At 43.1% G+C, this 112,933-nt stretch overlaps 3 protein-coding genes and 1 non-coding gene across 6 annotated transcripts; 3 read left to right on the top strand and 1 right to left on the bottom strand.

Annotated features, from left to right (window-relative positions):
* Window positions 1–18,328: 18,328 nt before the first annotated feature.
* Window positions 18,329–18,401, top strand: trnav-cac (transfer RNA valine (anticodon CAC)). The gene has a single exon. It is a non-coding gene; the product is annotated as a tRNA-Val (tRNA).
* A 21,970-nt stretch (window positions 18,402–40,371) lies between these two features.
* Window positions 40,372–110,044, bottom strand: LOC132832652 (zinc finger protein 91-like). The gene is made up of 4 exons (XM_060850730.1): window positions 109,999–110,044; window positions 104,117–105,917; window positions 64,068–64,140; window positions 40,372–45,500 (listed from the first exon to the last, which is right to left on the bottom strand). Exons 2-4 carry the CDS (start codon window positions 105,499–105,501, stop codon window positions 44,460–44,462), a joined length of 2,499 nt encoding a protein of 832 aa, XP_060706713.1. The 5' UTR covers window positions 105,502–105,917; window positions 109,999–110,044; the 3' UTR covers window positions 40,372–44,459.
* LOC132832780 (zinc finger protein 271-like) lies at window positions 69,593–80,559 on the top strand. 2 transcript variants are annotated; one of them, XM_060850924.1, is made up of 2 exons: window positions 69,593–69,628; window positions 78,494–80,559. In XM_060850924.1, the coding sequence occupies exon 2, from the start codon at window positions 78,956–78,958 to the stop codon at window positions 80,141–80,143; it is 1,188 nt and encodes a 395-aa protein (XP_060706907.1). In that variant the 5' UTR covers window positions 69,593–69,628; window positions 78,494–78,955; the 3' UTR covers window positions 80,144–80,559. The 2 variants fall into 2 exon arrangements, with proteins under 2 accessions (XP_060706907.1, XP_060706908.1); XM_060850925.1 differs by lacking the exon at window positions 69,593–69,628 and adding an exon at window positions 70,190–70,209.
* On the top strand, window positions 85,936–104,069 carry LOC132832770 (gastrula zinc finger protein XlCGF26.1-like). 2 transcript variants are annotated; one of them, XR_009646981.1, is made up of 4 exons: window positions 85,936–85,962; window positions 92,264–92,367; window positions 101,119–101,194; window positions 101,284–104,069. XR_009646981.1 is itself a non-coding variant. In XM_060850903.1 (3 exons), exon 3 carries the CDS (start codon window positions 93,210–93,212, stop codon window positions 95,055–95,057), a length of 1,848 nt encoding a protein of 615 aa, XP_060706886.1. In that variant the 5' UTR covers window positions 85,936–85,962; window positions 92,264–92,367; window positions 92,452–93,209; the 3' UTR covers window positions 95,058–97,496. The 2 variants fall into 2 exon arrangements, 1 of the variants encoding a protein (XP_060706886.1); XM_060850903.1 differs by lacking the exons at window positions 101,119–101,194; window positions 101,284–104,069 and adding an exon at window positions 92,452–97,496.
* Window positions 110,045–112,933: the final 2,889 nt, after the last annotated feature.

The raw sequence follows: 112,933 nt of genomic DNA, 5'->3' as shown, positions 1-112,933 counted from the left end.
TACAGAGAGTCAGGCAGAAATTTAAAAAGGAGGCCCTTGAAAGTAGTAATATCTGGATTACTCCCAGTGCTACGAGCTAGTGAGGGCAGGAAGAGGAGGATAGAGCAGATGAATACATGGCTGAAGAGCTGGTGTATGAAGGATTCACATTTTTGGACAATTGGAATCTCTCTTTTGGGGTAGAAGTGGCCTGTACAAGAAGGACGGTTTGCACCTAAATTGGAAGGGGACTGATATGCTGGCATGGAAATTTGCTAGAGCTGCTCAGGAGGATTTAAACTAGTAGGGGTGGTGGGGGGGGGGGGGGGATATTGACCCAGGGAGATAGTGAGGAAAGAAATCAATCTGAGACTGGTACAGTTGAGAATAGAAATGAGTCAAACAGTCAGGACAGGTAGGGACAAGGTAGGACTAATAAATTAAACTGCATTTATTTCAGTGCAAGGGGCCTAACAGGGAAGGCAGATGAACTCAGGGAATGGTTAGGAACATGGGACTGGGATATAATAGCAATTGCAGAAACATGGCTTAATGTTCCAGGATACAAATGCTATAGGAAGGATAGAAAGGGAGGCACGAGAGGAGAGGGGGTGGCATTTTTGATAAGGGATAGCATTACAGCTGTGCTGAAGGAGGATATTCCTGGAAGTTATTTGGGTGGAACTGAGAAATAAGAAAGGGATGATCACCTTATTGGGATTGTATTATAGACCCCTTAATAGTCAGAGAGAAATTGAGAATCAAACTTGTAAGGCTATCTGTAAGAAAAATAGGGTGGTTATGTAGGGGGATTTTAACTTTCCGAACATAGACTGGGACTGCCATAGTGTTAGGGGTTTAGATGGAGAGGAATTTGTTAAGTGTGTATAAGAAAATTTTCTGATTCAGTATGTGGATGGACCTAAGAGGGAAGGTGAAAAACTTGACCTACTCTTGAGAAATAAGGCAGGGCAGGTGACTGAGGTGTCAGTGAGGGAGCACTTTGGGGCCAGCGACCATAATTCTGTTAGATTTAAAATAGTGGTGGGAAAGGATAGACCAGATCTAAAAGTTGAAGTTCTAAATTGGAGAAAGGCCAATTTTGACGGTATTAGACAAGAACTTTCAAAAGCTGATTGGGGGCAGATGTTCGCAGGTAAAGGGATGGCTGGAAAATGGGAAGCTTCAGAAATTAAAATCCAGAGAAAGTATAGTCCTGTCTGGGTGAAAGGAAAGGCTGGTAGGTATAGGGAATGCTGGAGTTCTAAAGAAATTGAGGGTTTGGTTAAGAAAAAGAAGGAAGCATATGTAAGGTATAGACAGATCGAGTGAATCCTTAGAAGAGTATAAAGGCAGTAGGAGTATACTTGAGAGGGAAATCAGGAGCGCAAAAAGGGGACATGAAATAGCTTTGGCAAATAGAGTTAAGGAAAATCCAAAGGTTTTTACAAATACATGAAGGACAAAAGGATAACTATGGAGAGAATAGGGCCCCTCAAAGATCAGCAAGGCAGCCTTTGTGTGGAGCCGCAGGAGATGGGGCAGATACTAAACGAGTACTTTGCATCAGTATTTACTGTGAAAAAGGATATGGAAGATATAGAAAGTAGTGAAATAGATAGTGACACCTTGCAAAATGTCCATATTACAGAGGAGGAAGTGCTGGATATGTTGAAATGCATAAAGATGGATAAATCCCCAGGACCTGATCAGGTGTACCCTAGAACTCTGTGGGAAGCTATAGAGGTGATTGCTGGGCCTCTTGCTGAGATATTTGTACCATCGATAGTCACAGGTGAGGTGCCGGAAGATTGGAGGTTGGCTAACGCAGTGCCACTGTTTAAGAAGGGTGGTAAAGACAAGCCAGGGAACTATAGACCAGTGAGCCTGATGTCGATGGTGGGCAAGTTGTTGGAGGGAATCCTGAGGGACAGGATGTACATGTATTTGGAAAGGCAAGGACTGATTCAGGATAGTCAACACAGCTTTGTGCGTGGGAAATCATGTCTCACAAACTTGATTGAGTTTTTTGAAGAAGTAACAAAGAGGATTGATGAGGGCAGATGTGATCTATATGGACGCCAATAAGGCATTCGTCAAGGCTCCCCATGGAAGACTGTTTAGCAAGGATAGATCTCACGGAATAAGCCATTTCGATATAGAACTGCCTCAAAGATAGAAGGCAGAGGGGGTGGTGGAGGGTTGTTTTTCAAACTGGAGGCCTGTGACCAGTGGAGTGTCACAAGGATCGGTGCTGGGTCCTCTACTTTTTTTCATTTACATAAATGATTTGGATGCGAGCATAAGAGGTATAGTTACTAAGTTTTCAGATGACACCAAAATTGGAGGTGTAGTGGACAGCGAAGAAGGTTACCTCAGATTACAGCAGAATCTTGATCAAATGGGCCAATGGGCTGAAAAGTGGCAGATGGAATTTAATTCAGATAAGTGCGAGGTGCTGCATTTTGGGAAAGCAAATCTTAGCAGGTCATATACATTTAATGGTCAGGTCCTAGAGAGTGTTGCTAACAAAGAGACCTTGGAGTGCAGGTCCTTGAAAGAGGAGTTGCAGGTAGATAGGGTAGTGAAGAAGGTATTTGGTATGCTTTCCTTTATCAGTCAGAGTTTTGAGTACAGGAGTTGGGAGGTCATGTTGCGGCTGTACAGAACATTGGTTAGGCCACTATTGGAATATTGCGTGCAATTCTGGTCTCCTTCCAATCGGAAAGATGTTGTGAAACTTTTAAAGGTTCAGAAAAGATTTACAAGGATGTTGCCAGGGTTGGAAGATTTGAGCTATAGGGAAAGGCTGAACAGGCTGGGGCTGTTTTCCCTGGAGCGTCAGAGGCTGAGGGGTGACCTTTTCGAGGTTAACAAAATTATGAGGGGCATGGATAGGATAAATAGACAGAATCTTTTCCCTGGGGTTGAGGAGTCCAGAACTAGCGGGCATAGGTTTAGGGTGAGAGGGGAAAGATATAAAAGAGACCTAAGGGGCAACTCTTTCATGCAGAGGGTGGTACGTGTATGGAATGAGCTGCCAGAGGAAGTGGTGGAACCTGGTACAATTGCTACTTTCAAAAGGCACCTGGATATGTATTTGAATTGGAAGGGTTTGGAGGGATATGGGCCAGGTGCTAGCGGGTGGGACTAGATTGAGTTAGGATACTGGTCGGTACAGATGGGTTGGACTGACGGGTCTGTTTCCATGCTGTATATCTCTATGACTCTATGACTCAAGCACAATCCATTTCCCCTCTGAAAATCTGTGGGATTCTTCAATTAGTCTGAACTGCAGTGACTGTCCCACCACTGGAAGTGCTGAGCCTGAAGTGCTGCTTCCAAACCTATCATCCCAAGACATTAAGGTCAGGAATACAGCTGTGTGTGAGTAACTTAGACAGCACAGTCTTGATCCTGATTTTTAAAAATTAATTTGTGGGATGAGGGTGTCACCAGCTCAGGCAGCATTTATTACCCATTCATAGCTGCCCTTGAGAAGGTGGTGCTGAAGTGCCTTCCTTCGTGATCTGCCACAGCCTGTGTGCTATAGGTTGATCCACAATGTCCTTGGGGAGGGAATTCCAGGATATTGACTCAATGACATTGAAGGAACGGCAATGTGTTTCTAAGACAGGATGGTGAATGGCTTGGAAGGAAACTTTCAGTGGTGATGTTCCTATGTATCTGTGGATGAGATTCTGCATTTTCAAAAGGCAAATCAGTGCAGGACTTATACGCTTCATGGTAAGGTCCTGGGGAGTGTTGCTGAACAGAGACCTTGGAGTGCAGGTTCATAGTTCCTTGAAAGTGGAGTCACAGGTAGATAGGATAGTGAAGAAGGCATTTAGTTTGCTTTCCTTTATTGGTCACAGCATTGAGTAGGAATTGGGAAGTCATATTGCTGCTATTTAGGACATTGTTTAGGCTACTTTTGGAAAATTGCATGCAATTCTGGTCTCCCTCCTATCGAAAGGATGTTGTGAAACTTGAAAGGATTCAGAAAAGATATACAAGGATGTTGCCAGGGTTGGAGGATTTGCGTTACAGGGAGAGGCTGAATAGCCTGGAGCTGCTTTCCCTGGACTGTTGGAGGCTGAGGGGTGACCTTATTTGAGTTTATAAAATCATGAGGGACATGGATAGGGTAAATAGACAAGGTCTTTTCCCTGGGGTCGGGGAGTCCAGAACTAAAGGCATAGATTTAGGGTGAGAGGGGAAAAATTTAAAAGGAACCTAAGGGGCAGCTTTTTCATGCAGAGGGTGGTGTTGTTGCCAGTGGAAGTGGTGGAAGCTGTACAATGGGGCACGTGAATAGGAAGGGTTATTCCATAGAATCCCCACAATGTGGAAACAGGCCATTCAGCCCATCAAGTCCACACCAACCCACTGAAGAGTGTCCCACCCACTCTCCTATATTTACCCCTGACTAATGCACCTAACCTGCACATCCCTGGATTGTGGGAGGAAACTGGAGCACCCAGAAAAAAACCCACGCAGACATGGGGAGAATGTGCAAACACCACACAGATAGTCGGCCAAGGCTGGAATCGAACCTGAGTTCCTGGCGCTGTGAGGCAGTAGTGTTAACCACTGAGCCACTGTGCCACCCATGTGGTATTTATTTGGAGGGATATGGGCCAAATGGTTGCAAACGGGACTGGATTAGGTTAGGATATCTGGATGGCATGGACAAGTTGGACCAAAGGGTCTGTTTCCATGCTGTACATCTCCATGACTCTATGACTCTATGACTCCAAGTTGGGATTGGTGTGTTAAGGGATATTTGTTCATACTGTGAGGGTTTGCAGTGAGAGAGAAAATATTAAGCTATTACATTAACAGAAGCTTGGCTGAGCAAGACTTTTAAAAGATTAGTTGATAAACTTTTGGGCCATTAAACAGAGACCTGACTGGAGTCCGAAGCAAGTAAAGTTTGACTGAGAAAAATAGATTGATTAGAGTAGTTGAGCAAATGTTACCTCAGCGAAAGAGTTTAGTTTGTGAAACATCCAGAACATTACCTGGTCTCTGGATTCAGCTATAGTACCACCAGGTTATCATCTCCCAAAGGAACCAAACGTATACACAACACTCCAAGTGCAGTCTCACTAATGAGCTGAAAATGTGTTGCTGGAAAAGCGCAGCAGGTTAGGCAGCGTCCAAGGAATCCTGAAGAAGGGCTCATGCCCGAAACGTCGATTCTCCTGCTCTCTGGATGCTGCCTGACCTGCTGCGCTTTTCCAGCAACACATTTTCAGCTCTGATCTCCAGCATCTTTTTCCAGTCTCACTAATGACTTGTACAGTTGCACTTACTTGCCTGTTTTAATATTGTATTATTTTAGCAATAAATGAATGCTATTTGCCTTCCTTATTACCTGCCGTAGCTACATACTAGTTTTCTGCAACTCAAGCACAAGGACACCCAAATCTGGCCGATATTTGACTCTAGACCCTCAGCAATGTTGTTGATACTTAACTGCCCACTAGCAAGCAATGGTCATCTGCTGGGAATTACTTAAAACTAAACTGTGAATTTGAGGCAGTTGAGAGGGGATTTACCAGATTAATTCCAGAGTTTTAAGGTGAGAGGGGAAAGATTTAAAAAGGGAGTAACTTTTTCCTGCAAAGGGTGGTGCATGTATGGAACAAGCTGCCAGAGGAAAAGGTGGAGGCAGGTACAATTATAATATTTAGACCATAAGACATAGGAGCAGAAATTAGGCCTTTCAGCCTATCGAGTCTGCTCCACCAGTCAATCATGGCTGATAAGTTTCTTAACACCATTCTCCTGTTTTCTCCTCATAATCCTTAATCGCCTTGATATTCAAGAACCGATTTATTTGTCTTAAATATACTCAATGACCTGGCCTCCACAGCCTTCTATGGCAATGAATTCCAGAGATTCACCCTCTCTGGCTGGAGAAGTTTCTCCTTAACTCCGTTCTAAAAGGTGTTTCCTTTACTCTAAGACTGCGTCCTCAGGTCCTATTCTCTCCTATCAATGGAAACATCTTCCCAGCATATACTTTGTCCAGACCATTCAGTATTCTTTAAGTTTCAACTGGATCTCCCCCTCATCCTTTGAGTATAGACCCAGGGTCCTCAAATGTTCCTTGTCTGTTAAGCTTTTGATTCCTCTCGTGAACCTCCTCTGAACACACTCCAATGCCAGAACATCCTTCCTGAGATATGGGGCCCAAAACTGAACACAATACTCCAAATGTGGTCTCACCAGGGCCTTACAGAGCCTCAGAAGTACATTCCTGCTTTTCTATTCAAGTCCTCTCAAAACAAATGACATCATTGCATTTGCCTTCCTAACTAATGACTCAACCTGCAAGTTTACTTGAGAGAATCCTGAACTAGAACTCCCAAGTCTCTTTGCACCTCAGACTTCTGAATTTTCTCCCAATTTAGAAAATACTGTAGTCCATGCCTGTATTCTTCTGCTACTTCTTTGCCCACTCTCCTAATCTGTCCAAATCCTCCTGCAGCCTCCCTGCCTCCTCAATGCTACCTGTCCCTCTACCTATCTTTAAGTTGGCTGCAAACTTAGCCAGAATGCCCTCTGTTCATTCATCTCAGTCGTTTATGTATAAAGTGAAAAATTGTGGTCCCATCACTGTGCCTTGCAGAACACCACTTGTCACTGGCTGCCATCCTGAGATGGACCTTTTTTTCCCCACACTCTGCTTTCTGCCCGACAGCCAAGCTTCTATCCATGCTGGCACCTTGCCTCCAACACCATCTTACTCATAAAGTCATAGGGATGTACAGCACGGAAATAGACCCTTCGGTCCAACTCATCCATGCCAACCAGATATCCTTACCTAATCTAGTCCCATTTGCCAGCATTTGACCCATATCCTATTCATATACCCATCCAAATGCCTTTTAAATGTTGTAATTGTATCGGCCTCTACCACTTCCTCTGGCAACTCATTCCATACACGCACCACCCTCTGTGTGAAAAAAGTAGCCCCTTGGGTCCCTTTTAAATTTTTCCCCTCTCACCCTAAATTATTTACCCTATCCATGCCCCTCATGATCTTACCCATGACTGAGGTTAGGCTTAATCAATCAGTAATTTTCTGTCTTTTGCCTTACTCTCTTTTTTTTTTAAACAGGGGTGTCATGTTAACAATTTCCCAGTCCTCTGGGACTCTCCCTGATTCTACCAATTCCTGAAAGATCACCACTAACACCTCCACTATCTCTTCAGCTATCTCCCTTAGAACTCTGAGGTATAGACCATCTGGACCAGGTGATTTATCCATCTTCAGGCCAGTCAGATGTTCTAGCACCTTCTCCTTGGTGATGGCCACCATACTCAGCTCTGCCCTCTAACTCTTCAGAATTTATGGGACATTACTCGTGTCTTCCATCGTGAAGACTGATGCAAAGAAATAATTCAGTTCCTCAGCCACTTCCTTGTTCCCCATTACTATCTCTCCAGTGTCATTTTCCTGTGGCCCAATGTCTACTTTTGCCTCTGTTTTGCTCTTTATATATCTAAAGAAACTCTAACAGTCTTCCTTTATATTACTGGCTAGCTTAACCTCATATTTAATCTTCTCCCTCTTTATTTATTTTTTGTTGCCCCTCTGTTGGTCTTTGTAAGCTTCCTAATCCTCTGGTTTCTTACTGCTCTTTGCCACATTACATGCTTTCTCTTTTGCTTTATGGTATCGCTGAGTTCCCTTGTCAGCCATAGTTCCCTCATCCTCTCTGTATCATGATTCCTTTTCCTTAGGATGAATTTCTGCTGTGTCTCCTGAATTACTCCTAGAAACTCCTGCCATTGCTGTTCCACTGTCTCTCCTGCTGGGCTACTCTCCCAATCAATCCTACTCAGCTCCTCCCTCAGCCTCTGAAATTGCCTTTATTCAGCTGTAATACTGCTGATTCTATCTTCTCCCTCTCAAATTGCAGAATAAATTCAGTCATGTTATGATCACTGCTTCTTAAGAGTTCCTTCACCTTAAGCTCCCTTGTCAAGTCTGCCTCACTGCACAACATTAAATCCAGTATTGCCTGTTTGCTAGTGGGATCCACCACAAGCTGCTCCAAAAAGCCATCTTGTAGACATTCCACAAATTCCTTTACTTGCAATTCACTACCAACCTGATTTTCCCAGTCCTCCTGCATAATGAAATCCCCCGTGATCACTGTAACTTTGCCTTTCCTGCACATCTTTCTATCTCCTGGTCTATCTTGTGTCCCAGCTCCTGAATGTTGTTTGGAGGCTTGTATATAACTCCAACTATGGTCTTCTTTAACATTGCAGTTCCTCAATTCTACCCACAGAGATTCTACACCATCTGATGCTGCTTCATTTCTTACTATTAATTTAATTTCATTTCTTACTATTAAGACAACCCTAACCCCTCTGTCCACCTGCCTATGTTTTCAGTAGGATGTAAATCCTTGAATATTCAGCTCCCAATCCTGATCCCCTTACATTCACATCTCCATGATGCCTACCATGATCATACCTGCCAATTTCGATCTGCGCTACAAGCTCATTTATCTTTTTCCTTATACTGTGTGTATTCAGATATAACACCTTCAGTCCTGCATTAACCATCCCTCTTCTCATTGTCATTTGTTTGTCCAGTGTGGTTGAAGTTTAAATGCTAACCCTTTCCATACACTCTGTTGTATTAGTGTTTGTGCTGGAGATTTTAATAGCCTCTCGAGTTTTGCACTCTTACGTCCTCCTTTATTTTGAGTTTTCTAATTTCCCCTATAACTGAACCTTCCCATCCCCTATTTAGTTTAAAGCTCTGTCTATGGCCCTAGTTATGCAGTTTGCTCAGACTCTGGTCCCAGCACAGTTCAGATGAAGACGGTCCCATCAGAACAGGTTCCTTCTTCCCCAGCACTTGTGCCAATGTCCCATGAATTCAAATCCAATTCTTCCACACCAATCTCTGAGTCATGCATTTACCTGCTTAATCTTATTGACCTGTTGGACTACAACCTGGTGTTTTGTGATTGTTAACTTTGTCCACCCCGGGAGGATCCAAGATGGCGGCGACCCAGCAAGACTGAGTCCACAGTGCTCTACCCAAAACTTGGGAAAAGTGGGCTATCCACCCCCACCACACTCACTAAACCATTTATAATAGTTGTTAACCTTAAATAGTTACCTATTAGTACATTTAAATAGTCTAATACTAGCTGGAAAATGAGTAAAGGGAAGGGAACAGATGGCTCTAAGAAAGCAGGGACCCCTCCCCCAACCTCTCCCTCTTCAGCTGCAACAAAGGTGTCTTCAGCTACTTCAGGAGATTTACCAATGAAGATGAGCTTTGAGGAGATGTTTGCCAGGTGGGAGGCGAAGATTGATGCTTTTATCGATGAGTCTCGGCAGAGCAGAGAAGCACTATCAGCCGAGCTGCAGAAGCAGGGCAGAGACATTCAGGAATTGGGGTGCCGAGTCAGACAGGTGGAGTCGAAGGCCGCAGCCTCAGAGACTGGGATAAAATCAGCAGCCGACCACATCCGTTTTCTCGAGAATCGAGTCCAGAACCTAGAAAACCACATTGATGACCTCGAAAATCGATGTCGTAGAAAAAATATTCGGTTGTTGGGCCTGCCCGAGCAGGAAGAGGGAGGTCAGCTGACAGCATTCTTAGAGCATTGGCTGCCACAACTTTTAAATCTGCATAATAGATCAGGCCAGGTAAGGGTAGAATGGGCCTACCGAGTCACAGTACGTGGGCCCGGCTCAACCCAGCGCCCACGCCCGGTCCTGTTCCAGCTGCAGAGCTATAGGGAGAGGCAGATGCTCCTGGAAGCCTCAAGAAATCTGGGAAAAGATCCCCAAGCTATGACCCACAAAGGATCCAGGATCATGCTGTTCCAGGACTTCTCCCCAGCTTTGGTCCGAAAGAGGAAGGCATTCGATGAGGCGAAGAAGCGTTTAAGGGACTTAAATATCTAGTACTCCTTACGATATCCAGCGACGCTACGCCTTAGCCACGAAGGATCCATATATAACTTCAGATCACCGGAGAAGGCTAAGGAATTCTTGGACTCTCTTAAATAAACTGTAAGAGATTGTGGACGCTGGTCTGCCTTTCCCATTATTTTGGTTTACATCCCTTCATCTTTTCTTATCTTTTCCCCTATGTGTGTATGTATATATATATATATGTTGGGGCGTTTGGTTAATGTTGATGGGGAGAGGTGGTTACCTTATTCTATTTTACTTCTGTTTTTAGGAGCGGGGTTGTTTTTCTTTCCCCTGTTATTTTGTGGTATTATATTTAAGTATTACATGTTGAGATTGTAATCTTATAGTTATATATGGTATTAATATTCCCAAATATATTTAGATGTGGGTGTGGGTGGGGGTGGGGTGTTCACTGTTAACTCTAGCTTTATATTATATTTGAATTCTCCTCATTTTATTGAGGAACACCTGGGTCAAGGGTGGGGCACTGGTTGGAAGAGGATAAGATGGACTGTGGGAGAGGAAGTGACGCTCCCTGGGAACAAGGGAGAAAGTCTCCAATTCGGAATGTTTTATATTTTTTGTACTTAGAAACAGTTTTTTGTTATATTGTTTTGAGTGTATCAGAGAATCTTTACTTTTGTAAATCTTGTATGCTCCATGCTCGGGATGTTCTAGATAGGGTTTCCCCTCCCGAGGGGTCTCGGATCTGTCCAGATGATTATGGCTGAACAGTCGGTTAAGTGGTGCACCTGGAATGTCAGGGGGAGTAATTCGCCAGTTAAAAGGAAGAAAATATTATCAAATCTTAAGAAGGAGAGAGTTGATATAGCTCTCCTACAGGAGACACACCTGTCGGATAAAGAACACTTAAAATTACGACAGGGCGGATTTGATCAGGCCTTTTTTTCCTCTTTTAATTCAAAAAGCAGGGGAGTCGTTATCCTTGTCCGGAAGAACTTCCCTTTGAAAATTCTAAATCAGATAAAAGACGAATCTGGACGATATATTTTGATTAAAGCCCTCATAAATGGAGAGGAATATGGGATCTTAAATGTATACTGCCCCCCGGCACACCCCTTTAAATTCATAACGGAAGCTTTTTCAAAACTGATGGCCTTTGGTGCCCGTCATACAATTATAGGGGGAGACTTTAATTGTATTATGGATCCGGAAATAGACAGGATTCCCAAGAGTGCCGCTGGAGTATCTCCCAGATCTAGACAACTGGCGGACCTGAATAAAGAATTAGGATTGGTAGATGTATGGAGATGTCTCCATCCACAGGGTAGAGATTTTTCTTTCTACTCTAATCCACATAAATGTCACACAAGAATTGATATGTTTTTTGCCCCATCGATTTTTCTAAACTCTATAGCAACCTGTAAAATGGGTACTATAGCAATCTCTGACCATGCCGCTGTATACATGGAAACTAAGGTAAAAAACAATGGGACATCTGCTCGGCATTGGCGTATGGACCCCTTCCTGATAAAAGATAGCAAATTTTTAAAGTACTTCTCCCAAGAACTTAAAACTTTTTTAGAAATTAATACTGGTACGGCTAGCAATCCGTCAATGATGTGGGAGACCATCAAAGTTTATGCACGAGGTTTGATCATCTCCTATTCAGCGACCCAGAGGAAAATGAAGGGAGAGCAACAGCGTCTGCTCGAAGCTCGCCTGAAAGCAGCCGAAACAGCATACGCTGATAGACCTTCTATCACAAAATTGCAGAGGATTACAGCTCTTAGGACAGCTTTAAACACCGCGCTTACTCAAACGGCTAAAAGGGAAATATTATTTGCGAAACAAAGATTATATGAATATGGCGACAAACCGGGTAGATACTTAGCATTTCTTGCAAAGAAAAAGAAAGCCCCTCAAACTATTCCGACCATCAAGGAAAGTACAGGTACCCTGACTCATGATCATAAAAAGATCAATGCGACCTTTAAAGAATTTTATTCTGAACTATATAGATCGCAGGATTGTGAAGATAGGATTAGGAGGATGCAGTCATTTTTAAAAAATTTGACCTTCCCGGGCCTGACTCCGGAACAGGTGTCGGCCCTAAATACCCCTTTAACAGTCCAAGAAATACTTGAGGCAATTAGGCAACTTCAGAGCGGAAAAGCACCGGGCCCGGATGGTTTTCAAGCTGAATTCTATAAAGAATTTACAGGAATATTGGTTGACCCACTTATGGATATGTATAATTTTGCGCATAGTCAGGTCTGTCTCCCGCCCACGCTGAAAGAAGCAAATATTTCTCTTATCCTCAAAAAAGGAAAAGACCCAGAAGATTGTGCATCTTACAGACCAATATCCTTACTAAATGTAGATTTTAAAATTCTCTCAAAAATGTTAGCACTAAGACTAGAAAGGGTACTGCCATATATTATAAAGGAGGACCAGACGGGATTTATTAAGGGCCGCAGATCATCCAATAATATCAGAAGGGTCTTGAATATGATCCAAGCCTGTCATCAGGGAAAGATACCAGGAGTAGTAATTTCATTGGATGCGGAAAAGGCATTTGATAGGGTTGAATGGTCATATTTATTTTACACATTGGAAAGGTTTGGCGTTGGACAGGTGTTTACCAAATGGGTTTCAACATTGTATAATGACCCCAAAGCAGCTGTTATTACTAATGGGTTAAGATCAGATGGCTTCAGTGTGGGTAGGGGCTGCCGTCAAGGATGTCCTCTCTCACCATTGTTGTTTACGCTGATAATCGAACCATTAGCAGAAGCCATCCGGACTGATCCTAATATAACGGCCCCGAGGATTGGTACAGGTAAACACAAAATTACCCTCTATGCAGATGACGTTCTCTTATTCCTCAGTAATCCTTTAATGTCAGTGCCTCGTCTAATTCAAGTTATTAATACATTTAGTGCATTCTCAGGCTATAAAATTAGTTTTTCAAAATCGGAAGCCATGCCAATGGGTGGTCTGGCTATGATACCCCACTTAATGGACGGATCCCCTTTTCCCTTCCGTTGGTCCCTGGAGGGCTTCTTCTATTTAGGTATTTTTATCATGCCAGTATTTGATCAGCTGTATAGGGCTAATTTTGTACAATTAATGGAAAGGATAAGGCAGGACCTCCAGCGATGGAGAGACCTTCCGATTTCCTGGCTAGGGAGAATAGCATTAATTAAAATGAATGTTCTGCCCCGTCTCTTATATCCTATGAGAATGCTCCCGCTGATGCTGCCAAGGCTAGCCCTACGTAAATTATATGGCTGGTTGGGCTCCTTTATTTGGAACCATAGACGGCCCCTTATTAAGCTGAAGAAGCTACAGCTTCCACAGGCAAGGGGAGGACTGGACTTCCCAGACTTTAGGAAATATCAGTTAAGCTCCCTACTAAGTTACATAGCTGATTGGGTTTCATCTGATCCACAATCAATTTGGCTGGATATCGAAGCCTCCCAAGTAAAATACCCACTTATTAACCTTTTATTTTCAGATAAGAGGAAAATCATTACAGACCACTGTAAAAATCCCATAATATTAAACACAATTAAGGCCTGGAATATAATGCGGCAAAATGAGGGTAACTCACATAAAACATCCCCCCATGCACCAATAGTAGGCGCATGGGGATTCCAACCGGGGATTACAGATGCCACCTTTAAACTCTGGAGATCCAGGGGCATCTCATGCTTAGGGGACCTATTTAAAGATGGGATCCTGATGTCCTTTGAGCAGCTGCGTCTGAAATTCGGAATACCTAATGGGGATCTCTTTCGATACTTCCAAGTTCGAGATTATATACAGAGGAAGACTACATTAATAGATAGTCTTTATAAATCAGACAGAGAACGTAATGTCTTACGACCAGCGGGGGCATCCTCCGTTAGTACTATATACCATTTGCTACATGATGGAGTCTCAGGAGACATGGATGACCTGCTTAAAACATGGGAGCAGGACTTGGGGCTAGAAATCTCTGAGGATATGTGGAATGACATTTGGGAAAATGCTAGAAGAATTGCTATCTGTAACAGAACTCAGGCTATCCAACTAAAGATACTTCATAGGGCCCATATAGCTCCGGCTCGACTGGCAAAATTTAAGGCAGGAGCATCTCCAATGTGTCCTAAATGCAAAATAGAGGTGGGTACTCTTGCACATTGTCTGTGGACTTGTCAGAAAATCCGCAGATACTGGACTAAAGTGGCAAATACCCTGACAGAAATTTTAGGAACGGAAATTAGGGTGGACCCTGTATCTCTCCTTTTGGGCTTTTCGAACCTCTCATCTCTGGATATGCATGGGAAGAGACTATTTTCTATTCTCTCTTTCTGTGCAAGGAAAAATATTTTGGTGAACTGGGTGGCTGAGGGCCCCCCTGGACTTTCAAATTGGCACAGATTAATTATGGAATATATCCCCCTTGACTTCCTCACAAATATGGTGCACCGAAAGACTGAATTATTTTATAAAATATGGCAGCCCTTTTTGAATTATATAAATGCAGATATTTCGGCTATCCTAACAAGGGCTTTTATTTAGTGAAGATTTCAGACCGGGCTGCTCCGGGGCCCCTTGGGAGAGGAATCCTGCGCGAATACGGGTTTTATTATATTTGATGTTTATACATTCCAAGCATATAAGAGACTTAGGTATACACTCTGGTTAGTTATAGGTTAGATTAGTAGAAAGTTGAGGTTTTTTTTCTTTCTTTTTTCGTTTCTTTTTTTTTCTTTTTTGTTTTCTTTCTTTCTCTTTTCTTTGTTAAGTTATGACTATTGTATATATGATTTAATTGTACATCAATGTTTGTATTTGAGAGTTTTGTTTATTTTTGTAAATTTGCAAAAATGTTAAATTTCAATAAAAATATCTACAAAAAAAAACTTTGTCCACCCCAGCCAAAACACTGGCACCTCCACATCATGGATCCCAATTACAACCACATTTCTCGCTCTCCCCTCACTTGAATGGCTCCCCGCACCACAGTGCTGCAGTCAGTTGGCTCATCCTCCCTGTAATCCCCATTCCCACCCAGACAGGGAGCAAAACTTTTGAACCTGTTGGATAATGACATGAGCTGAGGCTCCTGCAACTCTACCTGCCTCACTCACAGCCACACCGAGGTAAAAACAATGACTGCAGATGCTGGAAACCAAATTCTGGATTAGTGGTGCTGGAAAAGCATAGCAGTTCAGGCAGCATCCGAGGAGCAGTAAAATCGACGTTTTGGGCAAAAGCCTGTCATCAGGAATACAGGCAGAGTGCCTGAAGGTTGGAGAGATAAATGAGAAGAGGGTGGGGGTGAGGGTAAAGTGGTATAAAGTACAATAGGTAAATGGGGTGGGGATGGAGGTGATAGGTCAGGGAGAAGGGTGGGGGAAGGTAGCATAGAGTACAATGGGTGGATGGGGGTGGGATGAAGGTGATCGGTCAGAGAGAAGGGTAGAGTGGATAGGTGGAAAAGAAGATAGGCAGGTAGGACAAGTCTTGGGGACAGTGCTGAGCTGGAAGTGGACCTCTCCATCTCCATTAATGACGACCGACTTGACACCAACATTTTTTCCAAACCCACCGACTCCCACAGCTACCTGGATTACACCTCTTCCCACCCTACCTCCTGCAAAAGTGCCATCCTGTATTCCTAATTCCTCCGCTTCCACCATATCTGCTCCCAGGAGGACCAGTTCCACCACAGAACACACCAGATGACCTCCTTCTTTAGAGACCGCAACTTCCCTTCCCACATGGTTAAAGATGCCCTCCAATGCATCTCGTTCACATACTGCACCTCTGCCCTCAAACCCCACCCCTCCAACCGTAACAAGGACAGAATCCCCCTAGTGCTCACCTTCCACCCTAACAACCTTCGCATAAACCAAATCATCCGTCAACATTTCCGCCACTTCCAAACGGATCCCATCACCAGGGATATATTTCCCTCCCCACCCCTTTCCACCTTCCGCAAAGACCGTTCCCTCCATGACTACCTGGTCAGGTCCACGCCCCCCCCCCCCACAACCCACCCTCCCATCCTGGCACTTTCTCCTGCCACCGCAGGAACTGTAAAACCTGTAAAACCTCCTCCCTTACCTCCATCCTAGGCCCTAAAGGAGCCTTCCTCATCCATCAAAGTTTTACCTACACATCCACCAATATCATTTATTGTATCCGTTGCTCCCGATGTGGGCTCCTCTACATTGGGGAGACTGGACATCTCTTAGCAAAGCACTTTATGGAACATCTCTGGGACACCCGCACCAATCAACCACACTGCCCTGTGGCCCAACATTTCAACTCCCCCTCCCACTCTGCCAAGAACATGGAGGTCCTGGGCCTCCTGCACTGCCACTCCCTCACCACCCAACGCCTGGAGGAAGAACGCCTCATCTTCCACCTCGGAACACTTCAACCCCAGGGCATCAATGTGGACTTCAATGATTTCCTCATTTCCCCTTCCCCCACCTCACCCCATTTTCCAAACTTCCAGCTCAGCACTGTCCCCATGACTTGTCCAACCTGCCAATCTTCTTTTCCACCTATCCTCTCCACCCTCCTCTCTGACCTATCACCTTCATCTCACCCCCATCCATCCATTGTACTCTTTGCTACCTTCCCCCACCCTTCTCCCTGACCTATCACCTTCATCCCCACCCCCACTCACCTACTGTACTCAATGCTACTTTCTCCCCACCCCCACCCTCCTCTCATTTATCTCTTCACCCTTCAGACACTCCGCCTGTATTCCTGATGAAGGGCTTTTGCCCGAAACATCGATTTTACTGCTCCTCAGATGCTGCCTGAACTGCTGTGCTTTTCCAGCACCACTAATCCAGAATCACAGCCACACCCTCCAGTCCCTGATCACTGGCCAAATTTGGGTTCGTTCGTCTAAGGTGTGTGACTGTTTCCTGAAACACAGCATCCAGGTAACTCTCCCCCTCCCTGATATGTTGCAATGTTTGAAGCTCAGCTCAGCTCATCGACTATGGGCCAGAGTTCTACCAGTAACCAACATTTACTGCAGATATGGTCACTGGGAACCACAATACAAAAAGCATCTGGATGCATACATGAATAGGAAGGATTTAGAGGCATATAGGCCAAATGCTGGCAAATGGGACTAGGTCAGATCGGGATGTTTAGTCGGCATGGACCAGTTAGACAGAAAAATTTGTTTCCTTGGTGTATGACTCTACCTAAACCAAATATGTTAGTTCGAACCCTGCAGATTATTAAAGACTGAGAAAGTCTAAGATCTCTGTTGTGGTTGGTCAAGGGAAAAGATCTCTCAAACAACAGGACTTCAACTGGGAGCAAGCAGTTAAGTCAAAACTACAGTTTTGGTAGGGAAGGAATTTCTCTGCATTTTGAAACAGAGAAACTCCACGCATTTTAAATTGATAAAAAGATGATTCATCAATCAGATTTCATTCAGGGATCTGACTTGTAGTAACATCAGCTGGGAGCATAACAATTTCGCAGATGTTTTATCTATTGAACACATATTCTCAGGTAAAATTGGTCTTTGTCAGTGCAATTCAAGCTAATGATGAATTAAGAGTCAGTTGTTTACTCTGCCTGACTGTCCTTTCCATTGATCTGTTATCTAGGGAGATGAGGTGCTGCTACGCAGACCAAAGAAAGAAGCCACATTGTCTGCTCCCGATCACTATCCAGTGTCTCTGCTGGAAACAGAAGATGTGTGACAGTCAAGTGAGGAAATCTGCATCTGATCCCCCACACAGGGGAATAGAACACTGGCACTCACTATGGAACATTGTCTATTTGAGATGTTAGTCTCTTCAGTAAAGGAGATGGCAACGTTGCAAGAAATCATGTTTCCTTTTCAGTTTTACAGAAGGATTGCACCACACTTCACTAGAGAATACAGAGAGGATAGACTACACAGATATATCCTAATCATCACCCAAAGAACATCCAGTCCCCTCACAGCATAGAGAAGGTTGTGCAGTGAAAGCATCATCAGAAAATCAGTTGGGTCTGGGGAGCTTTGGCATATCAGATCTGAAACTGGCCAGTGGTATGAAGGCTTCCACCAAACCAACTTTTCCAAAGCTTCAGCTGTGAGTGATCAGTCACGATGAGGCTGGGAAGAACTGTGATTGGGTTCAAAGTGTGGTGAGCTTCAATCATTCATCAAGTCTCATGAGCCACTCAATCATTCGTATTGGTGAGAGACAGTTCAATTGTAAGGCTTGTGAGGGGGACTCCATTGATTTATAAAATCTCCTAACACACAACCCGCATCTTTTGAACAATTGTTAACATAAAAGTAGCCACATGAAAGTGAAGCCATTTGAGTGTGAGGTGTGTCACTGAGCCTTCACACATTCATCAACATAAGATAGCAACCAGCATATTCTGTTGGCTGGCCTTCTTAGCGCAGTAGGTAGCGCGTCAGTCTCACAATCTGAAGGTCCTGAGTTGAAACCTCAGAGAAGGCAAGTCCATGTCCTTTGCCACCTTACGCATTATCTTTGTGGGCGGCACGGTGGCACAGTGGTTAGCACTGCTGCCTCACAGCGCCTGAGACCCGGGTTCAATTCCCGCCTCAGGCGACTGTGTGGAGTTTGCACGTTCTCCCCATGTCTGCGTGGGTTTCCTCCAGGTGCTCCGGTTTCCTCCCACAGTCCAAAGATGTGCGGGTCAGGTGAATTGGCCATGCTGAATTGCCCATAGTGTTAGGTAAGGGGTAAATGTAAGGCTATGGGTGGGTTGCGCTTCGGCGGGTCAGTGTGGACTTGTGGGGCCGAAGGGCCTGTTTCCACACTGTAAGTAATCTAATCTAATCAAACTGGAGAGAAGCCCCTGAAATGAGAGGTGTATAACAAGGTTTTGCACATTTAACAAGCCTCATACAACACTGCTGTACTCACACAGCCATTCACATGCAATGTGTGCAAACAATCGTTCTCCCAGTTGTCAACTCTTCAAGTGCACCAACACATTCACATGGCAAGAAATTATTTACCTGCAAAGCGTGTGACGGAATATTTGTATCACCATCGCGTGTACACAAATTAATTCACACAGGAGAGATGTGCAAGAAATCATTCTCTTCACCATCAAACTTCCATAAACACAAGCGCATTCACATGGGGGAAAAACCTTCACGTGTCAAGTTTGTGACAGATCATTCGCAGAATTACACACACGGGGAGAAACCATTAACAAGTGATGTGAGCAATGAGTTGTTCTCACAGTCACAACAATTCCACTCCATTAGAGAATTCACACTAGGGAGAAAGCATTCACATGCAAAGTGTATGACAAATCATTCCTCAATCAATGGGCCTCCATTGCTGCCAACATATTCACATGGGAAGAGAAACCATTCATGTGAAATATGTGACAAATCATTCTCAAGGTCATCATACTTCCTGCTCCATCAGCAGATTCATACACAGGTCTGAAGTTTGTGCTGAAGCATTTCTGATGTTCTTGACCCTCCTGGGCACCAAGGATTCAAACGGGAAAAAATTTCTTCAAATGCAATGCATTGATAAGTTTTCACCCATTCCTTAAAATTCTTGAAGCAACAGCAGATCCACATTGGTGAGAAGCCATATTAAAGTGTGACAAGGCTTTCGAACAGTGTATATGCTGAACAATAAAGCAATTAAACTGGGGAGAAATCCAATCAATCTAAATTCTATAGTAAAGCCTGAACATTGTTGCTTTATTTTCCAAAACATTACCGATCCTATACAAAGACTACCTGACTGTGTTCTTGTCCAATTTGTAGTCAGGATGTATTTCCCTGTACCCAGTCTCACTGTGCAGGGTGTTCAGTGGGACTGGGACACAGAACAAGAAGCAGCTTTCACTCCCATCAAACAACTAGTGATGACATCACCAGTGCTGAGGGATGATGATGTAACAATGGAGTCACCCTGCAGTGTGATGTCAGTGAAACAGGACTTGGAGTAACCCCCAGGCAGTGAGGACAGCCCGCTGTGTTTGTATCCAGAGTGTGAACACAAACAGAACACTGTCCACACATTAAGGAGCCTGGCTATTGTCTTTCATTGTATACTTTTCATCCATGTAGCCGTACAAAAGAGAGAAAATGATAGTAGGGTCTGACCACAAGCCAATGCAAATGATCTTTCTTGAACCTGCCTCTTTCTGCCTCACATCATTTGCAAGATGTTTAAAGGATGATTCATTTGCAGAGATATCATTGGAAATGAAGTATTAGAAAAGAAGCAGATGTACATCATTGCCATGCTGTAGGGAACTGCACTGTCTTTGAAGGAAATTGATGCTGGTACAGAGCGTGAAATATTTCAGATTCAACAAGAAGCAAGAAGACAAAAGTGGTCTGAAACCTTTCAGGGACACCTATTGTTATCAGAGAGTATTGGACAAGTGTATAGTATATTTTAGAAAGGATATGGTTCTTTTGTGAGTTCTTCTGACAATACTTTCTCTCCACTCATGATATTTGTGTTTTGTCTTTTTTAATCTATTTATATGTGGGTATGTGTGAGTGAGACAGAGAGAGAGAGAGAGTGTGTGCACGCACGCGCGAGAAACAGGGAGAAAAGCACTATTTTCAAAAACAAAGGATTGTTGAAAGCAAACACCTGGCACCCATTAGCACCATTTACTACAGCTGCTGATTCAAGAAGTAGCAGAGGATGGAGATGAACCAAGGGTGTGTAGCAGTGGAGATTCAACCAGCAACAACTAGCTGGTTTGTGGACTATAGACAAGTTTTCAATGGAAAAGCATTCGCCTGTCGACAACTATGTGATTAGTTCTCATGTATCTGAACAGTACGGGGGAAAGCAATTAGACCTCTCTCTGTTCTCTGCTCTAAAACCACTTTAAGTCTGAAGAACATTAGTTTATTTTTCCTTCAGCAAATACTGTAGATTGTGACTTTTAATAAATAAATCAGAGACCTTTTTATGTTTGAAACAGCTATCCTGTGCCTCCTGCAAACTAATGAAAGACTCCAGAGAACAAAGACCAACAATCAACATACTGATCAGCACAAGAACCATCTCAGCAGATCATCTGAACAGAGACCTCTTTCCCAATTTTCCCTTCATCAGTAATACCCATGTTTTTCAATGTACTTGTTTGTTTATGAGGGGTGGTTTATAACGGTATTAGAGTTTTAATTTCTGTAGATATGTGGAGACAAATAATAATTGTTGATTTGTAGCCAAAATCTATTTATTTGTAATAACTTTAGAAACTTTTACTGTACTTTCTGCCAACTTGGATTTGAAAGACAGGTAAATTAGGGAGTTCTGCATACTTCAATAGAATGCTTAATGATTGTGATGACTCTGGGAATAATAGCACTTCATTTCCAGTTCTCTCTCCCTGTGAAGTGTAACAGTATGTGTAAGTCTCTGTATTTGTGTGTGGGGGAAGGGATTTGAAAAGGGTAAAGTTTAATGTACATAAATCAAAAATTCCGTTCTTGTTAAAAGTTAACAATATGTTATAATAAATAGTTTTTTATTGTTACTGAGGTGAACTGGTATGGTGTACTTTTATCGTGGGGAGCAGTTCAGCAAAGATAAATGGACAACTTTAAGTATTTATGGTGACTTCAGGAATACTGGGTTTTGATATTCGACAGTGCTTTTAATCCCAGTTGTGGTGGGATTTGAATCTGAGTCCCCAGAGAATTAGGAGAAAGTGAGGACTGCAGATGCTGGAGATCAGAGTCGAGAGTGTGGTGCTGGAAAAGCACAGTGGGTCAGGCAGGATCCGAGGAGCAGGAGAATCGACGTTTTCGGCATAAGCCCTTCATCAGGAATCTCTAATGAAGGACTTATGCCCAAAACATAAATTCCCCTGCTCCTCAGATGCTGCCTGATCTGATGTGCCTCCCCAGAGAATTAGTCCAGTTGAACCGCTACACCATCACCTTCCTCATACTTCCACCTTGCACTGCTTATTGCCATATGTTTGATACCATCATGACCTTCGAGGAGAAAGTGAGGTCTGCAGATGCTGGAGATCAGAGCTGATAATGTGTTGCTGGAAAAGTGCAGCAGGTCAGGCAGCATCCAAGGAACAGGAAATTCGACGTTTCGGGCATAAGCCCTTCATCAGGATTCCTGATGAAGGGCTTATGCCCGAAACATCGAATTTCCTGTTCCTTGGATGCTGCCTGACCTGCTGCGCTTTTCCAGCAACACATTTTCAGCAACCATCATGACCTGACAAAGTTGAAGACTGTCTTTAATGGGCACTTGTAGAGTGGACTTAGATGCAATGCTGATTTTTTTATTCTTTATTTGTTGACAAAAAGATTAACCCTAGTGGTTTATAAAATCAGGTGGATTGGAAAGGTTTAGAGGGCCACAGGCCAAACATATACAGATAGGTAGTTCACTTTTGGTAACCTTCTTGGCATGGACAAGTTGGGCTGAAGGGCCTGTTTCTGTAATGTATACCTTTATGACTTCCGGAGTACCACCTCAGTGAATCATAACACAAATAACACTTGGCATGGCAACAATAGTCGCAAGAACCATCAGACACCAGATGAACAGATAACAGTATTGCACACATATCCCATAAGACCTGAGCACTTAAAAAAACAAGACAGGTTAAGGCGGCTTTTAGTACGCTTGCCTTTTTTGGTCAAAAAACTTTTAAAAATTCACATAACACCAGGTTATAGTCCAACAGGTTCTTTGGAAGTACAAGCTTTCGGAGGGCTGCTCCTTCACCAGGTAGCTAGTGGCGCAGGAACACAGGACACAGAATTTATAATAAAGGATCAAAATGTCATACAACTGATGCAATGTATTAAACAAACCTAGATTGCTGTTAAGTCTTTAATTCCTTAGAATGGGGTTGCAGGTTTTGATTGATTAGTATATAAACACCAGAATTTCTTTCAAGTCACAGTCCCGAGACAACTTAAGATTTTATCAGTGTAAACAAAGGGTGACATCTCAGCTCAGACAATGCATTAAAGATGTGAGGTGAGAGTCTGTCTCTATCTCAACTTTGAGTCAGACTGGTCCAAAGTAGGAATTTATTAAATGTCACATTTAATGACTGTCTACAGATTGTGTGCTTTTTGAACAACATAGAATGTATCTGCAAATGCAAATTCACCCCATAGACTTTTATGAGTATGTGCATTCGTGAGTGCATGAGAGGAAAAGAAAGAGTGTGTGAGTGCTTGACAGAGAATGTGCGTGAGTGTGACGGAATATCTGCCTGTGAGTGGATGTGTAAATATGTGCATGTGTGCTTGTGTGTGTGTGTGACAGAGAGAATGTATTGAGCAACGGGGTCACCTGTAGTGTGACATGAACTCAAGATCCTGGTTGAGGCCATCCTCATGGGTACCAAACTCGATCAGTGCATTGAGTATAGGAGTTGAGATGTCATGTTGTGGTTGTACAGGAGATTGGGTTAGGCTACTTTTGGAATATTGTATGCAATTCTGGCCCCCCCCTCCTAAAGGAAGAATGTTGCAAAACTTGAAAGGGTTCAGAAAAGATTTCCAAGCATGTTGCCAGGGCTGGAGGGTTTGAGTTATAGGGAGAGGATAAATAGGCTGGGGGTTGTTTTCCCTGGAATGTTGGAGGCATAGGTTTATAAAATCATGAGGGTCATGGATAGGGTCAATAGAGAAGGGCTTTCCCACACTCCTAATGAAGAGCTTATATCCGGAACATCAACTTTCCTGCTCCTCAAATGATGCCTGACCTGCTGTGCTTTTCCAGTGCCACATTTTTCAACTCCCATCTCCAACATCTACACTCCTCACTTTCTCCTGAATAAAGATCTTTTCCCTGAGGTGGGGGGAGTACAAAACTACAGGGTAAACATTTAAGGTGAGAGGGGAAAGATTTAAAAGGGACCTAAGGGGCAATGTTGTCACACAGAGGGTGGGAGCCTGTATGGAATGAGCTGCCAGACGAGGAGGTTGGTACAATTACAACATTTAAAAATGGTATATGAATAGGAAGGGTTGAGAGGGATATGGGCCAAATGCTGGCAAATGGGACTAGATTTATTTAGGATATCTGGTCAGCACGGATGAGTCGGACTGAAGGGTTTGTTTCCATGCTGTACAGCTGTATGCGTCTATGTGCAGGGACAGAGGAAATTGGAACAGAGTTGTTATTCCATGTGACAATTTTTTTAAAGAACTTATGTGGAGAAAGTTGGAAATAATGTGTGTATTCTTTTCTTTTTTATGAGAAGGAACATGTTTGTACATATACTTTTTAAAACTGTGACTTCTGACATTATATGTATGTGAAGATATAAGGACAGCAACATTTTACACAGTGCATAGAATACTGTTTAAAATTCAAATTGCTCCAACTATTTCTGGAGCAACACAAGTTTCCCAAAGCTAGGAAACTGACTAGTGAATGGGAGATGACTTTCAGCAGCAGATCAGGTGGGGATTTAAGCTTGTCATAATCTTACTTATTGAGTTCTGTTTCCCTGGTAATTGTTTGACAGAGATTTCTAGTGTGGGAATAGTATGCTTCATCCTTAGAGCCTTTCAAACTGACAACATCAGTGTCGGTTGTGTATTTTTGGATGTGTTTGACAGCAGATCAGAAAAGAAAGACTCACAGTATCCAAGGCAGAGATGGGCTCTGGACAGTGTGAGTTCTCTGACGAAAAGGAAAATATGCTGTTGTGGTTCTGCTCGCCGAGCTGGAAGTTTTTGCTGCAAACGTTTCGTTCCCTGGCTAGGGAACATCATCAGTGCTGTTGGAGCCTCGTGTGAAGCGCTGCTTTGATGTTTCTTCCGGTATTTATAGTGGTTTGTTCTTGCCGCTTCCGGGTGTCAGTTTCAGCTGCAGTGATTTGTATGTGGGGTCCAGGTCGATGTGTCTGTTGATGGATGTTCTTGCCGTTTCCGGGTGTCAGTTTCAGCTGTAGTGGTTTGTATATGGTGTCCAGGTCAATGTGTCTGTTGATGGAGTTTGGGGATGAATGCCATGCTTCTAGGAATTCTCTGGCTGTTCTCTGTCTGGCTTGTCCTATGATAGTGGTGTTTTCCCAGTCAAATTCATGTTGCTGGTTGTCTGAGTGTATGGCTACTAGAGATAGCTGGTCGTGTCGTTTTGTGGCTAGCTGATGTTCATGGATGCGGATTGTTAGCTGTCTTCCTGTATGTCCTATATAGTGTTTTGTGCAGTCCTTGCATGGTATTTTGTAAACTACGTTAGTTTGGCTCATGCTGGGTATTGGGTCCTTTGTTCTAGTGAGTTGTTGTCTGAGCGTGGATGTTGGCTTGTGTGCTGTTATGAGTCCTAAGGGTCGCAGTAGTCTGGCTGTCAGTTCTGAGACGCTCCTGACGTATGGTAGAGTGGCTAGTCCTTTTGGCAAGAACATCCATCAACAGACACATCGACCTGGACCCCACATACAAATCACTGCAGCTGAAACTGACACCCGGAAGTGGCAAGAACAAACCAATATAAATACCGGAAGAAACATCAAAGCAGCGCTTCACACGAGGCTCCAACAGCACTGATGATGTTCCCTAGCCAGGGAACGAAACATTTGCAGCAAAAACTTCCAGCTCGGCGAGCAGAACCACAACAACGGATACCCGAGCTACAAATCTTCAATCAGATTTTAAGGAAAATATGCCTCCACCACCCAACCTGGTCTCTAATGAAAGTTGATCTTGATCTGAATTGCAATCTATCTTTTTGTCCACTATTGGTAATTTCAAATTTCTTGACTAAATTATCCAGAGCTTATACTTTCTTTAAAGTGCACTTACTCAGCTTTTAAAACAATGGAAAATTATGTGAATGTTGAAAAAGTCAGAAGTATTGAGAGGCTGGAAATACGTAGGCGACATCTATGAAGAGAGAAGCCACCACTCTGCAGCCATTGAAATACCTAATCATGTTGTCCTCCTCTTCTCAGTTGTCCAATGACAGCAACTGTTATTGGTTGGCCACTTTGGCCTCTTCTGTTGAAGCCAAAGAAACTCCTTCAGTGACTCTGTAGTGTAATCAAGGGTTTATTCTAAGCTCTCACCTATGTCTCACTCACATGCTGACTCCCAGTGCAAATCCATCTGACGACACGGACACAAATTTTCATTCCTGCTTGGGGTAGAGTTAGAGGAATTCCCATCTCTGCAAAATCAACTTTTAGGAAATGGGTAGTTGGTCTTCCTATGTTCAATGTATGGGTGATGGGGCTGGTTAGGGTGAGTGACACAGGAGGAGCTGAGGATGGATGCCCAGTGTGACAGCAGGATGAGCAGAAAGTTTCTTGGGCACCGCGTCAAAAGTTTAAAATCAAGAATTAACAGACAAAACGTACCCCTACTCCTCATAACTTCCTCACACCCCACCAAAGACTCTCCATGCCTCATCCAAGCCATCCAATAACCTATCTTCACCACATGATCCCACACCCAATCAATGTCCCTGCACTTGCCATCCATGGTCTTTTATTGCCTCTACGACAACTCTTGCTAAAATTATGCCAACTCATTTAGAATCCACAATGAGCAGATCTCGGGGACTATGTCCATATTTGAAGAAATAATGTTTGCAGACTCAGTACATTGATAAAAATACTCATTCATAAAAGCACATTTACTACGTTTATATCCTTCCGCATGATAAAGCCTCATAACCAAAAAATATTTAATTCAACTGTAACAAACCTTGGAATTCACATTCCCATATTGAAGAGTCAAAAAGCATTTGTGTTTGTCAAATTATGGAAGTGAAGGCACCTTCTCTGATAACAGATCTTATGAAATCAGAAATGCAACACTAATCCTTTATGGGAAACTCTCAGACTTGTATCCATGGAATATAATGGAAAACAAGAGCTTGTTTTTCACAATTTCCAAACTTCTTTTCAAATATTAAAAAGTTTGGAGTTTTAAATGCCTCCACAGTTTTGCAAGGTTTCTTTGAAAGATTTGGCTGATCCATTTGATAGCTTTGAGAGCTCTTTAGTACCTTAACAGTCCTTTGACAATCCTTCAATAGCTTTGACTGGCCTTGGCCAGCTTTGACCACAATGATTTAATGTACTTCCTAATGCACAACCTTCTTCACTTTTAATCATTTGAAAAGTCACTTGACCTCTCCTAACAGCCTTCATTGCCCAGATCCAAATATCTCCAATGGGACCACTGGCTTTCCCAAGAAAATGCACTGAGAACAGAACTGATCATTTAAAAGGCCAGATGACCTGTGAAGTGCACAACTGTGAAATCAAGGCCATCACTGTGAGAAACAGAGCTCACTCAATTCAATAATTTCAGTCCGAAACATGATCTGAAGCAGTAGTATTGTTTATTATGCTCTTGCAAGAGGGGTGTGGTGTCTATTTATCAGGTAGTCTCGCGCGCACACGCGCGCACGCACACACACACACACACACACACACATACCGAGTTTAACAAGTACACAATATTCATGTAATTCGCTTCTCTTTCCTCCTCCCATTGCTCCTCCCCTGTTTACATTTCCCACTACTCTAAACCTGGCTGTTTATCTCTAAACTCATCCGGCCTTGTCCTTGACAAAATGGTTACCTCTGGCCTCACAAGGCCGTTTGACCACATCCTTCTGTGGTCTTATTGTTATATATGCTTCTGCACTGCCATCTGTTTCCATGCTTGCCAAAGCAATAATTCCTTTTAATTCTTTGCCCAAACTGAGCCTTCCGACCTCTTGATTGTGGTTTGTTCTTGTTTTCGCAGAAGCGGGAAACAGATGCTTATAGGCATATTCTAACTTAACCCCCTCCCCTCACAGCACTTATCTATTTGTCTGTAACATCTACCATTGTTTGCAGGCACATTTCATTCTTGTATGCACATTTTAGCTAATACAAAAACAATTATATATTTCCTTCACATAGTTTTCATTCTTGTTAACTCAGCTCTTGGCTGAAACAATTATACACTGTTGTGAGTTCATTTACCTTGCATAAGTAGTTATTGTTGCAGAAGTAACACTGCTTTACCTATATCCCACAATCACCAAAACTGCTGCCATGAAAATGGGAAATTACATGTTACAGGGACGGGGAAAGAAAAACCAATGAATGTATTTGAGTTGGGTCTGAAGTGCACAAGAGGTCTGAACCAAAGAGACAGAAAATTCTACTCCAGAGATATAATTTCATAAAATTATATTCAACAAATAAATTCACAAGCAAAATTTTGGTAGCAAACACTCTGAAGCACTAAGATCTATGTGCAGAGGGAAAAAAACATCTTCCAATGACTTTATAATATCGTAAAGACTGTATATTTTTATTTTCTTGTATTTCTGATTGTGGACTAAAAGGGAAAAGAACTGTTTTGAAACCAAAGTTTGTTGAAGCACTTTAAAAGCAGCAGATAAGTGGATTTTACGTGTGGCCTGAAAATAAGTCTGCAGTAGTGAGTAGAGTGGGTTCTTTTTTGATTATATGTTTTATTGAGCCAAGTCTCTGGATTAAACTTAAAATATAAGCCATAACTATTAATTTAACCTGGAGAAGTGTTTTGTAGAGGAATAAGACAGTGCTATTTTCTGGGTCTGTAGATCAAAAGAAGCAAAAATGGCCCTTAGTAGAGAGATATGCTCTTCTTGTCGGATGTGGGAGTTTAGGAAGAGTTTACGGGTTACTGAGGATTATATCTGCAATAAATGGATTGGTTGGAAAGGCAATTAGAGGCAATAAGGAATTTACAAGAGCAAGGGGGTGTGATGGATGGCAGTTATAGGAACGGGGGAAAGTCTCATATACAGTCACACAGATAGGTTAACTCCAGGAAAGGTAAGAGAGGTAGGCAGGTAGAGCAGGAGTCTTCTGTGACTATCCCCATTTCAAACAAGTATGCTGTTTTGGAAAATGTAGGGCGTGATGGATTCTTAGGGGAAATGTAGCACGAACAGCCAAGTTTCTGGTATTGAGACTGGCTCTTATGTAATAAGAGGTATGTCGAGTTCCAAGCGATCGATTGTGTTAGGGAACTCTCAAGTTCGAGGTACAGACAGACATCTCTGTGGCCAGCAGCGAAACATCAGAATGGTATATTGCTTCCCTAGTGCCAGGATCAATGGTGTCTCAGAGAGGGTGCAGAATGTTCTCAAGGGGGAGAAAGGCCAGCAGGAAGTCATTCTACACATTGGAACCAATGACTTAGGAACGGAAATGGTTGAGATTCTGAAGGGAGGTTACAGAGAGTTATGCATGAATTTTAAAAGGAGGTCCTTGAGAGTAGTAATATCTGGATTACTCCCGGTGCTACGAGCTAGTGAGGGCAGCAAGAGGAGGATAAAGCAGATGAATGCATAACTGAGGAGCTGGTATATGGGGGGAGGATTCACATTTTTGGATCATTGGCAGCTGTTTTGGGGTAGAACTGACAAAAAGGATGGATTGCATTTAAATTTAAAGGGGACTACTATACCTACAGGGAGATTTGCGAGAGCTGCTCTGGAGGATTTAAACTACTTAGGTGGGGGGAGGGGATGTGGGGATGGGAAACATGGAGATAGTGAGGAAAGATTTCAATCTGAGACTGGTACAGTTGACAACAAAAGTGAGTCAAACAGTCAGGGCAGACAGAGACAAAGCAGAGAACAAGGTAGGACTGATAAATTAAACTGCATTTATTTCAATGCAAGAGTTCTAACAGGGAAGGCAGATGAATTCAGGGCATGGTTAGGAACATAGGACTGGAATATCATAGCAATTACAGAAACGAGGCTTAGGGATGGACAAAACTGGCCGCTTAATGTTCCAGGATACAGGAAGGATAGAAAGGGAGGCAAGAGAGGAGGGGGAGTGGCATTTTTGATAAGGGATAGCATTACAGCTGTGCTGAGGGAGGATATTCCCGGAAATACATCCAGGGAAGTTATTTGGGTGGAACTGAGAAATAAGAAAGGGATGATCACCTTATTGGGATTGTATTATAGACCCCTTAATAGTCAGAGGGAAATTGAGAAACAAACTTGTAAGGAGATCTCAGCTATCTGTAAGAATAATAGAGTGGTTATAGTAGGGGATTTTAACTTGCCAAATTTCGACTGGGACTGCCAAAGTGTTAAAGGTTTAGATGGAGAGGAATTTCTGAAGTGTGCACAAGAAAATGTCCTGATTCAGTATGTGGATGTACCTACTAGAGAAGGTGCAAAACTTGACCTACTCTTGGGAAATAAGGCAGGGCAGGTGACTGAGATGTCAGTAGGGGAGCGCTTTGGGGCCAGCGACCATAATTCTATTAGTTTTAAAAGACTGACGGAAAAGGATAGACCATATTTAAACGTTGAAGTTCTAAATTGGAGAAAGGCCAATTTTGACAGTATTAGGCAAGAACTTTCGAAAGCTGATTGGGCGCAGGTGTTTGCAGGTAAAGGGACGGCTGGAAAATGGGAAGACTTCAAAAATGAGATAACAAGAGTGCAGAGAAAGTATATTCCTGTCAGGGTGAAAGAAAAGGCTGGTAGGTATAGGGAATGCTGGATGACTAAAGAAATTGAGAGTTTGGTTAAGGAAAAGAAGGAAGTACATGTCAGGTATAGACAGGATAGTTCGAGTGAATCGAGTACAAAGGCAATAGGCGTATACTTAAAGGGGACATGACATACCTTTGGCAAATAGAGTTAAGGAGAATCCAAAGGGTTTTTATGAATACATTAAGGACAAAAGAGTAACTCGGGAGAGAATAGGGCCCCTCAAAGATCAGCAAGGGGGCTATTGTGTGGAGCCACAGGAGATGGGGCAGATACTAGACAAATATTTTGTATCAGTATTTACTGTGGAAAAGGACATGGAAGATATAGAATGTAGGGAAATAGATGGTGACATCTTGAAAAATGTCCGTATTACAGAGGAGGAAGTGCGGGATTTCTACGAATGCATAAAAATGGTAAATCCCCAGGACCTGGTCAGGTGTACCCTAGAGTTCTGTGGGAAGCTAGGGAAATGATTGCTGGGCCCCATGCTGAGACAGGTTAGATCTCACGGAGTACAGGGAGAACTCACAATTTGGATACAGAACTGGCTCAAAGGTAGAAGACAGAGGGTGGTGGTGGAAGGATTTTTCCGGCTGGAGGCCTGGGACCAATGGAGTGCCACAAAGATCGCTGCTGAGTCCTCTACTTTTTGTCATTTACATAAATGATTTGGATGTGAGCATAAGAGGTGCAGTTAGTAAGTTTGCTGATGACACCAAAATTGGAGGTGTAGTGGACAGCGAAGAGGGTTACCTCAGATTACAACAGGATCTTGACCAGATGGGCCAGTGGGCTGAGAAGTGGCAGATGGAGTTTAATTCAGATAAATGCATAGTTCTGCATTTTGGGAAAGCCAATCTTCACAGGACTTATACACTTAATAGTAAGGTCCTAGGGATTGTTGCTGAACAAAGGGACCTTGGAGTGCAGGTTCATAGCTCCTTGAAACTGGAGTCGCAAGTAGATAGGATAGTGAAGAAGGCATTTGGTATGCTTTCCTTTATGGGTCAGAGTATTGAGTACAGGAGTTGGGAGGTCATGTTGCAGCGGCACAGGACATTGGTTAGGCCACTGTTGGAATATTACGTGCAATTCTGGTCTCCTTCCTATCGGAAAGATGTTATGAAACTTGAAAGGGTTTAGAAAAGATTTACAAGGATGTTGCCAGGGTTGGAGAATTTGAGCTTTAGGGAGAGGCTGAACAGGCTGGGGCTGTTTTCCCCGAAGCGTCGGAGGTTGAGGGATGACCTAATAGAGGTTTAAAAAATTATGAGAGGCATGGATAGGGTAAATAGGCAAAGTCTTTTTCCTGGGCTCAGGAGCCCAGAACTAGAGGGCATTGGTTTTGGGTAAAAGGGAAAGATATAAAAAAGACCTAAGGGACAACTTTTTCACACAGAGGGTGGTATGTGTATGGAATGAGCTGCCAGAGGAAATGGTGGAGGCTGGTACAATTGCAACATTTAAGAGGCATTTGGATGGGTATATGAATAGAAAGGGTTTGGAGGGATATGGACCGGATGCTGGCAGGTGGGACTAGATTGGGTTGGGATATCTGGTCGGCTTGCACAGGTTGGACCGAAGGGTCTGTTTCCATGTTGTACATCTCTATGACTCCATGACTCCTATCATCCATAGTCAAAGGTGCGGTGCCAGAAGACTGGAGGTTGGCTAATGCGGTGCCACTGTTTAAGAAGGATGGTAAGGACAAGCCAGGGAACTATAGACGAGTGAGTCTGACATTGGTGGTGGGCAAGTTGTTGGAGGGAATCCTGAGGGACAGGATGGATATGTATTTGGAAAGGCAAGGACTGATTATGGATAGTCAACATGGCATTATGTGTGGGAAATCATGTCTCACAAACTTGATTGAGTTTTTTGAAGAAGTAACAAAGAGAATTGATGAAGGCAGAGTGGTTGATGTGATTTATATGGATTTCAGTAAGGTATTCAACAAAGTTCCCCATGGGAGACTGGTGAACAAGGTTAGATCTCATGGAGTATAAGAACTCACCATTTGGATACAGAACTGGCTCAAAGGTAGAAGACAGAGGGTGGTGGTGGAGGGTTGTTTTTCAGACTGGAGGCCTGTGACCAGTGGAGTGCCACAAGGATCAGTGCTGGGTCCACTACATTTCATCATTTATATAAATGTTTTTAATATGAGCATAAGATGTATAGTTAGTAAGTTTGCAGGTGACACCTAAATTGGAGGTGTAGTGAACAGCGAAGAGGGTTACCACAGATTACAACAGGATCTTGACCAGATGGGCCTATGGGCTGAGAAGTGGCAGATAGGGTTTAATTCAGATAAATGTGAGGTGCTGCACTTTGGGAAAGAAAATCTTAGCAGGACTTATACACTTAATGGTAAGGTCCTGGGGAGTGTTGCTGAACAAAGAGACCTTGGAGTGCAGGTTCATAGCTCCTTGAAAGTGGAGTCGCAGGTAGATAGGATAGTGAAGAAGGTGTTTGGTATGCTTTCCTTTATTGGTCAGAGTATTGAGTACAGGAGTTGGGAAGTCATGTTGTGGCTCTACAGGATATTGGTTAGGCCTCTGCTTGCAATTCTGGTCTCCTTCCTATCGGAATGATATTGTGAAACTTGAAAGGGTTCAGAAAAGATTTACAAGAATGTTGCCAGGGTTGGAGGTTTTGAGTATAGGGAGAGGTTGAATAGGCTAGGGCTGTTTCCCCTGGAGCATCAGAGGCTGAGGGGTGACCTTATAGAGGTTTACAAAACCATGAGGGGCATGGATAGGATAACTAGACAAAGTCTTTTCCCTGGGGTGGGGGAGTCCAGAACTAGAGGGCATAGGTTTAAGGTGAGGGGGAAAGATACAAAAGAGTCCAAAGGAGCAAAGTTTTCACTCAGAGGGTGGTATGTGTATGAAGGCTATTGCGATAAGTTTGCACTAGTGAACTGGATTAGATGATATACAACACAGACTCAGGAAGGAGAATCAAGCAGCAGTGAGAGTTGGGTACAGTTCTTCTGATGGAGGTACATGTACCTTCATGACCTCTTGTTAGTATGGGTTAATATGCCACAATATTAATGTAAATTCTTATAGTTACTGATATGAACTAAAGTATATCTTTGTGCTAAAGAAAAGTGGCTCTTCTTAATCATCGTCTATACTCCGCTATAAACTACCAAATAACTCCTTAAAGTAACAGAAGTGTGGTTGTTGGCAACCAATGAACCAAGATATAAACAGCATATATGTGGTGACAATGATTGGCATCATCATACAATCTGTGTCAGTGATTGGTTTTGTAATAAATATTAAGCCCGTTTCATTCTCAGACTCACTGGACATCTTTTCATTGACCTCACTGGTTCAACTTTCAGTGTCTTGCCTGATTGATTAGATTAGATTACTTACAGTGTGGAAACAGCCCCTTCGGCCCAACAAGTCCACACCAACTCTCCGAAGAGCAACCCACCCAGACCCATTCCCCTAGATTTACCTCTTCACCTAACACTACGGGCAATTTAGCATGGCCAATTCACCTAACCTGCACATCTTTTGGACTGTGGGGAGAAACCAGAGCACCTGGAGGAAACCCACACAGACACGAGGAGAATGTGCAAACTCCACACAGACAGTTGCCTGAGGTGGGAATTAAACCCGGGTCTCTGGTGCTGTGAGGCAGCAGTGCTAACCACTGTTCCACCGTGCCGCCCAAATTACTTAGTCAGAATACTCTAATTGGACAATCAAGGAGATGTGCTTGTGTGCCATCAGTTTGAATGCATTCTTGTGTACACGGCAGAGTAATAGAAGGTCGAAGGAAATCGCTGACTTGCACAAAGTGCGTCAATTCAAGAAATCAGCTCAGAGGAAATAATCAGTCTGTAAGGGAAGGGGAAATGTTTGAGAGAGAATCAGAGGAAAGGGAGATAGTGGAAACTTGTGAAGATCACATGGTTAATTTTTGGCACTTGTGGGTCTGTGACTTAGTGGAGGTGATCTATTGGAGTGAAATAAAATCTGCCAAGGTCTCCAATGGATAAGCCCATAGATTAAAGTGCAGATCAGTTCAAAAAAAGAGCAAATATTACCCTCATGGAACTAAATGGCTTAGAATTAATAAATAACAGACTCACCATTTGAGAAACTATATTTCTATATCCTGAGAAATTAGCCTAACAACAAAGGACAAGAATAATTACCTACTTTGAAAATAACAGGATCTGAATAATAGTCAATAGTTTTCCATGAGCTGTGCAAGAGTGTGTGCACCTTCCACATGTCCGAGATGTAAAATCCAGGATTATGGTGCACTCCTTCCTGTCATGTTCTGTACTTGGAGACCAAACCAACCAGCTCGAACACCTTGATTTGCTGCTGAAATTACCGAGAAAGTCAAAAGGACATATTGACCATAAAACCTCATCAACAGATTGTTGGTTTTTAACGTGCCACTAACAGGGGGATGTAATTTATCTGGTGGGACAATAGGCATTGAGTAATGTCTCTACAAAAGCTTTGCCCACAACTTCCACAGTGACCATTAGAGCAGGTTTCACACAAAACAATCCAAAATTTCAAATCCTTCCTCATAAACATGTTTTAAATCGGGTTTAAAGACTCCAAATATGCTTTATCTCGCTTAGTGGTATTATCACTAGACTTATTATCCAGAGAACTAGGTAATGTTTCAGGGACCAGGGTTCAAATCTCGCCATAACAGATGGTGGAATTTGAATTCAATAAAGAGTCTAATAATGATCAAGGAACCATTGTCAATTGTCAGGAATAAAACCCATCTAGTTCGCTAATGCTCCTCAGGGAATCAAATTTGCCATCCTTACCTGGTCTGGCCAACACGTGACTCCAGACTCACAGCAATATGGTTGATTCTTAACTGTCCTCTGGGCAATGAAGGATTAGCAATAAATGCTGGCATGTATGAATGAAAAGCAAGTTCCTGTAATCAGTGTTAAAATGTTGTTTACAAACGTAAAATATCAGCAAGAACAGACCATTCAGCCTAAGCCTACTGATTTGTTTGTTAGAAATGGAGTAGTGTTGTTTTTGCAGATATAGAGAAAGCATACAGAAAAGGGGTACAGCAAGAGAACTATTAACCCTGCAGGTATTTAGGGACTTTTCAGTGTATAATTGTGGTTAATTAAATACTAACTTTGGTGTGTAATTACTATAACAAAAAGTTATTTTTGTAAAATTATGCTTTCAGCAAAAAGCTGAGATAACCGAAATGCTTGAGCTATACAAAATGATACAAGTTAATGAAATGTCCGAGGATGGAATGTACCAGCAGAATTGATACAAAATGTTAAACCAGATCTAGATGTACTGTCGACAAAATAAATGTATGTGTCAGCACTAACAGAAAGGAAGGTTGTCAACCTTGGGAAGGGGGAAGTAATAAGGGTGGAGCACAGCTGGGCAGTGGTCTGGCACAGTAAGAGAGATTGGGTAATTAGGAGTCTGGACAAATAACCTCACTCAGCTCAAAGGATATAACTGTACACTAACCTAAGTTCTAATTTGCTCAATTGTCTTGTGCAATTGCAGCCCGTACTTGCAAGTCTGTAATAAATTGTCTTGTTTCCAGTTTTGGTGGTCTCGTCTAAATTTATTGAATTTTGTTTCTAACATCATCAATCCCAATAGCCCTTGACTGTTTGCGTTAAAGATTTAATTGGTGTTAAAATAACCTAAGAACACTCACACCCCTCATGGAAGTAGAAATGTTAACATTTATGTTCGTCCCAAGATCTTGTCAAAACCCAACATCTCCAGATATATCTCAGACTTTACAGCAAAAACTCACATTTAGTGAGAAAATGTTGAAGACATTTTGCCTTCTTGTGTTCGATGGAGGGAGAGACAGACCATCGCCTCAAACGTGACTGAATTACAGCCCCAAGTCCAGAAAGCTCCCCCTTCACTGAGGATATTTAAAATATCGGCAGGGACTCAGCTCAACTCATCCAACTCCCTCAAATCCCGCTTTGAACTACATTACCCATGCTTCTATGGGGTCCACGCTTGTGCGGTGATCGACGTTTGTATAGAAACATGGAAGAGCCGGTCCGCAGTGCCTGGCGGGAGTTGTAGTTCTGACTCCTTTCAATGTCGGTTGGCAGCTAACGTTCGGGAATTCGAATCTTAGAACGCGCGAGCTCGAGCAGCTGTCTGTCACACGGTGAGTGTTACAATTGGAGGTGTGTCCCTGGCGGCGTGAACAGGATTCACAGCCTCTTCCACCTCCAGCCATTGTCCCCATCCAAACAAAGAGAGTAACAGTTGGCCAGGAAAAGTATTGGGCAATGGTCAACCTTGGAGAATCAATAGCTGCTAACAGAGTCCCACTACTGAAGCTCAAAGGCTTGCATCATTCCCAAGTGAAAAATGAGCTTCCCCTAGCACTTCCCCCATTGTTTCCCTGGAGGGGCTGCCTCACGACTGCCCTCAGGATTTGGAGATTCCATTTCTGCTCCCACGAATGTGATGTTATTTGAAAAGCTTGTAGCCATGAGTAAGATGATGGACAGTCTTTGGCAAGTCATGAAGTGAGTTACTCGCTGCAGTAATCATCGCCTCTTGACCTACTCCTGTAACACTACATATATACAGCTAAAAGTCACACAACACCAGATAAAGTCCAACAGGTTTATTTGGAAGTACTAGCTTTTGGAGCACTGGTCCTTCATCAGGTAACTCCAAAAGCTAGTACTTCCAAATAAACCTGTTGGACTATAACCTGGTGTTGTGTAATTTCAATTTTTTTGCACCCATCTCCAACATTGGCACCTCAACATCATATATATGACTGGTCTAGTTCAGTTTCTGGTCATAGGTAACCCAAGATAATGATGGATTTGGTGTTGGTAATGACTTTGAATATCGGGGGGTACTGGGTAAATTGTTTCTTGCTACTTTTCATTGGATGTTGTCCAGATATTGCTGTGTTTGAATTTGGATTGCTTCAGTATCTGAGGAGTTGTGAATGGTGCTGAACATTGTGCAATCGTCAACGACCATCCCGACCTTTGAACTTATAATGGAGCTCATTGATGAAGAACCTGAAAATGCTTGGGTCTACGATATCCCCTAAGGAACTGTTCCGCAGAGCTGTTCTGAAGCTAAGATGATTGACCTCCAACAATCACAATCATCTTCCAATATTCCAGGTCAGACACAAACCAGCAGACCGTCTTTCCCGATTACCATTGATTGCACTGATTTTAAGGAAGGGTCACTCGACCTGAAATGTTAACTCTGATTTCTCTCTACAAATGCTGCCAGACCTGTTCAGCTTTTCCAGCAATCTCTATTTTTGTTTCCCATTTTTGTTAGGCCTCCTCAATGTCACACTTGGTCAAATGTGGCTGTGATGTTGAGGGCAATCACTCTCACCTCACCTCTGGATCTCAGCTCTTTTGTCCATGTTTGTAATGAGGTGAGAAGCTGACTGGCACTGAAGGAACCCAAACTGGATTGCTGTTGAGCAAGTGTTGCTTGGTTGTACTGTTGATGATACTTTCCATCACTTTGCTGATGATCGAGTATAGACGGACGGGTTGGTAATTGGCTGGGTTGGATTTGTCATGCTTTTTGTTGATATACCTGGACAATTTTCTACATTGTTGGCTAGTTCTAGAGCACAAGTCTTGAGTACGTTTGCCACAATGTTGGCAGGGCCCAAATACCTTGCAGTATTCGGTGTCTTTATCCCTACCTTGCTAGGCACCTCTGGCTGAAGGTTGTCGTGAATGTTTCAGCCTTACCTTTTACACTGATATGCAATTCTCCCCTGTCATTAAGGTTGGGGATATTTGTGGAGTTTCCTGCTCCAGTGAATTGTTTAGTTGTTCACCATCATTCACGACTGGATGTAGCAGGGCTGCAAAGATTAAAGCTGATCCATTTGTTGTGAGATCACTTAGCTCCATATGTGATTGGCTGTTTGGTGCATAATTAGTTCTGTTTTATAGCTTCACTAGGGGGACACCTCATTTTGATGTATGCCTGCTGCTCCTACTATGTCTTCCTGCATTCTTCATTGAACTAGGGTTGATTTCCTAGCTAGATGGTAACAGGAGAATGGAGAATATGCTGGGCCATGATGTTACGGATTATGCTGGAGAATGACTGTGATGCTGCCGTAGCCCTCAATGTTTCATAGAGTCATAGAGATGTACAGCATGGAAACTGATCTTCGTTCCACCCAACCATGCCACCCAGATATCCCATCCCAATCTGGTCCCATCTGCCAGCACCCAGCCCATATGCCCAGGCCTGAGTTGCTAGACCTGTTCAAAGTCTGTCTCATTTAGCACTGTGATAATGTCACACAACACAGTGTAAGGTATTCTCACTGTGAAGTACGACTTCATTTCCGCAAAGAGAGTGCAGGAGGTAGTCTGAACTATACTGTTATGGACAGATGCGTCTGTAGATTGGCGAGGATGAGGTCAAGTACACTTTATCCTCTTGTTGGTTCCCTGATTACCTACGACAGACAGTCTAACAGAAATAACATGCAGGCTACTATTAGCAGTGAACCATTGAAAAACAGGGAAGTTACGCTGAATTTGTACAGAACCTTAGTTCAGCCACCCAAAGTGCTGTGCAGTTGAAAAGGACACCAAAGAACTGGAGAAGATGCAAAAAAAAATTGGTAAGGATGAGATTGAGAATTGAGAGATTTTAACTACAGGAAAGACTAAATAGTCCAGCACATTTCTCCCAGAAAATAGAAGGCTGAGGTAATAAATGTCTTTCAACTGATGATGAGGATATAGAACATGTAGCCAGAAGGAATGGTTGAGGAAATAGTTTAGATGAATTTGTTAGGAAGCAGAGTACATTCCATGAGAACAGAATAGAGGGATCCACTGAACAGGGTGAGATAAAATAGGCAGGGAGAAAGCTCATGAGAAGCCTTCCATCAAAAGAAAGCAGTTGGACCAAATGGTCTGTTTCTGTGCTTTAAAATTTAAAATGAAATGAAAACAATGCCGGAAATTTTCTGCAAGTCAGGCAACATCTGTGGAGAAAAACAAGTTCACTTTCAGCTTGAGATGATTCTTCATCAGAAACTAGACTGGAGTTGGTTTTCCCTTTTGTTGGTTAACTCTCCCCATTTTGGCTAACACTAACTGGCACCACCTGCACTTCAGAGTTGAGCTGCTTTTCATTTTCATTCCTCAGCGCTGGTCAGCCTGAAGTCAACAAGTCACAATCACTTCTAAGCACAGAGATACTCTTCAAGTCACAGACACTTTGCAAGCACAAGACACACCTCGAGACTGGAGTACTTCCCAAAGTCACTGCCATATCTGGTTTTCGCACACTCACAGCATAGAATCTTTCCCTGAGACCCAGAGTCACTCCCAAACAATGGCTCAATTTCTACTCCTGCTCTGTTTTCAGTTCTCCCTCTGCCTTTCAGTCTTCTGTGCTTATCCCACTTGTGCACATCATGATTGACTTGGATGATATTGGTTTTCCTCTTCTGATCTATTGACAAACAATCCAAAGCTACACTGATGTTGTCAGTTTTAATGCTTCCGAGGATGAAGAATTCCCATACTAGAAATCTCTGAGTAACATTCACCCAGGAACAGAAACAGCAGCTGCAATAAATAATTTTATTCAGGTGGGACAATGTCAAGTTGATTTGCCACCTGATCGCAAAGTTGCCATCATTTCACTGGTAATTTTAGACAATGCCCCACACTGTGTGTAAAATCATTCTTGCCAACAAACCTTTATTTACCTATGATTAAATCAAAGTCAACATGAATATGGAAAGCCATAATGTTAAAACTTATGTTTCCTAATGTTCCTGTTTCATTAAAAAAAGTTTGCATGCACTATCATTTGCAAGTTACTTCATACACATAGTCCATGAAGAAAATTATCATATATGAACAAAACAACTCTTCGCTGTTTCAAATCTTTCTTGGGTTCAATCTTGTCAGCTACCATGCAGCGCGACACACATTTTTAGTGCATTCAGGTCTTCTGATGTTATATATGTGAGTTGTTATACATTCATCCTAGTTTCTGCTGGTTCCTTGGGTAATATTATCTTTCAGGGATATGTTGTTGTCCATGGTAATTATTGCTGTTGATTACATTTCTTGAGGACCGACTGACTTCTGAGATCAATGGTCGTTCAGTTCCTTACTTTTTAAAAAATGTATTTTTTAAGTGGGCGTTGCTGACTGGCAAGCAGTTATTGCCTGTTCTAATTGCCTTTGAGGAGGTGATAGTGAGCTGTCTTGTTGAATTGCTGCAGGTTAACGCACAATGCAATTAGGGAGGGAATTCCAGGATTATGACAACAGCAATAGTGAAGGAACGACAATATATTTCCAAGTCAGCATGCTGAGTGGCTTGGAGGGGAACTTGAAGGTGGTAGTGTTCCCGTATATCTACTGCCCTTGTTCTTTGAGATGGAAATGGTCATTGATTTAGAAGGTGCTGTCTGAGGATCTTTGGTGAAGTTCTGCAGTGTATTTTGTAGATAGAACATACTGCATCGCTGGGGAAGGGAGTGGACGCTTATGGATGTGGTGCTAAATCAGTCTGCTTTGTCCTGGATGGTATCAAGCTTCTTGAGTGAGGCTGCACTCATCCAGGTAGGTGTAGAGTACTCCATCATATTCTTGACTTGTAACTTGTAGATGGGGGACAGGCTCTAGGGAGTCAGAAGGTGAGTTACTCACCTCAGTATTCCTAGCCTCTGACTTGCTATTGTGGCCATTGTGTTTATGTGGTGAGTCCAGTTGAATTTCTGGTCAATGATAACCCCCAGGATATTGATAGTGTAGGATTCAGGAATGGTAACACCATTGAATGTCAAGGGGCGGTCGTTAGATTGTCTCTTATTGATGGTGGTCATAGCCTGGCCTTTGTGTGGTGCAAATGTTACTTGCCACTAATCAGCCCAAGTCTGGATATTGTCCAGATCTTGCTACGTTTGAACATGGACTGCTTCACTATCTGAGGTGCGACAAACTGTGCTGAACATTGTGCAATCATCAGTGAACATACCTACTTTTGACCATGTTAGGGAAAGAAAGTCATTGATGAATCAGCCGAAGGTGGTTGGGCCGAGGGATTACCCTGAGGAACTCCTGAAGAGATATACTGGAGCTGAGATGACTGACCTCCAACAACCACAACCATTCTCCTTTGTGTCAAGTATGACTCCATACACCAGAGAGATTTTCCTCTACTACCCATTGATTCCAATTTTGCTATGGCTCCTTGATGTCACTCTCAGTCGAATGCAGCCTTGATGCCAAGGGCTGTTATTCTCACCTCACCTCTGGAATTGAGCTCTTCTGTCCAATTTTGAACCAAGGCTGTATTGAGGTCAGGAAATGAGCAGCTCTGGCAGAATCCAAACTGAGCTTCACTGAGCAGGTATTGTTGAGCAGGTGCTGCTTGATAGCACTGTTGATGACACCTTTCACCACTTTACTGATGAGCAAGAGTAGACTGATGGGATGGCAATTGGCTGGGTTGATTTTGTTTGCTTTTACGTACTTGACATACCTGGGCAATTTTCTACGTTGTTGGGTAGGTATCAGTGTTGTAACTGGACTAGACTTGGTTAGTGAAATCGAGTTGACCTCATCAGCTGTGAGCTGTTAAGGAGCAGCTTCCTCAGTTCACTTTCATAATGCATGATTGAGGTGACAACTTTTCGACACAGACTCAAGTTTCCAAGTGAACTAATTTCAGATGACTATGTTGAATGTTTGCACTTTGAATAGTTTCCTAATTCTGAGCCCTGGCAACGATTTTTAGATTTATGGAAGTGAGATATAGCTTTTTATTATTCATTCAATTTTGTCACATTTTTAATGGTACTTCAAGTCTGAATAATATTTTAACAATTGGAACAGTTGCCTGGGTGCCATATAACATCAGTCTCTGGACTGTACAACTTCCCCTGTTTTCAGTAGCTATGTTTTTCCCTCTAAGTTTGCCTCCTACATATGAGTACCAGGTCTGTTGATTAATTTTTCAATGACAGCTTTGGCCAATTTTACCATCACATTTCCATTTAACTGGGGTTGTGAGGAGATGGTATGTGGTGCTGAATTTTCCCATCATTCAGGAAGTGTCTGAATTGAGATCTTTGTCACTGATCACAATGTCAAGAATGTCATGTCGACTGAAGTGTGCTTTCAGAAATTCTACAATCTCATTGGGAGTCCTTGATGTCAGCTGCTGTCACTCCCTGCTGTCTCGTTGGTAGTCAACTGTGATGAAATAATCAGTTCCAGTGAGGGTGAACAGCTCGACTCCAAGCTTCATCCATGGGTTGTCTGGATGTCACAAGTCATGAGCAGCTCTTTATCTTGTTTACCTTGATGTTCAAGCACTGCACTGGCTGATGTGGTCCTTCACCTCATTGCTCATGTTTGACCAGTAGAGCACTTCTCTGACCTTCCTCAGACTAGACTCAATTCCTTGATAGTTTGTGTCAGGTGTGTTTCAACAATCCTTTTCTTCATCTTTTTAGAGATAATGAGCCTGTTCCCTTTGTAAAAGATGCTAAGTTGGATGATCACTTCATCTCTGTTTGCTCAGAACTCTCTTACAGTCACGGGGGTGTTCTTGATCTTTTCATCACAACTTACCGTAACATTGTTAAAAATCACGCAACACCAGGTTATAGTCCAACAGGTTTATTTGGAAGCACTAGCTTTTGGAGCGCTGCTCCTTCATTAGGTAGTTGTGGAGTAAAAGATCGTAGGACACAGAATTTATAGCAAAAGTTTACAATGTGATGTACCTGAAATTATACATTGAAAAAGATCTGGATTTTTTGTTAAGTCTCTCATCTTTTAGAATGGGCATGTTGGTTTCAGTTTTTTCATATGTAAATCCCAGAATTTTCTTAAAGTTACATTCTCAAGGGAACTTTAACAATAGGTGCCATGTTTGCCCTGATTATGCATTAAAGGTGTGAGGCTGTCTGTGTGCCCCAGTGTTCAGACTGATTCTAATCTAAAAAAGGGATTTACGGAATCTTACATGGATTCGTGCAGTTTTTGAGCAAAATAAAATATAATTCTGCAAGTACATATTCACCCCACAAACTAGTGTGTGTGTGTGTGATATGAACCCAAGGTCCTGGTTGAGGCTATCAGCCTCTGCTCAGCTACTTTGTATTGTTGCCTGCTGCCTGTAACATTTGAAGAGTTGCATTTCATTGAGTAGTTTGCTTGATCTTAGTAAGACACTTCGTTTGTTAGATTCTTCTCTCTGCTCTGTTGCTGATTTGCAGAGCATGTCGTGCTTTTGCTTCTGGTTGAATCTAGAAGATTTCTGTACCAGTATCAAGTTTTATCAAAGACAATATGGTTCTCAACAGCACATTTGTGATGTACATCTGCTTCCCTTGCTTGTACTTAATTTCCAGAGATATCACTTGGAAGTGAAGTTATGTTTCTTGCAAAAACTTTGGAACAAAGAGAAGTAATTTGAGAAAAATCTGTTGAATTGGTTGTAGTCAGACTCCACCATCACTTTCTCTCTCCCAAACAGGTGGTGGTTGAAATCCTCACATGCAAAGATGATAGCCAGGTTCTCTTTCTCAATCTGTACAGTTTTGCTCAGTGTCTAATAGTGCTCTGGATACAAACACAACAGATTTATCCTCACTGCCTGGGGGTTACTCCAAGTCCTGTTTCACTGACATCACACTGCAGGGTGACTCCATTGTTACATCATCATCCCTCAGCACTGGTGATGTCATCACTAGTTGTTTGATGGGAGTGAAAGCTGCTTCTTGTTCTGTGTCCCAGTCCCACTGAACATCCTGCACAGTGAGACTGGGTACAGGTTAAATACTCTGAGCACAAGTTGGGCAAAAATATGGGCAGGTTCATATTCCAGGAGGTCCAACAGTTGTGTCAAGACTTTATTACATATATCTTGATTACAAAGTTCACACTTGAAGATTGAATCCACCATGTGGGTCCTCTGAAGCAGCAGGAGCTTTGATAAACCAGAGAACAATTTCTCACACAGCTCACACATGAGCAGTTTCTCCCCTGTGAATGCGCTGGTGTCTGCGGAGGGTCGATGACTGCGAGAATGATTTGCTGCAGACCTCACACTTAAACGCTTTCTCCCCTGTGTGGATAATTTGGTGTCTGCGGAGGGCTGATGATCCCAAAAAGGATTTGTCACACACCTCGCACGTGAATGGTTTCTCACCTGTGTGGATACGTTGATGCGTGTAGAGATTTCCTAACTGTGAGAAGGATTTGTTACACATCTGACATGTGAATGGTTTCTCTCCTGTGTGAATGCGTTTATGTCTGCGTAAGGTCGAGGATTCCAGGAACGATTTGTCACAAACATCACATGCAAATGGTTTTTCTCCTGTGTGAAGGTACAGATGTGTGCGGAGATGTGATGATGACAAGAATGACTTGTCACACACCTCGCATACAAATGGCTTTTCCCCTGTGTGAATCTTCTGGTGTGACAGGAGATTGGATGATCTGTAGAAAGCTGCCTCACACAAATCACACCTGAAGGGCTTCTCCCCTGTGTGAATCCTCTGATGTCTCAGCAGTGTTGTAGATGTCAGAAAGGTTTTCTCACACACCTCACACTTGAATGGCTTCTCACCTGTATGACTGTATTGGTGTCTGTGGAGATTCGATGACTGTAAGAATGATTTATCACACACTTTGCACACAAATGGTCTCTCCCCCGTATGAATCCGTTGGTGTCTACGAAGGGTTGATGACTGTGCGAATGATACATCACAGACCTCACATGTGAATGGTCTCTCCCCTGTGTGAATGCGTTGGTGTGCTTGAAGGTTTGATGAATCAAAGAACGATTGGTTGCACACTTCACAGCCGAACAGTTTCTCACCTCTGTGAATCCGCTGGTGTCTCAGCAGGTTTCCTAACTGTGAGAATGCTTTGTCACAGACCTCACATGTGAATGGTTTCTCCCCAGTGTGAGTACTCTGGTGTCTCAGAAGAATTGTAGAAGTTGTAAAAGCTTTACCGCAAACCTCACACTTGAATGGTTTCTCTTCCATCTTCCTGTTCTTGAGTTAACAACTGTGCAACAGATAGACCCTTGTGTCAAGGGATTGTATGAACCTGAGGAGCGCCCTTCACAAACCTAACACTTGATCAATCTCTCACCTGGAGAAAGCAGCTAGTAATTCATGAGGCTCAATGAGTGAATGAAGCTCTCACCACACTTGGAGCCACTCACACTTCTTCCCAGTCTCACCCTGACTCATCACCCACAACCGAACCCTGAGAAAGGTTGGTTCTGGTGGAAGGCTCCAGACCACTGATCAGTTTCAGATCTGATGATATGTTAAAGCTCCCCTGACCTGACTGATTTCCAGATGATGGTTTCACTGCCCAACCTTCTCTGTGTTGAGCAATGCTGTGAAGGGACTGGATGTCTTCCCACAGTTGTGCAGTTGTTCCTTGGGTGGTGGTCAGGATGTATCTGCATTGTCTATTCTCTCTGGTGCAGTATGGTACAATTTTTCTGTAAAACAGGAAAAGGAGACATGATTTCCTCCAGCATCCACTCTCTTTTGCTCAGAGGCTGACTCTTCAGTTTTTTTTTTATTCATATCTTCATAGGATGTGAGTGTCACTGACGAGATGAGCATTTGTTCCCATCCCTAATTGCTGGGAATAGGAGGTGCTAGGCTGCTTTCATGAACCACCTGTGTCCATGGTGGTGTAGGGATCTCCACAGCACTGTTTGTAATGGAGTTTCAGGATTTTGAACTGGCCACAATGAAGCAGTGGTGATACAGTTCCGAGATAGGTTGCTGTATGGTTCAGAGGGGAATTGGCAAGTGGTGGTGTTGAACACAAAATAATAACAACAGGAGGCAATTCAGTCCCTCAACTTACTCGGCCATTCAATAAAATTATGGCTGTTGTAATTTTGGCTTCAGCTACACATACCAATCTACCCATTGCTGTTCCTTGTCCTTCTATGTGTTGGAGGTCACAGGTTTGGAAGATACTTTCAAATGTGTCTTGCTGAGTTATTGCAGTGCATCTTTAAGATGGTACACACTGTTGCCAGAAAGTGACAGTGTTGAAAAGACTGAAAGTTCAAGGTGCTGGATGGGATGGCAATCAAATGGACTTCTTAGACCTGGACAGTCTTGAGTTTTCTCAGTATTGTTGGAGCTGTGCTCATCCAGGCACATGCAAAGTATTCCATTGCACAAAGGATGTTGAAAGAGAGTTAAGACATCATTAAAATAACATAGAGTCATAGAGATGTACAGCATGGAAACAGACCCTTTGGTCCAACTCATCCATGCCGACCGATATCCCAACCCAGTCTAGTCCCATCTGCCAGTACCTGGCCCAAATCTCTCCAAACCCTTCCTATTCATATACCTATCCAAATGCCTTTTAAATGTTGCAATTGTACCAGCCTCCACCACTTCTTCTAGTTTTCCAGGTGTGATTAAACCAAAGCTTCGTGCCTCCAAAACATGATTCCCACCCCAAGTACACAAAGGATGCACGAAGCTTTGCTTTCACCATACCTGGAAAACCAGGAATAGTTCCGGGAGGAGATATTACGCTTGGAGGGTGTGCAGTGTAGATTTACTGGTTTGATCCTTGGACTGTAATGGTTACATGATGAGGAGAGATCAAACAAACTTGGGTTATATTCTCTGCACTTCGGAAGATTTGATCAATACTTCCAATTCATTATGGGGACAGTGACAAAGTTTAAATACCCATTTAATCTGCTGCTCAGTCACTTCCACTTCACTGGTCACTTTCAGGAAACTCATTTCATTCCAAACATATTTGGATTGACTGTGACAGACATCAAACAAAGAGTCTACCACTCTATCCATTCTCTCCTCACTACCGTCAACAAATAATTCACTAATTACCATTCCACAGAACAATAACCAGCTACCAACACATAGGACTCAACAATCGAAATCAGTAAAGATCATCAGACACTCTGCATTTCCCAGATAATTACACCTCACCTGCTCATATTCAGGAATGAGCCATCAACAAAACTCAGCCTGGAAATCAGAGGGAAATGCTTCCAATAAACACACTCAATATCCAACACACAGCTCCAGTCAAACAGTTCAGCACAAAGCACCGAGTAAACAGCTCTCTCAGCTGGATCTTCTCACACAGCATAAGGGACATTTCCACCCCTGACTGCCCACAGGATAGTCAGACTGCCTGAAGATCGGTGTGGATATTATGGGATACAATTTGTATAAAAGCTGCTCCTTCACTCACCATCTCCTCACTTGGTTTTCAGTCCCTATAGGAAGTGAACCAGCTCTGGAAGAGGAAGAGGAGACAATGGGCAGAGTGGGTGGGCTCTCTGATTGACGTCTCTCACAGTCAATCCAAATATTTCTGGAGCAACATGAGTTTCCTGAAACTTGGGAAACTGACCGGGAAATGGAGGTGACTTGCAGATCAGGATTCAAACTTGTCACTGTCACATCAGAATAAAACCTCACTTATTGCAGCTGCTGTCACAGTTCCCCTGGTAAATGTTTGACAGAGATTTCTAGTGTAGGAAGAGTATTCTTCATCCTCAGAGATTTTCAAACTGTGAATATCAGTGTGGGATGTGTATTCTTCATATGTTTGACAACTGATCAGAAGAGGAAGACCCACAGCATACAAGGCAGAGATGACATGCACTGGTTGGATTAGCACAAAGAACTGAGGAACACAGGAGGGTGGGTACACAGGAGTGGGGACAAAGGAGCAGTGAAGTAACTGGGAGAGGAGATTGAGCCAATGTTCGACGACCAGTGTTCCTCAAGGATTGACTCTGACTTATAAACATAGAAAATAGGTGTAGAAGTAGGGCACTTGGCCCTTCTAGCCTGCACCACCGTTCAATATTATCATGGCTAATAATGTAATCTCAGTGTCCCATTCTGTCCATACCCCTTGATTCCTTTAGCTGCAGGACATGCCCAGCTCCCTCTTGAATATATCGAATGAACTGGCCCCAACAGCTTTCTGTGGGAGAGAATTCCACAGGTTCACAACTGAGTGAAGAAATTCTTCCTCATCTCAGTCCTAAATGGCTTACCCCGATTCTTAAGACTGTCATCCCTAGTTCATATTTGGAGATGCCGGTGTTGGACTGGGGTGTACAAAGTTAAAAATCACACAACACCAGGTTGTAGTCCAACAGGTTTAATTGAAAGCACACTAGCTTTCAGAGCGACAGTCCTTCATCAGCTGATCACCTGATGAAGGAGCGTCGCTCCGAAAGTTAGTGTGCTTCCAATTAAACCTGTTGGACTACAACCTGGTGTTGTGTGATTTTTAACTTTGTACACCCCTAGTTCTGGACTTGCCCAGCATCGGGAATGTTCTTCCCACATCCAGCCTGTCCAGCCTCATCAGAATTTTATATGTTTCTATGAGATTCCCCCTCATTCTTCTAAATTCCAGCAGTATAAGCCCAGCTGATACAGTCTTTCCTCCGATGTTAGTCTTGCCATCCCAGGAATCAGTCTGGTAAACATTCACTGAACTCCCCCAATAGCAAAAATGTCCTTCCTCAGTCTAGGAGACCTAAACTGAACACAATACTCAAGGTATAAATCCTTTTGCCAGCATGCCATTAGCTTTCCTCACTGTCTGCTGCACCTGCATGCCAACCTTCATCAACTCTTCTACCATGACACCCAGATCTTGTTGCACGTCACGTTTTCCTAAACTGCTGTCAGTCAGATAATAATTTGCCTTCCTGTTTTTGCAACCAAGGTCAATAACCTTATATAACCTTATATCCACATTATATTGCATTTGACAAGTACACTACATTTGCCCACTCAGCCAATGGCCAAGTCACTCTGCAGCCTCTTAGCATCTTCCCCACAGCACACACTGCCACCCAGCTTAGTGTCATCTGCAAATTTGGAGTTATGACATTCACTTCCTTCAACCAAATTGTTCATGTATTGTGTGAACAGCTGGGATCCCATCAGTGGACCCAGTGGTACCCCACTCGTCACTGCCTGTCACTCTGAAAAGGACCCATTTATTCAACTCTCCACTTCCTTTCTGCCAACCAGTTCTCTATCCATAACCTCTGATACCATGAGGAGAAAGTGAGAACTCCAGATTCTGGAGATCAGAGTCGAGAGTGTAGTGCTGGCAGTATCCAAGGACCAGGAGAATTGACATTTCGGGCAAAAGCCCTTCATTACTGAAATGACAATTCTTCTGCTCCTCAGATGCTGCTTAACCTGCAGTGCTTTTCTAGCACCACACTCTCAACTTCGATACCATGAGCTTTAACTTTGCTTCCTAATCTCTTGTGTGGAGCCTTGTCAAAAGCCCTTTGTAAGTCCAGATACACAACATCCATTGATTCACCCTTGTCCACTCTACTGGTCACATCCTCAAAACATTCCAGAAGATTTGTCAAGCATGCTTTCCCTTTGGTGAATCCACATTTACTAGAACTGATTCTGTTATCACTTTCCAAATACTAGTTATTAATAATTTACTCTAGCATTTTCCGCATCACCGATGTCAGGCTAACCAGCCTATAATTCCCCATTTTCTATCTCCTTCCTTTTTTTAAAGAGTGGCGAATGTTTGTCCTCTGGGAACAATGCATTGCTCAGAGAGTCACTCTATGCCTAATAAAGTGACTCTTTAGTTGGTCTGTGACTGTGGTTTGGAGACTGAGTCCAACGTGACCAACATGACAAAATAAAATGATGGACATTTGGACAGACTTTTGACCTATTGATCCAATGTTGGGAGAGGAGCTGTTGAGGGAGAGAGGTTGGTGTGAATACAGAGGGTGGGTATGGATAATTAGTGATAGTCAGACCTTGTTTAATTTCTCCCTACATATTTATAGGAACATACGAACAGTAATGGGTCATTCAGCCTCTCTCGCATATTCCTCCATTCAATAAAATCATGGCTGATCTGTTGCCTAACTCCACTTATCTGCCCTAGCCAATCTCCTTTAAAAAGTTTGCTTAACAAAATATTATCCATCTCAGGTATAAAGTTAGGACCTGTAGTAGGGGTGTGGAATGCACTGCCTGCAAAAGTAGTGGACTCACTAACTCTAAGGGCATTTAAATGGTCATTGGATAGATACGAGGATGAAAATGAAATAGTGTAGGTTAGATGGGCTTCAGATTGGCTCCATGGTTGGCACAAATTAAGGGTCAAAGGGACTGTACTAAGATGTAATGTCCTATATTGTATAAACCCTTCTTGTTCACATACCCATCCAGATGTCTTTTAAATACTGTACTTGTACCAGCCTCCACCAGTTCCTCTGGCAGCTCATTCCATACTCGCACCACCCTCTGTGTGAAAAAGTTGCCCCTTAGTTATCTTTTATCTTTCCCCTCTCACCCTAAACATATGCCCTGTCGTTCTGAATTCCCCCATCTCTATGACTCTAAGAGGGATCTCTGTTTGTTAAAGAATTAGTGTCCAGTCTCCCTCCTCAGCACAGACTACAAAAGCTTTGCCGGTGTAATTTCAACTCGCCTTGGCACCATGCTGGACCACATATTCACCCAGATGGCTGGTGCATTCACAATAACGTCCACATAGAGTCATACAGATGTACAGCATGGAAACAGACCCTTCGATCCAACCCATCCATGCCGACCAGATATCCCAACCCAATCTAGTCCCACCTGCCAGCATCCGGCCCATTTCCCTCCAAACGCTTCCTATTCATATACCCGTCCAAATGCCTCTTAAATGTTGCAATTGTACTAACCTCCACCACTTCCTTTGGCTGCCCATTCTATAAACGTATCAACCGCTGCATAAGAAAGTTGCCCCTTAGGTCTATTTTATATCTTTCCCCTCTCACCCTAAACCTATGCCCTCTAGTTCTGGACTCCCCGACCCCAGGGAAAAGACTTTGTCTATTTACCCTTTCCATGCCCCTCATAATTTTGTAAACCTCTGTAAGGTCACCCCTCAGCCTCCGACACTCCAGGGTAAACAGCCCCAGCCTGTTCAGCCTCTCCCTGTAGTTCAAATCCTCCATCCCTGGCAACATCCTTGTAAATCTTTTCTGAACCCTTTCAAGTTTCACAACATCTTTCCGATAGGATGGAGACCAGAATTGTGCACAATATTCCAACAGTGGCATAACCAATGTCCTGTAGAACTGCAACATGACCTCCCAACACCTGTACCCAATACTCTGATCAATAAAGGAAAGCATACCAAACGCCTTCTTCACTATCCTATCTACCTGCAACTCCACTTTCAAGGACCTATGAACCTGCACTCCAAGGTCTCTTTGTTCAGCAACACTCACTAGGACCTTACCATTAAGTGTATAAGTCCTGCTAAGATTTGCTTTTCCAAAATGCAGCACCTCACATTTATCTGAATTAAACTCCATCTGCCACTTCTCAGCCCATTGGCGCATCTGGTCAAGATCCTGTTGTAATCTGATGTAACTCTCTTCGCTGTCCACTATACCTCCAATTTTGGTGTCATCTGCAAAACTTACTAACTGTACCTCTTATGCTCCATTCAAATCATTTATGTAAATTACAAAAAGTAGAGGACCCAGCACCGATCCTTGTGGCACTCCACTGGTCACAGGCCTCCAGTCTGAGAAACAACCCTCCACCACCACCCTCTGTCTTCTACCTTTGAGCCAGTTCTGTAGCCAAACGGCTAGTTCTCCCTGTATTCCATGAGATCTAACCTTGCTAATCAGTCTCCCATGGGGAACCTTGTCGAACGCCTTAATGAAGTCCACATAGATCACATCTACTGCTCTGCCCTCATCAATCCTCTATGTTACTTCTTCAAAAAACTCAGTCAAGTTTGAGAGACATGATTTCCCACACTCAAAACCATGTTGACTATCCCTAATCAGTCCTTGCCTTTCCAAATACATGTACATCCTGTCCCTCAGGATTCCCTCCAACAAATTGCTCACTACCGAGGTCTGGCTCACCGGTCTACAGTTCCCTGACTTGTCTTTACCGCCCTTCTTAAACAGTGGCACCACATTTGCCAACCTCCAGTCTTCTGGCACCTCACCTGTGACTATCGATGATACAATATACCTCAGCAAGAGGCCCAGCAATCACTTCTCTAGCTTCCCACAGAGTTCGAGGGTGCACCTGATCAGGTCCTGAGGATTTATCCACATTTACCCATTTCAAGACATCCAGCACTTCCTCCTCTGTAATATGGACATTTTGCAAGATGTCACCATCTATTTCCCTACAGTCTATATCTTCCATATCCTTTTCCACAGTAAATACTGATATAAAATATTCATTTGGTATCTCCACCATTTTCTGTGGCTCCGCACAAAGGTCGCCTTGCTGATCTTTGAGGGGCCCTATTCTCTCCCTAGTTACCCATTTGCCCTTAATATATTTGTAAAAACCCTTTGCATTCTCCTTAATTCTATTTGCCAAAGCTATCTCATGTCCCCTTTTTGCCCTCCTGATTTCCCTCTTAAGTATACTCCTACTTCCTTTATACTCTTCTAAGGATTCACTCGGTCTATCCTGTCTATATGTGACATATGCTTTCTTCTTTTTCTTAACCAAACCCTCAGTTTCTTTAGAACTCCAGCATTCCCTATACCTAACAGCCTTTCCTTTCACCCAGATAGGAGTATACTTTCTCTGGATCTTGTTATCTCATTCCTGAAGGCTTCCCATTTTCCAGCCGTCCCTTTACCTGCGAGCATCTGCCTCCAATCAGCTTTCAAAAGTTCTTGCCTAATACCATCAAAATTGGCCTTTCTCCAATTTAGAAATTCAACTTTTAGGTCTGGTCTATCCTTTTCCATCACGAATAGAATTATGGTCGCTGGCCCCAAAGTGCTCCCCCACTGACACCTCAGTCACCTGCCCTGCCTTATTTCCCAAGAGTAGGTCAAGTTTTGCACCTTCTTTCGTAGGTACATCTACATACTGACTCAGAAAATTGTCTTGTACACACTTAAGAAATTCCTCTCCATCTAAACCCTTAACACTATGGCAGTCCCAGTCGATGTTTGGAAAGTTAAAATTCCCTACCATAACTACCCTCTTGTTCTTACAGATAGCCGAGATCTCCTTACAAGTTTGTTTCTCAATTTCCCTCTGACTATTAGGGGGTCTATAAAACGATCAAAATAAGGTGATCATCCCTTTCTTATTTCTCAGTTCCACCGAAATAACTTCCCTGGATGTATTTTCGGGAATATCTTCCCTCAGCACAGCTGTAATGCTATCCCTTATCAAAAATGCCACTCCCCCTCCCCTCTTGCCTCTCTTTCTATCTTCCTGTAGCATTGGTATCCTGGAACATTAAGCTGCCAGTCCTGCTCATCCCTGAGCCATGTTTCTGTAATTGCTATGATATCCCAGTCCCATGTTCCTAACCATGCCCTGAGTTCATCTGCCTTCCCTGTTAGGCCCTTTGCATTGAAATAAATGCAGTTTAATTTATTTGTCCTACCTTGTCCCTGCCTGCCCCGACTGTTTAACTGACTTCTGTTCTCAACTGTACCAGTCTTACATTGATCTCTTACCTCACTATCTCCCTGGGTCCCACCCCCACTTACTAGTTTAAATCCTCCTGAGCAGTTCTAGCAAATTTCCCTGCCAGTATATTAGACCCCTTCCAATTTAGGTGCAATCCGTCCTTCTTGTACAGGTCACTTCTACCCCAAAAGAGATTCCAATGATCCAAAAATGTGAATCCTTCTCCCATACACCAGCTCCTCAGCCATGCATTCATATACTCTATCCTCCTCTTGCTGCCCTCACTAGCTCGTAGCACCGGGAGTAATCCAGATATTACTACTCTCGAGGACCTCCTTTTTAAATTTCTGCCTAACTCTCTATATTCTCCCTTCAGAATCTCAACCTTTTCCCTTACTATATTGTTGGTTCCGATGTGGACAATGACCTCTTGCTGGCCCCTCTCCATCGTGAGAACATTCTGCACCCTCTCTGAGACATCCTTGATCCTGACATTAGGGAAACAACACACCATTCTGCGTTTTCTCTGCTGGCCACAGAAACATCTGTCTGTTCCTCGGACTACAGAATCCCCTAACACAATTCATCTCTTGGAACCCGACATACCCCTCGTTGCATTAGAGCCAGTCTCTATACCAGAAACTTGGTTGTTCGTGCTACCTTCCCCTGAGAATCCATCAGCCTCTACCTTTTCCAAAACAGCATACCTGTTTGAAATGGGTCTATCCACAAAAGACTCCTGCCCTAGGTGCTGACCTCTCTTACCCTTCCTGGAGTTAACCCATCTATGTGACTGTAACTGAGACTTTCCCCCTTTCCTATAACTGCCATCCATCACATACTGTTGCTGGTGCAAATTCCTCATCGCTTCTAACTGTCTCTCCAACCGATCCATTTGATCTGATAAGATTCGCATTCAACAGCATTTATGGCAGATATAATCCGCAGTAACCCTTAAACTCTCTTTAAACTCCCACATCTGACAAGAAGTACATATCACTGCAAAGGCCATTTTTGCTCCGTCACAATCTACAGACCAAAAAATAACACCATCTTATTCCTCTACAAACATTGCCCCCAGTTAAATTAATAGTTATGGCTTATATTTTAAGTTTACTCAAAAGACTTATCTCCAAAAACATATAATCAAGAAAGAACCCACTGTACTCATTACTGCAGCCTTTCTATTGGACAGACTTAAAACAACGACCAACTTATCTGATTCTGTATTGTAAACTTCGCCCAAACAAGTTCCTCCAAGATTAGTTGTGAAATTCACTGTTTGTTAATTTTCCCAGATGCACTCCGATATCCAGTGATACATGAATTCAAAACAGCAAAGGCAGTAACTGTGCAGGTTCTCTCGCTCGCTCTCTCTCTCTTTCTCCTGCATTGTCCTCACCATGTGCTTCCTTTGTCTGTTCTTCTCCTTTTTAAAACTGCTGTTGTTTTGACTTTTTTTCCCCAAAGTTCCAAAACAATGCAACAGCATATAAAACAGCAATTGCTGCTCCTGGAATTTGAGGAAATTCCAGGCATTACAGCCAGAAGTTTTTCCCGTCCTCCATCTTGGATTCCTATGCTCCGGGACATGATCCATTTTTCCCAGAGGGTTTGAGGGGCGGCACGGTGGCACAGTGGTTAGCACTGCTGCTTCACAGCACCAGAGACCTGGGGTTCAATTCCTGCAACTGTCTGTAAATTAGTTAATAGGAGGCTAGGTGAGGAGAGAGGGTGAGCAGTTATTCGCTAACCCACTGCCAAGAGCGAGAGCAATGAACTCGAATCCGCAAGGGCTGGTCAACGCCACCAGCGATACCCTGGCCTAAGCAACACTAAGAGAATGTTTAATGGCATTAGACTGAATGATATCATTTCCAACACTGGCTTTGATTTGCTTGGGCTAGTGGCGTAATGGATAACGCGTCTGACTTCACATCAGAAGATTGTAGGTTCGAGTCCTACCTGGCTCGAGGGGAATTTCTCGCTTTAACCGTGGTCCGCATTGATGCTCCCCTATGAAGTCCTGTCGGGACAACGCCTCTGTGCTTTTGCATTTAAAACTTGCGTTTGTTCTACTGTGCAGGCCAGGTGAATTGGCCATGATAAATTGCCCATGGGTTCAGGGATCTGTAGGTGCATTAGCCAGGGTAAGCTGAGGGGGAATGGGTCTGAGTGGGTTACTGTTTGGAGGGTCAGGGTGGACTTGTTGGGCTGAATGGCCTGTTTCCACACTGTAGGGGTTCTATGCATTTGTGGGCGGCACGGTGGCACAGTGGTTAGCACTGCTGCTTCACAGCACCAGAGACCGAGGTTCAATTCCCGCCTCAGGCGACTGTCTGTGTGGAGTTTGCACATTCTCCCCGTGTCTGCCTGGGTTTCCTCCGGGTGCTCTGGTTTCCTCCCACAATCCAAAAATGTGCAAATTAGGTGAATTGGCCACGCTAAATTGCCCGTGGTGCTAGGTGAAGGGGTATATGTAGGAGTATGGGTCTGGGTGGTATACGCTTCGCGGATCGGTGTGGACTTGTTGGGCTGATGGGCCTGTTTCCACACTGTAAGTAATTTAATCTAATCTTGTCGAGCAACTTCTCTCTTGATCAGGAAAAAGTATTCAATAGAGTGGATCACGAGGATCTGCTCAGGACTCTGAGCTTTCAGATTCAGGATGTACCTTATCTCCTGAATCCGACTACATTACAGTGGAATGCCTTGTGAAGGTTAATGGATATCCCTATGCTTTGGAAGAGGAGTACTTTAGGGCTGTCCCCTTTCAGGCCAGCTTTATTCTTTCTGCAAGGAGCTATTCCTGCGCCTTTTGCATAAGCAACTATTGGATCTGGCTCTATGTGGGTCAGGGCTGGCTGTGATCCTTTCAGCTTATGAATATGACGTACTACTCATATTCACGGACCCAGTGAACTTGCAGAGAATGCATGAATGCAAAGAGGTCTACTCTGTGGTGTCTTCCGTGAGGATCAACTGGAATAAATGTTCCAGATTTCTGGTAGGTCCATGGCAAATGGATTCCCTGCTGGGGGAGCTCCAGTGCCTCTCACCTCCTCTACCTGGAATGCAGTAGCCCACAACCTGAGCTGTCTCGAAGAGGTCTCCCCGTGACTGTTAAAATGGGATGGCGGTGATTCCTGTTACGGGCTGCTCCTGCACACTGTCACTTGGATACACCTTGGCATGACATTTTGCTCTCCGGCAGCAGAGAGCCTCAGTAGAAGGCACTCAACAGAGCCTTCTCCATCAGGAATCTGGGGGTGGAGAGTGCTGCATGCTGTGGTCCCATGCAATCATAGATTAACTTCACAAGTTCCAGGCCATGTCTACTTTCTGGTGGCCTGGAGCAAAGTTTTTCAAGATTGTTTTTCAACACAATCTGTTTGCAGCCTCTTTTTAGTTTTTTGAAGGGGGCTGCTCCTTAAATTTTGGTTGTATTTCACTCTAAACTCCCAATCTACAGACACCCAATATGAGAAAGGGTCGACGATTCTGAGGACCTTGTCCTGGGCCTGGCCAAGGTCCAGTTTGTCTGCACCTGTTTTGCAGTTACATCCGGGCTCTAATGTCCCTGGAGAGAGAGCATACATTGCTCACAGACACTGAGGTGGGTGCACCACAGGGTTGGGGTACATCATCAGCCCAAACAATGTTATATTAATTTAGTAAGTTTCTATTTTGTTCTGTAAGCTTCCATTGGACTGTTAATTTATATTTGGTTTCGATATGATGCCCCAGCAAGGGTTGTTTAATCGGTATTATTATTGTTGACTTTTTGTTTTTATAAAAGACTCAAGAGAAATTAACTTTGTATTTAACCCCTAGCTGCCCCTGTCCTGGGGGTGTTTGATAGGGATGGCGAGGGAACTTTACTTTGTTTTCTTTTATTTCAAAGAGTGGAAGGAGTTTTGCTATGTATTATGTCTCATGCTGTTGCTGTCCTGGGAGTGTTTGATGTTTCCCTTCAGTTTTAAAAGAGTAGAAGACCTCTCCTCTGTATCTAACCCCATGCTGTCCCTCTCCTGGGAGTGTTTTACTGGGACATTGCTTTACTTCCAGTTTAAAAGAGTAGAAAATAATTCCATGGACTAACTAATCCAAAAGTTTAACTCATTGCCAAAAATATTCCTGTAATCAATGTTAAAATATTTTAGTTTGAGTCTGTAATAGTATCCCTAATAGAAGGTCTGTCCCAAATCTCAAGGTCCTCCATCCCCTCCCTTCACACAATCCACATCCAAGACCTGACTTTATTCAATTCCTATCAAGTTCTTTTTGATGTCTTGAGTTTGTTAAAGTGGATACATACTTTTTCTCTTTCAGGAAAGTTCTGCTACATATGAACCTGAAATTATCAACGTACTGATTGAGAGACTATCCCAGCTCACAGTGACATTGATCAATACACTATGTAGAGGAAAGAACTAAAGCAAATTAGCATTAATGGGAAAGTGGTATTGGGAAAATTGATGGGATTGAAAACTGATTAAGGTCTGATAAGTTAGATCCAAGAGTATTTACAGAAGTGTCCCGAGAAAGAATGAATGCATTGGTGAGCATTTTTCTGAAACAGTTTCAATGTCACTCCACTTTTTACAAAAGGAGGTAGAGAGAAAACATAGAAACTAGTTAACCTGACATCAGTTGCTTGGAAAATGCCAGAGTCCGTTCTAAAAGATTTAATTACAGGGCTAGACAGGGCCAGCAGGGATCAAATACCCAGAGGCCTTGATAGAGTGGATGTAGAGAAGATGGTTCCACTCATGACTTTGTGTGTGGAAAATCATGTCTCACTAACGTGATTGAGTTTTTTGAAGAAATAACGAAGAGAATTGATGAGGGAAGAGTGGTGGACATGATCTATATAAACTTCATGAAGGTGTTCAACAAGGTTACTCATGGTAGCCTGGCTAGCATGGTAAGATCACATGGAATACAGGGAGAACTAGCGATTTGGATACAAAACCGGCTCAAAGGTAGAAGACAGAGGGTGGTAGTGGAGGGTTGCTTTTCAGACTGGAGGCCTGTGACCAGTGGAGTGCCACAAGGATCGGCGGTGGGTCCACTGCTTTTATAAATGAATTAGATGTGAACCTAGGAGGTATAGTTATTAAGTTTGTAGATGACACCAAAATTGGAGGTGTATTTGGCAGATGGGCCAGTGGGCTGAGGAGTGGCAGATGGAGTTTAATTTTGCATTTTGGAAAGGCAAATCAGGGCAGGACTTATACATTTATGGGTAAGGTCCTGGGGAGTGTTGCTGAACAAAGAGACCTTGGAGTGCAGGTTCATAGTTCCTTGAAAGTGGAGTCTCAAGTAGATAGGATATTGAAGAAGGCATTTAGTTTGCTTTCCTTTGTTGGTCAGAGTATTGAGTACAGGAGTTGGGAGGTCATGTTGCAGCTGACCAGGACATTGGTTAGGCCACTTTTGCAATTTTGTGTGCAATTCTGATCTCACTCCTATGGAAAGAATGTTGTGAAACATGAATGGGTTCAGAAAAGATTTACTAGGAGAAAGTGAGGACTGCAGATGCTGGAGACCAGAGTTGAAAAATGTGGTGCTGGAAAAACACAGCAGGCCAGGCAGCGTCCGAGGAGCAGGAGAATTAACATTTCGGACATAAGCCCTTCCTGAAGAAAAGAATGATGTGTATATGGAATGAGTTGCCAGGAGAAGTGGTAGGGGCTAGTACAATTACAACACTTAGAAGGCTGGGTACGTGAATAGGAAGGGTTTAGAGGGATATGGGCCAAGTGCTGACAAATGGGACTATTTAATTTAGGATATCTGGTTGGCATGAGCAATTTGGACCAAAGGGTCTGTTTCCATGCTGTACATCTTTATGACTCTCGTAGTAGTCTATGATCTGAGGGCACAGCCTCAGAGTGAAGAGATGACTCTTTAGAACTGAGATGAGAAGGAAGTTCTTTAGCCAGAGGATGGTTAATCTCTGGAACTTTTTGCTGCAGAAGACTGTGGAGGCTAAGTCATTGAATGTCTTGAGGCCAGAGATAGATAGGTTCTTGATTAGTAAGGGGATCAACAGTTTGGGGCAGAAGCAGGAGAATGAGATTGAGAAACATATCAGCTATGATTGAATGAAAAAGCAGACTTAATGGGCCAAACAGCCTAATGTTCATCCTATATCATATGGTCTTATGGACTTACAAAAGCAAAATCATGCTTGACAAATCTACAGAAACTTTTTGAGGATATAACAAGGAGAGTTGATAAGGGGGAGATAGTGAATGTGGTTTACTTGGACTTTCAAAAAGCTTTTGATAAGGTCCCACATAAATTCATGTGCATGGGACTTTTGACTTTGATAGAGAATTATATGGCAGATTGGAACGAGAGTCATAATAAATGGGTCTTTTTCCAAGTGGCAGGCACTGACTATTGGAGGTCAACGAGCTCATTTCTTGGACCCCACCTATTCACAATATACAGTAATGATTTCGATAATGGAACTAAATACAATATTCCCAAGTTTGTAAACAATGCAAAGCTGAATGGGAGGGTGAGCTATCAGAAAGATGCAGATATGCTTTGGTGTGATTTAGACAAGTTAAGTGAGCAAACAAATGCATGGCATGACATATAATGTGGATAAATGTGAGGCTATCCACTTTAGTAGCAAAATAAAGGAAGACACATTACCTGAATGCTGACAGGTTGGGAAAGGCGGGTGGTAACAAAGAGACAGGGGTGTCCTTGCTCGCCAGCCATTGAAAGTAAGCAGATAGGTGCAGCAAGAGGTGAAGAAGGTAAATGTTTTTCATAGTGAAAGGATTTGTGGAGCAGGGGTGACTTGCTGCAGTTGTACAGGGCCTTGATGAGACCACATTAGGAGTACAGGTAGCTCTCTAATAACGTCATAGTTGTGTTTCACCGAAACCTCACTTAATAGAAAATCATTTAATTAGAAATAATGGGGCCTATGGGAAAAGTCGGTTAGGGACAGACCACCAAAAAAGAACATTCGCAATCACCAAAAATTACTCAAAAACCTAACGCAAAGCATAGCACAGCCTGAATGAAGGTTTAAATCACATTTATTAACGAAACAAAAGTAAATTTAACACATTATATTGAAAAAATATTGTTAATGCAGGGATGGAGGATCATCATTGTCACCACCTCTAGGTGCAGTTGTGGTTACAGAAGTGGATGGCCGTGGTTGATTGTCATCTGACTGTTTCTTGGTTTAGCTCATGTGATATGCAGATACAAGAACAAATTAGAAAGGTAAATGGTATGTATAAGTGAAACGCGACCCTGAGGAATTATATAGGGCTTATACAAGAATACGGAAATTATACAAGAATATTCTTGTCTCAAAGGGAGAGCGATGAACATTCATCAGTTTGATTTTCAAGATGAAGCTGCTCAAGGTATAGTACTGTACCTCTCACGTGCTCTGACAGCAGCTGAATCGGCACAAGCGCAGAAAGGCACAGGCATTTCGGCGCTGATGTCAGCACATGCACGGAATGACACAGAGATTCCGGCACTGATATCGGTGCAAGCGCAAAATGGCGCAGAGATTTCAGCGCTGATATCGGCACATGCACAGAATGCAGCATGCAAGACAATTGCCAATGAAATCACGCTATTGCGAACTGAGGTAAGCATTCTCAAAACTACCATTCCCTAACTCTTCAGCAACATTATAGCCAAACTGCACTGCCAAAACAACTTTATACAAGAATGACCTGTAATTTATGCAGTTTTGGTTTCCTTATTTGAGGAAGGATGTTCTGGCTAAGGAGGGAATGCAATTAAAACTTACCAGAATGATAAGTCACCATAGGCCCAGAGGATCATAGAACTGCACTCTTGTTAGAAAGAGACAACTGGTGGCATGTTTAACCTGAGAGTCACCCCTCCTCAGGCAAGGTTGACGGGTGGGACCTTCAGGGTAACCACAGCTGATATGGGAATTGAATCTGTGTGGTTGATAACACTCTGCATTGCTAACCAGCCATCCAGCCAACGAAACTAACTAACCTCCAACTAACAAAAAAAGAGAGACTGGCTTGGTTTTGGTCTACATTCTTTGGTATTACAACAGTGAGGTGGGTATTTCATAGAAACCTGTAAAATTCTAACAGGCTTAGATAGGGCGAATGCAGGGAGGAGTTTCTTGATGACCAGGGTGTCTATTCTAAGGATATGGTTTAGACCATTTAGGACTAAGGTGAAAATAAATGTCTCCACCCAAAGAGTGGTGAACCACAGGAAGCAGTTGAGGCCAAATTTTAAATGTTTTCAACAAAGAATTCAATATCGTTTTTTAGAACTAAAGGGATCAAAGGTAATGGGGAGAAAGCAGGAACAGGGTCCTTAGTTGGAGGACCATATCGAATGGCAGAGGAGGCTTTAATGGCCTAACCCTATTCCTATTTTCTATGTTTCTGTGTGGATAGTACTTTTACTGAGGGTTTCTGAGTATTTCCATAATTAAAGACACACCATGCTCAAGTATAGTCTTGATTACATTTTAAAAATATGCATTATTGAGAGTTAGAAATCTATACAGAAGATTAATCAAATAACAAACAAACAACTCAATATTCAAATAAATATAATTTGCATATTCTGGACCAAACACTGAGAATGCCAGGGAAACTTGGCAGATAGATCTGGCACTACCTGTGGAGAAGGAAACAAAGTTAGTGTTTTGAGTCCGGTATGGCTTTTCTTCAGAATTGAGTATTTTTATACTTTTGACAGAGGCAGACGAGGAGAAAGAGAGCGAAGGTGTGGAGATCTAGAATAAAATACAAAGGTATTGTCAATGGTGGCAGAAGAGAAAAGTATGAGATCTGTGCGGGGGGCTCCACAGGCCCCTAAGATTTCCTAATACACAAGCTGCATGTGTTGTACAAACTGTTAACACAAGGCCAGAAAAGTGGAATAGAAACCCTTCAAGTAAGAAAGAGCATTTGTGCAGTTATTGATAAGACCATAAGACCATAAGACATAGGAGTGGAAGTAAGGCCTTTTGGCCCATCGAGTCCACTCCGCCATTCAATCATGGCTGATGGGCATTTCAACTCCACCTACCCACATTCTCCCTGTTGTCCTTAATTCCTCGAGACAACAAGAATCAATCGATCTCTGCCTTGAAGACAATTAGCGTCCCAGCCTCCACTGCATTCTGCGGCAATGAATTCCACAGGCCCGCCACTCTCTGGTTGAAGAAATGTCTCCGCATTTCTGTTCTGAATTTACCCCCTCTAATTCTAAGGCTGTGTCCACGGGTCCTAGTCTCCTTGCCTAATGGAAACAACTTCCTAGCATCCACCCTTTCCAAGCCATGTATTATCTTGTACGTCTCTATTAAGTCTCCCCTTAATCTTCTAAACTCCAATGAATACAATCCCAGGATCCTCAGCCGTTCCTCATATGTTAGACCAACCATTCCAGGGATCATCCGTGTGAATCTCCGCTGGACACGTTCCAGTGCCAGTATGTCCTTCCTGAGGTGTGGGGACCAAAACTGGACACAGTACTCCAAATGGGGCCTAACCAGAGCTTTATAAAGTCTCAGTAGCACAACGGTGCTTTTATATTTCAACCCTCTTGAGATAAGTGACAACATTGCATTTGCTCTCTTAATCACGGACTCAACCTGCATGTTTACCTTTAGAGAATCCTCGACTAGCACTCCCAGATCCCTTTGTACTTTGGCTTTACAAATTTTCTCACCATTTAGAAAGTAGTCTATGCTTTTTTTTGGCCAAAGTGCAAGACCTCGCATTTGCTCTCGTTGAATTCCAGCAGCCATTTCCTGGACCACTTTCCCAAACTGTCTAGATCTTTCTGTAGCCTCCCCACTTCCTCAGTACTACCTGCCTGTCCACCTAACTTCGTATCATCTGCAAACTTCGCTAGAATGCCCCCAGTCCCTTCATCCAGATCATTAATATATAACGTGAACAGCTGTGGCCCCAACACTGAACCCTGCGGGACACCGCTCGTCGCTGGCTGCCATTCCGAAAAAGAACCTTTTATCCCAACTCTCTGCCTTCTGTCAGACAGCCAATCCTCAATCCATCCCAGTAGCTCACCTCGAACTCCATGGGCCCTCACCTTGCTCAGCAGCCTCACGTGTGGCACCCGTGTGATGTTCATTAAATTCCCATTAGGGATAATCCATTCATATCTGAAATGTGTGACAAATCATTCACAGAATCACAAGATCTCCACAAACTCTGATGCAATCACACAAGAATGTAACCATTTATATTTGAGGTATATGATAAATCATTTGCAGAGTTGTCAAACTTCCGCGCACACAAACACCTTCAAACAGGCGAGAAACCATTGATATACTAGGTGTGTTATATATCATTGTCAAGGTTATCCAATTTCCTGTTATATCAGAAGATTCAACCATGGGGATTTCACTTCAGTTGGGAAGTTTAGCATAATAGTAAATAGACATCTTCAAAACTCCTGTGACATTTGAGGATTCACGAAAAGGAAAAGCTCTTAAGGTGCAATATAAGGGACAAAATTTTCCCTCAAACCTTTGACTTTCTGAAGCATTAGAAGATACTGCTAAGGAGAGCTGTGTTACAAGACTTCCACACTGTCAGCCTAACTCGTGGTCCATCGACCCAGTCACTACAAAAGAAACCCTGCTGGATTGAGTTCTATGATCAAACCTTCCCAGTGAGCCCACATGAGAGACAAATATTTCCAAAGTAAAATGTACTCAGATATTTCTCTCTCATGAGACACGGATATCTCAATATGGGCTTGGCGGGTCACCTATTTCTGTTGCACTGAGAACTGTCTGTATTGTTCCCCGCCAGTGCTCACACAGCAAGAGCTGTCATTCCAAAGCACTGTCTGTCTCAGCAGGATCTGTCTCAAACCTCTCCCACTATGAGTCCAATCATGTTAAGGTGGACAAGTCAATCTTTGATCTAATTGTCAGGAATCACCAAATGAAGACATTGATATGAAGCTCCTGCTTGTGCACATATGCCACTGTGTCTCTAGTAGGAATTCCTCAGCAACAGGAATAAGGTGATTCAGGAGAATGTAAGGCAGGATTTTCCTGCTGTGGATAAGAAATACTAGAGGAGAAATAAGACTAAATTACTCTGCAGAAAAAAAGACTTCATTAAATTTAAGACAACATTTAGAGAGCAGTAATAGAATTTGCTGTGGTTTTATGCAAAAGCTGCTACCCCAAGGGCAGATATTGAAGGTCATCCTGGAAGACCCACAGGTTTCCCTGAGCAGAAAGCAATTCCCCTCCTTCATGTCATGTGTAATGGGCCATCTGAGAATACCCCATGTGAACCTAACCACACTGGATAATCCCACGATGCTTTCATTGTCAGGAACTCTGACATCGCACCCAGATTTGGGGAAGATGAGGGAGCTGATGGTCAACTGATTAGGGACAAGGTCTATCCTTTCCTTCTGGGGCTGATGTCACAATTTCATGCAGGACAGACTGAGGAGGAGGTGTTGTTTATTGATGTCTATGTCTCTCTGAGGCAGCTCATAGAAATAACTGGGATGTTAAAGAACTGTCTCAGGTACAAGATGCAGAAAAGCTTCAGTGTGACTTGGATAAGTTGAGTGAATAATCAAATACATGGCAGTTGAATGTAATGTATTTAAGCGTGTGGTTATCCATTTTGGTAGCAAAGGCAGGAAGGCAGGTTATTATCTGAATGGTGACAGATTGGGAAAGGGGGAGGTGTAATGAGATCTATCGCTGAAAGTAAGCATGTAGGTGCAGCAAGCAGTGAAGAAGGAAAATGGTATGTTGGCCTTCATATTTAGAGGATTCAAGTACAGGAGCAAGAACGCCTCACTGCAATTGTATAGGGCCTTGATGAGACCTCATCTCGAGTGTTGTGTGCTGGAAGAATGTTCTAGCTATGGAGGGAGTGCAATGATGGTTGACCAGACTGAGAGTTAGAATGGTAAGACTAATGTATGAAGAGAGATTGGATCTACTGGGACTATACTCACTGGAGTTTAAAAGAATGATTTGATTTATTGTTGTCAGGTCCAATACAATGAAAAGTGTTTTAACCACTTTTGCAGCTTGTATCATACAAAGTGTACCAGGGTAGTAGAACAGAATGCAGAATACAATGTTACAGCCATAGAGAAGGTGCAGAGAGAGGGAGAGATCAACATTAACATCTGAGAGGGCCATTCAAAAGTCTGGTGACAATGGCTAAGGAGCTGTTCTTCCATTTATTCTTATGTGAATTTAAAATTTTATATCTTCTGCCCAACAGAAGAGAGTAGAAGAGAGCATAATTGGTGTGAGAGGGGTCTTCAATTATGTTGGCTATTTTCCTGAAGCAGCATAGGGGGAAGGTCAAGGAAAACTGCACGATTCTAAAAGGACTAGATAAAGTAAACTCAGGAAGAATGTTTCCACTGACTGTGGAGTCCAGAACCAGAGGTCATAGTCTAAGTTACAGAGTAGGCCATTTCAGACAGGGATAAGGAGAAATGTCTTCACCGGAGAATTATGAGCCTGTGGAATTCTCTGCTCCAGAAAGTTGTTGAGGTGAAAATATTGAATGTTTTCAAGAAGGAGGCAGATTGGGCGAAAGGGATCAAAGGATACAGAGAGAAAGCGGTACAAGGTACTGAGTAGGATGATAAACCATGATCAGATTGAATTGTGCAGCAGGTACGAAGGGCTCAATTGTCAACTACAGCTGCTATTTTCAACATTTCTACGATAGTGAATCAGGATATTCCGAGAGAGGTGAAGGGAGGTGGAGGGGCACTAGAAGATGTGAATGTTGAGAGTTGGAAATTGGAGCTGAAGAGAGCTAGACCTCTAAAGGAGGTGACTGCTAGACAGGATGGCCTGTCAGGTATCAACTCATACGGTAGATACACGATGAGTCACAACTTACTTTCTGAGTCATTGAGACAACGCACAAGTCTCATAGAACACTAAAGATAATCGGTCTCCTCTCTTGTTCCCTTCTGTGCCACTAATCCTTGTGTGCCTTGCAAAATGTCCATATTACAGAGGAGGAAGTGCTGGATGTCTTCGAATGCATGTAGGTGGATAAATCCCCAGGACCTGATCAGGTGTATCCTAGAACTTTGTGGGAAGATCGAGAAGTGATTGCTCGGCCTCTTGCTGAGATATTTGTATCACCGATATTCACAGGTGAGGTGCTGGAAGACTGGAGGTTGGCTAATGTGGTGCCACTGTTTAAGAAAGGTGATAAGGATAAGCCATGGAAGACCAGTGAGCCTGATGTCGATGGTGGGCAAGTTGTTGGAGGGAATCCTAAAGGACAGGATGTACATGTATTTGGAAAGGCAAGGACTGATTAGGGATAGTCAACATGGCTTTGAGCGTGAGAAATCAAGTCTCACAAACTTGATTGAGTTTTTTGAGGAAGTAACAAAAGAGGATTGATGAGGGCAGAGCAGTAGATGTGATGTATATGGACTTCAGTAAGGCGTTCAACAAGGTTCCCCATGGGAAACTGATTAGCAAGGTTAGATCTCACAGAATACAGGGAGAACTAGCCATTTGGATGCAGAACCAGCTCAGAGGTAGAAGACAGAGGGTGGTGGTGGTGGAGGGTTGTTTTTCAGAGTGGAGGCCTGTGACCATGGAGTGCCACAAGGATCGGTACTGGTCCTCTACATTTTGTCATTTATATAAATGATTTAGATGCGAGCATAAGAGGTACAGTTAGTAAGTTTGTAGATGACACCAAAATTGGAGGTGTAGTGGACAGTGGAGAGGGCTATTTCAGTTTACAACAGGATCTTGACCAGATGGGCCAATGGGCTGAGAAGTGGCAGATGGAGTTTAATTCAAATAAATGTGAGGTGCTGCATTTTAGGGAAGAAAATTTTAGCAGGACTTATACACTTCATGGTGAGGTCCTGGGGAGTTTTGCTGAACAAAGAGACCTTGGAGTGCAGGTTCTCAGCTCCTTGAAATTGGAGTCGCAGGTAGATAGGATAGTGAAGGCGGCATTTGGTATGCTTTCCTTTATTGGTCAGAGTACTGAGTACAGGAGTTGGGAGGTCATGTTGCTGCTGTACAGGACATTGGTTAGGACACTTTTGCATACAGTTCTGGTTGCCCTGCTAGAGGAAAGATGTTATTAACTTGGAAACAACGTAGAAAAGATTTTGCAAAAATGTTACTGGGACTGGAGAGTTGGAGTTAAAAGGAGAGGCTGGATAGACTGGGATCTTTTTTCCATGGAGCATAGGAGATTGAGGTGTGATCTTATAAAGGTTTGTAAAATCATGACAGGCATAGTTCTGGTGAATTGCAACGGTCTTTTCCCCAGGGCAGGTGAGTCCAAAACTAGAGTGCATTGGTTTAAGGTGAGAGGGGAAAGATTTAAAAGGGACTTGGAGGGCAACTTTTTCACACAGGTGGTGCATATATGGAACGAACTGCTCGAAGAAGTGGTAGTGCAGGTACAGTTACAACATTTAAAAGACATTTGGGCAGGTACATGAATGGGAAACGTAAACAGGCCAAACAAAGGGAAATGGGACTACGCTCATTTAGGAAACCTGGTCAGCATGGATAGTTGGACTTAAGGGTCTGTTTTAATGCTTTATGACTCTGTGACTGTAAGGCTAATATTTACTTATTTTTAATGCTGTGAGCTACTAACCCCAATCTCTTCATTTCAATGCTTGTAAAACCTCATTACAATGCAAGTAAACAAAGAGGCCTCCAGACTTCTCAGTGCAAAGCCCACAAGAACAATTTTTAAACAAACAATGTCTCCCTCTTCCAAACACACAGAAGGTCAATTAAACTTCAAGTTATACAATCCAACATAAACAGTTTCCACCCTAAGTATGGGGCAGAAGTAGAAGCTCAGAGTGAAGTTATGTAAGGTTATCTTGCCACGATGCAAGTGCAAAATGTTGTCATCGTGGTTGTGAACTGCTGAGGGCAGAACATTTTTTTCAGGGCAGCCCAGCACCCTGTCGTCCAAAAAATTAATAGGATTGCTGAAGCTGGAGCAAAACTAACTCCATAGAGTATAGACCGGTGTGTCTCTGTAAAAGCCAGCATCTGTTCTTCCACTGCCGCTACTTCACCAATACCCTTGCTCTTGCTTTCCAACCAGCCTGGCCACACTGCTGAGAAACATTCAATAGTGCAGACCAACATTTAAGGCTCAGAGCTGTTTGACACTGTCCTCCAGGGCCAACTACAGACCCTCCACTGAAAGTCATCAGTCCACGAGGGCAACACCTTTTTTGTAGATTTTGATGTAGTCAACATCTCCTTCTTCTCGAATAGCTGTCCTCCATAGTCTAGTGCAATATGATTGCCCTCTGGGTTAGCTGTGTTAGCACCTATCAAATGTTAATCCAGAGACAATGTGGCATGACAGCCCAATGCAGTAAGAAGAAACACTCATAAGGCTAATAGTTACTCCTTCAAGTTAACATACGATATTTTTTTAATGTGATGTGGGTTTCTGTCTTCATCATCCTTACAGAGAGTGAGTTTTAGGTCAGCACCACCAGAAATATTTGGATTGGCTGTGAGAGACGTCAATCAGAGAGCCCACCCACTCTGCCCATGTCTCCTCTTCCTCTTCCAGAGCTGGTTCACTTCCTATAGGGACTGAAAACCAAGTGAGGAGATGGTGAGTGAAGGAGCAGCTTTTATACAAATTGTATCCCATAATATCCACACCAATCTTCAGGCGGTCTGACTATCCTGTGGGTAATCAGGGGTGGAAATGTCCCTTATGCTGTGTGAGAAGATCCAGCTGAGAGAGCTGTTTACTCGGTGCTTTGTGCTGAACTGTGTGACTGGAGCTGTGTGTTGTATATTGAGTGTGTTTATTGGAAGCATTTCCCTCTGATTCCCAGGCTGAGTTTTGTTGGTGGCTCATTCCTGAATATGAGAAGACGAGGTGTCATTATCTGAGAGATGCAGCGTCATAAAGTTATACAGCATGGAAACAGACCTTCGGTCCAACAAGTCTATGCCGAACATAATTCCAAACTAAAGTAAAGTAAACTAAACTGCTTGCTGCTGACCCATATCCCTCCAAATCTTTCCAATTCACGTGCCTACCCAAATGTCTTTTAAACGTTGTAATTTTACCCACATTCACCACTTTCTCAGGAAGTTCATTCCACATATGGCACCGACCCTCAGGGTAATCCAAGATGGAGGACGAGAAAAATTTCTGGCTGTAACAGCTCTTCCTTTCTTGAGGTATTTTAGGTGCTGGAGGTGATTTCCTCGAATTCCAAAAGCAGCAATTACTGTTTTATATGCTGTAGCACTGATTTGGAACTTTGGGAAGAAAAAAGTTAAAACAACAGCAGTTTTTAAAAGGGAGAAGAACGGACAAAGGAAGCACATGGTGAGGTCATTGCAGGAGTGAGAGAGAGAGAGAGAACTTGCACAGTTACTGCCTTTGATGTTTGAATTCGTGTATCGCTGGGCATTGGAGTGCATCTGGGAAAATTATCAAACAGTGAAATTCACAAATGATCTTGGAGGAACTGTTAGGTGAAGTTCACAGCACAGAATCAGATAAGTTAATCGTTGTTTTAAGTGTGGCCTACAGAGAATCTGCAGTAGGGAGTAGTATAGCTTCTTTCTTGATTATATGTTTTTGGAGATATATCTCTTGATTAAGCTTAAAATATAAGCCATAACTATTAATTTAACCTGGGGCAGTGTTTGTAGAGAGGAATAAGACGGTGTTATTTTCTGGGTTTGTAGGTTGTGAAGGAGCAAAAATGGCCTTTAGTAGAGTGATATGCGCTTCTTGTCAGATGTGTGAGTTTAAAGAGAGTTTAAGGGTTATTCCAGATTATAGCTGCCATAAATGCTGCTGGCTGCAAATCTTATCAGATTGAATGGATCGGTTGGAGAGACAGTTAGAAGTAATGAGGAATTTGCAACAGTAACAGTAAGTGATGGATGGCAGTTATAGGAAGAGGGGAAAGTCTCAGATACAGTCACATAGATGGGTTAACTCCAGGAAAGGTAAGAGAGGTAGGTGGCTAGTGCAGGAGTCTTTCGTGTATATACCCATTTCAAAAAGGTATGCTGTTTTGAAAAATGGAGGGGGTAATGGATTCTCAGCAGAATGTAGCATGATTAAGCCAAGTTTCTGGTATTAAGACTGGCTTGAATGCAACGAGGGTACGTCGGGTTCCAAGAGATTAATTGTGTTCGGGGATGCTCTAGTTCGAGGTATAGACAGATGTTTCTGTGGCCAGCAGTGAAAAAGCAGAATGGTGTGTTGCTTCCCTGGTGCCAGGATCAAGGATGTCTCAGAGAGGGTGCAGAATGTTCTCACGGGGGAGAGGGGCCAGAAAGAGAGGTCATTGTCGTTGGTTCCAATGTGGGCATCGGAAGGGAAAAGGTTGAGATTCTGAAGGAAGATTACAAAGAGTTAGGCAGAAATTTAAAATGGAGGTCCTCGAGAGTAGTAATATCTGGATTATTCCCGGTGCTACAAGCTAGTGAGGGCAGGAAGAAGAGGATAGAGCAGATGAATGCATGGCTGAGGAGCTGGTGTGTGGGGGAAGGATTCATGTTTTTGGATCATTGGAATCTCTTTTGGGGTAGAAGTGACCTGTACAAGAAGGACAGATTGACCTAAATTGGAAGGGGACTAATATACTGGCAGGGAGATTTGCTAGAGCTGCTCAGGAGGATTTAAACTAATAAGATGGGGTGTGGTGGGGGAGGGAGGTGGTGAAGACCCAGGGAGATAGTGAGGAAAGAGATCAATCAGAGACAGGTACAGTTGAGGATATAAGGGAGTCAAACAGTCATGGCAGGCAGGGACAAAGTAGGACTAATAGATTAAATCGCATTTATTTCAATACAAGGGGCCAACAGGGAAGGCAGATGAACTCAGGGCATGGTTAGGAACATGGGACTGGGATTTCATAGCAATTACAGAAACATGGCTCAAGGATGAACAGGACTGCAGTTTAATGTTCCAAGATACAAATGCTGCAAGATAGAAAGGGAGGTAAGAGAGGAGGGGGAGTGGCATTTTTGACAAGGGATAGCATTACAGTTGTGCTGAGGAAAGATATTCCTGGAAGTACGTCCAGGGAAGTTATTTGGTTGGAACTGAGAAGTAAGAAATGGATGATTGTATTATAAACCCCCAGACAGTCAGAGGGAAATTGAGAAATAAACTTGTAAGGACATCTCCATTATCTGTAAGAGAAATAGGGTGGTTATGGTAGGAGATTTTAACTTTCTGAAAATCGACTGGGACTGCCATAGTGTTAAGGGTTTAGATGGAGAGGAATTTGTTAAATATATGCGATAAAACTTTCTGATTCCGTATGTGGATGTACCTATTAGAGAAGGTACAAAACCTGACTTACTCTTGCACTTTGGGGCTCGTGACCATAATTCTATTAGATTTAAAATAATGGTGGAAAAGGATAGGCCAGATTTAAACATTTGAAGTTCTAAATTGGAGAAAGGTCAATTTTGACGGTATTAGGCAAGAACTTTCGAAAGCTGATTGGGGGCAGATGTTAGACAATAGACAATAGGTGCAGGAGTAGGCCATTCTGCCCTTTGAGCCTGCACCACCATTCAATATGATCATGGCTGATCATCCTTAATCAGTATCCTGTTCCTGCCTTATCTCCATAGCCCTTGAGAGCTCTATCCAACTCTTTCTTAAATGAATCCAGAGACTGGGCCTCCACTGCCCTCTGGGGCAGAGCATTCCACACAGCCACCACTTTCTGGGTGAAGAAGTGTTTCCTCATCTCTGTCCTAAATGGTCTACCCCATATTTTTAAGCTGTGTCCTCTGGTTCGGCACTCACCCATCAGCGGAAACATGTTTCCTGCCTCCAGAGTGTCCAATCCTTTAATGATCTTATATGTCTCAGTCAGATCCCCTCTCTGTCTTCTAAACTCAAGGGTATACAAGCCCAGTCGCTCCAGTCTTTCAGCGTAAGGTAGTCCTGGAATTGACCTCCTGAACCTACACTGCACTCCCTCAATAGCCAGAATGTCTTTCTTCAAATTTGGAGACCAGAACTGCACACAGTATTACAGGTGTGGTCTCACGAGGGCCCTGTACAGTTGCAGAAGAACCTCTTTGCTTCTATACTCAATCCCTCTTGTTATGAAGGCCTTCTTCACTAACTGCTGTACCTGCATGCTTACCTTCGTTGACTGGTGTACAAGAACACCCAGATCTCTTTTTACTGCCCCTTTATCTAAATTGATTCCATTTAGGTAGTAATCTGCCTTCCTGTTCTTTCCACCAAAGTGGATAACTATACATTTATCCACATTAAACTGCATCTGCCGTGCATCTGACCACTCACCTAACCTGTCCAGGTCACCCTGTAATCTCCTAACATTCTCCTCACATTTCACCCTGCCACCCAGCTTTGTATCATCAGCAAATTTGCTAATGTTATTATTAATACCATCTTCTATATCATCAATATATATTGTAAAAAGCTGCCGTCCCAGCACTGATCCCTGCGGTACCCCACTGGTCACTGCCTGCCATTCCAAAATGGAGCCGTTTATCACAACTCTTTGTTTCCTGTCAGCCAACCAACTTTCAATCCAAGTTAGTACTTTGCCCCCAATACCATGCGCCCTAATTTTTGCTCACTAACCTCCTATGTGGGACTTTATCAAAAGCTTTCTGAAAGTCCAGGTACACTACATCTACTGGATCTCCCTCGTCCATCTTCAGAGTTACATCCTCAAAAAATTCCAGAAGATTAGTCAAGCATGATTTCCCCTTCATAAATCCATGCTGACTCTGACCTATCCTGTTACTACTATCCAGATGTGTCATAATTTCATCCTTTATAATAGACTCCAGCATCTTTTCCCACCACTGAGGTCAGACTAACTGGTCTATAATTTCCTGCTTTCTCTCTCCCACCTTTCTTAAAATGTGGTACAACATTAGCCACCCTCCAATCTGTAGGAACTGATCCCGAATCTATCGAACTCTGGAAAATAATCACCAATGCATCCATGATTTCTTGAGCCACCTCCTTCAATACCATGAGATGTAGACCATCAGGCCCCGGGGACTTATCAACCTTCAGACCTAACAGTCTCTCCAACACCAATTCCTAGCAAATGTAAATTCCCTTAAGTTCAGGTCCTTCAGCCACTGTTACCTCAGGGAGATTGCTTGTGCCTTCCCCAGTGAACACAGATCAGAAGTACCAATTCAATTCTTCTGCCCTTTCTTTGTTCCCTGTAATATATTCGTCTGTTTCTGTCTTCAAGGGCTCAATTTTAATCTTAACCGTTTTTTTGCCTTTCACATACCTAAAAAAGCTTTTACTATCCTCCTTTATATTTTTGGCAAGTTTACCTTCGTACCTCATTTTTTCCTCTGCGTTTTTCCTTCTTAGTAATCCAGGTAAAAGGTTTATTGATCAGGTAAAGGGTTCGCAGGTAAAGGGACAGCTGGAAAATGGGAAACCTTCAGAAATGAGATGACGAGAATCCAGTGAAAGTATATTCCTGTCAGGGTGAAAGGAAAAGCTGGTAGGTATAGAGAATGCTGGATGACTAAAGAAATTGAGGGCTTGTTTAAGAAAAAGAAGGAAGCATATGTCAGGTATAAACAGGATATATCGAATGAATCCTTAGAGGAGTATAAAGAAAGTAGGAGTATACTTAAGAGGGAAATCCAGAGGGCAAAACGGGGACATGGGATAGTTTTGGCAAATAGAGTTAAGGAGAATCCAAAGAGTTTTTACAAATACATGAAGGACAAAAGGGTAACTAGGGAGAGAACAGGGCTCCTCAAAGATCGGCACCTAATGTGTGGAGGCACTGAAAATGGGGGGGGGGGGGATACTAAATGAATATTTTGCATCAGTATTTACTGTGGAAAAGGATATGGAAGATATAGACTGTAGGGAAATAGATGGTGACATCTTTCAACATGTCCAGATTACAGAGGAGTAAGTGTTGGATATCTTGAAATGCATTAAAGGTGGATAAATCCCCAGGACCGGATCAGGTGTACCCCAGAATTCTGTGGGAAGCTAGAGAAGTGATAGCTGGGCCTCTTGCTGAGACATTTGTATCATCGATGTTCACAGGTGAGGTGCCGGAAGACTGGAGGTTGGCTAACGTGGTGCCACTGTTTACGAAGGGTGGTAAGGACAAGCCAGGGAACTAGCGACCAGTAAGCCTGACGTCGGTGGTGAGCAAGTTGTTGGAGGGAATCCTGAGGGACAGGATGTACATGTATTTGGAAAGGCAAGGACTGATTCGGGATAGTCAACATGGTTTTGTGTGTGAGAAATCACGTCTCACAAACTTGATTGAGTTTTTTGAGGAAGTAACAAAGAGGATTGATGAGGGCAGAGCGGTAGGTATGATCTATATGGACTTCAGTAAGGCGTTCAACAAGGTTTCCCATGGGAGACTGATTAGCGAGGTTAGATCTCATGGAATACAGGGAGAACTAGCCATTTGGACAGAACTGGCTCAAAGTAGAAGACTGAGGGGTGGTGGTGGAGGTTTGTTTTTCGGACTGGAAGCCTGTGACCAGTGGAATGCCACACGGATCGGTGCTGGGTCCTCTATGTTTTGTCATTTACATGATTTGGATGCAAGCATAAGAGATACAGTTAGTACGTTTATAGATGACACCAAAATTGGAGGTGTAGTGGACAGCAAAGAGGGTTATCTCAGATTACAACAGGATCTGGACCAGATGGGCCGATGGGCTGAGAAGCGGCAGATGGAGTTTAATTCAGATAAATGCGAGGTGCTGTATTTTGGGAAAGCGAATCTTAGCAGGACTTGTACACTTAATGGTATGGTCCTAGAGAGCGTTGCTGAACAAAGAGACCTTGGAGTGCAACCACTTTCATAGCTCCTTGAAAGTGGAGTCACAGGTAGATAGGATAGTGAAGGAGGCATTTGGTATACTCTACTTTATTGGTGAGAGTATTGGGTACAGGAGTTGGGAGGTCATGTTGCGGCTGTACAGGACATTGGTTATGCCACTGTTGGAATATTGCGTGCAATTCTGGTCTCCTTCCTATTGGAAAGATGTTGTGAAACTTGAAAGGGTTCAGAAAAGATTTACAAGGATGTTGTCAGAGTTGGAGGATTTGAGCTATAGGGAGGGGCTGAACAGGCTGGGGCTGTTTTCCCTAAAGCGGCGGAGGCTGAGGGGTGACCTGATAGAAGTTTACAAAATTGTGATGGGCATGGATAGGGTAAATAGGCAAAGTCTTTTCCCTAGGGTTGGGGTGTCCAGAACTACAGGGCATAGGTTTAGAGTGAGAGGGGAAAGATATAAAAGAGATCTAAGGAGCAACATTTTCACACAGAGGGTGGTACGGGTATGGAATGCGCTCCCAGAGGAAGTGGTGAAGGCTGGTACAATTGCAACATTTAAGAGGCATTTGGATGGGGATATGAATAGGAAGGATTTGGAGGCATATGGGCCGGGTGCTGCCAGGTGGGACTAGATTGGGTTGGAATACCTGGTAGACCAAAGGGTCTGTTTCCGTGCTGTACATCTCTATGACTTTATATGAACCACCCTTTCTCTAAAAAATTTACACCTCATCTTTTTAAATCCGTCTCCTCGCACCTTAATAATGTGCTCCCTCATCTTGAAATCTCTCATCTTAGGGAAAATTAACTTTGTGTATACCTCTCATTATTTTTATCATCTTCTGTCAGGTTGTCTCTCAATCTCCTATGCTCCAGTGAAGAGACTCAGCCTACCCAGCCTTTCTGTGTAAGCCAAGCTTTTCATATCCAGTAACATCCTTGTAAGTCTCTTCTGAACCCCCTCCAGCTTAATAATATCCTTCCTACAACTGGGCGACCAGCACTGGACACAGTATTCCAGATGAGGCTTCACCACAGGATTTTTACTGATTTCCTATTGTGATCAACACTGTCTGCGTCTCCCATCGCTCACCACTTACCCCCACCCCCCAATCATATATACATACACACACAACACACCCATCACCTTAACTGGTCCTCCCATTTAAGTACAGTGGCATCAAGAGCAGGTCAGCAGCTAGGAATCCTGTGGTGAGTAGCTAACCTGAGTCCCCAAAGCTTGTACCTTATAGATGGTGGACAAGTCAGGAATGTGATGGAATACTTTCCGCCTGACTGGATGACTGCAACTCTGAAAACACTTGGGAGACTTGACACTGTTCAGGACAAAGCTGCCCACTTCATTGGCACCCCATCCACCACCTTCAACATTCTCTCCACCAGTGAGGCACACTTGCAGCAGTGTATACCACTCTCAATTATAAGCAGAGGCAATGGCCTAGTGGTATTATCGCTAGACTATTAATCCATAAATTCAGCTAATGTTCTGAAGACCTTGGTTTGAATCCCACCATGGCAGATGGTGTAATTTGAATTCAATAAAGAATTTGGAATTAAGAATTCATTGATCACCATAAAACCAATGTTGATTTTTGCAAAAATTCATAAGGTTTTTGGGAAGGGAATCTGTCGTCCTTACATGTTCTGGCTTACATGTAACTCCAGACCCAGAGCAATGTGGTTGGCTTTTAACTGCCCTCAGGGCAATTAGGGATGTGCAATAAATGCTGGCCTAGCCTGAGGCGCCCACATGCCATGAATGAATTTAAAATTATCAGCTTGGCCAACCTCCTAGCTAGGTGGGCCTTATTACAATTTTTCACTTAGTTGGGAGGAGTATGTAAACTTTAGAAAAGCAAGGTTTGCCATGAATGTGAACCTGTATTTCAGGGGGTGGGAAGTGGTTGGAGGCTGGGGAGAAACAATTCCAATCCATTCAATTGATCATTTCCGTGAATAATTATTAAAAATGACATTTCAAAACTTCTGGCCAGCACAACAAACTCGCTGTCTGGTTAAGAAGCAAAGCTACGGAGTGGCCAGGTCTCAAATCCTGGTCACCAGGCGAGGGAGGGGGAGAGACCTGCCCAACTATGATCCTACCCATACCATCTCACTCCCGACCCATACCTTGCCTTTATATCACAAACACCCCAGGACCAACTCTACTCCCCCTCACATATGACCTGACCCTTGCTCTCCATGCCCCCTCCCCTGAATTTCACTGTCCTCCTCTTTGAAAGCCTCCCTGCCCCCATCCCACATAACCCCACCATAGCATAGCAACAATTCACAACCCTTCCGACAGCACCTTCTAAACCTGCAATCTTTACCATTGAAAGGACAAGAGCATCAGATACATGGGAACATCATCTCTGCAAATTTCCTTCCAAACTATGCTCTAACCTGACTTAAGACTACTTTACTGTTCTGTCACTGTTACTGGCAATCAATCTACACCAGAGGAACTGAAGCAGTTCAAGAAGGCTTCTCATGGGCAGTTAAAGATGGGCAATAAATGCTAGGCAGTTAGATCCTCTGAAATTATGTTCAAAAAACACCAAGGAGTTGGACCCTTCAGCTCAGGAGGAGATGGACTTGGAGGAAATCATGTTTTTCTTCCTGTTTTACAGAAGGATTACACTGTACTATAGTGCAGAGAATACAGAGAGGATATACACCGCAGACAGATCCTGACCATCACTCAAGGAACAACTGCTCAGCTGTGGAAAGACATCCAATTCCTTCACAGCATTGCTCAACACATAGAAGGTTGGGCAGTGAAACTATCATCTGGAAATCGGTCAGATCAGAGGAGTTCTGACACATCATCAGATCTGAAACTGGTCAGTGATGTGGAACCTTTAATCAGAACCAGCCTTTCTGATTCTTCTGCTGCGGGTGATCGATCAGAGTGAGGCTGGGAAGAGGAGGAAGTGGCCCCAATCATTCACTGAGACTCGTGAACTCATTCTGACAAGGTGGAAACTGTTCATGTGTGAAGTGTGTAAGGAGGATTCCACAGGCTCACAAGATCTAGCACAAAAGCTGCATCACTAAACAGCCATCTAGAGGAAAAACCATTCAAGTGTGAGATGTGTGACCAGGGTTTCATGCAGTCCTCGATGCTCACGAAACACCAAAATATCCATAGTAGGGAGAAGCCATTCATTTGTGGAGTGTGCAATAAATCATTCTCTCGGTCATCACACCTTCGCAATCACCGATATGTTCATACAGGGGAGAAACCATTTAAATGTGAAGTTTGTGATAAAGCTTTTGCAACATCTACGACCCTCCTAAATCATCAACGCATTCACACAGGGGAGAAACCCTTCAGCTGTCAGTTTTGTGACAAATCTTTCATCTACTCTTCTGATCTGAAGACACACCAGAGGATCCACACAGGGGAGAAACCTTTCAGGTGTGACATATGTGACCAAGCCTTCACACACTCGTTGACTCTTGTGAATCACCGGCGCATTCACACTGGAGAGAAACCATTCAAGTGCAAGTCGTGTGAAAAATCATTCTCGCAGTCATCACATCTCCGCTTGCACCTACGCATTCACACTGGGGAGAAACCATTCGCATGCAAAGTTTGTGACAAAGCATTCTCGCAACCATCGCACCTCCGCATCCACCAACGCATCCATACAGGGGAGAAACCATTCATATGCAAAGTGTGTGACAAATCATTTTCGCAATTATCGAACCTCCGACTCCACCAGTCCATGCACACAGGGGAGAAGCCATTCACGTGTGATGTTTGTGACAAATCATTCTCGAAGTCATCATGTCTCCTTGACCACCAACGCATTCACACAGGGGACAAGCCATTTATGTGCAAGTTGTGTGACAAATTGTTCTCACGATCATCAGCGCTCCTCAACCACCAACGCATTCACACAGGGGACCAACCATTCACGTGTGACGTGTGTAACAAATCATTCTCTGTCTCATCAACGCTCCGCGTCCATCAACGCATTCACACAGGGGAGAAACCATTCAAGTGTGAAGTGTGTGACAAGTCATTCACCGACTCATCAACTCTCCGTGTACACCGTCGCACTCACACAGGGGAGAAACCATTCACATGCGAAGTGTGTGACAAATCATTCTCTGATTTATCGACCCTTCGTGCACATCGACGTGTTCATACAGGGGACAAACCATTTATGTGTGTTGTGTGCAAGAAATCATTCTCGCAGTCGTCAAACCTTAGGAGACATCAACGTTTACATACAGGGGAGAAACCATTCAGACGTGAGATTTCTAATTAGGCTTTTACTGACTCCTATGCTTTTGTGAGAGACCAAAGAATTCATGAAGGGAGAAGTCCTTTGAATGAGAGGTATATGACAAAGCCTTCACATGATTATTGAGCCTGGAAGTCCTTCACTGGAGTGTTAGTCCACGCTGGAGATAAAGTCTTCATTCAAACAAACTTTTGGGACATCATTGAACCTCCTGATATAGCAGATGATTCACTCTTTGAAGAAGAGGAGGTGAGAAATGTTACAAATCTTTCTTGCATTTAACAAACCTCTGCGCACACCAACACATGCACCCAGGAGAGAAACTAGTCAACTGTGAGGTGTGAGACAAAGCCCAGATAGATTTAAACAGCCATCTGCAGTACCAGGGGAGAAGCCCATCCATTGTGTATGCGATTTGCAATAAAACTTCTGTGACAGCTTCTTCCTGTGTAGACACCTGTTTTCTGTGTGTGGTATGTTTAAACATAAGCAGAGGATGACCAGGTGTGCGTCGGCTACACGGCCCTGCACTTTATTTGCAATAGTGTTCTTGATAAACCAGAAGATGCAAAACATTGGAATCAAGCAGCAATTTCCCAGAGTCGTCATAGATGTGAATACACTCAACTGAACTCTTCAAAGTTCCCAACTTACCTGACTGACAAATGCAGGCTCAAAGAACTCATCAGATTTCTATACAAAAGAAGAAAACAGCTATTCATTGCAAATCATTTTTTTTTAACTGAAGGCAGAAAAGAAACATGAATGACTAAATACACCTCCCTATAACTTAAATTTTACCCCTTTCCAAAATTCCCATAGACACACAAACAGATGCACAAAGCGATAAGATAAAATACAAATAATAAAGATGGAAGACACAAGATGTCACTGAAACACAATTCTGGCACCAATTTGGATTACAGGCACTCATTCGATATTTTCTTTCGACTCTTCAATGATGACATGAGGTTGTGGACACACAGATTGTCACTGCCCCTTTTCCTTTCACAAAGGGAATTTGCAATGTCCTTTTACCTCTGCACTCACAGAACAGAGGCCAAGAAAGATATTTTTATCCTTCACAGACTAAATGTTCCAGCTGTACTCTCCAAACACAAAGCTAGACCCACTGGCCTGGAGCTAGTCAACAAATTGTTACTGTGCTGAGTACTGCTGATCACACACAACTAATCTTTGTTCAAAGAACTAATTAAAAGTCTGTCACAGGGACTCAAACCCACACAGCAAGGTGTCTATCACTGCTGGACAAGGGCCACATTGTGGATAAACATTTTTATGTTCAAAATTGCAACAATCCATTGTTTTAATGTATCTTTTTTTACTATGTTTAACTCTACCATCCAAACAAAAATGAAGTTTTCCTTGTAATGTTGAATAGGGTTGAGGTGAGCATTGGTCAGACCCCTCCATCCACTTCTCCCTTGCCCAAGATATACTCGAAATTGTCTGTTGTGAAGGAATGTTTCAATAACTGTCCTGATACGCTTTAAGTGCAAGTATGTGACAATGTGAAACATGTTAAAGTCCCTGGTATGGACATCGTAAGGGATTGTCTTCAATTGAAGACCATTCTGTTTTCATTCACTGAGGAAAGTTTGGTTGTTTAGACACAGTTCTGACATGAATAAATCTTGTGGAATAACCCACTCTTCCCAGGAAATCTTCATCCCTCCCTGCTGCTAATCTCCTCGAGCCCTCAGTCCTATACTGGAGTGTTAAACAGCAGTTGTTGTGCTCAAGTCCTGGAGTAGGACTTGAACCCCCAACCCTCCATCGCAGAGAGCAAAGCTATGGGTTCAAGTCCCCAACTCTAGATGAATTCGTCCTTGAACGTGGATTAAAGTTGTCGGGCCAGGAATTGAATGCCTGAGGCTGTAGACTCACAGTACAACCCCACCACAGTTTAATGAGAAACAATCGTATTATAAATTGTGAAGAAATTATAATATTTTGCATTGATCACGAAGCCAATCAGATCACTCTTCAATAAAACTCTTCCAATTGGTCACAAAAGGTGTACAGTGTTGCTTTAATAAAACTCCTTGACGAATATTCAGCAACACACTGCACAGATTGAACCACAGAAATGTTACAGGACAGAAGGAGGCCTTTCGCCCCATTGCATCTGAACCTGTTCTGTTAATTGTATCAATCTCCTACCTTTCTCCATATTCATCCACAGTATTTCTATACATATAATCATCCAATGCTGTCTTGAAAGCTTCAAATGAATCTGCCTCCACCACATTTGTAGACAGCTAATTCTGTATCCTTTGCCTGACCACCTGTGCTTTTCCAGCACCACACTCTCAAGTTGAATCTCCAGCATTTGCACTTTCGCTTAGTTAATTCTCTCCAGGGATAACGATCCCAGATTGATCAGTCTTCAATCTGTTCTCATAACTGAAGTGTTGTCTTCCTAGAACCGTGCTTGTAAATCGCTTCTGCATTCTCTTGAATACTTTCACATCTTTGCTATAATGTGGCACCCACAAATGTACACAATCCTCTACCTGAGGGTTGACAAGTGTCTTGCACAAGTTCAATATCAACTCCATGCTCTTGTACTCTATATCCCCAGTAATGAAGTTGAGAACACTGAATGATTTATTTACTGCTCTCTTCACCTGTCCGGACACTTCAATGATCTGTGTACATGTACATCCAGGTCCCTCTGCTCCTGCAACCTAATTAGAATTATACACTCTGTTTTATATTTCTTTAAATGTTTAATGTCTCATAATTAGACTCCATTATTAAAAAGTAATAACAGGGCATTTGGAAAGTCAAAATGCAACCATCAGAGTTCATCATGGTTTTATGAAGAGTAAATCATGTTTGATTAATTAGATAGAGGTCTTCAAAGATGTAACAAGTAGGGATGTGCCCAGTGGAGTGCCACAAGGATTGGTGCTGGGTCCACTACATTTCATCATTGATATAAATGATTTGGACGTGAGCATAAGAGGTATACTTAGTAAGTTTGCTGATGACACCAAAATTGGAGGTGTAGTGGACAGCGAAAAAGGTTATGTCAGATTACAATGGAATCTTGATCAGATGGGCCAATGGGCTGAGAAGTGGCAGATGGAGTTTAATTTAGATAAATGTGAGGTGCTGCATTTTGGGAAAAAAAATCTTAGCAGGACTTATACACTTAATGGTAAGGTCTTAGGGAGTGCTGCTGAACAAAAAGACGTTAGAGTGTAGATTCATGGATCCTTGAAAGTGGAGTCGTAGGTAGATAGGATAGTGAAGAAGGTGTTTGGTATGCTTTTCTTTATTGTCAGAGTTCTGAGTACAGGAGTTGGGAGGTCATGTTGCGGCTGTACAGGACATTGTTTAGGCCACTTTTGGAATATTGCATGCAATTCTGATCTCCTTCCTATCGGAAAGGTGTTGTGAAACTTGAAAGGGTTCAGAAAAGATTTACAAGGATGTTGCCAGGGTTGGAGATTTTGAGCTATGGAGAGAGGTTGAATAGGCTGGGGCTGTTTCTCCTGGAGCATCAGAGGCTGAGGAGTGACTTTGTAGAGGTTTATAAGATCATGAGGGGCATAAATAGATGAAGTATTTTCCCTGGGGTGGGGGAGTCCAGACTAGAGGGCATAGTTTTAGGGTGGGAGGGGAAAGATATAAAAGAGACCTAAAGGGCAACGTTTTCATGTAGAGGGTGGTACGTGTATGGAACGAGCTGCCAGAGGAAGTGGCTAGTACAATTACAACGTTTAAAAGGCAATTGGATGGATATATGAATTGGAAGGGTTTGGAGGCATATGGGCCGGGTGCTGACAGGTGGGACTAGATTGGGTCGGGATATCTAGATGAAAGGGTCTGTTTCCGTACTGTACATCTCTATGACTCCATGACTAAATGAAGTGGATAATGGGGCTCTGTAGATGTAATATATCTGGACTTCCAGAAGGCATTTGATAAGGTGCCACAGAGAAGGTTGATATGCAAGGTGAGATCACATGAGATGCAAGGTCATATTTTGCTTTGGATAGAGAATTGACTAATCAATAAAAAGCAGAGTTGGGATAAATGGGTCTTTTTCTGTGGGAAGAGTCTTCAATTATGTTGGCTATTTTCCTGAAGCAGCACAGGGGAAAGATCAAGGAAAACCTATACAATTCTAAAAGGACTAGACAAAGTAAACTCAGGAAGAATATCTCCACTGACTGTTGAGTCCAGAACCAGAGGTCATAGTCTAAGTTACAGAGTAGGCCATTTCAGACGGATGAGAAATGTCTTCACCGGAGAATTATGAGCCTGTGGAATTCTCTGCTCCAGAAAGTTATTGAGGTGAAAATATTGAATGTATTCAAGAAGGAGGTAGATTGGGTGAAAAGGATCAAAGGATTCTGAGAGAAAGCGGTACAAGGTACTGAGTAGGATGATAAACCATGATCAGATTGAATAGTGCTGAAAATGTGTTGCTGGTTAAAGCGCAGCAGGTCAGGCAGCATCCAAGGAACAGGAAATTCAACGTTTCGGGCCAGAGCCCTCCATCAGGAATGAGGAGAATGTGCCAGGCAGGCTAAGATAAAAGGTAGGGAGGAGGGACTTGAGGGAGGGGCGATGGAGATGTGATAGGTGGAAGGAGGTCAAGGTGAGGGTGATAAGCTGGAGTAGGGTGGGGGCGGAGAGGTCAGGAAGAAGATTGCAGGTTAGGAGGGCGATGCTGAGTTTGAGGGAATCGACTGAGACAAGGTGGGGGGAGGGGAAATGAGGAAACTGGAGAAGTCTGAGTTCATCCCTTGTGGTTGGAGGGTTCCCAGGCAGAAGATGAGGCGCTCTTCCTCCAACCATCATGTTGTTATGTTCTGCTGATGGAGGAGTCCAAGGATCTGCATGTCCTCGGTGGAGTGGGAGGGAGAGTTAAAGTGTTGAGCCACGGGGTGGTTGGGTTGGTTGGTCCGGGCGTCCCAGAGGTGTTCCCTGAAGCGTTCCGCAAGTAGGCAGCCTACATTGAATGTAGGCAAACATTGAATAGTGCAGCAGGCGTGAATAGATCAACTGTCAACTACAGCTGCTATTTTCAACATTTCCACGATAGTGAATCAGGACATTCTGAGAGAGGTGAAGGGAGGTAGAGGGGCACGAGAAGATGTGAATGTTGAGACTCGGAAATTGGAGTGAAGAGAACTGGACCTTTACAGGAGGTGACTGCTAGACAAGGCAGGCTGTCAGGTATCAACTAAGGGTAGATACACAATGAGTCACATCTTACTTTCTGAGTCATTGCGACAACGCACAAGTCTCATAGAACACTAAAGATAATCAGTCTCCTCTTTTGCTTCCTTCTATGCCACTAATCCTTGTGTGCCTCTATTATGTGTCACTCTCTCCTGTGGCCCTCCTTTCTGTGCATGTGCTAACCCCACTACTGCATACTATCACTGCCTTGGATTCCGTGAGCCTTCCTCTTCTAATCTGCTGTCAAAAACATCAGAGACTACACATCCCAAGCTGATGTTGTCAGTTTGAAAGCCTCCAAGGATGAAGAATGCTATTCCCACACTGGAAATTTCTGTCAAACATTTTCCAGGGGAACTGTGACAGCAGCTGCAATAAGTGAGGTTTTATTCAGATGGGACAGTAACAAGTTTAAATCCCCACCTGATCTGCTGCTCAAAGTCACCTCCATTTCCCCGGTCAGTTTCTCATGTTTCGGGAAACTCATGTTTCTGCAGAAATATTTGGATTGACTGTGAGAGACGTCAATCAGAGAGTCCACCCACTCTGCCCATTGTCTCCTCTTCCTCTTCCAGAGCTGGTTCACTTCCTATAGGGACTGAAAACCAAGTGAGGAGATGGTGAGTGAAGGAGCAGCTTTTATATAAATTGTCTCCCATAATATCCACACCAATCTTCAGGCAGTCTGACTATCCTGTGGGTAATCAGGGGTGGAAATGTCCCTTATGCTGTGTGAGAAGATCCAGCTGAGAGAGCTGTTTACTCGGTGCTTTGTGCTGAACTGTTTGACTGGAGCTGTGTTGTATATTGAGTGTGTTTATTGGAAGCATTTCCCTCTGATTTCCAGGCTGAGTTTTGTTGATAGAGTCACAGAGTTGTACAGCATGGAAACAGACCCTTCGGTCCAACCCATCCATGCTGATCAGATATCCCATCCCAATCTAGTCCCACCGTCCAGCACCCGGCACATATCCCTCCAAACCCTTCCTATTCATATACCCATCCAAATGCCTCTTAAATGTTGCAATTGTACCAGCCTCCACCACATCCTCTGGCAGCTCATTCTATACACGTACCACCCTCTGCGTGAAAGAGTTGCCCCTTAGGTCTCTTTTATATCTTTCCCCTCTCACCCTAAACCTATGCCCTCTAGTTCTGGACTCCCCGACCCCAGGGAAAAGACTTTGTCTATTTATCCTTTCCATGCCCTTCGTAATTTTGTAAACCTCAATTAGGTCACCCCTCAGCCTCCAACGCTCCAGGGAAAACAGCCCCAGCCTGTTCAGCCTCTCCCTGTAGCTCAGATCTTCCAATCCTGGCAACTTCCTTGTAAACCTTTTCTGAACCCTTTCAAGTTTCACAACATCTTTCTGATAGGAAGGAGACCAGAATTGCAAGCAATACTCTGTCTGTGGCCTAACCAATATCCTGTACAGCTGTAACATGACCTCCCACCTCCTGTACTCAATACTCTGACCAATAAAGGAAAGCATATCAAACACCTTCTTCACTATCCTATCTACCTGTGACTCCATTTTCAAGGAGCTATGAACCTGCACTCCAAGGTCTCTGTGTTCAGCAACACTCCCTAGGACCTGACCATTAAGTCTACTAAGATTTGCTTTCCCAAAATATAGCACCTCGCATTTATCTGAATTAAACTCCATCTGCCACTTCTCAGTCCATTGGCCCATCTGGTTCAGATTCTGTTGTAATCTGAGGTAACCCGCTTCGCTGTCCACTATACCTCCAATTTTGGTGTCATCTGCAAACTTACGAACTGTACCTCTTATGCTCGCATCCAAATCATTTATGTAAATGGCAAAAAGTAGAGGACACAGCACCAATCCTTGTGGCACTCCACTGGTCACAGGCCTCCAGTCTGAAAAACAACCTCCACCACCACCCTGTCTTCTACCTTTGAGCTAGTTCTATGACCAAATGGCTAGTTCTCTCTGTATTCCATGAGATCTAACCTTGCTAACCCGTCTCCCATGGGGAACCTTGTTGAACACCTTACTGAAGTCCATATAGATCACATGTACTGCTCTGCCCTCATCAATCTTCTCTGTTACTTCTTCAAAAAACTCAATCAAGTTTGTAAGACATGATTTCCCACTCACAAAATCATGTTGACTATCCCGAATCAGTCCTTGCCTTTCCAAATACATGTACATCCTGTCCCTCAGGATTCCCTCAAATAAGTTGTCCACCACCGAGGTCAGGCTCACCGGTCTATAGTTCCCTGGCTTGTCTTTACTACCCTTCTTTTTTTTTATGAACAGATTTCAGATTTATTTTTCAAATTTTGAAGAGAAATATAAATGTCATGCTGCCTAACACTTTTTTTTCTTAACTTTTTTTTTAAAAGATATTTTTATTAGAAATTTAATATTTTGACAGATTTACAAAAATAAACAGAACTTTCAAGCACAAACATTAATATAAAAATAGATCTTAAATATATAATCATCAAAATTCAAAGGAATGATACTAAAGAAGAAAGAAAAACAATGAAACTCAGTTAACTACTAATCTAATCCACAATTATCCAGAGTGTATAGTTGAGTCACTTACATCCTTCAAACAAGAGAAAATGTTCTCTAATACACTCGTAACAGTATAATAAAAAGGAAACTATTTCCAAACAATAAGAACAAAAAAAAAACATGTTTGAATGGAGATCCTCCCCCTTGTTCTCAGGGGGCCTTACTTCCTTTCTAAAGGTCCACCATATCCTCTCCCAAACAGTGTCCCACCCTTAACCCGGGCGCTCCTTAATAGGATTTAGATATAATACCGAGCTAGAGTTGACAGTGAGCGCCCCACCCCCACCCCTCCCCACCCATACCTGAGTATATCTGATAGCATCAATGCCACGTACAAACACACATAACTATAAAATTACAACTCCAACAAATTACAGTTAAGTATAATAACATAAAATAGCAAGAGAAGACAACCCTGCTCCCAGAAGCAAAAGTAAAGTAGAGTAAAGTATCCATTTCTCCCCACGGAGTGTGGAAGAGGCAAGCCAACATAAATTGTCTCTTACGATTTATTTAAACGAGTCTAAAAGTTCCTTAGCCTCTTCTGGTGATCTAAAATTATACTCGGATCCTTCGTGGGTAAAGCATAACGTCGCTGGGTAGCGTAAGGTGTATTGAATATTTAAGTTCCTTAGACATTTCTTCACCTCATCAAACGCCTTCCTCCTTCGGGCCAAAGCCGGGGAGAAGTCCTGAAATAACATAATCTTGGATCCTTCATGAATCATAGCTTTAGGATCCTTTCCAAGATTTCTGGAGGCATCCAGGAGTATCTGCCTCTCCCTATAACTCTGCATCCGGAACAGGACCGGGCGTGGGCGCTGGTTTGGGCCAGATCCGCGTACTGCGACCCGGTAGGCCCACTCCACCCTTACCCGGTCAGTTTCAGCCCCCAGGTTTAAAAGCTGGGGCAACCATCGCTCCAGAAATACTGCTAACTGTCCCTTCTCTTCTTGTTCAGGGAGGCCCAGAAGACGGATATTCTTTCTCCGATTTCTATTATCCAGGTCATCCATGTAGATTTCAAAGGCCCTGACTCTCTGCTCCAGAGCTCGCACCTGTTCTGCAGCTGTTTGTGCTGCAGCCTCGGAGGTCGTGGCCTTTAGCTCCGCCCCCTCCACTCGGCCCTGTAATTCCTCGAGAGCCTGGCTGTACTTTTGTAACTTTTCTTCGAATGCATTCCATCTCTGTCTGGATTCTACAATGAAATTGACGAGTGTCGTTTCCAGCCTGGCAATCATCTCTTCAAGGCCTGTTTTTACATCAGCTGCAGCCGGAGGAGGAGAGGAGGGTGGGGGAGGGGTCTTTGTTTTCTGAGAGCTGCGGGATCCCTTTGGTTTACTCATTATCCACTTAATATTAAACTGCTTAAATATAATAGTAAACGCTAATTAAGGTTAGAAATTTTTTTTTGGGTGGTTTGGTAAGTGTGGTGGGGGTGAGTAACTCACTTTACCCAGGTTTTGGGAAGAGCACTGTAAACTCAGACTTGCTGAGTCGCCGCCATCTTGGATCTCCCTCTACTACCCTTCTTAAACAGTGGCATCACGTTTGCCAACCTCCAGTCTTCCGGCACCTCACCTGTGACTATCGATGATACAAATATCTCAGCAAGTGGCCCAGCAATCACTTCTCTAGTTTCCCTCAGAGTTCTCGGGTACACCTGATCAGGTCCTGGGGATTTATCCACTTTTAACTGTTTCAAGACATCCAGCTCTTCCTCCTCTGTAATCTGGACGTTTTGCAAGATGTCACCATCTATTTCCCTACAGTCTATATCTTCCATATCCTTTTCCGCAGTAAATACTGATGCAAAATATTCATTTAGTATCTCCCTCATTTTCTGTACCTCCACACATTAGATGCTGATCTTTGAGGGGCCCTATTCTCTCCCTAGTTACTCTTTTATCCTTAATATATTTATAAAAACCCTTTGGATTCTCCTTAATTCTATTTTCCAAAGCTATCTCACGTCCCCTTTTTGCCCTCCTGATTTCCCTCTTAAGTATACTCTTACTTTCTTTATACTCTTCTAAGGATTCACTCGGTCTATCCTGTCTATACCTGACGTATGCTTCCTTCTTTTTCTTAACTAAACCCTCAATTTCTTTAGATATCCAGCATTCCCTATGCCTACCAGCCTTCCCTTCACCCTGACAGGAATATACTTTCTCTGGATTCTCGTCATCTCATTTCTGAAGGCTTCCCATTTTCCAGCCGTCCCTTTACCTGCGAACATCTGCCTCCAATCAGCTTTTGAAAATTCTTGCCTAATACCGTCAAAATTGGCCTTTCTTCAATTCAGAACTTCGACTTTTAGATCTGGTCTACTCTTTTCCATCACTATTTTAAAATGAATAGAATTATGGTCGCTGGCCCCAAAGTGCTCCCCCACTGACATCTCAGTCACCTGCCCTGCCTTATTTCCCAAGAGTAGGTCAAGTTTTGCACCTTCTCTAGTAGGTACATCCACATACTGAATCAGGACATTTTCTTGTGCACACTTCAGAAATTCCTCTCCATCTAAACCTTTAACACTTTGGCAGTCCCAGTCGAAATTTGGCAAGTTAAAATCCCCTACTATAACCACTCTATTATTCTTACAGATAGCTGAGATCTCCTTACAAGTTTGTTTCTCAATTTCCCTCTGACTATTAAGGGGTCTATAATACAATCCCAATAAGGTGATCATCCCTTTCTTATTTCTCAGTTCCACCCAAATAACTTCCCTGGATGTATTTCCGGGAATATCCTCCCTCAGCACAGCTGTAATGCTATCCCTTATCAAAAATGCCACTCCCCCTCCTCTCTTGCCTCCCTTTCTATCCTTCCTGTAGCATTTGTGTCCTGGAACATTAAACTGCCAGTCCTGCCCATCCCTGAGCCATGTTTCTGTAATTGCTATGATATCCCAGTCCCATGTTCCTAACCATGCCCTGAGTTCATCTGCCTTCCCTGTTAGGCCCTTGCATTGAAAGAAATGTAGTATCATTTATTCGTCCTATCTTGACCCTGCCTGCCCTGACTGTTTGACTCACTTCTGTTCTCCGCTGTACCTGTCTCAGATTGATTTCTTTCCTCACTATCTCCCTGGGTCCTCCCCCCACCCCCACCCCCACCCCCACCCCCACCTCACTAGTGTAAATCCTCCCAAGCAGTTCTAGCAAATTTCCCTGCCAGTATATTAGCCCCCTTCCAATTTAGGTGCAATCCGTCCTTCTTGTACAGGTCACTTCTACCCCAAAAGGGATTCCAATGATCCAAAAATGTGAATCCTTCTCCCATGCACCATCTCCTCAGCCATGCATTCATCTGCTCTATCCTCCTATTCCTGCCCTCACTGGCTCGTAGCACTGGGAGTAATCCAGATTTTACTACCCTTGAGGATCTCCTTTTTACATTTCTGCCTAACTCTCTGTAATGTCCCTTCAGAGTCTCAACTTTTTCCCTTCCAATGTGGACAATGACCTCCTGCTGGCCCCTCTCCCCTGTGAGAACATTTTGCACCCTCTCTGAGACATCCTTGATCCTGGCACCAGGGAAACAACACACCATTCTGCTTTTTCTCTGCTGGCCACAGAAATGTCTGTCTGTACCTCGGACTACAGAATCCTCTAACATAATTGATCTCTTGGAAGCCGATGCACCCCTCGTTGCATTAGAGCCAGTCTCTATACCAGAAACTTGGCTGTTCATGCTATGTTCCCCTGAGAATCCATCATCCCCTACATTTTCCAAAACAGCATACCTGTTTGAAATGGTATGTCCACAAAAGACTCCTGCCCTAGGTGCTGACCTCTCTCACCCTTCCTGGAGTTAACCCATCTATGTGACTGTATCTGAGACTTTCCCCCCTTCCTATAACTGCCATCCATCACATGCTGTTGGTGTTGCAAATTCCTCATCGCTTCTATCTGTCTCTCCAACCGATCCACTCGATCTGATAAGATTCGCATCCAACAGCATTTATGGCAGATATAATCCACAGTACCCTTAAACTCTCTTTAAACTCCCACATCTGACAAGAAGTACATATCACTGCAAAGGCCATTTTTGCTCCTTCACAATCTACAGACCTAGAAAATAACACCATCTTATTCCTCTACAAACACTGCCCCAGGTTAAATTAATAGCTATGGCTTATATTTTGAGTTTAATCAAAAGATTTATCTCCAAAAACATATAATCGGGCTCATTCCTGAATATAAGTAGTATGACTCAATGGCCTGTTTCTCACTGTAATTCTATCTATGTATCTTTCCGTGGTTGGATTTGAACTCTCAATCTCCGGACTGTTAAACCATGAACATACCAACTTAGCTGCATACCGAGAGGCATGTTTATTGAAGTTATTTTAATGTTTTCTTCATAGATTTTTACCTGAAGGCCTCGGCCTTTCCCAAAAGCCTGGCTTGAATTTGATCATTTTTTTCCCAGTGCTGTGGCTGAGAGCTGAAATTGGGATGTGCAGTCTGAGTGAGTACAGTGTTTCTAATTTCTCAGAATAAACCAGAACCCTTTAATTGGCTACTCTGAAGCAATTCTTTCCTTAACTTTTAGCCCATTGTGGTGAAACCAAGTGGATGAAATTTCAAAATCTCCATTGAAATGACTTCCTCTGACTATGTTTAACATGTAAGGCATACAACTGTGGCATGAACTGAGCACATTGTCATGTGATAGCCTTTTAACACACTGCCTGATTATAATTTCCATCATCCTGTCGGCATTTGGGAAGAGAGGCGCCGGAAAGAGAAAACCAAGTCGCCATATTGTCTGCTCCTGGTCACTGTCCAGGATCCGTGCTGGAAACAAATGGTGTGTGAGTGTCAAGTGAGGAAAAGGAAAGGACTTATACCTTATCCCCCCACACAGGCAAGAGCAGACTGCCACTCACTGTGGAATAGTTTCTAAACTAAGGAGTCAGAAGAATTGCACCATATTACACCAGAGTATAAAGAGATGATAGATAGATCCTGACCATCACCCAAGTAACAACTGCAAAACTGTGGAGATATGTTGAGTTCCTTTGAAGCATTGCAAAACGCAAAGAAGGTTGGACAGTGAAACCAACATCTGGAAATCGGTCAGGTCAGGCCAGTGAGCTTTGATGCTCATCAGATCTGAAACTGGTCAGTGGTGTGGAGCCTTCCATCAGAACCAACCTTTCTGAAGGTTCAGCTGTGGGTGCTCAGTCAGGGTGAGGCTGGGAAGAAGTGTGAGTGGCTCCAAGTGTGTTGAGAGCTTCAGTCATTCATCGAGCTTCATGAACAACTGACTCACTCCTAAAGGTGAGATACTGTTAAAGTGTGAGGTGTATGCAGAGTGCTCTATGGGCTCATAAAGATCTCTTAAAACACAAGGTGTATCTGTTGTACAGCTACATGGAAAAGGAACATTTCAAGTGTCAAGTGTGTGACCAAGTCTTTGCACAATTAGCAATGCTCCAGAAACACCAACACTTTCACGATGCGGAGAAGCTATTTACGTGTGAGGTGTGTGATAAAGCATTCACACGGTCATCAAGTCTCAAGGTCCATCAGACAGTCCATACAGGGGAGAAACCCTTTGAGTGTATGGTTTGCAGTAAAACCTTTGCGACATCTACAAGGCTGCTAATGCACCAAACAATTCATACAGGGGAGAAGCTGTTCACATGCAATGTGTGCAACAAATCATTCTTAAACTCATCTGACTTTCGTCTGCACCAACGTTTTCACACAGGAGAGAAACCATTCTCATGTGAGCTCTGTGACAAATCTTTCTCAGGCTTATCAACCCTCCGTAGACACCAGCGGATTCACACAGGGGAGAAACCATTCATATGTGAGGTGTGTAATAAACCATTCTCACGGTTAACGAACCTGCACATCCACCAACGCATTCACACAGGGGAGAAGCCATTCACATGTGAGGTGTGTGACAAATCATTCTCACGCTCAGGAACCCTGTGCAAACATCAACTTATTCACACAGGCGAGAAACCCTTCGGATGCGAATTGTGTGACAAATCATACTTGCAGTTAACTGGCCTCCAGATCCACCAACGCATTCACACTGGGGAGAAACCATTCAATTGTGAAGTGTGTGGCAAGTCGTTCTCAGCCTCATCAACCCTCCTAGTACACAGCCGTATTCACACAGGGGAGAAGCCATTCACATGTGAGGTGTGTGACAAATCATTCACACGCTCAGGAACCCTGCGTAAACATCAACTTATTCACACGGGTGAGAAACCCTTCCCATGCAAATTGTGTGACAAATCATACTTGCAGTTAACCAGCCTCCAGATCCACCAACGCATTCACACTGGGGAGAAACCATTCACATGTGAAATATGTGACAAGTCGTTCTCAGCCTCATCAACCCTCCGCGTTCACAGCCGTATTCACACAGGGGAGAAGCCATTCACATGTGAGGTGTGTGACAAATCATTCTCACACTCAGGAACCCTGCGCAAACATCAATTTATTCACACGGGTGAGAAACCCTTCGCATGCAAATTGTGTGACAAATCTTACTTGCAGTTAATCAGCCTCCAGATCCACCAACGCATTCACACTGGGGAGAAACCATTCACATGTGAAGTATGTGACAAGTCGTTCTCAGACTCATCAACCCTCCGCAAACACAGCCGTATGCACACAGGGGAGAAGCCATTCACATGTGAGGAATGTGACCAATCATTCTTGGATTCATCAACCCTCCGCAGGCATCAACACACCCACACAGGGAAGAAACTATTCAGATGTGAGGTTTGCAGTAAAGCTTTTGTAACATCAACAAGTCTTTTCATACATCAGAGGATCCATACAGGGGAGAAACCATTTCGGTGTAAATTGTGTGACAAGTCATTCTTGTGGCCCTCAAACCTCCTTCGACACCAATGCATTCACACGAGGGAGAAACCATTCAGGTGCAAGGTGTGCAACAAAGCTTTCGCACAATCATCAAGCCTCCTGGTCCATCAGACAGTTCACACAGGGGAGAAACCCTTCAGGTGTGAGGTGTGCGTTAAATCATTCTCACAGCTATCGAGCCTCCACCGACACCAGCGCACTCATACAGGGGAGAAACCATTCAAGTGTGAGGTGTATGCCACATCGGTTTCACAGTCATCGCACGTCCGCAAACACCAACTTGTTCACATGGTAGAAGCCACTTAAGAGCATGGCATGGAACAAATCATTCCCCTCTATGTACACCAACGTTCACATAGTGGAAAAAACATACATGTGTGAGGTTTGAGATAAAGCTTTGTGACATCTTTGACACTCCTGAAGGACCAGAGCACTCACTGAGTGGGAAAAAAAATCAAGTGTGAGCTTTGTCTTTCATCAAATCCTCTGCACTCCTGATACATTAGTGGATTCACAAAAGGGAGAAACCCTTCAAGAGTGAGGTGTACAACAACTCCTTCTTACACTCATCGATTTTCACACATATCAACACATTCACACGGCGGACAAGCTGCTCAAGTGGGATAAATCATTTTCAAAGTTTTGGAACCTCCTGTCCAATGCGGAGATTTGCACAGAGAAAGATTCTTAAGCTGTATTGTTTCGGCCAACCCGTCAGCTCTTTTTTTCACCTCTTGAAGGAACATCCATCCATCCTGGTAACAAACCATTCATGTGTGAAGTTTTTGATAAGGCTTTCGCATCGGCATGTCTCCTGATCCATCAACACGATCACACAGGGGAGAAACCCTGTCAGTGAATTCTGTGATACAGTTGTCAGACGTCCAGGAATATCAGTGAACCTACATGGCAGAGTAGCCTTTCCAATGTAACTTGTAACAAGATTGTTTCACCTCTTCCTTCCCTCTCTAAATGGACTCAGAGCTGGGTCACCTGCTTACTGAGAGCTGTCTATGTTATTTCTCATCCAGTACTCACACAGGGAGAGCTGCCGTTCCAAAGCACTGTCTGTCTCAGCAGGGTCTGTCTCAAACCTCTCCCACCATCGGTCCCATTGATTCAAGAAGGTCATAGTATTCTTTGACCCAATCACCAAACATCACCAAAAGAAGACATCTGTACATATACAAGTTCCTGCTTATGCAGAAGCCATTGTGTCTTGAGAATGGTAGTAGAACTAGTGAAGAAAGAAATAGAGAGAAAAAGATCAGGGGGAATGTGCAGATGAGAAGTACAGAATGAGATAGAGAGAGAAGTGGAATAGAGACAGACATTGAGGAAGTTTGGAAGTGGTGGGGATGTGGCTTGGGGTAGGACAGAAAGAGAGAGAAGCTATGACCAACATTCAAAAATACTCACTTTACACATTTACAGTGTAATTTATTTAACGATGATTTTGCAACTTTTTTTTAATAATAGTCCATTATTTGGTAAATTATGTTGTGAGTAAAGCTTAATGTAGAGAGGTTCGGGGTAGAGAGAAGAAAACCTGTTCTGGAGTATGTCCAATTTTGTTCTGTCCCCCTTATGATTTTCTTTCAATGTCTCTGCTACAGAAGTGTCTGTCTGAGGATAGGCTTTTTCTGACTGTCTGTGTTAGGGTGACTTTTGATGTGTTGAAGAGGCCTACATTCCAGGAAATTGCCGCTTTCAGACTAGTTTGATTTCTCAAATTTCTTCAAACTTCAGCTTGAAGGAGCCCCTGAAAATAGAAACATGGTCTTTGAGTAAATCTCAAATAGAGCCCTCAGTATGTTGACCACGGTTAGGTAGGGAAATAGGGCTAGAGGTGACAGAGATAGGAAGGGTTTGAGGCCATGGGACAATATGTATCTGAGCATCCAGCCTGTGACCAACGACTCTGGGAGTCTTTGTATTGCAAAAGCTGCATGCAGCTTTTCTATTGTCATCCCAATGTTTGAGGAATTAACGTTTTGCATGGCCAGTATGGAAAATAAAGAGCATGAAAGCATGAGAAGGGTTAAAGCATGAAGAGCACTGGCAATCTGTGGTCTGTGGAAGGCATGATGGAATGAGAATACTGGAATGCTCTTACACCAATTAGCAGAGTAAGGTTAAGGCTGAAAGGTCACTATGGCGAGATGAGATAACAGTCAGTAGAGCTAGATTTCTTGTTAAGTATTATTATGACAGGATTGGGACCATACATATTTGGGACATGATATTAAAATATCTAATTAATAGTTAGTAGAGTCAGCTTGAGACAGGAGACTATTGTAATGGATGGAATAGCTAAATATCTATCATGACAGATTGATCTGAAATGAAAGACCATTGTTGCAAGGAGTTAGTAATAAATATCTAACTGTAACATTAGAATAACATCAAGTAGAATGTACAACTAAAGAGATAATGGGAACGAACATCACTGGTTTATAATGTAGCTAGAGTGAGGTACTTTGATTAATATAGTTGGACATGCTGATAAGCTAACAGAAACATGATAAAAAAAAATTAAAAACCACAGACCCTGAGGTTCATGGGCATTCGAGAATCTGCTTTCTCGGTGTCACGGTTTTTTGTTAGTAAATAAAAGACCAACTTCTTGAAGAACTCTCTGCGTCTCCTGCTTCTCTACATTTTCTCCATGACACCAACCACTTTGAGTGGGCATGCACAATGACTAAGAGCATTGAGCTCGTGAAAGGACCCACATAGTCAATGCGTGACCAAGCCCAGGGTTTACCAGGCTACTCCCATGAAAGTGGAGGAAGCTGCTGGTGGTAATTTCTGTCCTTGTTGGCACTCTGGGCACTGTCCACCAATGCACCTAAGTCTGCATCCAATCCTGGCCACCGGACATGACTTTCTCCAACACCGTGGGCAGCGCGGTGGCACAGTGGTTAACACTGCAGCCTCACAGCGCCAGAGACCTGGGTTCAATTCCCACCTCAGACAACTGTCTGTGTAGAGTTTGCACATTCTCCCTGTGTCTGTGTGGGTTTCCTCCCACAGTCCAAAAATGTGCAGGTTAGGTGAATTAGCCATGCTAAATTTCCCGTAGTGTTAGGTGAAGGGGTAAATGTAGGGGTGTGGGTTGCTCTTTGGAGGTTCAGTGTGGACTTGTTGGGCCGAAGGGCCTGTTTCCACACTAATTAATTCTAATCTTCATTTTGGAAACCCCTGAGTTTAGCCAGTATCTGGCAGTGATGTTTGCTCTTGCTCCCCATAATATGTTGTTTTCTACTGTGATACGGTCTCTCCCGGTCATCCCTTAAGTTATAAATTCTAGATAAAACAGATTTAATTTATATAGTCTCTGCTTAAAATCCAGATATCATTCTTATAAATCTACATTGTACTCCCTCCAAAGCCATTATATCCTTCCTAAGATCTAGTGCCCAGATCTGCTCACAGTTGTCTAAGTGTAGCTTAATTTTTGCATTCTTGTACTTCATTTCTCGAGATATTAAGGCCAGCATTCCATTAGCTTTCCTGATTATTTTCTGCATCTGTTTGTAACATTTTAAAGATCTATGCACCTGAACCCCCAAATCTATGGACATCCTGTGGACATTTGACTTCATAGTAGCCTGAATTCTCCTTTTTTGATTCAAAATGGAAAACCTCACACTTGCCTACAGTGAACTCCATCTGCCATTTTACCTATTTACTTATCGACACTATCTACAATGTCACCTAACTTTGGGTCATCAGCAAATAAGAGATATAACCTTCTATGCCATTATCCAAGTTGTTAATAAATATTGTAAATAATTGAGCCCCTAACACAGATCCTGTGGGACACCAGTGGTCACATCCTGCCAATTTGAGTACCTACCCATTATTCTTCTTTTACCTTTTGGAATGCTTTTTGGAAGTCCATATAAACAACCATGGACATTCCCGTACCCAGTAGCTTAGTCATCTCTTGAAAATAATCAATGAGGTTTGTCAGGGATGACATATCTGTCATCAGTCGATGCTGGCTGTTCCTGAATAACTGAAAAATTTCAAGTTGTTCAGTTACCCCCATTCTTGATTATAGACTCAAACAATTTGTCCACCAAAGACGTTAGGCTAGTTGGTCTGTTTGGGATAACCGAACACCTTGAAAATTTTCAATAATCGGCGCTATCGGTTTTACTTGGCAATTTAAGAACCAAGGGAATTGGTATCTGGATTTTTGACAACATGAGGATGACTGGCAGAGGCATGTGTCTTTGGTTTAACTCTTAATGAAATGCTGACAGACTGTCTGGTACATGGGATTAATGATGTAACCAAGCAAAAGCACCCAGTAGCTGAAACCCAACTGGACGCTCAGCCGCCCTAGTTCTAGACTCCTCAACGAGGGAAAACATCCACCATCATCTAGTCTGCCTAGCCCTGGTAGAATTTTATATTTTTCAATCTTCTCTCATGCTTTTAAAATCACGTGAATACAGGCCCAATCCAACCAATGTCTGATAGGCAGTCCTGTAATCCCACTATTAGTTTAGTGAATCTCCATTGCATTCCCTCAATGACTAATATATCCTTTCTGAGGAAGGGAGGCAAAAACAGTGCACATTACTCCAGATTTGGTCTCCCAAGGCCCTGTATAATTGCAGTATGACACCCCTATTTCAGAACTCAAGGCCTTTTGTCGTGAAGGCCAGTATACCATTTGCCTTCTAAACTGCTTGATGCAGCTGTGTGTCTTCTTTAATTGGACAATCAGATCCTCTTTTACATTCACAGTTCCCAATATGTCCCCATTTAAATAATACTCTTCCTTTTTGTTTTTCATGCTAAAGTGTACACATTCACATTTAGTCATGTACTTTATCTGGCACATATTCATCCATTTATCAACTTGTTTAAATCACCTTGCAGTTTCCTTGCATGCTCTTCACATTTCATAATCCCATCAAGTTTTGTATCCTGAACAAACTTGGAAATGTTGCATTTAGTTTCCTTATCCAGTTAATTTATCTGTTTTGTGAACAGCCAGGACCTAAGCACTGATCCTTCCAGTACCCCACAGGTCAGTGCCTGTCGCTTGGAAAAATACCCATTTTTTTCCATTCTGATTTCTGTGTGTCAACCAATTCTTATCGCATGCCAATATATTAACCCTTATTCCATATGCTTTAATTCTACGAACCTCTTATGAAGGACCTTATCAAAAGCCTTCTAAAAATTCAAATACACCATATCCACTGATTCTCCCTCATTTATTCTACTAGCTGTATCCTCAAAAGAAACTCCACCAGCTTTGATAAGCATCATTTGCCTTTTATGAACACATTCTGGCTTTGTCCAATCCCATTAATGTTTTCCAAAAGTCCTGTTCTCACATCTTTTATAATGGACTCTAGTATTTTAGGCTAACTGGTTTGTAATTCACTATTTTCTCTTCCTTCTTAAATAGTGGGATTTCATTTGCCACTGTAGTAACTGCTTCAGAGTCCACGGAATTTTGGAAGATGAAAACCAACACATTCAATATTTTCAGGGCCATTTCATTTAGTACTCTGGAACATAGAGTATAGACCTTGGTGATTTGTCAGCTTTTAACCCCATTAATTTCCCTGGCACTATGTTCTTACTAATACTGGTTTCTTTCAGTTTTGCTCTTTCATGAGATCCTTGGTTCTCTAATATTTCTGGGAGGTTATTTGTGCCCTCTTTAGTGAAGACAAAACCAAAGTAAATGTTGAAGAGGATGACACTGACCAATTGTTCCTGGTGATGAAAGTGGAGAGAGTAAGCCAGAGGAAATTAAGGAATGTAGGAACAGGACTAATCCCATCAGCCTGTTGCGACATTCAGTTAAATCATGATAAATCTATATCTTAACTGCATTTACACATCTCGACTCTGTAATCCTTAATCCCCTTTCCAGACAATAAACCTATCAATTGTAGTAGTCTGAGAATTTCCCGACGTCATTGTGTGTTAGTGAAGTGACCCAACTCTCCGGATGTAGAATGATCCCTACTTTAGTTGGTGATGTGTATTCGATGATCCACTTCAGATGGTGAATGTTTGATTAATACCATGGGTAATGTTTGTACTGTCCTATCTGGAGGACATCTGTCCTGAGTATGGTGAGGGAGTGGGGGTGAGTCTGTACAGACCTGAGTTTCCTCAGCCCATCAAACCTTGATGTAATAACAAAGTGGCATGTTCACTTTACACTCTTCCAAGATTCATTTCATGTCCTAGAAACAAACTTGAGTCATTTTCTAGTGTTTTGTTACTTTGAATGATTCAGTATTTGATATCAGTTGAAAATTGTGTGCTTTATCTGGTGTTTCTCCTATTACTTGTACAGATTTATAATTCATAATAAATTCAGTTTTTCAGCTTAACTAAAACTTCCTGATTTGTCAGCATGCTGTGTTCCTATTCACCTGAAATATTCAAGATCCAAGGTAAGAGTCCTGTACACAATACATTGACCAATATCACTGTGAGCTGGTATATTTTCTCCACTAACATTTTTATCCCTTCCCATTCACAGGAAGCATAACATTTCCCTGAGGATTCAAGATTGGCACAAAAATATCAACTATGAAAGCACTTTCCAGCCAATGAATTGTAGTTAGTTGTTAAGACAGAAAATGTGGCCCAGTTTCTGTACAGCAAGTTCCAAACTCCAATGTGATAACAACTAAATAAGCTGTCATTGTGACAGTGAATGTGATCCCTATTGGGCAGGATATTAGGGATCATGGAATCCCTAAAGTGTGGAAGTATGCCATTCAGACCATCGAGTCCATACCAACCCTCTGAAGAGCATCTGACTCAGATCTACCCCCTCCCTATCCCAGCACCCTGTATTTCCCATAGCTAATCCACCTAGCCTGCACATCCTTGGACACAATGGACAATTTGGTATGGCCAATCCACCTAGCCTGCACGTTTTTGTCTGAGGAAACCTATGCAGACACAGGGAGAATGTGCAAACTCCACACAATCACCTGAGGGTGGAATCCCGGGTCCCCAGCGCTGTCAGGCAGCAGTGCTAACCACGGAGCCTATATACTGGGCCACTATAACACCTATGCTCTTTGATAATGTGATGTCATAGAGTCGTACAGCACGGAAACAGACTATTTGGTCCAACCAGTCCATGTCGACATATAATCCCAAACTAAATTAATCCCACCTGCCTGTGCTTGACCCATATCTCTCCAAACATTTCTTATTCATGCACTTCACCAAATGTTTTCCAAACATGGTAATTTTACTCACATCCACCACTTCCTCTGAAAGTTCATTGCCCTCATGAACCACACTCTGTGTAAAAACATTGCTCCTCATGTCTTTTAAAAATCTTTCTCCTCTCACCTTAAATATACACTCCCTAGTCTTGAAATCTCCCACCCGAGAGAAAAGACAACTGCCATTCACCTTATATCCTTCATTATTTTATAAACCTTTGCAAGGTCACCCCTTAACCTCCTACACCCCAGTGAAAATTCTCATCAGTGCTCCAGCTATTCTTTGAGGTATTTTTATAAGGATGCTTTCATTAGCATTTTCGCTATGTGACACTCCAAATCTTGTTTAATACTTCAGTACATAGGTGCCTAGCTACACAGTCACATTGCCTTCTTAACTTCCAAGCTAACCCCTGCTGACTGCTTTCTGACACAAGGCTTTCTGAGAACCACTGCAGATTTCTTCCTCTTAGCTTGAAACTCGGCAATGTCTCCAGTTACTTATCCTTTATGTTATCTCAACTGAGCTCAAATCCAACTTACATACCATGCGGTGAATATTAAAGATAATACTTTCATGTTTCACTGAGGTAGACCAGTGGAACTTTAGCTCCACTGCTCCTGGAGTTGTCATAAAATTTAAACATTTGAATATAAGCACACAATGTTTCCCAGTTTACCTGATTGGCAGATCCAGTTTGATAGAAAGAATGGACCAAGCTTCTGTACTGAAGAAGAATTACTATTTATTACAAGTAATTAGATTTTGGCTACGGATAAACAATTATAAACCATTGGCAAATAACAAGGAAAAATGAAATCCTAATCACAATAACTTCACCTTCCATACACACACACATGACAAACAGTCAAGGTAAAACAGGTTGTGACAAAGGAGAACTATGGAGTAGTTCAGTGGTTTCTATTCAGGAGATTTTGAACCATTCCTACGTTTTGTATGTTGGTCAGAACATTGCTTTCTGGTTGTCGTTCTTCAAATACTTCCACTGGTTTGCAAGAGATACAAGGCGGTTGCTTGCCACATCTCTGACTTATCAGTTAAAAAGTTGCAGTGACAAATTGGTTTTCTTCAGCTTCAAAGTAGGTTTTTTATGCAGAAAGCACATAGACCTAGCTTCTGTGCTGGTAGACGTCAATCACTTCTATCTTGTTCCCAGCCCAGAGGTGTTTAGTTACCCAAGAACCAATCACACACCTTTGTCTTTGATAACTGGTCACTAGTCCATGGACCAATGCAACTCCTTGGCTCCTGTTTATCTGCAATCACTTCAACTACCGCTTGTTCAAACAGCTGTACAAGCACAATGCATGCCGTAAGTGTCAGGTTACTAGCTTTTTAAAACATGCAGCAAACCTTTAAAATACTGATTTCAAAACATTTCAGACCATAATTTTAAAAAGCATGAAAATAAAAAGATAATCCTTACAGTATTTTTTCTGCTTTATGTGCAGGTCTGCCCCTCCCTATCTGTGTAATCTCTTCCACCTCCCCCCTTACTGCACTGGAGTGTCAGCCGGGATGTTTTGCACTGTTGTCAGAGAGCAAGACTTGAACCCGCAACCTTCTGACTCAAAGAACAAGGTTGAAGGTTCAAGTCTAACTCCAGATGTATTATTTCATGAACAAGGATTAGAGTTGCTGTCAGGGTCACACAAGAACATAAAAATTAGGTGCAGGAGTAGGTATTCATCTTCTTGAGCCTGCTCTGCCATTTAATACCATCATAGCTGATCTCATCTTGGCCTCAACTTCACTTTTCTGCCCACTCCCCATAACCCCATCAATCCTCTTATAATTAAAAAAAATGTCTGTCTCAAAGTAATTCCTCAGGTTCAGGGCCCCTCTACAAACATTCCCCATTGCCTTTTATTGAAATGAACATGTTGTAAGATGAGTGGAGACATTATCCACTCAATGTTTATACAATGGATTGATCAGGAAGCCAATCAGATCATTGTTAAAAGATTTTTTTGTAGCAATCATTTAAAAAATGATACTAAGACCAAAGATGCAACGATAACATGTACATCAGTTGCAGCCAAGAGTTAAAATAAAAGGGTCAAATGCATCACAAAGCTTCATTATAACCCTCACACCTGAAGGGTTACATGCATGTAAACGGCTTTTCAGTGTGAATTAGTCGGTGTTGCATGAGAGTCGATGACTGTCTGAAGCTTTTTTCACAAACCTCACATTTGAAGGGTTTCTCCCCTGTGTGGATCCTCTGATGGAGAAGGAGGTACCATGACCGTGAGAAGGATTTGTTGCACACCTCACATGTGAATGGTTTCTCTCCTGTGTGAATGCGTTGGTGTACACGCAGGTTTGATAATCGTGAGAATGACTTGTCACACATCTTGCATGTGAATGGCTTCTCTCCTGTGTGTATTGTCTGATGTGTCAAGAGATTGGAAGATTGACTGAAAGCCACCTCACAGATCTCACACTTGAATGGTTTGTCCCCTGTGTGAATCCTCTGGTGTCTCAGCAGCCTTGAAGATATCCGAAAAGCTTTATCACAAACTTCGCACTTGAAGGGTTTCTCGCCTGTGAACGTGTTCTCTCCAGTGTGTATAAGTCGGTGTTGCATGAGGGTTGATAACTGTCCAAAGGTTTTGTCACAGACCTCACACTTGAAAGGTCTCTCCCCTGTGTGAATCCTCCGGTGTTTCAGGAGCCTTGTTGATATTGCAAACCCTTTTTTGCAGATCTCACACTTGAAGGGTTTCTCCCCTGTGTGGGTTGTCTGATGGACCAGGAGGCTTGATGAACATGTGAAGGCTTTGTCACACACTTCACATCTGAATGGTTTCTCTCCTGTGTGCACAGCACGGTGTACCCGTAGGCATGTTAACTGTGGAAACGATTTGTCACATACCTCACATGTGAATGGTTTCTCTCCTGTGTGAACACGTTGGTGTGCACGGAGGCTTGATGACTGTGAAAATGATGTGTCACACACATTGCACGTGAATGGTTTCTCTCCTGTGTGAATGCGTTGATGTCTGCGGAAGGTTGATAAATCGGAGAATGATTTGTCACACACTTCGCATGCGAATGGCTTCTCCCTGCTGTGAGTGCGTTGGTGAGCACGAAGGGATGATGAGTGGGAGAACAATTTATTGCACACATCACATCTGAATGGCTTTTCTCCAGTGTGAATGCGTTCATGTTCAAGGAGGGTTGATATACGTGAAAATGATTTGTTGCAGAGTTTGCAAGTGAAGGGCTTCTCCCCAGTGTGAATACGCTGGTGTGCACGGAGAGTTGATGAATGAGAGAATGATTTGTCACAAACCTCACACGTGAATGGCTTCTCCCCAGTATGAATGCGCTGGTGTTCAAGCAAGGTCGATCTACGAGAGCATATTTTGTCACACACTTCACATGTAAAAGGCTTTTCTCTAGTGTGGATGTGTTTGTGTTTCTTGAGTGTTGATGACTCTATGAAAACTTGGCCACAGATGTCACACTTGAATGGTTTTGCCTCCATGTCGCTCTAAAGGTGCACCTTGTTAAGAAAATTTATGAGCCTGTGGATCCGTCTTCACACATCTCACAACTGACCAGCTTTTGACCAGTAGGAATGAGTCATGAGCCTCAATGACTCTCACCACACTTGGGGAGACTCACACTTCTTCCCAGCTTCACCCTGACCAATCACTCACAGCCAAACTTTCAGAAAGGTTGGTTCTGTTGGAAGGCTCCACAGCACTGAACAGTTTCAGATCTGATGGTACATCAAGGCTCCCCTGACCCAAATGATTTGCAGATGGTTTCACTGCCCAACCTTCTCTGTGTTGAGCAACACTGCAAAAGGACTGGATGTTTTCCCACAGTTATGCAGTTGTTCTTTGAGTGAGGATCAGGATATGTCTATCCGCTCTGGATTCATACAGTGCAATCCTTCTGTAAAACAGGGAAAGGGAACAGAAGTGTGAATTTTCCGTCTTTCAGTTAAAAGGTTTTGTCAAGTGAGGTTTCTGGCTCCCAATCTGCCATGGCTCAGGGTAATATTTTTCATTGTTTCCCACACTTCTCCTCTTGATTATGCAACTGGTCTGCTGGGTGCCTTTCTCAAAGAATCACACAACCAGAGAGGTAGAAGTGCTCACAACTGTCGTGACCTTCTCGTGTTCACGCACTGATGCTTAGTTTTACCCCACTTCAGACACTCCAAAGCAAGAACTGGCCTTCATTCTGTGGAGTTTGATTGTTATTATCTGGGACATGGCCAGCAGCTCCCACTTCACAGACAGGGACAGGTAGGTTTTGCTGGATGGGGTGGTGGAGTGGAAGGCAGTGATGGACCACAGGAGGCCATACAGCCAGCCACAGGCCAGTCTGAACGCAAACTGCAGCCTGTGTTGGTGATGCATCCCGGTACAAAGGGACACCAGCGGTATATGAGGGGGAAAAAAAATGATCTTCTCAGCCATCTCACACCCACAGGGCCACCATTCAATCTAACTCTGCCACCTCATATGCCTCTCGCCAAGGTTCATGGAATACAACTCTCAATATTGCACGTATCATGTGCGTTCTCACCAACTCTGTACTGCGAACCCTTCCTGCACTCTGCATTTCCTACTCCCTCACTGGTGACACCTCACTGCCTCTCCTGGTCATGCATCACCACCAACTGCTCTTCCATTGACTTCGATCATACTCAATTCCTCCTTTTGTCTCAATGTCAGAAAAAGAGGTCCACCCCACCAGACACATGTCTCCACAGCACCCAAACTAACCTGCTGGTAATCCCTGGACTGAGTCCTCTTCAGTTTCAGGTCTTAGATCCCCAAATTCTGGGAGGACCAAGTGTCTGACAGAACGTGATCAAAGCCCTGGACTGGAATAATACAAGTTTCTTGGCTGATTGTGGTTGTATCTGTTCCTGACCTTCACCTCACCAGGACTGCTCCCATTTGACTTTCATACATGACCATTTACTTGAAGCATATACAATGAGTTTGCCATGTAAGCTGCTGAAACATACCCAGGTCTGACATTGAGTAAGCAGGGTGCTGTACAGTAATAAGCCTCCCCTTGACTGTTCATTGCTCCCCACTGTGACAAGCTGACTGCCTCTCCCTCTGCACTAACAAGCAATACAAGCCACAGAGGCACAATGACCTGGATGAGGGCAGAGAAGGATGGGTTAGTAAATTTGCGAATGACATTAATGATAATGCCAAAGGATGTTGTTTGAGGTGGTTCACTTTGGAAGGAGTAATAGGAGTACAGAGTACTGGGCTAATGGTAAAATTCTTGGTAGCGTAGATGACAGAGAGATCTTGGTGTCCATGTACATAGATCTCTGAATGTTGCCACTCAAGTTGATTGGGTTGTTAAGAAGGAATACAACGTGTTAGCTTTTATTGGTAGAGGATTGAGTTTCGGAGCCATGAGGTCATGTTACATCTGTACAAAAGTCTGGTGCGGCCACACTTGGAGTATTGTGTACAGTTCTGGTCACCACATCATATGAAGGATGTGGAAGCTTTGGAAAGGGTTTAGATTAGATTAGATTTCCTACAGCGTGGAAACAAGCCCTTCAGCCCAACCAGTCCACACCGACCCTCACAGGAGACCCTTCAGAGGGGGTTTACTGGGATGCTGCCTGTTATGGAAGGAAGGTCTTACGAGGAATGGTTGAGGGACTTGAGGCTATTTTCCTTAGAGAGAAGAAGGTTGAGAGGTGACTTAATTGAGACATATTAGATAATCAGATGGTTAGATAGAGTGGTCAGTGAGAGCCTTTTTCCTTGGATAGTGATGGCTAGCATGAGGGGACACAGCTTTAAAACCTCTCTCTGTTTCTCATTGAGTAGCATGGTGGCTGAGTGGTTAGCACTGCTGCCTCACAGCGCTAGGGACTCGGGTTCGATTTCAGCCTCAGGGAACTATTTGTGTTGAGTTCGTACATTTTCCCCGTGTCTGCGTGGGTTTCCTCCGGGTACTCCAATTTCCTCCCAAAATCCAAGGATGCGTAGGTCAGTGAATTGGCCATGCTAAATTGCCCATAGTGTTAGGTGTATTAGTCAGGGGTAAATGTAGGGTTGGGGAATGGGTCAGGGTAGGTTACTCTTTGGAGGGTTGGTGTGAACTTGTCGGGCCAACGGGCCTGTTTCCATACAGCAGGAAATCTAATCTAATCTAAATTGAGGGGTGATAGATGTGGGACTGATGTCAGAGGTAGTTTCTTTACTCAGAGTAGTCGGAGTATGGAATGGCCTGCCTGCAACAGTAGTAGACTTGCTGACTTTAAGGGTACTTTAATGATCATTGGATAGACATACAGATAAAAATGGAATAGTGTAGGTTAGATGGGCTTCAGATTGGTTTCACAGGTCAGTGCAACATTGAGGGCCAAAGGGCCTGTGCTGCACTGTAATGTTCTATGTTCTATGAACATTAAAGATAGTGAGTGCTAATAAAGCAATATGACCCACACAGAGGCTGGAAGGTTGTAAGCCAGTGCTGAAGTCAATGAGTGGATGCTGAGAAAGCAATATGAAATGGACACAGGTTGGCAGCCTCCAAGTAAGCACAGAATGAGTGAACACTAAGACAGCCGGTCTACAGCCATAAGGTTGACTAATGTTTATGCAAGAGATGCATGTATGTTACTATTCCTGAGGTCCATATTGAAGTATTGAAAGTCTAAAATACTGTGAGTTGGTGCAAGAGCAAGTGTGATGAAATGATGGTTTGTTGATGCTGAGTTGAAAAATGTGATGCTGGAAAAGTGCAGCAGGTCAGGCAGCATCCGAGAACAAGAGAATCAACTTTCGAGCATAAGCCCTTCTTCAGGAATTCTTTCAACTCTGGTACTCCAGCATCTGCAGTCCTCACTTTCTCGTTTGTTGATGCTGACCCCATCGATGAAGTTCAAGGTGGATGGTGACAATGGAACATTCAGGGATATTATTGTGAGGATGTATTTGGAATGATTGGGACAAGGAACTCAATGTAATGCAGCCTGCAGATTATCTTTGTGTCCTGGTCAACATTAGCCCTTCAATTAAAATCAGCAAAATCAGATCACTTGGTCATTTTCACATTGCTGTTTGTGGGAGGTTGTTGTACACACATCGGCAGCCATTTTCCCTTCAGTACAACAATGAACACATTATTGGCTGGAAAGTGCCTTGGGATGTCTGGTGGTCATGAAAGGCTCTATCTAAATGCAAGCCTTGTCTGGAAAGAGATGCAACATCTAGACCTCAAAGTAAAAAAGTGTCAGAAAGCAAGGGGTGACCTTACAGAGGTTTATAAAATAATGAGTGGCATTGACTGTTATGAATAGCCAAGGTCTTTTTTCTCGGGCAGGGACATCGAATACTGAAGGATATATGTTTAAGGTGAGGGGAAAGGTTTTAAAAAGAGCTGAGTGGTAACTTTTTCACGCAGCGTGTGGTGCATGTATCGAACAAGCTGCCAGAGGGAGTGGTGGAGGCTGGTACAATTACAACAATTAAAAGGCATCTGACATTGGTATATGAATAGGAAGGGTTTAGAGACATTTGAGTCAAATGTTGGCAAATGGCTGGTTAGCACAGATGAGTTGTCTGAAAGGTCTGTTTTTGTGCTGTGTAATTCTACAACTGACCATTCACAGACCACACGATAATAACCAGTTCCCAACACACACACACATCTGGACAATAGGAGATCAATAAGAATCCTCACAGACTCAGCACCATTAGATAATTACACCTCACCTTCCCATATTCAGGAATGAGCCATTAACAAAACTCAGCTTGGAAATCTGAAGGAAATGCTTCCAATAAACACACTCAATATCTAACACACAGCTCCAGTCACACAGTTCAGCACAAAGCACCGAGTAAACAGCTCTCAGCTGGATCTTCTCACACAGCATAAGGGACATATCCACCCCTGACTGCCCACAGGATAGTCAGACTGCCTGAAGATTGGTGTGGATATTATGGGATACAATTTGTATCAAAGCTGTTCCTTCACTCACCATCTCCTCATTTGGTTTTCATTCCCTATAGGAAGTGAACCAGCTCTGGAAGAGGAAGAAGAGATAATGAGCAGAGTGGGTGGGTTCTCTGATTGACGTCTCTCACAGTCAATCCAAATATTTCTGATGTGGAGGTGCCCGTGTTGTATTTGGTGGACAAAGTTAAAAATTACACAGCATCAGATTATAGTCCAACAGGTTTATTTGGAAGCCCCGAAAGCTAGTGTTTCCAATTAAACCTGTCGGACCATAACCAAATATTTCTGGAGCAACATGAGTTTCCTGAAACTTGGGAAATTGATCGGGAAAATTGAGGCGACTTTGAGCAGCAGATCAGAGGAGGATTTCAACTTGTCGTTGTCCAATCTGAACAAAATCTCATATATTTCTCTCAGTTCCCACAGTTGTGCAGTTATTTCTCTGGGTGATGTTCAGGATATATCAGTGGGATCTCTCCTCTCTGTATTCTCTGGTATGGTATGGCGTATTATAGAGTCATAGAGATGTGCAGCATGTACGGTCCAACTCGTACATGCCGACCAGATATCCTAACCCAATCCAGTCCCACCTGCAGCGCCCAGCCCATATCCCTCCAAACCCTTCCTATTCATATAACCAACCAAATGCCTCTTAAATGTTGCAATTGTACTAACCTCCACCACTTCCTCTGACAGCTCATTCCATACACCTACCACCCTCTGAAAAGTTTGAGTGCGTTTATTGGAAGTATTTCCCTCTGATTTCCAGGCTGAGTTTTGTTGCTGTCTCATTCCTGAATATCAGAAGATGAAGTGTCATCATCTGGGAGGTGCAGATTGTCTGAGGATTCTTACTGATTTCCTTTTGTTGAGTTCCGTGTGTGTGTGTGTGAGTTGGGAGCTGGTATAATCCAGTTGACTGGGAATTGGTTAATTGTTGTAGAAGAGGAAGGGAAAAGAATGAAAACAGAACAGTTCACCTCTGACTGACATTTCTCGCAACCAAACCAAATAATTATGGAGCAACAGAAACAACATTTTTTTAAAAATTCTGTGTCTGTACATGACATTTTAATGATGGCTGGGTCCCCAATTCTCTTTAAACTACCACTACTGTTGGTTAATCCCCATTTGCCTGTATGGGTGCAGCTGAAATAACACTTTCAAACTTGACATCATCCAGGAATGAGCTACCCACTTGACTGGCACCACATCCACCACCTTAAGCATTCACTCCCTTTACCATCACAGAGCATTGTGGCAGCAGTGTATCATTTAAAAGATGCACTACAGTAACTCACAAAAGCTCATTCAACAACACCTTTGAAACCTTTGACCCCTAACACTTCAAGGACAAGGGTAGCAGATGCATAAGAACTCCGAGTCACCAACTTGACTTGTAATTATATAAACATTTCTTCACTGCAGTTGGCTCAATATCCCAGAGCTCCCTTCCTAACAGCCCTGTCGATACCCTGACACCCCTGACCCAATGAACTGTTGTGGTTCAAGAAAGCAGCTGAAGATAAAGGACAGATATGGATGGACAATTGTGGCAGCCATATCCTGTGAATATATGAATAAGAAATGATTGAGGAGTCAGCCCCTTCAGCAGAGGAGGAATGGGAGTTGGAGAAAATCATGTTTCCTTTTTCTCTTTACAGAAGGATTACAGCGTACTATACCAGAGACAAAGAGAAGATAGACGCTACAGACAGATCCTGACCATCAGCCAAGGAACAACTGCATAACTGTGAGAAGACATCCAGTCCCTTCACAGCGTTGCTCAACACTGAGAAGGTTGGGCAGTGAAACCAACATCTGGAAATCGGTTGGGTCAAAAGAGCTTTGACATATCATCAGATTGGAAACTGGTCAGCGGTGTGGAGCCTTCCATCAGAACCAACCTTTCTGAAGGTGATCAGCGGTGGGTGATCGGTCAGGGTGAGGCTGGGAAGAAGTGTGAATGGGCTCCAAGTGTGGTGAGAGCTTCAATCATTCATCGAGCCTCATGAACCACTGACTCATTTATACAGGGGAGAGGCATGCAAGGATGACAAACAGACTGATAAGGTTTCCTAACACAAGGTCCACCTGTTGACTGCCTTAAGCACAAAGATAGGTATATGGAAGTGAAACTCTTCAAGTGTAAGAGGTGGGAGCGAGCTTTTGCAAGGTCATGGACGCTCATGAATCACCAACGCATTTACATGGGGAGAAACCATTCACGTGGGAGGTGTGTGACAAGAACTTTGCACAGTTGTCAGGTCTGTTGTGAATGAGCCAAATCATTCACATATGAGAAATGTAACAAATCATTCTCGCAATCTTCGACACTCCAATGTATTCACACGGGCGAGAAACCACTCAGGTGTGAGGTGTGTGATAAATCATTCTCATGTTCAGGGAATCTCTGTAACCATCAATGCACCCATACATGGGAGAAATCGTTTAGGTGTGAGAAGTGTAACCAAGCTTTTGAACAATTGTTAGGCCTGGTGAATCACCAGTTGATTCACACTGGTAAAAAACCATTCACATACGAGGTGCGCGATAAATCATTCTCACAATCATCAACCCTCCTCATGCACCAATGCATTCACACAGGGGAGAAACTATTCAGGTGTGAAGTATGTGACAAATTGTTCTCATAGTCAGGGAACCTCCACACACACCAACATATTCATACAGGGAAGAAACCATTCAACTATGAGGTGTATGACAAATCATTTTCAATGTTCATGGAACTCCGGAAACACCAACATGTTCACATACGGGAGAAACCATTTCACATATAACATCTGCAACAAATTACTCTCACAGAGAACCTCTGCAGACACCAATGCATCCACACAGGGGAGAAACTGTTCAAGTGTGAGGTGTGTGAGAAATCATTCTCTGACCCATCAAGACTCCTGTTCCATCAGACGATTCACACGGGGGAAACCATTCACATG

Source organism: Hemiscyllium ocellatum, chromosome 35 (assembly GCF_020745735.1).
Source record: "Hemiscyllium ocellatum isolate sHemOce1 chromosome 35, sHemOce1.pat.X.cur, whole genome shotgun sequence".
In the NCBI taxonomy this organism is placed as follows: Eukaryota; Metazoa; Chordata; class Chondrichthyes; order Orectolobiformes; family Hemiscylliidae; genus Hemiscyllium; species Hemiscyllium ocellatum.
Note: the sequence above shows the minus strand (reverse complement) of the source record. Positions and strands in the feature narration are given on the sequence as shown.

Coding starts and splice junctions, on each gene's coding strand:
- LOC132832770 (XM_060850903.1), top strand. CDS start 93,210: ATGCAGAGTGCTCTATGGGCTCATAAAGATCTCTTAAAACACAAGGTG.
- LOC132832652 (XM_060850730.1), bottom strand. CDS start 105,501: ATGGAGGCAAAACCATTCAAGTGTGACATCTGTGGCCAAGTTTTCATA. Junction 64,141..104,116: donor GAAAAGCCGTTTACATGCAT/GTAACCCTTCAG, acceptor CACACATTTCAG/ATATGAATGGATTATCCCTA. Junction 45,501..64,067: donor ACGTGAGGCTGCTGAGCAAG/GTGAGGGCCCAT, acceptor TGTTAACTCAAG/AACAGGAAGATGGAAGAGAA.
- LOC132832780 (XM_060850924.1), top strand. CDS start 78,956: ATGTGTGACCAGGGTTTCATGCAGTCCTCGATGCTCACGAAACACCAA.